Genomic DNA, 139776 nt, shown 5'->3' with positions numbered 1-139776 from the left:
TGGGGCAAGGAAATCTCCACACAAATCCTTGCCGGACGGACGGAAATCTTACACGCATGATTCGGTACCACGTGGGCGCGTAGAGTTTGCGGTTTCGGGTTAGACGCGCAACAACAACGGACCATTTGGTGTTATTCAACCACCGGGCGTGTTTTGCTCGGTCACTTTAGTGCCCCGGTCTACCCCTTTTCCGCGACGAATCAGCACAACCTTCAGCCCGCAGCCGTTCAAGATGAATCGCTTTCACTTTCACCCGACTCAGTCGAGGCAGCGTGCTCCTGAAGGGTTGGCTAGCAGGTAAAGGACGTTGTACGTCGGTCGATTAACCGACGAGGTATAAGAAATTACCAGCGCAACCGGTTGAGAACATACATGCCGTTGGTTTGGGCTCTTTGGGCTAACTTCCGTTCCGGACCTAAGCCTCAGAACGGCAACCAAACACAGACAGACACGAGCCGCAAGGCATCGGTAAGCGGTTCAATTCTTACACGGAAATGACCACACAAAGGCTGGCTACGCTTTTCATCAACTATCGCCTTCGTCAAACGGGGCTGACATGCGGCCAACCTCGGAACGCGTCGGCATTGAACGAGCTTGGGAAGGAAACGGAAATCATCGGCCGTAATGGGATCCGTATGATTTCTTTCCTGCCGAGCCGTGAGGCTAACCCGACGGCACTCGGTTTGAGGATGGGGCAAGTTTATGCGCTCACCCATGCAACCGACGGAAACGGAAACCGCCTCGGAAAATCGTTGTCGTTGGCACGCGCTCGCTGAGAGAAGGGTTTACCCTCGGGAAGGGCGAGGGCGCGAGAAACAGTCGCCAGAAGAGATGGAGATCTATCCTTTTCTTACAAGAAAACTTTCACGTGGTACAAGGCTGTAAGGGTGAGAAATATAAACACCCGTTAGGAAACATTCCACCAAGTATAATCGTATTGCTACTTATACATTTTAAAATTATTTTGCAACTAAAGTTTTGTTGGTGAAGGTCCTTTCAAAATTTATTGTATTTTAAAACGTAGACATTCGAGTTTTAAAATCCCGTAATGTAACTTAACAAAAATATTTAACAGAGTTGATTTTGAAGTTCATAACAATACTTTATGCTTTTTTTATTTCACTGCTTTTATTAAGAAATATTCTAACAAACGATCTAAAAATATGAGTAATTTCAAACTTATATTGGAATTAAATAAAGCAGAAAAAATATTATCCCAGCTACTTAACTTGTCTAGCCTAATTGACCTTCTCATTTTAAGCTCACCAAATGATGTGTCGATACTAAAACTAATGTAAAGCCTTTTTCTCTATTGCTTTCTTACAGTTTAAAATGGATTTTAATATTTTCATCATCGATTCATTTATAATTTCACGACGTTCTTTCCACAGTAGAACACTCCCTGAAACCCTTAAGTAAAGAGGAATTTTCTTTGAAGAGCCATTCACCCAACGCTTTGCGAGCCCTTCGAAAACCCGCCCCGAAGGCATGCGGCCGCGGAAGAAGGGTCTCGTACATCGTAATTTCTGCAACACCTCAACCAAACGGTATCACCTCTCCGAACACCTTCATACTCGCAATCAAGGTGTTCCAGTGTACCGAAACCAGACCAACCGGGGGCCAGAGAAACCCGGGAGCAAAAAGCATCAACAACTTTTCCCCGAAACCCTTTCACCCATCTCGCTCTACAGTGACGTTTGATTTGTGCTAAGAAGAAAGAAAATAAGCAGCAGCGATGATGACCAAGCCTGGGATTTTCCACAATCGAGACACGGTTCGACGAGCACTCCCATCACTCGACCGGAATGCAGCGTGACCGTGCGGTGGATCTCTTTCCTTTCGGTCACTTATCCCCGCGCTGTATGTATTTCCACCATTTGGTGAAGGAAAGATTCTGGCGCCAAAGATAAAAGCTCGGTTCGTTTGCCCCGGCCTAAACCCTCCCGGTGGTACTGATTTGCCAGCTTCTTACCTGCCGAGCTGGAATGAGTTTTCAAAGGGGTTAGAATTGGAAACAATCTTCCCCGCGAAGGCCCGCCTCTTCTCGGGACCCTCCGACGCAAACAGGTTTCGCAGGACGATAGCATGCTGGATGTGCCCGAGAGTCTGCCAGACCACCCCCGATCCTTTCGAGCGTGAAAACAAACGCTCAAACGATTGTATCTCACTGTCAGTGCGCACTATCGTTTCCTCCAATCTTTTGAAGAGTTGTTGTAAAGCCGAGCCTCCTTTCTTGCACCGAACATCCCTTTGAACATTCACGACGGCGCATCTTGTCGTTCTTACTTTTTCTCGATGGTTTTCTGCTCCAATTTCATGGCGCCGGCAATTGACAATTGATGGGAAGCCAAAGATACCGGTGCAATGTTTTCGCCTGATATGGTACACGACACGCGATGGTGCGATCTACTGACTTCATCTTGGCTTAACTCGATTTAATTAAATTGTGTCCCCAAAAACAAAACCTGATCTCAACTCACAACAACAGTTTGAACCGTACCTCTCTTGATATATTTTTCGCTAATTGGACTGCAGGAAGACAGTACTACCGACCCAAGGAACCTTCGAGTGTTGGATCTTTAGTTTAAAATTTAAACTGATCTCATTCACCAAACGTCGACCTTCGACCTTCCAAGGAGTGTTATTAAAATATTGTCAGCATCCCGAAACCGACCACTTTTGCCCCAACGAACGATTGCTCCACGCCAATCTTTTTGGAAAGTGCCACAACGAGGACGTGACATCGAAAGCCAATTAGCTACCGATTGACGAATTAATTAGGTCTGACACGAGGAAAGCGAAGCATTCCACCCTTCCTACACGACCGGATACGGCTGGCAAGACGGAAGTGTTGGACAAGATGGCAGTTTACGTCAAACGGGGATATTTTGCTCCCAAAGTCTACCGATTTGTGCTGGATTTAGAGCCCTTCGCAAGTGGTGGGTGTGGAGTGAAAGTGGACGATTTTCCCAACGATCCGAACCGTGACTTGACAGATCCCTCCAGTCTGCGCTTGTCACGGAACGCGTTGAAGCTGGTGTAAATTTAACGGTAATTTAATAAAGCTCTTGTAATTCAGTTTACGGTACACTTTATTTGACACCACTCAAACGGAAAACATGATGAAAGGGTGCGCTTCAACGGGTTGATAACAAATGAAAACAAAGCAAACTCGACAGGTTTCCCAAGTTCGTTTCAACTCCAATCAGTTTACCGTTTCAAGGCCGGGAAAGTAGACCACTCCAAGGGTTTAATTTAATTTATTTCTTCCAAATAAACATTTCAATACTCATTCAATGGTGTACTTCATTAAATGTGCTTTAAACCTAAACGGCGTTGTTTGGACTTGTTTGGAGTTGCGACGGATGAAAATGTATCTCCTACTACTAATCTGTAAACCTTCCTGAGAGTTGCTTGATTCTTTTTCTTCTGACTCCTAATTAACTAACGCTACCGATGAATGCACACTTTCCTCGCAGAATAAAACATAATCATTTTGCCAGAATCCTATGCTAAGCTTCCCATAATCGCTTCAGCAAACAGAGTCAGCTGCATCAGTTCCAGCCGGCCAGATAGCGCATTATCATTTGTACACATGGCATTTTCCCAATGCTTGATTGTGTTTATTCTTCCCATTTCGCCAATGTTTGCCGGACCAATTTACGCTGGACAAACAGCACGCAGTAACACAGGCGCTCCCGGAGCTTGCTTGGCCGGATTAGGAACCTCGTTTTTTTTTTTTTGCTACGGCTATATTTTTCACCCTCTTATTCGGCCACCTCTACTCAGTTCATCGTGTGTTTGCTTTCCGGGCCGGTTTCAGCAATCAGCAGTGCAGCAATTAATTATGCAACGCTACACATTTCACACGTCTAATCATGGCCATCGCTATCGTCAGCCCCGACGCTCGTCAGCTGCAGGACCACGGGCGGTGCCTTACATTGTTTGCACTAATCAAAGGTTGCCCGGTTTCGGGCGGTACCACTGCCGCCAACGCTTTCCCGCCCGCTGTCCCGGTGATGTAACCGATTCGGTGTTTCAAACAACCTAACAGAACCTACAAGCTCGAGCAGGAAGTGGCGGGAGAAATGGTCTTGTACGAGGTTTTTTTTCCCCGACCCACTCCCAAGCCCAGTTTGGCTCTGATTTCGTCCGTTTCGAGGGAAAATTCTCACAAACCAACGCCAAACGTCCCACAATTAGTACTCAAACTGATGCTGGTGGGAGAATTCAATTTAAACATACCCGCAGCCGTCTGCCGGAGGGCAGCTTCCGGAAAGCGTGAAGTGTGAAAAATATTCGCTAGAGTGTTTGCTTCCCTTCAGTTACAAAAAGTGTTGCTCAGGCGAGCTAGAAAAGCTTTGTGTTGAGCCGTTTCTTTTCGACGAGATTCGTTCGCATGATCCTTTCGTCTAAGATTCACTTGAACAATTGATGCGTAAAAATTGTGCAGAACCAAATATGAATTCGTCAGGAATTCATTTTTCAAGACTCATGAATTTCCAGGAATGTTTGGAACTGGCATGATGCTTTCATTCAAATATTCAGACTCTTTAACTGAATTCGTAGAATTATTCGTTATCGAAACCCTCTTTACCTAAGTAGGTTATTTTTTTAACATGTTATTAATTAGTTTCCCTTTTTCCACCATTTCAACTCATTCCATCATTTTGGAGCGGTATATTGATTTTTTCCGACTCTGGAAAAACCAACATACTGATTAACGTAACCATCGACATCGACCGGCAGCGATGGTGATGCATGGAGAGTGATTGAATTATGGCCGAAGAGAAACCGGACCATCAAACGGAAACATCAGCATCGCCCAACACCCACGGCGAAGGAAAAGCAGATGCGCCAGCAAAATGTCAATCAGTACTAAGGCAAATATCGGCGCAAGCATAACTTGGCCCACGCCGAGGACGGAGGGATGTGGGATTTTTCAACTCGGCAGTACGAGCACGAGCCGGGATCCGGAAATTGATTACATTTGCATATTAGCAGCTGGTTGAAAAGGGGTGGAATGGGCGTGAAAATGAACCATGCAGGCGTGCAGCATGAATCGGTTGCCAATAACGGACGCCACGGCGCCATTGACTTTGGCGCGAAAGCACGCATGGGCTCACTTCTATATTAATACCGGCGTGCGCTAACGGGCTGGCAAAGGCGCTGAAGCGTGCCCGAGCCCAACCTCCCCCCATCGTCAGCCGGCCCGGAAAAGCAGGTCCGTCGCGGGGCCGTCGGTACCTTCCGAGTATCGATTTCATTTCCGGCTCGGGATGAGCATCTGGCCGCTTCCGGCTTGCGTGCGTGCATGATCCTTGAGCGTTTGATGAATCGGTAGCATTTTTTCTTTTTTTTTGACTTCTCCCCTTCAGCTCACCATTCCTTTCCCCCATCAGAGGAGATGGGGATTGGCTCAATCACCGTCGTTTTCTCTCTCTCTCTTACACACCCTCAAACTGGCAGGATACACCGAGGTACTGGAGAGCGACACCGGAAATACCTGGTGGCCACACCGGAGATGATTGGCAGGCCATCCTAATCGAATCGATGCAATCGTTGCCAGGACAACGTTGGAAACAAAAACCCGTCTGCGCTTCGTTCCCTTTCAGCCAGCTTGGGTATTGTAGCATCAACGGTTGGTAGTTTAATAAACGCCAATCAATCATCGCACATTCAACACGATGCGAAACATGGAGATTGATTTTCGGGAAAAGTGAGCAATTTTAACCAAGCAGCATCAACCCTTTTATGTTGAGAAACACAATTGAACAAAAAGGTACTTCAACATGCAATTTAAAGCAACGATGCAGCAAACTTGTAATTTTTACACATTCCATAGATTTAATTACACCGTGTGGATATTTTCTACCAAAATTAAAAAGATCATTTGCACTTTTCAACAACAATAGCACGCAAAAAACAAACATATTCACTCTCGCGCATACACCTCCGGAAACGGATCGATCAATCTTGCGACGCAATGGCACCACCACTACAACCGGAAGCGAACCGGAACCTTCTTCAAGGATGACTTCATTTCTTCACCGCTGGCCGTGGCGGTCGGTGGAAAAGGCAACCGGCAGAAATTCGTGTCGTCGCCCAATGATTGATTAAGCGGCATCGCGGTTTGGCAGCCGCTTGGAAGGGAAGTGGATTGGATAACTTTGTGGTGGGTTCCGTTTTACTTCTATGTTGCTACCTTTCCACTCTTTCTCGCGCGACGACCGGCGAAAACGCTCAGCTACTGGCGAAACGAAGAAGGAGTAGCAATTCACACTAGAACACGGAAAATAGCTAAATTGTTCGTTCCTAAAATCGAAAGTCTATTAAAGATTTATGGCGGAGTGGAGAAAATCGATACCTTTTTTTTAAGCCAGGTTGGGGAAACGATCGAAATTCGAGAGAAAGGTTGCAATGGTGAAATGGTCGAGTATATAATGTATGCATGCGGCTCAGATTACTTCTCAGCACGTGACGATGTTACCCCGGGGTGGGACGAGAAGGTTCAATAATTTTGTCCACATGCTCCGATGAGATGATCCATCATCTAGCAAAAAATCAATCTCGTTACCTCAAATTTCCACTTGACATATTCAAATCAAGCGGGCAAGGAAATAAATCAAAGGTGGGCTCACTCAAAAATTACTCACGTCAATGGAGGCGCCCAATCTTTCATGACGTTGCTAATGGAGACGCATGGTTGATGCACGTCACGGATTGATATCCAACGCACATTACTCCAACGCACCATTATACCACAAAGAAAAGAACCATCAATTATACTTTGAGAGCTGCGATGATGGACGTTACACCGTACACAAGAATATTGCTGGCAAAGCAAAACAAATAGAATCTGCTCCGTGCGCTAACCTTACGCTTTTTTTCTATATATAATAAATATCTAAAGGAAGGAAGCTATTGTTCCAATTATTATATTGCATTCTTTTTGACCACGGGAATTTCAAACAAACCAGATTCTCCTATACCGAACACCCGATCGTGACAGATGATGGATAACGATGACAACGGCACAAACGGTGCTGATGAGCCGCAGCTAGTGAAGGAATTTGCTATCGAAATAGCGCACAAACCTCGGTGACCTCCGCTGCGAGGAAGCAGTTTGATTCCATGCAAATTAATACAGATATCTTATTCCGCTAGCGAACGTCTAAATCAACTTTCGACCAGAACCCGGAGAAGGGAAGTTCGAAATCCAGGAATGCCAACCGAATGGGAAATAAATTCGCGTTGACGGTCACCCTTGACCATCCCCGGGCCACCCGGAAGAGAGACAATATGCCTTCCGTTTCGGAAAGGCGTTCATAAAAATCACTCAGCCGGCTAATGTGAAATGGGTCCACCTTTACGAGGGTTTGCCGAAGGAATGTGACAAAGAATCTGGGAGGATGGACGCGCGCTAGGACATGGAATACAATCAGCATAAGTAGACAATCTTGTTCGAGGATGGTGAAGGATGTTGAGTTGTTGGCTAGACCGTTGGACCAAGTTTCGCCCGACGCTACGGTTGCACGTCACCATTCACCCCGTGAATGAGGAATACGGCGTGGGGAAGAAGGGCAGATCGCCGGAGGATATAAGCGAATAAACGTCCATTACATTCGGCACCGGAGAAGCGACCACGCGATTTATGGCCAGCGGATTAGGGGAGCAGGCTTTTCATTTGCCCATCCACGAAGGAATGGGAAAATCCTTACCATCCGCGCCGCACCCTCACGTGCCAGTGTCCGCTTCCCGGACCGGAACGTAATAACACGATCCATAATCACCGCAGCGAGCGATCCATTCCGAGCGGACACACCCTGGACAACCCCCCCCCCCCCTCCGGAACCCGCAGCAGCTGCGAGCAGTAAAGAAAAGCCAAACTCATCGAAAAGGAAGCACATCCCCCGCCAGCACGAAACATCCCCGCACGGCCGCTAGAGCGTGAAGCTCATAATGTATTCAATCACTAATTTTCCAATCCACTGACCCGGCTGGCCGTTTCCCGAGCACGGTAAAGACGAACCGTTAGCATCTTGGTCGGTCTATCTTACGAAAGCGGACCAAGAAGGGAAAGCAAAACAAACAAAACAAGAACGAAAGCGAACCAAACTACGAGGGGTGAAAAAGAAGCTATCGAAACTGAACTTACTGTCGTTTCGCTACACAATGTTCGCTCCATTCCATCCTACAGCGTTTGGAAGGTGTTTAGAACGATTCAACAGAAACAAATGAAAAGTCAAACACATCGAATCGGATCGACTTCAAGCAAACAAATTCCAATGTCGTAACATTTTCGTGTGAAAATATTGCACGCAAAACAAAACATTTGACCACAGGGCGGAGAGAAGAAACTTTGACATCTACTGAAAACCCGAGTTCCGCCAACGTGAACTTTTCTTCATTTGCAGGTTTTATCGATTTCACTGAATTTTGAATTTAGTTCGAAGCAGGAGCAGTTCAACGCCAGCAACGCCTGTAAGATGCATGGGCTCCGAGCTTCCGAGTAAAACTTTTCCCAACTGACCTTTTACAAAAGGAAACAACACATACACACACATAACAGAAGTAGAGAAAGAAACTGACGCTACGAAGCGACGACTAAAATGAAGTGTAGCGCATTCACTGGGGAGTCGAAAATTTTGCGAGTAGATTTATGTCCAACGTAGGTATTTCTTTTTCGAATCGAAACCGGGCCATCTTTATGTTTGTGGAATACAGCTTCTTATAGCAAGGGGTCTAGCTGTATCTCTCTCCCTAACCACCACCACTTCTCCCCTCTCCAACTCCAACTGAGCGCCACGCTTCGCTGCGTTTCGGATTTGTTTATGTTTCTTCTGGGGCTGCCCCCGAAGCGGCGAGGTTCGGTTAAAGTTTTCCCGCACCCAAACGCTGGCTGCGTACGTTTACGCAGGTGTGCGTTATGTGATCGATCGCGGGGCAGTAAGAGGGGAAGTGCTTGACCGGGCAGGTGCTCGACCAAGCGTTACTAACGATTCTGAAAACAGGACGAAAAGGAAACCCGGCGAGTCAGCTGGCCAACGAAGAAAAGAGCGTACCATTGGAACTGGGATATCTGACAAAACAAAAAGAAAAACACAAACTTTAGCGATAATCCTTCAAGCTATTTTCAGCCTTCGGTTCCGGCCATGCTTCGGGTTGGATGTTCAATGTAGTGGCCAGTGGTGAGGCGTAATTTTAAAGCTGCGTCAAAATGTTTGCTTTACACAAAATTTCACTTTAACACCCTCGAAAAAAGATGGGAAAAATCTATTTGTTTGAGCTTTCCCTGCTAAAGCTGTTCGTACATCTTCTCCTTAATCAAATTTAATCCAGATCATTGCCATTGTCCTTCATTTCAAACGACATTCGGAACGAAACTTTAACGCTGCCAACAACGGTCCCGCAACTAGTTCTCTGACAGCATCAATCAACACCCGCTTTTCCCAGTCAAGCGGGTTCCAGCGTGGTGCTGTCGTTCGTATTTTTCCGACCCCGCCAAAAACCACTGACAATGCTTTCCCGTCCGACCGAAGGGGAAGGCGCCCCGTCGCCACGGTTCCCATTTCCGGTGGCGACCCGACTACGTCGGTCAATGTCGGATCATTTATTCAAATAGTGAGCAACATCTTCCTTACTCATTCGTTTGATTTATTATTCATGGCATCTAATGGTACCCATTCAGCGTCGATTGAATCGGCTTTCATCGGGTCCCGAAATGGGTGCCCCGCAACCCAAGCGACATCGTTGGCACACCGGTGATCGTTGGTGGTGGCTTGCGTATGTATGTCATGTTCAAATCGATGTCACTTTCATCCACCCCATCCCGCCCCCCGGGGGTTGTTATCCTGTACCTCTGTTGACGGACAACAGGTCCATTTCGGGTTTGCATGGCCTGTTTTTGAACCCTTTGTCGTCCTGCCTTGAACTGTTATGTTAATCGCATTTATTTATTGTAATGATGTCAATGCTTTCGTAAAACGTGCGCTTTTTGGGAGGATCGTCAACCGAAAGCATGAATAAACAAGCATGTGCGGACGGTGCCACAACTACGACGAAAGTGACTATCGTGAGCTGCTTTCGGATTAAAACATCCATTCGAAGATATGTTACATTAAAAGTCTAAATATTTAAGCAAGAGTGTAAGCTGAAAATCAAAAAAAATAACGAAAAATGTTATAAAAAGTTCTAAATGATACTCTCCACTCGAACGATTCGTCCTGCTTAGACATTTGGAAAAGCCTTAAAGCATTTCGGCTTTTCTAGGTTTCTTCCTACTTCTATCCATACTCTAGCATTTTTTTGTTATAGTTTTATCATCGTTAGACACTGTTTCTCCCGCGTCTGTTCGTCCAATGGTATCATCATAATTTTCCCGTGGCCTACCCCCATGCCTTTGCTTCTCTCGAGTGCCAAGAGAGCGAGAAATAAATGGCTTTAATAAATTACACATCATAATTCCATAGGACACCGGCGCTTAAAGCCTACGCAGTGAGGCTTACGAAGATGCGGACGGCAAAATGGGTCCACGATGCGTGGCGTGACAGAAGATGAAATGAGGAAAACATGGAAGTAAAGAAAATAAAACGAAAAAAAAAAGGTTAAGGGAGCATCCACGGGAGCAGGCGTACTTTCCCTTGGCCTAGGAAAAGTGCGTGCTCTTGAGGGAATGAACCATCGTGGGTGACTTGGATCAAGTTCTGTACGCTTCTTACTATTTGGATTCGGTTCTGTCTGGCATGATTTTGAGGGACTTTGCGAAACGAAAGAAACCTTTTATTTGTAATTGTACATTGTCCACTGTTTTTTTTGCAAATAAAAGTCTACCTTGATTCAAGGTGTATACTTTTCAATGTAATTTCTCCAAAAAGCGCTTGCTTTTCCCTATTTCGGAAATACTTTTCCCCGACATTTATCATTCATCACATCGTGCCTCGAATTTTCTCCTTTTTCCCAACCGAAGCACACCCGAACACAAGCCGAAAGGACGAATTAAAAACACGGAGTAGAATTGTTTACTCCTTATCAAAATGTCTCATCTCTCTCAGTACTTTGTTGGGAAGTTTTTTTTTTTCCTATCCACTACATCTGTTCATCAGACGCCATTTCCCCAGTTTTGCATTGAAGAGCTTCTCTCTTTTGCGAACCGGAGAGAGGATATGCGCATACTCATCGTAAGGAGGGGTTAGTAGTCGTGTCCCTTCGTTCGCTCTTGCAGCTGCCGAGGCACAACGACGTTGGCAGTGCATTGAATGCACTTTTTAACAGTCAATGAATGGATGTCCAGGAGAGGAGAGAAATGTACGTCATCCGCAGCCACGTGCAGTGTACATTGAAAAAAAAGGTCAGCGTCAGTGTTTGGAGCTGTACGAGCCTTTAAAAAAAGTTTTACTCCGACGAAAAACAAAAACACAGAAAAGAGGCACTCTGATATTCTGACGAGTTTGCATGGTTTTGGAATAAACAAAATGAGGGCAGGGTTTAAATCAAATTATTCGCATTATAATAGATAGTAAAACATAATAAAGTCCCAGCAAAGTTTTTGTGATTTCAATGCTTCCAATATATCTAGAAGAACAAATATGCGTTCAGAAAGCTCTCATTGTAATTTACCGGACAGCTGCTCTCATCGAACTTCAATATTAATGCCAGAGATCTAATCGAAACGTAACAAACCAACGCATGGAACCTGCTTCCTACGGCACGGAATCAACAGTTTACAAAATCCTCTTCGGAACCTCTTTCTCCTTCCATCGCCAAAAGCGCGTTCCGCATCCCTTCAGATCGGAAGTGCTCATATTCGCAAAACGGCCGGAAGCGCCGCGTTGTGCCACGTTCCACCACCGTTTATTACACATCATCCTCAAGCACCCACACCCGGCCCACCGTCGTGACATCCCTCGTAACCGCCCACAATCCGACACAAATCAGGTCCACAAATAGCTCGGAAAAACACGTGGTAAACCCGTGGTGGCATGAAACCGGGCGGCACATCGGAGGAGGATTATCTGAGTATAAGAAGCATTACCCGAAACCGGAGAACTAATGCCGCAAGCAACAGCCGCAGCTCGCGTCACTCACGCCCTGTGGTCGCGTCGTGGAAGACGGTGGGTGATGCTTACAACCGATTTGCCCCGAGATAAGCCGCTTTTCGTAACTGGCGTGGAATTGCAAATGAATTACGTGACGCCAATCCGGGGAACATTATCTAAAAAAAAAAGTACCTCCGTTCCGGTGCGATTATTGCCGCGGGAAGCAACCAGCCAGACGAGCCGATCCAGGATCCCGAAGTTGGAACGATCGAAGATTAAAATTTGCCCTCCAACTCTGCTGGATTTGGTAAAAACTTTGCAAGCAAAAGTCACACACACATCCCGTTTCTCGAAAGATGTCACATACTCAGAAAACGACAAGGAACATTGAAGAACAGACAAAGTAGGAGTGTTCTTAAACACATCGTCTCGACAAGGCTAAACCGGCGGTGATGTTAAGATGTGTCTTAATGTTTCACCGCTCATTGCATTCGTTGCCACCACGGTAAGAATGGGAGCCGAAGGCTTTTGGGAGGCTTTAGCTTACTCCCCGGATTAGGAAGATGGCAGAGACTTACCGAGCATGTGCATATGGAAATTGTTTTTCAAAGCTAATACAAAACGTGGAACACATTCAAACGTTCTTCCCGATTCTTTTTTTCCTTTTCTGTCGTTTGACAACTCTCAAATGTCACATAGTGCACAATAACAGCGACAAGGACACACTCGGCATACTAAAAAAGAAAAACAAAACCTCTCAAAAACCCTGCCGCTTCCGGTTTTCCCGGGGCTCAAATAAAAATAAAAAAGCACCGCTACCAGCGACTGTTTCCCTTGCGTTGTTGGAATATTTCAAAACTTTTGCCTAAGACATTCCCGCACCCGCTCCCCCCCCCGGGTCGCACACGACCGAACGAAAACATGGCCACTTTTGCTACACACGCACCCGAGGGCTCCCGAAAAACGCGAACCATCCCCATACACTAAGTGCTACTTTCGCGGTGGCACGTGATGAAATTGGGAAACATGGGAAACTTTTGCGCCACGGAACGCGGGAATTGTGTTTGTACGTTTTCCGGGACGAAACCGGCGTACCTTTCCCTGTTCTGGTCGGGTTTGTTTTTTTTCCCCATCTTGTCCTCTGTTGTTTCCAATCTTCTTCTTTTATTTTGTTGTTGCGTCCTTTGCACCGGATCCGTTTTTTTTTTCGATAGGCCTTGCGCAACAATTTGCAACCCATGTGGAACGGGTTTGAGGGCAGGCAGTTAGCGAAAGGGGACGAAAAAGGTTGTCTTATTTCAAGAAAGTGGAACAAAACACCTCCAAACCCGACGGTAAATCCTTCAAATCTCCAACCGACCTCTCCGCAAGGGATGTTGTACAATGATCGAGGTGGTTGGAAAGAAAAGGAGAAAAATCTGACAAGCAGTAAGGGAAAAGCGAACACGCAGAGCTTTCCTCGCGGGACAACAAATTGAAAGTTTCGAGCGCTCGGTCGTGTATTAGCAGCTGTTCGGCAGTAAATTTCCATCCGTTACTTTATGGATTATTGGGCGTACGGGAGTGAGCCTTTTTATTTTCCCAACTGCTGAGCTCCGTTTATCGAACACTTGCCCAGCCAAACCAGTTCTTACCCGTTTTTTTTTACACGCTGCGACCAATGCGGCCCTGTCCGGAAACTTTTCCTACAGGGGGAACTTCCGGCCGGACTGACCGGTTTGGTAGAAAATTAAATTCATTCCACCGACCCGATCGATCGTTCATCCACCCATACTACTCGGTCGAAGGTGAGGCCATGGAGTAGAGGTAGGGAATTTGTTCTTCAGCCGAAAGTGAAATAGAAAGTTTTCCCTCGAACTTCGGTCTATAAGAGGAGCCCGGTCAAAGGATTTACCTTTTTTTTCCTGTACTTTTCTTCTAAACTCTCCCGCTCGCTCTTAATCGATCCGGTCCCGGCTTGAAAACTTCTTGAAGGGTTTGTCAAAACGTGCCAACGTGTTGGACGGCGCATCAGGTGCGCTGCTGGGTTCGAAATAAATCGTAAAAAAAAGTTTATCGTTCGTTCGGATCATTGAAACCGTTTATCACTGTTTGCTGATGATTTATTATGCATCGCAACTGCGCAGAAGAGCGAGGCAATGGTTGAGCTTTCGATTTGGGTAGAAGCAATTGTCAAGTAAAGTGACAGTCAATCGTACGTGGCCTTTTAACTCACATTTATGATACGAAATAAACACAAAGCTTATTATACCAAATTAAACATGTAATTATTGTTATTTCAGTATCTTGTATGCTTCGTATAATGCTTGTGTTCAAAACACTACAGTACGGGAAATGTTTACCGTTTGAAGAACACTCATTTTGTTTGTTTTTTTTTCAACCGGAGCTTTTCTTGTCGTCCTTTTTAAAGGAAGCAACAAGCCCCAAAAAGAAAACATCACTCCCAAATATGCTTACCCGGTCACATTTGTTTGCCTTCCTTTATCCCTCGACCGTTCGATTCCCTTTGCTTGTCGTCGGAAAAACTTCTCCATCGGTCATCGGGTGCGGGTCAACATCAATTACATTCCGATTCCGTTTCGAACGGCCGTAACGAACCGAAGGGTTGGCTGGAGTGTGTCCAATGATTGAAAAATCCCTACAACTTTTCGCCATCGCACCATCGACGTCGGCGAACCCGATGCCTTCCATATGTGACCGAGTGGCTTTCGCAAACCGAACGTTGGCCAAAAGTTTCAATTTATGATTTCCAAATCGATTTCCGTCCGGCAGATGGTCCGATGATGGCCGAAATCGGAAAGTAAATTGTGTGGAAAATTATGTTGTTTCATCCTGCTTTCGGGTGGGCACAAAAGGCGTGTGTGGTTCTGGGACGTGAACCCCCGTTGCTTATAGCGGTCGACACGAGAAAAGGTATGCTGCAGTAGCGCACAATAAAACGATTAAATTAAAGAATCCCGTTTTTCCGGTTCAAGCTTATTCGAAAGATTAAAGAACTTTTCGAAAGACGAAACAAACGAACGGAAGATTAAAGAAGAAAAAAGAAAACCCCCTGACACTGTGCATCCCAAACTCCTATCTGCATATTCCTCGAAGACCCTCTTGGTGGTGCTCTTTACCGTCGAATGCTCATTTAGTGTTCCTGGGAACATCTACCACAAAAACAAAAGAAATCTTCCTTTCCATGGAATAAAAACACTAGAACCACCCAGCCATGCGTGAGAAATTAAAATTAAATAAACTTCAAACCATTGCCGACCATTTCCGGTATTGGTTTTTTTACTTCTTACTACCCAGAAACAAAGAAGGAAATAAAATGCGGCTGTTCGTTTGCTTGCCACTGAGCAAACATGCAAATTTTAATCACTCTACACTCTTTCGATCGTTGGTTTATACCTTCTCGGCCACTCCTTGCCCGGTTTCACCACTGTTCTATTTGATATCTTTTGTCCGTTCTTCCGGCGGTTGCGTTTCGGTCTGTTTTTAATTGTGTTTTCCCCGTCTGCTCCTGCTACTAGAAACTGCCAATGCAGTTTCATACGCTTCATGCATTTTAATACCGTTAACTACCTTTTTTTCGACAACGTTTTGTAAGAAACATTTAAGTCTCACTGCTTCAATGGCGATTTTACTTCCCAGTAGAATTTTCACCAGCCTATAACTAGTTTTGAAAAGTTGTAAAATAAAAGCAGCACAGCCCCATTCTTTCCATGTCGTTGCGCCGAAGAAATTTAAAATCCAAATAAAAAACAAACTAGATCACTACGCTGGAAAAATCTCTACCCCGGGGCGAGCGAAATAGTCGCTTGCTTTCGACAGAAACACGAGATACAGCAAACCAAATTGCAACTATACAACCTTCCCTGCATGTAACAACAAGAGCAAAAGAAAAGCAATAACAGTCGACGACGACGTTATGCCGATCCAACCGTTTCACGAAACCCCCAGCGAAACGGGAAAGATTGAGAAAAATGGGAAACTTTGTTCCAAACCAAAAAACGAGATGGAAACAATTCAAAACATGCAACACTGCAAGGCGTTGAAAACGAACGCCTAAAAATGCCTACGCTCCCGGCGTCCATTGCGATAATTCATGGTTTATTCTTTTCCTCGCCTATCCATGAGTGGTGCGCTGGGAGAGAATTTTATTACGTACTTTCCTTCTTCAATGCCAGCGCCATAAACTGCTTGCACCCGTTGAATGCATCGCATCATGTTGCAGTGATTTCATGCGCGTGCAATTAATAACAAAATTTACTACTTACTGACATGGAAAGTCATTTTGAGGACTAGTTGACTTTGCGCGTCCAGCAATATTACATGTATTATCTCAAATTTATTCATTACAAAAAAACTAAAACAACATCTTTACAGTTTTGTACAACACTTCATTGGACAGACTCCCCCATTTACATGCTTGTTCTCTCGCCTTTACAATAATTTGCCCAAATTCCTCTGTGTGTTTGTTAGTTTAGCATTGTTTTGGACAGTTCCTTAACTCCAGAGCCTTTAAAAAACAGCCTCAGTAAGACTCCAGGAGGTCATGAAAATAATGAAAGCACCAAGGTGGCAGTAAATGCTAGTCGCTTAAACCTTCCGAGTCAAAACCGGGTCAGTCGGGTCGGGTCGGGTCGGGAGGCCAAACTTGTTTCTGAACCCAAACACGACGGCAGGAGATAGAACGAGAGAAAGAAAGATGCTGGCGAGGATTGTAAGAATGCCGCACAGTGCGCCACCACCATCACCGCCGACGTTCGCCAGTGCTGTAAGTAAAACTTTTTAAATTAACGTTACGATGCTGTTAAAAATGGGCCGCTTTGATGAACGGCGAGACAAACCAAAGCATGAAATAGGGCGGAAGGTTGGACGAAAGTGAAATAAATGAAACCCGGCGCACGGAATGTGCGGCAAACGCCGCAGAAAGGCAGCGCTGGCCGAACGACTGATAAGGAGTTTACCGAAGAAAGGAAAGAATTGCGATTACGAGATACTTTTCGCGGCGGCCTACCCGTCGGCGGGTCCAACTCCTGGTCCGGTTGGTTGGTGGCTTAAGAAAATGGCGAGTGGAGTAAAGCACTGAAAAAAACACAAAACACACACAACCATAAAAGTTGTGCTGTCGTTCGGTGCAGTGCGTTGAGAACCGGCCGAGGACGGGTGAATGCAAAGAATGGGCTTAAGAACATGGCACCTAGTGCCTGGCGAAACGGACAAGAAAGGAGCGATTTACTCAACGAAGTGTAAAGTCTGCAGCTATACGCAAGGGATCTTTCACTCTGTCCTGCTTCTTACTTCAGTTTCACTGGGGATCTTTTCTGCTCTATCGTCGCGTTGGTGCTTCAAGTGAAGTGTGTTATTCAAGTGATTAAAAGATTTCGACTCGGTATAACGTTTCCCGTCGTGTTGCTTTATGTTTACTTCCTCGTTTCGTCCATCTATACCGAGCAGCGTTCGGGAGGGCGATTGTATTCTGTTTCGGATTAGAGATATTCTTACACTTACTGTGTTTATTTGCCCCTTTCCTGTTGATGGTACAACCATCGAACATAAACTGGCTCTTCTATCGGTTTTGATTGAGTAAATTACTTTATATAAACAAGTATTTTACGTTCGTAAGACAACACCTTCGGAGTGATATTTTATGTAAGGAAGTTATAGAATAAATATACATATAATACGAAGCAGTGTAAGTAAAAGAAACAATTAAAAGATTTTACCATAACTTTACCGTATTCGTTTGCTTTGCTTTCACTGCAAAGTAACACAAAGAAAAGATTCAGACGATACGACTAAATGTCCAAAACGGCATTTAATTTTATACTATTTCTATATTATCGTTCTTTATTGAACTAAATTGAATAAATGAGTAAAATTCAAAGCCAAGAACATACATAGTTTCACACTTTGTGAGTACTTGATAAAAATTTATGAAAATGTAAGCCGTTTCAGAAAGTAAATCGAAAAAAAAATTGAATCATTGAAGGACGATTCGATTGAAAACAGGAGTTATGAAGCATGTCATTTTATTGGTTCCAAACAAACGTCTGTGAATAAATTTAATTTACTGGTAGCGAACATTTTTTGTTTGGTAAATCACAAAACTCATTTCTGTAATCAATCGGATGAACTGGCACGCGTACTTCTGTCTATTTCCATACGCTCGAAAAAAGAATTCGTTTTGATGGATACATGAAAATAACTCATCAGCGTGAGTGAATAAAAATATTGCGGACATAAAACCGTCACATCGATGATATTTCTTTTCACTTTTACCAATTTTATTCGAATCTCGATCCATGGATGCCATGAACGAAGAAAAACAACCACCACCATAGCATATTCAGTCAATTCCATGTGTGCAGCAGCCACGGCTCATCCCCAAACGCTCCTTTCGTGACAGTCACATCAGTCACTAAATCACTGGAAAATTATGTCCCTCAACCACCACCACCTCCACCACCACCACCAACAGCCAATTGTATGAACAAATAAAGGCAAGGCCACCCAAAACCGATATCAAGGCATTCAGGAAAACGAGTTGAGGTGGAAACAACGGCGTGGCATGGGGAAAGAAAAACCTATTTCCATTTGAGCTCCAGCGGGCGGCAGAAGGAGGGAGGGAAGAGGCAAGTTGAAAAGTTTTCCAGATAAGAACTTTGTCATGTGTTTATGTTTGTCTGGGGCTTTGCTTCCTAGCCCTGGGACGATGTGTTGGTGCAAGTGCATTCCCCCCCTCTTGGGCCCTGGTTGGCGGGTGAACGTGGAACTGGGAACGTGGTGCACAGGGCGAATGTAAATAGCTTCAGATGTGCATATTTTATTAGCTTTTCATTCAGTTCGGTCGAAGCTGTCTCGTCTAATGCTTTAGTTATGAAGTGCGCGTCGCAGGGGAACAAGCGGTGAAGAGAAAGGAAAGCCACGAACAGCCTCGAGTTTAGTGCCGTCGTGGTAGGAAAAAAAGAAGTGAGAGAGAGAGAGAGTGAGAGTGAGAGAGCAGTGAAAAAAATAAACGTGTCTGGAAAAATATTTTCCCACCCGTACATCTCAACCCGTCACGATACCACGTGAAGGTTCCCTCGTAAGGTGCTGGAAAAATAAAGACTTATATCCAGACACCAAAGGAAACCCTGCCGTAACCCCGACGAGCCCGAGGAAAAGTGGTTTCAGCTTCGTATGCGGTACCATATGTGGAGAAGTGCTTTTTTTTCCCCTTCCTGTGAAACTAAGCAGAGAACGCAAGAGAAAAGCCATCTTTCCAGGACTTTCGATCGTCGGCCGGGTGGGGAGGGGGAAAGGAGGCAAACAAAATATCATAACTCAAATGGAACCATCGTTTCGGGAGCGGTTGCCGAAGCGGTAGCGCCGTTGTCCAGCCAAGCGGCCCCGTTCGGTTGAGGTTACGGTCCTGCTGTGTCTTCCGGCCCCGGCGTACCTTCCCGTTCAACCCGGTAGGTCATTTAATGGACAAACTTCCGAGCGAGTGCTGGGAACTCCAATGCACTGGTAACAGTAGACTGCCGGGGCTCGGGAACGATAAAGTTTATGATAAATTAAGCTGGCAGCAAAATGCTGCTGTCGGTTGTTTGTTTGGCTGGGGTCTAGCGTGTTACTGTTATTTAACTATTCAATTAGTGTTTAAATAGTGTTTTTTAAACATAACAAAATGCATGCACTGCGCCAGCTGCAGCAGTCGATGTTTCGTTTTGTTTTCTTCTTATTATTTCGTTAAAATCGTTACCTATCGTTCATGCTAACTGCTATAATATAACTGCTTTAAATCGGGATTTTATGTACAAATACTATTACAAATGAATGCCACACAATTGAAAATAATTTACACAATAATGATTATTGTTTTGAAATTTTAAAAGAACATTTTTGATGAACTTACATGAATTGAGGTGATGTTTTTATCATTATAGGGAAAAGAAATCATAACATTTTAAAAGAATCCAGAAAAAAAAACCCATGCTTTTTCTCAAAGTTTTCTAATGGTTCGATTATTTTGATACCAGCTTATTGAATTGATTGATCAATAGAATTAATAATTTTCGAACAAAACGATCAAATGGGACATTCCTCTTAAACTTTTATGGCAAACGCAAAGAGACTTGCTGGAACTGTGATGTTACATCAAGATTTTACAATGAAAACCCTTTTCATCGAACGACATTTCTACGAATGCAATGTGACCGGTCTCGGCCATCTTTGCACTACAGAAAGAGCAGTGACATATGCTGCTAGGAACGGGTCCTATATTCCACTGTCACTTGTTCGTGTTCCATAGAAAACTACCCAACAGTAAGGGAAACCCTTTCAACTCAACGGTTTCCGATTGCTTAAACGTTACGATAAATGTAACAATGGGAAATTATTTATTACCATTCTCTAGTGCCGCTCAACGGTAAAGTCCTTTCACCCTAATTTTCCCCTTTCGCTTAGGGCCCCCATGTGAAGCGAGGTACGGGCGAAACTTTCCACCCAGCCCCGAACGGTGCCCGAGTAAACTGCTGTCGCTGTCGTCGGATGGCAAATTTGGAAATAATGGTCCCAACGAGTCTAGCAAAACTTCACATCCTCACGACGAATGGCAGAGAGGGGGGTTTGGGTTGGCGAGGTATCTAAACGGGTCATCATTACAATTATTATTACTATTATTTCAGTGTGGCCCAAGTTTCCACGTCCTCGTCGCTCGAAGTCCGACGCACCCTTGGTGGAGTGCCGGAAAAGTCAAAAGTTTCCCTCTGCGAACGTTGTTGGTGCGGGGTAAGGGGAAGGTATTGGGTGGGATGATAGTTGATCTTTGCTGATGGGCTAGAAAGCTACCGTTTTTAATGATTTAAATATAAATTCTTCCTTTTCTATTCCCTCCCGCCCTGGCTCGGTCGGGGTGTTTGAGGTGGAAAAATGTCCTCTGCCTTACGCCCTTCGTCGGATAAAACTTCATCTCATTTGTCTCAGTGGAGCAAGCCTTTTGTTCCCCCGTAAGAGGCACAACCGGATGGTCCTCATTTCTGCTCTCTTCCCACCTAGCATCAAACAGTCCGATGGGCCATTAAACGCCTCGAAACTCGGAAGCGAACCCGTTCAAAGAAGTGTCATTTCTGAGTACGATTTTCCTCCTACACCAAGGCACCAAGGGTTTGCCGTCCTGGTGAACGCGATCTGCACCAAGTCTGAAGTGAATCATTACGAAAATCAACAAGATGCGAACGTTATCGTTCAGTCGTTCATTCAATTAGGCACCACCAGACCTACACACACAGACAAGCGGACCGACAAACATATGGTTGGACCGAGTTCCCATCGCGCGGGAAGAAATGATGTCGAGGGAACAGGAAGATCCTCGTTGGGTATCGTTCGTCATTGTGTCCATTCTCGGGGCATTGGATTGGGAACTAGCAGCTTCTGGATGCTCACGTGGTGCATTCTGGGATGTAACCGAGCGGATGGACTTCAACAGCACGGGCCAACCATCTACGAGCCCGAATGACTGAGAACTTTATTCCTTAATCCGGGAAGATGTGAGATGGCGACTAGTGATGGGTTCTCGGAACCGCACCCACCTCCCGGAACCGCTTCCGAGCATCGTTAAACCAGCTCCGATTCCAGCTTAGTAAAACCCACGATTCCGTCCGGCACCGAACGGCTTCGGACGGCTCCGAACGGCTCCGGACGGCTCCGGCTCCGGTCGGTTGCAGACGGCTCCGGACGGCTCCGGACGGCTCCGAACGGCTCCGAACGGCCCGGACGGCTCCGGCTCCGGTCGGTTCCGGACGGCTCCAAACGGTTTCGAGCTCGGAGTATTGGACCTACCTTACGGAGCCGCTTCCGATATTGGTGGAGTCTTTCGGAAACGATTCCGATTTTTTGTCGAATTTACCCATCACTAATGGAGACTAGACTTGTACATGCTGGACTCCAGCCCTTCGAACAATTTCATGAAGTAGCAAAGAGATCAAAAGCGAAAAAATTAAGAAGAAATAAGACGGTAGGAAAAAGGAAAAGTATACACTTCTTTGCATAAGTAAACCGCTCCTTGGTATTAGGGGCAAAGGCAACAGACTTATCTACTTTAAATAAAGATCATGTTTAATTACACTGATAATTTTTAATTTTACATTAGCTATATTTTGATTTGAGTACATCATTCAAAAACTGTGCCGTTATAAGTATGAGAAGCAGTGTAGCGAAAGCTTTGGTTTTATATAAGACTCTCAAGAACCAACGGCTCATGAGTTGCAACGGCTTCCGGTCAGTGCTTTGTCAAAGGTGCCGGTATTGTTTCCATCTGTGTACATTTCAGCCTGTCCATTGCCCCTTGTTGCACGATCAATTTCGAAGAAATCATACGTTACAGTATTTCTCTCCTTTCTTTCGTTTTTTTTCTCTCTCCCTTTGCTAAAATCTCACTGTAGTATTAGCTTTTTCAAACGGATAGACTCTTGTTATCAAGGATATTCTTTTTCTCATGAAACCCCTCTCATAGATATTGCCACAGGCCCTGTTCGTTGTGATCTTAACTGGAAGAGTTGATGCACGTATTTGATTCACTTTCACGAGTACGGTTCAAGCCTGTCGAGAATCCTTGACTGCTCCACCCCCACATCAAACTACTCCGTAACAAACCTCATCGAAATAACAAAAAAAGAATAAGACCGTCAGGCCGAGTGGCACCCAAGGGCTTTTCTATTGTCCTTATTTTACACAGTGGTTCCTTCAAAGGATTTCCATCGATAACACAACAAGCCTCTTCAGAGTCTGTTTGATCTGGTAATGTATCCTGTTGGATTAAATATTTATCTACTGCGTTTTCTTTCCCTCAGCGTCATTTTCACTACGCTTTGTCAGGGAGTGTTTCTCTTTAAATTAATGTTGCATCAACCAACACCGTACCATAGGATTGTGATAATACACGAAGACAATGGATTGCCCTCCCCCCCCAACCGCACACGTACCCGAGTCAACCAGATCAGATTTGTCTATCAAATTACACGCTGTTAAATGTGTTTGCGAACGAGCACTCATCTAATGTTTCTATTCCCAGCCTGCTCCATCATAATTATCCTCGCTACACAACGTACAAACAAACAGACACACACACACACACGCGCACACACACCAACCGGAAGACACTGGTTGAACGATCATCCGCTTCCGGGTGTCTTGTTTTTCCACCGCCCCGCTACCGGATGCCGTCCTTCGCTGCCCTTCCGCCACAAGCAACGCCGGGCAAAACAGTCCCACGGGAATGCAATCAAGCAGCCAGCAGCTCGTTATTTATGATTATACGGCCGTGCGTGCGTTTGTGCATATGTGTTGGAAGAAAATTATTAACCTCGCTTCCGGGGCGGATGGGTGCCCTTCTTCGCTTCACGCGCCCCCTTCTCCTCCGTCACTTTCCGCCGCGTAGCCAAGGCGTGCGAGGGGTGATTTATCGCCGTTGTTAGAATTCATTATGATTGCCCCGAAAACACAAGTCGTACATGCTAATGCTAATAATGCCACATAAATAATTACACCCATCGACTTCGGGAACGGGCGGCGGTGGCGTTTCCCGCACGTGCTGCACCCGGAAGACTGCAAGTGTGTGGAAAATCGTTCGGCTGCGGGCGTACTCTTAACGGGCTGGCTGCGTGCAACCACAGCGTCGCCTGCTTCGATTACTACCCGAGTACGTGGTGAGTAAAATCATATCCATCCAATTGCACCCACGCACACAACAAATGTCTGCCCATTTTCCTTAACCCTGGGCGATGCTCATTTTACATCCACCCACCCGGGTTAGCTAACACCTAATGAAAATCGGTGGAAATTTGTAACCAAGATGCCTACCGTGTCCCCTCCCACACCCTTAGGAAACATGATCCTCATCACCCGGAGGTTGGTGTAGCATTATTTTATCTTGTTTTTGTTTTTTGGCAGACGATAAACGACTTTCAAACACAATTTCCATTTCAAACGAGGACTCCAGCGTGGGCAGGTGTGAAAATACCGACGTGCGACGTGTGAATGTGTTGAAGTTTGACAGGTTCCTCTCCCCCTTTTTCACGATCCTGGTTCGGGGTTTCCCGGGGAGTGTTCACCGACACCGACAGTGGGAAATGGCCTTCGGAAGGGTGGGGGGAAGGAACGGGTGGCATGCTACGCTTTGTCGCCATTTTTCACAGCATATGTGCACACGAAACCCATCTCTCCCCCTCTTCCCTACAACCCGAAGTCGACGATTTATGCCCGTAAATACCAGCACCGAAAGTGAAGCGAAATTGGCCTCCGCTTTTCCGAACGCAGCCACCCCATTTTCTTTTGCCGCCTTCAACCCTTGCGCATCCGACGAACAATTGGCGACTGGCATTCCAAGTTGGCTGCTATTGGGCTCGGCAAACGGATCAAACAAAACGGAATCTGTGTATTTGTATTTCTGTGTTGTGTATGTTAAACTGTGCTTTTGTTTTATTCCTAGACACATAACTTATGATACTGTGTCCACTCTTTCGTGTAGTGCTTACGGATGATATATTGTTTCCATGTTGTTCATGTTGTTTTGTGTAACATTTCGTAGTCAAATATGTTTCCTCAATGGATTCCCTTTTTCCCCTTTTCCCCCGTTTAGGTAATTTTGATCACTAACGAAACGGAATTCTTGCGTTTATAGTTATATCCTATGGTTTATGTTTTGTTCTGTCATCCGTCAGAAGTGTAATATTTTAGTTTGGTGGAGCATATTTGGCGAGCTTTTCGTTGTCGGTTTTCCTTTACCTCCGTCTCTTCACTCTCTTTTCCATTTTACAAATCCATGCAACGAACGACAACATTCCGGCACATGCCAGTGAAGTATGTATTTGATTTGGTAAGCATAATTTATGGATGATAAATGTGAGATCAGCTACAGATGCGTCTACTGTTGGCTACATACATGCTTTTGAGTTGGCGTGCGAACATATGCAACTACAGTCAAAATAGATTTGCATCAAACGTTTTCCTATAGGTCTTCAAATTGTTTTGTCCTCATTTTAACTTATGTCCATAAAATCGCTTATCAAATTTAAAATACAAACTTTGTAAGATTTTTGAAATGTAAAAACACTTTATACAAAGCTATTTGTACTATTATCTTTAATGTCAATGATGCCAAAGCCATTACAAAAGACGATAGTACCATCTGCGGTATTTTAGAATATTTCAACGTTTAAAGCCATCTGCTTAATTTTCTCCAATCCCGGCAGCAATTGACCGGACCGTTTCGGGTTGCCTGCTGCTGCGCGCTGGCATAATTAATTATGCAATAATTAACGCTCGTCAACCATCAACTGGTGACCGTGATTGAGTGAAAGAGTGTCAACCGTTGATGTTGCTGCTCACGGTTGATCTGCAATCGGTGTAATTTAATTTCCATTTCCCGTGACTTTCGAACGGCCCCGACCGGGCGCTTCCGGTTCTCCGTTCCGGTTTCCGGTTTCAAGTGCAACCGTTCGCGAACGTAAGAAACACGAACCTGTTATCGCCGCCATGGCGTTCCGGTTTCGCGACCGGGTCGCAAAGCGGACGATTTCCATAATTAGTCCAATTCAGGATGTCCAGTCCAGGAGAGATTCATTTGTGCGCCTTCTTTGCGAGCCTGGACCAGCAACAGAAGCAGCAGCAGCAGCATCGATGGTTGGAACATTCGGAAAAGAAGGCGAAAACTAACATCGACCCGGTGGAACGCAGCGAGCGAACCAACCAACGCCCACCAAGAAGCGGCCCAGGAAAAGGGCAGGCAGTAAAAGTTTCCTCCTTCGGTTTCGGCCGTGGAAAGAGGAAGGGGCTTCTGATGTCTCCTCCGGGGGCACCGGAACTGCCGTTGACAGGCGAACACGGCAGGACATCGGGTCGACGCCGCACGAAACCTTTGCCTGGGGAGCGGTGGACACGATAACGATCATGACTTTTTATGTAAATCGCCGCAGTAAATCTCTCTATTAGAGCATGTAGTCGCTTGTATTCCGTTGCCGGGCTCAAAGGGATGGGAACGAGTTCCCTTCATTTACAACGCCATGCAAACACACACTCACACACAGGTATTCGGCCAAGTACGCCTCGAAGGACACGCGGAGGTCGAGGACGACGAGATAGCGCAAAACAATCAAAACGAACGAGGGGATGAGCTCGATTTGCATAGTTATGGTGATATTCACACCCGGAGGGAATGTGTTTTTCTTTTGCCTGCCCTACCCTGCAGCTCCTCCTCGCTCCCCCACTGTCACACTTCGCCCCCTTCAAAGCCATGTTGGATGGAAAATTTAGATGCGCAAAAACGACGAACAAACATTTTGGACATCGCCGGCACAGCCCACAGGGTAGCCGGGAAAAATGGGAAGGGGTTTTCTTTGGACGCAAACGAGCTTCGCTTGTGGCTTCATTCGGACGAAACGACCCTCCCGGGGGTCGCTGAAGAGTGTTAATCTGTGATTTTTACATGCAAATTGTTCAACATCGAAGAAGTCGAAAAACAAACCAACAAACAAAAAAAACGCACACACAAAACGGTTCCGCAGAGAGCGGGAAAAGGGTCGAGAAAGTGATCATTTTAATCATCCCCTTCGCTTGTTAAATGCCTCGAAGGTCGACATCGGCACCGGGGTAGAGTTCCCACAGCCAAATTGTATGTCCTAATTTATTTGCCACTGTTTGTCTTGTAGGACACGCTAGCAAATGACCGCAAACAGGAACGGATTAAACAGATTCGGTTTGGGTAGTGTGAGTTGGTGGAAAATGAAAAGCTCGAGTACTTGACATTCAGTGGAAATTAATTAACCATTTTTTGGCAATTTAATCATACAATACAATCCTCAAATTTCCTTGGAACACTGTCAGTAAAATCAGTAAGGTAACATTGAATTATCGAACAGAAAATGCATTTTGGGAGCTCATCTTTTTGATTTCTTTTTGTTGAAATTTGATTCAAATGAATATTCCCCACCGATCAGCGACTCCGCACGCAAACAAACAAGAACTCGCACGAAACAAACTTGCAAACGTCCCTCCCCTGCAGCGTATCATTATTCACAACGTGCGGTTCATAAATTGAAAACAACGAATAATAACCATAAAAAGGGCACTCATGCAACTGTTTAACAATTCATCAAGACCTTCACTTCCCACTTGCCACTTGCTAGGGTCCCGCCACCGGAAAAATCAACCGAAATCAGCACCATCAGGAGCGCAGGTAACGGGTTCCCCAATCGTCCGTCCACCAGCTTTCCCGGTGCCCGTTGTTTTCTTCCTACAAAAGAGTACCCACGAGCCGTCGCCAGCCCGTGGTCGTGCATTAAGGCTAGCATAAATATTTAGCATAATTAAACTACCCATTTGTATGTACCGGAGTCGGTTCGGTCTCGTCCATAACCGCGCCCGGGGTGGACAACTTTACCCCCGCCTTTGCAACACTCACCGAAGTCGGGAATTGGTAGGGAATTTAATTTTTGATTCCACACATTTACGAGCCTATTGACCTTTCCGTTTCGACGCTCCCAGCCCTCCCCGTTCGGCCAGATCGGCGCGCCATTGGGAATGTTTTATTTTATTGATTAACCAAGCGACTGCATCCTGTCGACGGCGGAGCGGCGGCCTGGTTGGAAGTTTCCATGCACATTAATGCATTTCTCACGTTGCCTTTTTGCATTGCCACGTGTGGTTGTGATTTTGTTTTGTTTTTTTTTTTGCAACGTTTTGTTTTCAAAATGATCTTGATTGTTTGAGTAGTTTTGTTATGTTCAGCAATACAATTTTAAATACTTTTTAAATGAGGAAGGTTTCATAGCCTGCTTGTTTTATCGATTACCATTAAAGTTCATGAGAGAATACAAATAAAAATAATGTCAGTAGTATTCACTTTTGCATTTTTTGTTAGTTTGACAAAAACAGCTTATTTTAAACACAACCACAAACATATTTGAATTGAATTAATTCTATTCGAGTAACGTACTCTTACTGCTAATGAAATGAAACCTATCTTTTTTGTTGAACCGTCCACAACATCATAGTCGAACAGTTGAGACGCTTGAACATTTTCCGTCTTTTAAATTCCTTACGACCCGATGCAGCATTCGAAATTCTCAACCGGCACTCAGTGCAAATCCTCTTACGCCAACAATTTCGCATGCATAAGCGCATGCACAATTTCTTTCCCCGAAACCCAAATCTGTTTGGTTCGAAAACACGGAAAATCGAAAGTAGGACCCGCAATCAGGGCCGCCGCTTTCCGCAGCGACGCTCGTTGCTGGATTACGGTACCGCCCGGACTTGTTCCGGGTTTTCCCGGATCAGCACCGCGACACGTATGCAATGCGACATGCATTGGAAAACAATGCTCCTGCTTCAAGCCCCACACCAAGCTGGCCAACCGAATGGGTGAATTGACGCGTTACGCATTTCGCGAGCCAAAATCAGTCCCTCCCCCCCTTCACTCGACCCCCCGCGTGGAAAGGTGGAGTGTGATTATTTGACTTGTTTTTTTTTTGTTTTCGGTGTGTGTGGTTATATTATGCCCGGAATGCAACCGAAGGGCGGACGGATTGAGGGGACAGCATGTTGGTTTCCTGCGCGACGTTTGTTTGTTTGCCCCGTCCGGGGTGAAGTGAGCGGCTTGGGAGTAATTTCAATTTCCTAATTATTATTTAATATCACAATATGGATTAACGATAATCAGTTCGTGGCCTGATTTTTGCCGGCCAAACATGGCGCTTATCGTCCGCCGCAGGAAACGGCACCATATGCTGCGGTCGCACATGGCCGGGAACGTACATCGAATCGCGGAAACAGATGTTTCTGTGTGTGCGTGCGTGATGGGATGTTGTACAGGGATTAGCATGGCCCGGTGCATGATGATGGTTGCACAAAGGTGAATTCCGGAGAGGTCAGCTGGGTGATTATTTGGCGCCTGTCCACGTGAACGCTATCCACGTAAGCACGTTTCGTTTCCCTCGCGGGGGAATGTCATCTGGATTCGGAAAATGGGAAATTCCCGCACCCTACTCGGGCATGGTATAATTTTAATTGCTTTTTGTCCGAGGCCGATTTGAAAGTGTCGCCCGGAGGAAGGAGATGTATGTTTCTTTTAGCTCAGGTTATTCACTAGTCGCCCACACAACACATATGCATGTAAATCGAATATCAACTTGAAATAATCGTACTTCTATGCAATATGATTGAATCGTAAATGATGCAAAAATAATGCCTATACGTACAAAAGTGGAGGCGCTAACCGTACCTTGTTCAAAATGTATATGTTTAGTCGTATATTTTCTAAGTCGGCATCAATTACGACTTACGATATACATCAGCCGGACATTGCTCGTTTATCTATACGTATGCATAAAGAAAATCGTATTACATTCTTAATCGGCATCATATGGAACAAAGAATATACATTGCTCGTACATTGTCTATGCTTACTGCGATTCCGATTCGTAACATACTAATATGTGATTCAATTTCTTCAACTTAATACGACTTCGTGTTGTGTGGGCGGCCCTTTTCACTATTTTGCAACGCGAGTTTTTGAAATCATTCTTTATGAATATACCCTCATGAAGGGCTACATTCATGGCTTTTTTAATACTGTTTAAGTATATTTTCATCTTTAGAGACTTGTACGATTATGAGTGAAATGAAAACAATTAACGTATTTTCGTACACCACACCAGTATCTTGTAAAGATTTTCTTTGTATAGAACATATACTTACTGTTTTTTTAAATCTACTTCAGTTCCAAACGATCTGATAATTTTACTGTTAGTATTTTGACAGGTCCTTTAAATTTTTTGCTAACCTTAACAAAAGTTAAATTTGATAAATATCATGAAACGATACTCGTTAAACAGAGACTCTGCATAAAAGAAGAAAGATCAAACGATAGAAATGTAGAAATAGAAGAGACTCACTAATTAAAAGAAACTGTATCTTTATGGTCGCATTAAAAACCTTACCTTATTGATTTCTAAAACCGGGATCAAACCCGTAAGCAAACAAGTCGTGTATGCTTGATTCCTGAAAAAATAACTACTTACCACAAACCGTCCCACGTGTTTGTTACATATTCCCGCACAGTAACCAAAATATCCGCGTACCGCATCGGTGATTGGTTCTGTTTGCTATTCCAGCTTTGTCCACGACGTTGCAAAGCCACCCACTTTCCCTAACGAACTTCAGCGGGCTAAATCTACTTCTCGCTTGCGTTGACCAAAGAGAAAAAGAGAGAGGGATAGAGAAAAAGAAAGTGAACCAGCGGTATCCACCTCCACCGAATCGAATGGCGAATGCCATTAGAGGACCGAAGCGTGGACACTTAATTTGTTGCGGCTCCCACAAACACCGCGAACGTGACTGGTGTCGGGAAATGCGATGCCAAAAATTACGGAACGGCCACGAAAGCCCGAACCGGGCGGAGGCTGCTTGCCATGGTGGTACGTGTTTTGGTTGAATTTGATCTAGGTTCGAACTATTTCAATGGTGTGCATGAATGTTTCGGTTTTTCGCGGAACGCTCCAAAAACACTTACAATGTAAATCAGCCATCGATACCCGTCCAAACATGGTTATTTTGGCTTTGTTTTCTTGTTTTGTGAAACGATTACTTAATTTTATTCAATGGTGTGAACCAGTATTCCTAACCCTAAATGCAAATATATTCCCGATCATATGATAACATAACGAACGAAGCCAGTTCAGTTATTACGAAAACACATTTAAATTAATTTACGAATAGGTTTAACTTTTTCACAACAAATAATAAAGCCAGGAATGAATTGAAAAGGAGCCCGCTTGTACATACATGAAAACGTAAACCCCATAATAGTACAGCGCAACAATAGGGTTCGATTGGGAAAAATACCATTCACAACCGCATGATTAATGATTTAGCTCTTCATTTGTGGTTTACCGGCTGGAGTTCACATCAACCTAACGCTTTACATCCAACGCATACCCCGTGTTTACCGGAGTTTAGAAAGCAAATCAATGGCATCCCAGCATCGATAAGCCTCCCGCGTTCGGATGCAGGTACACCAACAAACAGTGTAAACAGTAAACAGTGCCTGCTAAATAAACCCCATGACGGGCAATGCTGAAAACTGCGTGAAAGTGCAATCGTTAATGTCAAGTGAGCAGCACGCAACATTATCAAACCCCAAGCCCCAACGCGAGTATTCGCTACCACTTTTCCAACGGGAGTTGAAATGAAAAGGGATGCTAAATCGTGATTTCACGATTGAGATTGAAGTTGAGTTGTCCCGCACAAACGCCACGTGGGAGCGTGTTTCGTGAAAGCAAATCGTTCGAAAGCACGCCAACCACCGTGGGGAGTTTTCTAAACTCGAAAACTCGATGTAAAACTACCTTCACCCAAAGCGTACATGTGCGCGTTTTCCTGGTGAATGAATATGATTCAAACACTTGCTTGTGGTGCCGTTAAAAAAATAGCATTCTGTGCACTGGTGTTTTTATACCATCGCCGTGAACACTATGTAAATCTGAAATGGGGAAAACCTAGTATGCCCGAGTTTTCCCCACTGGTAGTCAAATGTGCTCACAGGACGGTGAGGACAGAACGGAGGGAGAATAATTCCACCGAACAAATGGCGTGTGAACATATTTTAACATCGACGTTAAATCAATTTTCCAAACAAATATTTGCCTTCCTGGGCTACAGTTTTTTCCTCTTATTTGTGTTGGAATCAATAATCAATAATCTCTTTGTGTTGGAATGAAAAATAAACCGTTTGTTTGCGTTTGAGCATAGCAAAAATAACTGGACTTTAGAAATTTGCACTTAAAGAAAGGTTTTTTTTTATTATTATTGCATTTAATTTCACCAATAAATTATGTTATACCTCCCGGTTCAATCAAGTGCTTTAACGGTCCTATCACTTTATTTTCCTCTCGTACGCTTTTGTACCACGGAAACTGCCAATAAAAACAACAGCGGCTGGGGGTAAATTTAGGAGTAATAAAAAAACAATCCTCGCCCCCCCCCCCCCCCCTTCTTTCCTACCCTCTTTAGTGCAAACGGAAGGGATTAAAAAACTTACTCCTTATTTCACAGCCCATGACCGGAACCCTTTCGTCCATCCGGCGCAAGCACGGTAAACATTGATCCTTCAAAGAAAAAGGGAAAATTTCGTCACCCAACCAACCGGAGCCTCAAAGTGTACGCATTACAACACCTAGCATTCGCCAACTCGGAAACGGTAGGCAAGTGGGCGGGAGAAAAACATAAATGTCCGTCGAAATCGGTACTAAGCCATCGTCCACGGCGCGGGAAAAGGACCTGCCCCATAAAAACCAAAACCCCTTAGAACCATTTTTCCCTACCACCAGCCCACGTTCGACACGGAAAACAAACCGAGCTTTCGATACGACCGTCCATTCGCGCGCTACGGGTACCTGGAAAATTATTCAAATGATACATCATTCGAAGCCAGTCGGTTCCCTTCATCCCGAAAACAATCAACCCTCGTAGCAATTAGTACGAAATTTGTGTTTTTAATTCCGACACTTGGCCAGCATTCCATTCCGATGCTGCCTTTCCCCCGGGGCAAGGGAATCGAGGGGCCGAGTCCTCGCGAAAACCTCCGCCGGTCGTCCAAGGTGTGGGGAAAGTAAAAGCCGTAGGGAAAACCGCGTCGACCCGTTCGGCTCGGCTTGCGGAAAGCCCGTAGAAAGGTGATGGTGTACTGTTAAGCCTGCACCGTTGTCTCTTGCCGTTCCTCTCAAGCTTCGTGGTGACCAGCATCGTCTTGCCTTCCCATGCAGACTACGGTCGGGTGAGTTTACGGCACTTATGCAAATTGACATTCGTCTGTCCGGTCGCTGGTTTGGTTGGAGATTTTCTCGCTGAGAAGTGACCCGTCATGACGGTCGGTTGCTTTTTCTTTTTTCTTAAACTCTTCGCGGATTGGAAATGTCCAGCGTTGCTCAAATCTAAAAATCATTTGAAAGAAATATCCAATAAAGAGCTTCCCTCAATTTTATGGATGGAAACGAAGAAGTTACCAATTCTCGCATGACCGCCAGAGTAAACATTTATATGTGTTTTCACTACAAAGAACTAATTTAACTTCTTTTCGTGAGGCATTGAGGGTAACTTTGTGACTTGGCACCATAGTACAAAGTACTCTCATTTGAAATTACCTTTGATAAACTGTTTGTGAAAACCTTTTCGCAATGTGAATCAATTTCCCGATGCGAACGAATCGAGACCAAAAATCAAACTCTTCACCGGCGGCAAATAACTATACGAGCATAATACGCAAGCAACCAACAGACATATTTCCCTTTTCCCAACTGTAATAAAGCAGTGTGCACCAGATTGACCATCTCGTTGGATAAAATCGTTCCATCAGGCGATACCAACCTAACCCCATCCAACCAGGGGGTTTTGTGTGCGCATAGAGCACTTTCAATTGATCTCTACGAATCAACCCTACGATCTTGCACACCGTGCTTGACGCTCTCCCACTCAGGGTGCGGAAAGAAAAGAAAGGAAAGTCAGTGTGTTTGCACAATGCTGCGAGAAGTATTTCCAGCAAAGTAAAGGAAATAAATTGAGTACGTGATACAATTCGGGTGCCATACATTATCCCAAACGTAGCCCGGGGCGGAATATGAGCGGCAGTGATTGAAGGGGTTCGCCGGGAAGGGGATGGTTTACCCTTCGGAAGCCCTCTCTATCGCGCATCCATTTCCCCTTATAGACGTTTTATTAACTCCTAGTAGCAAGAAAAACTAACAACTAACAACATTTACCGAAAACGAAAGCCTTGGGAAAGTGCGAAGGGTTTACTTTACTCCAAAGAGCAAAAGTCGTCCAACAGTGTCACGATCGGAATCGGTTCCCGATACGACCAGCGTCCTTTAACTAATCCCAGCGCTCCAGCGAGCGTTAGTTTCAAGCGCATTCACCTTGCGGGTGTCTCATCGTCGGAGAAAGAAACGACACCGTGCATTATCCATATTCGATTAGACGACAGCCGACGCCGAAGGCACGAACGATATTTATTTATCAGTAAAATTCTGTCTCGCTGCAAGAAGCCCTCCCTCCGGTGGCTCTTCCTTTTCTTGTTGCGCCCCGAACTCGACCCGGTTCGTAGGTATTTCGTGGAAAACTAAATCCGAGGACGACAAGAAACTGCACGCCCGCTCGGAGCGCGCGTCTGGCACGTAGGTTGACTATCGGCACTAGACGAAAGCCGGAAATCTCGATCGTGAAGTAAAATAAACGAAGGAAAAAAAGCAGGTGGAATTTTGGGGGGCTCACAGTTTCCGCTCCAAAAGTACACCTGTAAGTTGGTTGACGATGGCAAACAGAACGTCGCCACACATTTTCCAGGAGGTCCTTACGCCAAACAGAAGAGAAAACCACAACCATTGTGAAGAGTTGGTCACGAGGGAGTTGTACGACATGCGCTTGTTTTTCACTTACCTCCAATCAGGCTTTTGCAAAACCGACCGCTATCGATGCACGTGTACGAGCACCTTTGCCGGGTTTTTCGTCCTATCGATGCCCAAGAATCTTAAATCAATTTCGTGATCATTGACGAACCGAACCTTACCAGCATACGCTGCTCCAAGGAAATCCAACGTTCCAAAAGGACGAAGGCGGTATCGTAACGGACTCTTAATGGTGAAAATTGTCCAAGAAACCATCCGGTGCACAACAAAGAAAACCCTTGGGCACATACATACCCTTCGCAATTGCAATTTCGTGAGAGAATTCTGATTCATGGAACGGTGACAACTCCCTCGGTCCTCGAGGAGGCAAGGGGGCGGAATCAGGGGCTAAGCACTCCGATCTCGATGATGTATCGCCAATACCGGGTTGGCCATTGTTCCCCAAAATGGAGACCATTTTCTTCGCCCTACATTCCAGTCCATTGGAAGAACCGTTCCCATTCATTCGAAAGCAAAAAGGTTCGAATTGGTTCGATCTGGACCGAGTTCTCCACGAAAATCGGTTGGAACCCACAACCTCCCCCCCCCCCCCCCCATTATCTCACCCATACTACCACGGTACCGGTACAACGCTTTTCCTCACTTGCCATCCGCCGGTTGCGCCATCGTAAATTGAGCACGTTCCATTTCCGGCCCGGTCCCCGGAAATGAATGCTGATCCACTGGAGTTTTGCTGATGGAATTAGCACCGCCCGCTCGCTCACCTCCCGTCGGCGATGGGCGGATGGTTTTGTTGTCGTGCAGTGGACGAAAGTGTCTTAGCAAGTGAGCATTCCACTGCTGACCCGTTTCGGGTTCGGGACGGAGCTTATCCGCTTCCCTATTCGACTTGTTTACGCTTCGGGGCAGTAGTTTGCTAAAGTTTGGACATCGGTCCCGGCCCAAATCCGATGGATTCAAAGTTGGGCTCACCCCTCACACACATACACAGTCGGGGATAATGATATTCAAGGCGGTCGGAAGATGGACAGTTTGACGTCGCCCCGAAAGGGCTTGGCAGCGTCAACGAGTGCTGGTCGATCACTGTCGCCGGCAATCCTCGCCAGCCCATTGTAGCTGCGGGGTATGGTAAATCCGTCTCACAAAGTTGTTCACGGAAGCCAAAAGCTCCGGTCCCGTTGTTTACGATCCTGTAACGATGCCCCGCGCTCTCCCCATCTCAACCCGACCAAACAGGACACACACACACTCTCTGTTGACGTTCATTAGCGTTGTCCTACCCGTGGCCCTGCATTTTCTCTCGTACGCAAGCATGTAACGCTGAAACTTGGTGCCATCTTTGCGCAAATCCCATTAAGCTTCCGATAATGACTTTTCAAACTTTCTAATTGTGCGGTAACGTGGGCTTGGGGTTGGTGTATGCAAGGGACCCCCTTGGAAAACCCGGAAACCCTTTTCAGATCCCGGGCCGGGGCGAAAAGTTTATTTCACAATCGCTCGTGAATTGTCCTCGGCTAATCCGACGACCCAATCCTTGCAGGAAAATGCACAAACGAATCGAATCCAACGCTGCACTGAAGGATGCACGCACTCAAATTGTTTTCCCTTCCGTGTGTGTGCATGTGTTTATGTTTATACGTTATGTTTGAGAACGAAAATGTGCAAGAACATCCCGCTTAACATAGGATGACACACTCTGAATCCGTTTTGCCACCCGGAGGACAAATGATAGAAACCATTTTCGGATAAGCTCCGCTTTTGAGGGAAACTTTTCGAATGCAACAAAAATAATAAACACAACACCCGGGGTGCATACGAATGCGATGACTTTTCCCAGAACGAGCAACCGATGGAGACGCCTGGTAGTTCATCTGCTTTGCTGTACGATTACGTTGCGAATTTGGTAAGAAATTTTCCAAAATCTATTTGTTGAGCTTTAGATTTTGTCGGATTTTTGGAAATGAAATATTATCTCATGATTTTTCGAGATGAAATATCACCTCATTCTTAACGAGGAACTTTTTCCCGTAATGACGTAACCATGGAGGCGCCTGGTACCTCACTAGCTTTTATGTCATCAGGATTATGTCAGGATAATTTATTATTTGTGATATTCCATAAATCTTACTGTTTATATGGTTTTCTTTCAAAAAATGTATTCAAGTTTAAGAAATTAAAGTTGTAAACCTTTTTTTTCTATCCCAGATTTAAGTATCATTTCTTTTTACTGCACGCTGCCTTGGCTACGGATTAATAATTTGTCCTATTTAGGTACATTTTCCTACCGGGAAAGTTTCCCCCCTCTCCATACTCACAAGTTTTTTCCGGATACTTTTTTTCTGAAACCACTCAGTGCCGAACAACTAAAGAAGAACATATTTTCACCATGCATACCCTCATTCCTCTTTAGATCCGGACCATCTAAATGCCTCACGATGTTTCTAATATTCATATTTTTCCAGCCTTTTACCAACAAAAAACCTTGTCTGCAAGGCTGACTTTGGACCATCATCACTTTTCCATCGACGATACTATAAGATATTCTTCACACACACAATTTATTTAAAAAAAACCTTCACTGACAACCCACATAACCGGAGGGGACTTTGTCGACTTTGTTCTCTTTACCGTTTTGTATTAATTATTCCCGAGTCTCGGAAAATGAATAAACCCACTCGCATTAGCGCTGGCGGGCCCATTCGTCCACGGCCCGACGCTCGGCATACAGACCGCGAACCGACCAACATCGAGACAAGGCGAGGGAATGGTAAGAAAAAAGAAAACAACACTGCACACCCGAAATTATAAATTCATAGGACAACCCACAGAACCGGCACCGGGGCCAGGGCTGGCCGGAAATCGGTCGAAAGAAGGCTGAATCGAAAACTTTGCCGACAGTTTTTCCAGGGTCCATACGGCGATGCGGCCGATCTCTTGTTTGCCTTTCCATGAATTCGTTGTTTTTTTTTATGCCTCATTTCTCTGCTCACTACCATTTCCAATAAAAAATTCTATGACTAAAATTTCCGCTTAAAAGCTGCTTTCTTTCGACCACCGCGTAAAAGTGCCATCATGGGACGATTTTCCACCGCCCAGCCCGGTCCATTTGCGAATGTGAACTGCTGTTCTACGCACTCTACACCTTCTGCTCCGGTTGGCTCCATTCGGGGTTGAGCCGCGGTCCTCTTTATTATTAATCTGCGTCCCGTTTGGATGGTACGTGGTAATTTTTCATGAATATTAAGCGACTCCTGGCTAAGCCGGACTTTGGTGGCAACCAGGTAAGTGGTCCCAATTTGTATTACGCTCCCGGTAAAAATTTCCCTACGCAATATGGGTGCCCACTGCTTCCGAGCCCGGAACGACGCCTTCCGGTCCCTTCTGGCTGCGGTCAGCCCGCCGGGGGCGACACATCTGTGCGTGCGTTAGGGTAAAGCGCAACAAAGAAAACGGCAGCCAAAAATAAAAACAATAGCAAACCCTGCTCTCCCTACCCGGATGGTCCGGAAATGGTCAACACCAGCCACCGGCATAGGACGACATGCCACCGCTAGGTCGGAACGAGGCGAAGGATTCGCGTAACGATAAACGAAACCCACGCCGCCGAGAAACGCCAGGCCCATTAGCGCTAATGGCAAATGATGGAACGGTAGGCTTTCGGTTCCCGGACAGTCCGCGCGCCGGAGATCGGTGCCGGAAAAAAGGATAATGGAAAATATTACTTGTGAAAGGATCGGCTCGTAAAACCTTCGGAGGGCGAGGCACCGCTTTCTAATCCATTCGCTCTTCACTCGGCTATCAGGTGCTGGCGGATCTGTAAAGTACGGCCCGTAAGGACGGTTTGCTAATGCTCAGCTTCAGCTAAACTCATTCGACCAACTGGCCAAAAGCATTAGACCATCCCTTTCGATTCCAGTGGTGATGAAAAATTAGTAACGATCATTAGTATCTTTTTCCCGGTCGAAAATTGGAACGATCGGTGGGACTTTCTTCTCTTCCGACGCTATTTATTTAAGTATACTTGCTTAATTAGTTGTTAGATGTTTCGGTGCGGCTCAGAAAGGATTTTTATATTATTAAAAACAATGCCCATTAAGGAAGCTAGTTATATTGGGGAGGTTTAGAACGAGAGGAACTTTAAATCCCGCGAAAACCATTGGTGTTGTTTACAGAGTTTTTCATTTAGCTCTTTTGTTATTCGTGACTGTTCATATCTTGTTTTAGTGGCTTTATTATGTGTATCATATATTAGTTATTCATTAACTGTTTTAGAAACTATCCTTTGCAATTATCAAGATGAAATAACTGGCAAAGTCGTCTTTTATAGTAGTCTATTGGCTAATTTTATATCAAAAATTTCTTTATTATTCGTTTCAAACCCAATGCTTAAAAACAAAACAAATCAGCCATATGATAAAATACAAATTAACATATTTTTATTGTCTTTGTTTTTAAACACAACAATATTTACAAGCGCAGCCTCAACAATTTGATGTTTCAACTTTAGTTAAGCTATCCGTTGTCGATGTTGGTCTTCTACTTTGCAAATAATTACTCTCTTGATTAACTAAATTTGGTTGTCGTAAAATGGTACTTCCCTACGGCTAACATCGCTCAACAACTTGCCTTACAAGCTTCATGGCAATGGGCAAATTATAAACATGGCTATCAGAATAAATCTGTCCCACGTTTCCTAAGCAAAAGACAAACTTTTCAGCTCATTAAGATGCTTTTCATACGATGACCCTTTCATCCCTAAAGATTGACATACTGACATAAAAAACGGAAATAGACAAACATGCAATGTACCTTGCCTCACCCTAAAACATTTCATCTGAAGAAAAACTTCATAACCGAGCAGAAACAAAAAGAAACACTGTCCTCTTGCTCGTTCGGTTGGGCACGATTGAACACGTTTCAGAAGGTTCAACCCTACGCCATCCTTTTTCTTTCTTTTTGGAGCATGCAGTGCACGGTGTTTTGCCAAATATTTTCATACACTTTTTGCTGGAGTAAAAAAGCATCAACTGCTACCACTCCATGGAGCAAACACGTGCATACATACGTGTACTGGCACGAGCAACATGACTCGAAAGTAGTTTTGTTTTGGAGGGATACTATTATTGAATAGAATGTAAAGTGGAGGAATTGAAAATAAAACATCTTCTGACGCTTCTGCAGTACATCCTGAAAAAATTGGTTTAATTGATAGTTTTTAAACAATATTTTCGTCATTTCTTTGTTAACTAGGTTTTTCGTTAAAATATTTAACTTGTTTAAACAACAACAAGCATGATATAGAAATGTAGAAAACATTTGAAACAGGTTCACTTTAACGAATGTACTCGGAAGCGAAAGGTTTCCGGGTAGTGTATCTATTTTAAGTTTCTCTCCTTCCGATCCTTCATCATTCATTTGGTATGAACAGAGAAGATTGCTTTTTTCTATGTGTTTATTTCATTTGTGTTCTGTTTGAAGATTGGAGGTAGTTGAAAGCTTTTCTTTATCATACTAGCATTTTCATTTGGATAATTGTTCTTTCATTGTAAGCGACTCATTTTCATCAAATGACGTGTATCTAATCTTCAAATTGTTGCATCTACCGAACAACAATGACAACATGCAGCACGATTCTCCAGCCAAAGCCCAGGCTAACTCACTTCCGGAGGCATATTAATGCAGCACAGCATCAGTACAACATTGTGCAGCCTTTGTTAAACCCGAACCGACGAAACTGCTGCATACGGTCTGGGGCCGAGCAGTTCCGGACGAAGCGGAGCCCAACACAAGCCTGGCGAACTACCGGTCCTTCCGTTTCCCATTTCCACCCCCCGAGCCGGTATTTTTGTCGGATAGAGCGATAATAAATTTGGTACAAATTTCCATCCAAGATGTAACCTTGTTGTTTTGTTCTCCGGGAATGATTTCATGCCCGGCGTAGCGTGTTAGATTAACAACTTCAAACTTCTGGACCACCGCGCTCCGCTCCCCAAACCGGCTAGCTCCGTTCCATCTCTTCGCCCAGTTGACACCAACTTGCGACATCGTTGTGGCGTGTGATTCGTGCTTTTGTGCTGTGCTCGCCTCCCAAACCCGCCCGCTCCGCCTCCAAACTGCGAAGGGCGAAACTTTGGAGCGAATTGGAGCTTGAAGTTTTGCGGTTCTCTTTCCGTCGTGGTTTAGAGCGACGCCATCGTGAAGGATGGAGCTGCAGAGTTACCCCACAATCTCAGACGATCACACACACACACACACACACGCACACCAAAAGATAAAGGCACACCGGTTGTTGGCTAAACCGAGCTTCAATAACTCGGTCCATAATCTACCGCAGGGTAAGGCGCGGGCGGATGGCACCGAATGTTCCGGTTCGCGCTTACCAGGACCCCGTTTGACTTCGGGAAGGCAGATTTCTACTTCTACCCCCCACGGTGGCTTTGCTAACAGCCCAGCCGGAAGCCCCGAAACCCGGTCCGTAAATGCGGTACACTCTATTACGGGTCACGCGCCCTAAACCGCGGGTCACGATGTCAAAGTCTGCGATACACTCTAGCGTTTTCCCGGGGCCCAAATCCGAAACTTTTACCCCCCGAAATTGGGTCGTACCAACACCTACCCCGCCGGTAAATGGCTCGTATCTGAATTATCTTTCGCCGACTCCGGCAACATCTTCTTGCAAAACACCAGGCTTGGCCCGGATACCGTACCAAGGCGGGCTCGAGCTTCCAAATAATTAAACATTCCATTTCACTGCCTTGCCGTTTTTCCACTCGACGTCGAGGGTGGGCAAACGGTTTAGATTATGTTCTCGGCCATGTTCGCCCTGGGCCCGTGAGCTTCTTGCTCTCGATCCCCCCTTCACGCACTTGGATGCTATCCGGGCAACCTGCCACCTGATCCGCCCCAATCGGGGCGAAACAATCTAATCTAATCTGCAACGGGAAGCGCACTTTACCGGCCACATAATGAGCGGTGTGATTGTGCAACGTACAACCCTCCGCGGATGTTGGTTGGGTGGGGTTCCCGGAACTACGGGTGGGCAACAAAAATACAAATGTTGCAAATGCAAAAAAAAATTTTCACCAATTTTCCCACAATCGTGGTACGTTTTTCCGTGTGTTCAGTTGTCTCTTGTGGGTAACCAAACACTGGCTAGTGGCTTCAATTGTTGATTGAATTTTTTAGACTAGCCCCCAAGCATATTCTCCAATGGCATATAATTTATAGAATTTGTTTTCCGCTTTTCACTCGGGAAACCCCGGGAAGGGGGTGAAATTTAATTAAATATTTCTTTGGAATTTCCTACTGGGAACACAACCCACCAAATGAAATAATGTATGATTAATGGAAAAAGCTCACCCTTTTCTTTCGGTGTATCCGTAAAATGACGATCAAAGAGCTTCCATCACTTTTTTGGTTGTTATTTTCGTATAAAAACTACATTATTTCGGTGGGCAGCAAAATGAATAGAGTGAGGAAAATTAACATTTTTACGAAACATTTTCTCCCGGAATGGGAATTGAAATTCTCAACGCACTCGCTTTCATTGGGAGCTTTTTTTTGTGTTTTGTTTTATGCACTTTCATTGCCTGTTTTACTGTTTTCATGAACATGGGAGCTACTGGCATAACCAACCTTGTTCCTGGTCGGAAATATTCGATCAAAAATCACACGCGCAGTGAATTGGATTTTTTTTCCTGAAACAATTATCAGATCGAGTAGAAAAAATCAACTACATTATGGCAAATAACTGAAACATTTTTTGGTAAAAATAACCCCTATGTAATGTATTCAGTTTGATCCTTTCGGACATGGGTTATTTTCTGCATCTTTTTTCCCATCGAGGGAATATATATTTTTATATTTAGTGTAACAATTTTAACTCTAAGAGCCTTTACTGTATTTCTATCACTCCCCGGTGGCTTATGATTTCTGTTCATTGCACAAGGGTTCATCTATTAGCTTTCCACTCGGGTGCATCGGTCGGTGACGGTTGTTTAAGTAACGTTAAGTAACGCCCTTTATAACACTTCCGTTCCTCTCATCCTCCAGAAATCACTTTTTCAGCTTATTCCAACACCAGGAATGTAGCGACGGGTAGTGGTTGAAATAATTCACTTGCCTTTTTTTCGTCCCTCACCTGTATGCAATGCAAACATCAATTGCCGCCCCATGTGTGGCTCGGATTAACTAACCTACCCTTCATGCGGAAGACCGCGGGACTCGCGGAGAGGGTGGGAAGTCGGGGCAGATATTCAACCGCCAATGACAACAGCAACCACTAAGATAATCCTCATCAACAAAATGGCTAAACATTCCCGCAAACCTGCCCTCCAACCGGCATACCAGTACGCTCATCGTCCATTTTCACGATGTGATTGTGAATACCATCTTTTTCATTCGCAACGTAATCCTTCACCGAAAAAGCGGGCCAGATGATGATGATGATGATGGTGATGGCGCTGTTGGCGGTAAAGGCGGTTTGGGGGCCACGGAACACAGTGGATGGCGATGTATTGTGTTCAACATTATCAATTATTCCATCACTCGACGGTTTTCCACCGCCACATTTAAACTCCCAGCCTGCCAGGAGAATGGTTGACTAGGAAAGGGTGGTGCAAGTTTTCCCCAAACAATTCAATGAAAAGCTGTTCAGTGCGTTGTCGATTGCATTTTAGTTTACAGTGATAGACACTGTGTTTGCCGATTATGTACTGATGTTAATTTTTATGATGTTGTGTTGTCTACCTTTTCTAGTGTGTTTGAAATTTAAATAATAACAAAAATGAAAACTGAGTAACATCTCAGTTCTAGTGTGCTATTGATTGTTAATAAGCAAAGAAACATAAGATGCACTCATATTCAGTCGAAGATGGATGACGCTCATATCCAGAAGAGATCATTTCTAGTCAAGGTTAGCAGGAGTTCTCGTGGACGTTACTTTGTTTCGAATTGATATACTTTTCTTGCTTTTATAACACATAAACATTATTTAATGTTAATATGTTTTGGCAGCACTTAAACATTGCAGATTTTTTTAAGGATTTTTGCTACAAATTTGTTTTAATTTGAGCCATACAAAGTATTTAGTAAGAGATCTTCGAAGTTTATGAAGGAAAACACAATTTTTGGTTCTACAAAAATGTAATTCAATTCTAGTGCTCGCTAACAAAATTCAATGAAGTGGAAACAATCAGCAAATGTGACGTTTCACACTGTTGGAGGCCTGGAAAGGAATCCGGCGAAACATACAAATGTCCTAGTCTCGGTGGAATTTGAAACATTTCATGAAAATATTATGCCACTACACAACACCTCACATAAGGCCCCTACACCCACCCTACAACCTTTCCGATCCCTCGCTAAACATCGTGTCCTATAGACGCACACACATAGGTTGAGGTCGCGTGCACCAATTTTAAATTTCCCAGGATGTTGCATTTTCGTGCACATTCTCACTCGGCTGCGGGCATGCAAATATCGGTATGCATGTGTGAGTACTAACCCGCTCTGCCCTCCGTTATCGCTTAAAGGTTATTCCCTCGCGACTCCCAGCGCGAATCTCCTGGGTTTAGGCCTTTTGATAACTCCATCCATTAGTTATGATTGTTTTCGCAAGCGATAATATTTGAAATTCCTTCCCTACGACAAATATTTGCCGACGGATTTGTCGCATTAGGTATTCTGTTTGGTAAAATAGTAGTTGTCGTTTTTTTTTATTTTGCCCCTTTATCGGGTTTTAGCAGCGCTCCAACAAACCCTGGATCAAACGGGGCTTAGCAAATCGGCATCCCGCACTAGAATGGAACGTTATCAGGCCGCGGACGGAGATTGGAATTTATTTTCAATAACTTTATTTCACCCACCCACCCCCCGCTTAATAAGCCGTAACGATAAACAAGCGAATAAAAACGTTATTGCTATGAATGCACAATTTCAGGGCTGCACGGCCGGAAACACTCAGGCCCAACCCGCGGGCACGAGTTCTCTCGCTTTCCTTTTGAGCCAGACATTTATCAGAACAAATGAATACGACCAGCAACGAACAAGTAATAGAAAAAAAGAGAGGGGGAAGCAGGAAAAAAACTCCCTCCTCCAAACGCGAACCCACGTAGGGCGTTTGTACAAGTTCATAATTATTACAAACATTTTCCCGACGCCAAGAAAACGGCCAATAACTGTTCCGGCGCGCCATCTCATAATTTTACATTAAACAAAACCACAGCTTTAGTAGCGGCCCCGGCGGCAGGCCGGTTGGAGGGCAACCACAACCACTTCTAGCGGGGCAAGAAGAGACACCGGCAGTCACCCGGCCAAAGTCAAAGTTTAGGAAAAGAACGGCAGCGCCCGGTGCCGGCCCTAGAAGAGCGCCAGCATTGCGTCGTTTTCTTGCGAGGCTCTGTTTAATAGACTCATTAAAAAACTAAAGCCGAGCACCGGCGAACTTCTCGTCGGTGGCTTTGGTTTCAAAAGTTTGTTGGTTTTATTTTGTTTTTCTCCCACCCAACCGCACCCTTCTATCTAAGAGAAGCACCGTACTGCCCGTGTTGCGGCATATTGCGACCGGTTGTTAGTATAATTTACGTCCATGGACCGAAAAGGAAAAGCGGTGTACCGGGCGGACAGTGAAAGTTTGAACCTTGTCGGGAAGCCGCAACCGACGGGGCAAAACTGCTCGCAAACAAGCTCGGTCCAGTTGTTGGACCGGGGTTTTTTGCAGGCCCTACTCCCTTCCGCCCAAAACCGGGGTGGGTCGATGCCCGCGAAGCCCCCCGATCCCCGAAAACGGTGCTCGAGATTGTCGGTTGGCCACCCGGTTTGTTTGGGGAGCCAGATTTTCTGCCAGTGAAAATCCAGGCAAATTGCACGACTTCGTAGCCTTTACCTTCGTAGGTTCTTTTAACATGCCTACAAAGACACATCCGCTCACACACACACACACGAAGTGGCGACCGCAACAAAAAAGAGGTTTTCCGAAAAATGTTTTCTTTCCGTTTTTTCCACGACGGACCAGAATGGGGTTTAATTGCCTCCCGGCTTTCGGGAAGGGCGGTTGGGGTTGAATTTTCTTTTATTCTCTCCATTTTTGGACATAACGACCGCAGAACCGATTACTACGATGGTACCGATGACGATCCCGATGATGATGATGATGACGAGAAGTAAACTAATGAGTGTAATCCTTCGCATGCGAAAACTGTTTTGTTTTCAAAAGTCCTCCCCCACCGCCTTACGGTTACACTTCTTTTCGTCGACTGATTATAATTTATGAGTTTATTTTTACCGGTGACCACATCCTCCCGGTTTGCATAAACTGAGTGGACTCCGAAGAGGGAAGGGAAAAGAAAATAAGGCGTAAAAGTGGCCAAGTATAGCAAGGGAAACTAGTGCTCACACTTGTTGCAGGGGTGGATGGGATATTTTTTACAAGGTTTCCCACAGGAGTGGAAGGAAAACCCGACGGCTTTTTGTGGCTGATACTCCAAAGGAACACCGGAGGCCATCAAAGTAGTCAAATAAATGATGATCTTTTCTCCCCCCCTTGGTCGGAAAAGCATGGAAACAAACTTTACCACCTTGTTACAGACCAATCCTATTAAACGGATACGACCTGATTCGAGTGTATGGTTGCCAGCCCAGAAGTACATAATACACCAAAGGAACCAATGCTGTCCGCTGCTAAACTAAGTCCGGCTGGAGTTATACCGGTACGCAACACTTCCTTCGGTATTGTTACCGAAAGGACCACAACTTATGCTGACTCCTTGTACTAGCTTGCTTCATGGAACGGGAAACTTTGCGGACAACATCCACCAGCACTTCGAGGAGAGTTACGGCTATTGATGACTCCCGCGGGGAAGGGTAGCGCATTTTGTCTTTCGGCTCCACCATTGTCAACGAGTTTCCTATAGAGGAGAAAAATGCGATTCCGGTGAGGATGCACAAGCCGGGGCTGAGCGGGATGTGGGGGAGAAAACTTTGGATGTTTGCAGTTTAAAGCGTAAAGTTGGAACGGCTCGAAAGACTGACATTATGAAGCGTTAGACTACACCCCACCACCCGTCTCCTTACACAAAGCTCGGACACTGAATGGCAATTAGGAGATTAGGGAAACGCTGATAAAGCACAAGAAATGTTCCTTTTCTTTTGTAACTATTTTTTGCCGAGGATTGAGTTTCTTAAGGAGCAAATAAACTGTACGGGGAAAAAATGTAAGATACACCTCTTAAGAAAAATACATTGATTTTTCGTAGTTCACTGAAAAAACACCTCATATATTCGACTCTCTTCCATTCTTAAATATAGTTATTTGTTCAATTGTTTTAATAAATCTAACGACTTATAAGATGCTATCTTATCAATACGTAAATTAACATACAGATATGTTATACCCCGGAATGGCATTTGGCATGTATTTCAATCGAGAATTAAGTCGTAAAAGAGTTACCTACGTCTTTCAAAGGACATATTGTGAAACTAATTATTGAAATGATACCATAAACAATCCTGTAAGAGCAGAGTGGGGGCATTTAAATGTTTCAAGTACTGAGGGACACATAAACGAACCCGTTTGATGACTTGCTGTAAATCGGATTTTATGACATTTTCTTCAATAAAACAACTTCTCAGCACCAAAAAAAGACCAAACGCCCTCCAAAGCCCAGTGAAACATTTGCAAAAGCCTTTCCCCGTCATGCCAAACAGAATCCGTCCGTTCAAATGGCTGGAACGAAATCGTCGGTATCGCTTTTTACGCAGCGTATAATTCAATTTTGGAAAACTGTACAAAAAAAAATGGAAACCATCATCAGCGTGGGTTCGTTCAATGCAAATAAAAACAGGACGGCACGAACAACATTGTGTGCCACACTATAAATATTATCGTTTCGTATAAAATTTTTACAGATGTGCTAACCTATGTCCTCGCAATTGGGAGCTTCCACCCCGCTGGGCCTACAATTAGTGCACGTGGAAAAAGAAAACCGAGGCAATAAAATGCGCAACCAACCAGCCGACGGAAAGGGGGCTCTAGCAACAGCTTGATGACTGGAAGCTGGGAAAACGCACCATTTTATTTGGTTGTATCTTTTTTGACAATTTTCCTTTCACCTCGAATGAGCTACACGTGTCACGTGGTATGCATGCTCCGACTAGGCACGTTTCATTGTCCATTTTTCTCTCCCTTGTGACCACTTCGCATGGGCGAATTTTATGTAGTTTCTCCAAAATCCTGGTACACACTATCAATTGCAATTCTACCTTTTTCGCATTCAATCGGATTAATGTGCCTACGTTTTTCTATTTGGCCAACAAAAGGAGCATGAAAAACGTTTACGATCGGTCGACCAAAATCGTATTGCAGTTTTATTGCATTTTTGTATCCCACGGTGGGTTGAAGTTCCTTTCCCATGCGTAAGTGGAGTTCTCAATCGATGTCCTCTCTTCTTATTCCTCTTTCCCATGCTGTTCCTTGTTCATGAGGCAGAGATAATTTGCATAACCGTTCCTTCATCTTAAACGTAGCGGATACACACTTCAGGACGCACGACGTACCCGGGTTTATAAGTGCGCAGCAAATAGTATTAAGTAGCAACTAAAAGAGATGATAGAATAGCATGTGTTTTTTTTTTCGCCCTCAATTAATTCATCTTCCCTTCTGCCTCACGCTCGGCAAGGGAAGAAGCACGTTTAAAAACGTGGCGCAAAAGTTCTTCCCCTTTAGCCTTGCAGTTCCCCTTCGCTGAAGTGCTATGTTTTAGTTTAAGTTATGGTCTGTTTTTACCGTCGGAAGAATTAATACCGAAAGGGGAGTCGCGCCACGATCGTTGGCGTTGGGTACGTCTGTCAAAACAGTGGCAAGAAAGTTAGTCATAATTTATTCACAGTATTGTTTCGTATCTTGCTACTCATGCTTCAGTGCATCTGGCTGCAAGCAGATGGTTATGCATTTTTGGCACCGAAAAGAACTTCTCCTTAATACGGTCTGCTACGGGAGATTAAAGAAGCTTGTATCTGTGTGTATATATAGTTGAGCTTTAAAAGAAAATTCCTTTATGCATTCCATCGTTCCATTTGGTGTTTAACTTAAAAGAACCGACCCGATAAAGTTTTTTTTGCCCTTTCAAAGAATTTTTATACTTCTTTTTCGCAACAGAAAAGTCATTCAAAACTCAAATGAAACAAAACAACTTATTTGTCGACCGTATAGTGCCACATATAATTTTATTTTATATTTAAATCGCTTATAAACAACAAATCAGCCTAAAGAACGCATTATACAAATATTACTCAATCCGTCGCTGCATTCTCCGGCGGCGTGTAATTAATCTAATTTTTAAATTTGCAATATTTTGTTCGCATGCGTGCTCTTACTTTCATTCAACGGTTTGCGCATCTTTCTGCGCCATAAATACGACATAAATTAGTTTATTTTGCAATGTTGTAACCGATTTTCGCGACCAGGTCAAAAAACAAACGGTCAAAACGGGTCAGCCCCGTGTCACACGTTCGGTGTTCTCCTGCAAGGTTCATCTGACGGCTCAGAGGGAGTTGAGAAGAGACGCGGCCTATGTGTTCCGTCGGAAAATGTGGTCTAAATGCCGCCTAAAGCATACGATCCACTGTTGTGGCCATGCACATAACGTTAGCGAAAATGGAGCAGATTCGAACGGAGCGGAAAAAAGCGAATACCATTACACCAATCAGCAGCGTATAATTTCGCAATCGAACGAAACCAACAACTTGTTCCGCTTGTGTACCTTTCTACTGCGACTGCATCCAAGGTTTCTCGTAACGTGTTTACACTTAGTTGTTTATGAATTAATTTAGCTTAACATCGCTTCCGGACACGTCCGGAAGACGTAATTTATCTACCAATATGACCCCGCAGCTAGTAGTACGCCCGTCGCGGATTGTTCTGTAAAGATGGAAATTAAAAACGAAGCATTAAAATACCACAACCGGATATAGCCCTCCCCCCCTCGGGGGAGTTGTGTGTGGGTGTGTACACACCAGCGGATTCGGCCGAAAACGGTATGCCAACATCATCCTTTTCCGGTACGCGTCATACTCGTTATCGTTCACTTCCGGGTTGTCCGGCGTAATGATGCCCAAACCCTGATTATTATCCCGTTGCGCTGCCCTGCGGATATGGAAGGAACATCAAAAAGTAAGGTTTTTTTCACCAGAGCTACCACCCCAACCACCATTGTCTCCCTCTGTCTCTTTTTTCCACGCTTACTTGTTAATCGGATCGATAATGCCACTTCCGTCCGCCCCGAGACCCTGGCCCTGCTTCCAGCCAAGCTTCTGGAGCATCTGAAACCCGACGTTGTCCTCACGCAGCTTGTAGTCCTTGTAGTCGCTCAAGTTTGGCTGACGGTTGTTCTTCTGCGCCTCGTACTTCTCCATGAACTTGCGCAGCTCTTCCGGTGGCAAAAAATCACCAATGTGGTGCTTGCCCTCCGACTGTCGTGTCAGCTCGTTGGCCCACTTCTGGGTCGCTTCCATCTCCTGCTGGCGCAGCTTGTGCTCCCACGTGCCGCCCGTCGTGTCCTCGTCCGAATCGTACTCGTACTTGAACCGCCCACTGTTGGCCAACCGATCGATCTCCTGCCGCTTCCGCAGCATGTCCTGGTACAGCAGGTTGATCTTGTAGTGATCTTCCGCCTTCCTCCAGTCCTCCTCGCTGAGGTTGGTCGTACCGAAGTTTTGCCGTGCGTACGCCAACAGGGCCGGATCGGTGCGGTTTACGGCACTCAATTTCGCCGGCGGTGCTTTCGTCAGCGGTGGGAGCGGAGGTGGTGGGTGGTTGAGTAATGGCGGCGCGTTACCCCCGGCCGAGAACGGAGATTGACTGGGCACGAACCGTGGTCCACAGTCGACCGCCTGACCACCCCAACGACTTTTGCGTCGTTTGGCTGCCAACTGTTGCTGCTGCTCGTGTTGCAGGTCGGCTTCCTCGGCGGTGCGTTTCTCACCGGCAAACGAAGAAGAAGTGGACGGATCCTGACCGACCCTCGACTGTCCCATCTCTCCTCCACCTCCTCCTCCGCTACGTTTTCCTCCTGTTTCTCCTTGGGCACCAGACTGGCGCTGTTGACGACCTTGTTGCGATTGCATGGAACTTGGAGGTTGGTCTTGGTAGGAAACGAAATCGGAATCGGTAGAACTGTACTCGGGTCTACGTGAGCCACCCGACTGCGTTTCCGGTCCACCCGTTCCGGACGGTTTCGCTACGCCATTCGCCTCCCGCAGACGAAACTCCTTGTAGTCCTCAAAGTTCGGCTGCCGGTCCGACGTGCGCCGGAACTGATCGATAAACCGCTCATAATCGCCACGCATGAGGAACTCGCTCAAATGCCCTGGCCGGACGCGCTCGTACAAGCGCGTTATCTCGTTTATCCAGCACATGATCGCCTCCAGTTTGGCCGTGTTAAGCCGACGTTCCTCGTCCGAGTCTCTGCCCCGTTCCACGTTCCCTCGGTTAGGACCAGCTGCTGGCGATGGACCACCACGAACGTACCGCTCGTGTTGCTGAATCTTCGAAGTAAGATCGTCAAACAGGAGCTGCAGCCGATAGTGCTCTTGTGCTTTGTTCCAGCACTCCGCCGAGATGTCCGCCACCGAGCCGTAATGTTGAAAAACGTACTGCAGCAGTCCCGGATTGTTACGATCAATGACACCGGGTGCCAGGGTCGGTGGTGGCGGTGGAGGCGGTGGTGGTTGGGAGGTATCAACCACATTCATTACCTTTCCCCCGGTTGCTCCACTCCATGGGGCGGGCTGCTGCCCATCGCGCGAAGTACCGGCGGTGAACGATCCCGACACATTGCCGGAAGTGCTCGGACCACCCTGACCTTGTTGCTGTTGCTGGCTTCCATCCTGACTGCCAGCCGTTCCGGTACCCGCGTCGGTGTTGTCTCCCCAGCGTGACTTTTTGCGAAACTTCTGCCGATGGCCACGTGATCCCCCACCACCTCCACTGCCACCCGTGGCACTTCCACCAGCGCCCGAACTTCCGCCATTCTTCTCGTTCATCGACTCATTCGCACTGTCCCCCAGCCCACCGTTGTAGTCATCGTCGGAGTCGGTCGAACTTCCATCCTCGCGCCGATTCCCGGCATCGAACGTTTTGCGCTTGAGATTCTTCAGGTTGCGTTCACGCGCCTCCCGCACGTACTCCGTGTCGGAGTCCGTCTCCGTGGTCGACTTGTCGTCGTAGAAGTGCCGCTCGTCGCCGTAGAAGTTGGGCATCATATGGATAGGAATGTCCGCACCAGCCGCTCCTGCCGTCTCACCTACCGCTGCCGTTCCCTCGCCACCTCCGTCCGGCTTCTGCCTAGAAACTTCCTCGTTCGTCTCATCAATAATTGAATCGTCCAGCACGTCGGCCGGATCGTATTTGGTATCATCCTCGTCCTCCTCAACCATTGTGCCGCCACCATTCCCGTCTAGCTGGGAGCGTGCATTGCCACCGAACGCATCACCGGAAGCCACATTGGGGTGCCCCTCCGAATGGCCCCTCGATTGCCGCTGCACGACGATCATCCGACGGTAGCCACGGTACGCCTCGGACTGCTTGTCGAATATGAACCTACAGAGCAAATACAAACACACAAACATGCCACGACAAGAGGCAGAGGCACAGTGCAGGAATGGAAGGGAAACAAGAAAGAGAAAAAAAGAACAAGAAAGAAAACGAGACGGAAAGAGACAGAGAGAGAGAGAAAGAGAGAAAGAGAAAGAGAGAAGGAAAAAGAAAAGAAACGAAACAAAAATCGCACGTAAAATATTGTCAGATTTTTTTCCACCCAGCCTCCGCATCTGCTCTCCAGGCCTGGCCCTGGATAGCATTTCTGGGTTGTATTTTTTTTTTCTTTATACCCTAATAACATCACACTCATCTTCCGAAGGATCCGACGGTTGAAAACAAACGGAAGCATGATGTGAGAGAAACACTTAAATGGGAACACTAATCCTTACTGAATCTCCTAACGTTTTCTAGACTCTGTGTCCCTATTCTGTATGTTTTCAAACAGAACAAACTAATCATTCAGTTTCGCTAACTTTACATTTTTCATAACAAATCTAACCTTTTTCTTTACCTTTTCGATTACAAATAAACCTGCTAAAGGCCTACCAAAAACTATCTCCACTTCCCCGTCAATTTCATGGAACCTGTGCTGCTAAAACTCTAAAGATGATGAATATTGATACGTCCAGCAGTATCCTAATTACGTTCAGCAGTATCCAGAGTAGTATTCCTTCTTGCATAACTAAGAAATGTTCTTGAATTGTACGCTGTGTTTTACCTCAATTACAGAACAACTAAGAAAAATAATGTTGAATGAGCACTATAATCCGTTGTATAGAGTATTCTAAAAACTGGCTACAGCACTCCATCAATTATAATATTTTCTGCCTTTGCATGAAAATCTTTCTACCTTGCTTTCCCTAACTGTAGCATTATTTACACCCTGAGCAACTGTTACACCTTAACATATATGTTTATATATATAGTATATAAATGTAGTTATAAAGGAAAACAATTACCAAAGCGATGGATGCAAATCATTTTTACGTGAACATAATTTTTCTTCATAAACATCACCGATATCGGCAACCAATTGAATTAATTCTTCAACTGTGGTTGGTAATTTATCATGTTCTGAAAATACTATACAAAAATTATAACTAAAAGAGCAAACAAACGTAACCGGGTAACCGGTTCAGGTGGCCAACGTGCCGATGGAAAAGTAACGGTACTATTATGGGTAGGGTTAGATTTCTCTTCCGTCCACCGTACGCGGGGCACGGTTACACGGTGCCCCCAGACACGTCCTTTTCCATCGCGCCACATGGTAGCCACCGGTCAGTGAGAAACGGGTACTAACCTTGGAAGTTTGTTTCTACCTCGCCTGTGGCAGTCTCATGGCGGCCCACCTCATCCGTGCCATCGGCCGATGGTGAGCCGGTGGGGGCAACGGGGGGCAAATCGTAAAACGGTTCAAAGTGCACTTCATCGGCCATTTCCGGAAGCTGTGGTGGTGGTGGCGGTGGCGGAGGTGGTAGTGTAGGAAGCAACGATGGTGGCGGTACGTCAAATTTAAACATCTGTTCTCCGCTGGTGCTGTAAAAACAAACCAATGCGATCAGAAAGTGAACAGAGTTTGGGTTGGTTACCTCGACGGAACCAGTCGTTCCGGGAGATGCATGTGGTATGGCTTACCCAGCGGACACACCCACTAATGGAACCGGTTCGGCGCTTGCCGTCGCATCCGGTTCTTCCAACAGTGGTTTCACTTGGTCCTCGGTTTGCTTGACGATTTTTTCACTAAGTTGCTTGAAGCGCTCCAGAAACGAGCCGTCGTTGCTGAACGGGAGCACAACCTTCCCCGCCGCTTCTGGTGCCTCCGGCACTTCGGTGGTACTGCTGGTGGTGATCAGGAAAAACACAAAACATCACATATACATTACATAAGCCAAACACACAGCCACACAGTGGCTGGCATTTGCATCTGCATCAGGGGGGATCACTTATGCTTCACCTCGGCGTATCCTTCGTCGCTTCGGCTGCTATCTGTTTGGCCAATTCCAACGTGCGCTGCTTCTCTAGGATCTGCTGGCGTTTTTGGGCGATCAGTTGCTCCTGCTTCGACATCTGAGCGAATCGCTCAGTTCGGCTAAAGTTTACACGAGGCATACCGACACACTAATCGGCCCGCACACCACCGTCGGTGAGGAGAGTGTGTGTATACACACGCAACTCTTGTTTCGCTGATGCCTTCCCGGATGACGATACGAAAGGCGGATAGATTTATCCCGTGTGGCCGAACTTTACTGCTTTGCACACGCAACGCGATTTTACACAGTGCAACTTAGTTGCACCTGCGAAAAATCAATAAATTCGTACCACTCATCTCTTTTTCCAAACGTCGACTGCACTTTTGATAGCTTTGTTGATGAACGTCATTTTGGACGCCAAGGTGAGCTTGTTTCACCCACGTGATGTCCATCACTGACACTTTTTACAATCTTTTAAGAATAAAAAGGAAAACAAATAATACATAAATTGTAAAAATATTATTATAATATTTAAAAATTTCTGATAAAGTGTTGATGACACAACTGAATGCTTTAAATAATCTCAATTTTGTTTAAACTGGCAACACTGATTTCTTGTTTTGAAAATTTTGCGCTGTTTTCACGCACCCAACCGATCTGCTTTAAAATCAAAACAAACGGCCGCACTGCGACATTTCACCGCTCTATTTCGTGTAAAAATGGATGAATCTCGTCAACTTTCAATCCAATCCAGTGGAAGTGATGCTCAGGAGGAAGAGCTCAACCAGGAATTGCTGAAGTACTACAAAACATCGCTCATAATTGCCCTGCTTAAACAGACTGATTCGCCCATTTCCGTGGAGAATCGTGCGCTGCTTTCGATGTACAAGCACGATGGTGACATGCCTTTAGGTAAGGATGGTGAAATATCTTGGCTGTGCGTTAGATGATCGTCGAACGTGCTCTTTTATATTCCATTCCCAGGCCTAGATCACATACGTAATGTTGAATTGAGCTATCACGAACGGCTTGCGATCAACAAGTATGTCGAGGCTAAGATAATCGAACAGGCGCGACCATTTGTCGATAGAGCGAAGAAATTCTCCGGTGGCAATTTGAGTGAGCTGGCTGTGTCACCACACCAAGAGCAGATCCGGAATCTAGAGCTCGACGCAGAACGAGAGAAGCTGCAACAAACCCTGGCCCAGCTTAAAATTCGCAAGCTTCAACTGATGAATGCATGTGCGGAAGTTCGCACTGGTCCGTACCAGCGGAATAACGTAGAATTGAAGCACGCTGAGGCACGCTCAATTCAATCAAAAACAGAGTACGTAAGCTGTTCTTCGGGTCTGCAGAACTATTGGTGAATTCTAACTAACATATTTTCTTACAGATTAATTCAAAAGCTTATAGCAAGCGAAGTATTCAACTGTACACCACATGCCATTAAAGCCATCAGAGACGTAAGTGCCAACATAGATACGCTCCTAGGAAACGGTAAATAATCATTCTCGGAAATTTAAAAAATCAGTCCTTTTATTATCCATTTTTGTAATTAAATAAAATTTGCAAAGCATTCACTGAACTGAAAGCAGCCAAAATCTAGAGCACACCGCACACATTCAATCCGTTATCATTGTCACCAGTGCCGTTCCCCGCAGTATCCAGTGATCGGGCATCTGATTCGAATCAAGTAAAACAGAAAGTACGAAATTTGTGGACTGGCCCGTCGTTGAAAGAATGCCCGCACGAACGCTCGTTTTGTACAGCGGTGCTTCATAACGTTGCCCCACGTCTAATTCAGTACAAGGCTTAAGCCAAACGACCGGCAAGTGGGCGATCAGTTCTCGATGTCTCGTATCACATAGCCCCCCTTCGGTTCGATCCCATCGACCAGCTTCTATGAACAGGCCGTGTATAAAAATTCCATCTTTCGGCGAACGTAGACCCTTGAAACGGTCGTCCTTCACCTAAAACGGCCAGTAGAGAAAGTGTTATTTTATCACATTTATGACTCATTTAGCAAAATATCTTCGTACCTGTTCAGATTGGTTGTTAAAAATTTCCGACTGATGCAACGTGATATCCATTACTTCGAAATCAAATCGCAATGAATCGATTGGAATGTTATGTTTGCGTGCGTACGTTTGTAGTGTTCCTGTTAAAAATGATTGCGGAAAAAACAGTCCACATATCCACGAAGACTCCGGTATCCCATCGGTACACCAATTCCGCACGTATTCAATCCGCAGCTTCAAGTCCGTCACCCAACTGGCGAGCGTTTTTGTCGAGAGAAATCCCTTGGCGTGCCACAGCTGGGGGACCTGATTGTTTCCGAATGCGCGGTAAACCATTTCCAAGCTTTCGGACATCACCACGAGCCCTTGAATTGCCTTCTCTAAATCTCGCAAGCTGCAATGGATCACATCCAGCAGCCGATCGAACCTCTCCACCTCCTGCAGGAGCACCGTGGTCAACGAAGGTATACGGTTTTGGGAGTCGCGCCGGAGAAGACTTTCGTGCAGCTCGTCACACCCGATCGCAGGTGCGATTGCCTTGCGGATGGAATCTACTTTATCCAGACACAGCTTATCCATGGCAGCCACGGCCTCTTCGCCTTGCGCGTCGCCGCCCGTTTGGCTTTCTAGGAGGGTGTCCAAAAAGAAGCGCGTCTCGTTACGATTGTATATAATGTTGGCATTTTCGTGCATTCCAAAGACGTCTGGTGGATCATGAATAGGTAGCTGCCCAACGTATTCCATGTATTCGTCCATCTTCCGCACTTCAGGGCAGTAGTAAACTCCGCTTGGGCTGTAACAGTATCGTTCGTCTAGGATGATGGGCGAAGAGAACCGCTGCAATATCGATCGCAAACATCGTTGATCCCATACATCCGTTACACGTCCTCCGTATGTTATCTCTCCGTTGATGTACTCCAACGCGTCCCAGGGAATCGCCGCTCGCAGCTCTCGATCGCAATAGATATCCAACGTCCGGAGGGCACATTCTCGATCACTTTCGCTGAACTCGTACGTGATGTTCCATCCGAGCGGACCGAACTTTCGGCGCTCCAGGATTACTCCGTGGAACATGCACAGACCAAAGATCAGTGCACGCCAATTCCGACCCAACACGTGAAACTCGAACCAGCTCCGGTCAAGTTCTCTTAACGAGCGTACGAGATTCGATCGCAACCCTTTGGGAGGTTCATTTGTCACTTTGACCGAGTTTTGTAGTACACTGATCGGAAAAGAACGAACGGGCATCGACGAAAGAAACAGCCGAAAGCCTGAGTCGACCGTCTGCAGACCCATCGCGATTCGGTTCACAATTTTCTCCATCGACTCCATCCAAGACGTGGCCAGGTGACAGTTCTGTAAAAACACCCAGTGTCCTCCCTTGGTGCCAGCTTCGATCAACGTTTCGGCGGCCGGACCCTGGCCCTGTCCGAGGGAAATCGAATGCAGCTTCTCGACGCAGTCACGTTCCTGGGCGAACTTGATCAGGGCCGTCATCGGGTCCGACCCCGGCGATAGGACAAACACCAAGGGAATTAACGGCGAAATGTCCGAATACAGTGACGCCAGACCAGTATTTTTGGGCGGTTCCGTGTACCGCTTCCCAAGCGTATGCCGTATAAATTCCATCACGGCTATCACTAAGAACTCGTCTTTCAATGCGGCGACAAGCATTAGCTTTTCCGAAACTCTCAAACGCGCATTCCAATCTACGGTGGCTGGCTCGGGATCGGGCGCGAGACACAAGTCCTCCCGGAAGTCTTCGATCTCGATCACCATCGAACGGTGCAGATGTTTGGTAAGATTGGCAAATTTTGCCCGATCGTGCACCTCTAGAAAGCAGCATGCAATCCACTGGTTTTCGCTCACAAAAGGTGGTTTGCCTTCCAGTGAAAACTTCCGCTGCGACGGTCCGCGCACGATAAAGCTGAACTCTTCGTCCAAAAACTGCTGATCCTCCTTGCATACGGCGAACGCCACCAAAAAGCCGCATATATGCTTATGCTTCTCGAACAAACCGCGGCAGATGTTGGCGAACACGGTGAACGTAATGTCTTCCAGCAGACGCTGTAGGCGCTCCGGAAGCTCCACCCGATCGTGCGGTTGTTCAACGACCGAGCAGTACACCTGCGTGAAGTAACGCAAACTGAACTGATACATAGGATCGATCTCCGAGAGCGAGGCAACGACAAAGTACAGGATAGCACCGCGTGCAGCCAAGAGGCGATATTTTTCCCGTGTAGCTGCAATATTCAACTCCGTCCGTTCGGTTTCGATTAGCCGGTCGGCAATGATGGTGGACATTTCCTTTGATTCGTTCAACGACTCCACCAGTTCTTCATCGTCCAGTATGTTGCCCTGTGAACCATACAGGACCTTCAAGATTTTATCTTCCAACAGCAACAGCTGCTGTTTGTCAGAGTTTATGGTAGTGATCAAGTTATTGCGCTGTTTCTCCATTTCCGGCAGCTCTATTTTAATAATTTCACTAGATGGATAAAAAAAACAATGCAAAGCTCATCACTAGCTTGTTTTACAATGTGTGGCCGTTTCGTTCTCCCAATACTCACGCGAGCAGTTGATCTTCAAGTCCGCTTCGGGAGACGAGAAAGTTTACCAAACTCACTTGAATGCAAATCTCTGGCAAAAAATGAGGATTAGCCAGCTTAGTTGACATGTACAGGCGGAAGTTACTGTCGTAATCCACATCGACGTCTCCTAGCTTGATCATAAGCCTGCCGTTTTGCAGGAACACCTGCTTCATCAACACGGTTCCTAGTACCGGATCCAACGTCTCTTGAACGTCTTCGATCAGCATGGGAAAACCTTGACGGATGCTGTAGGAAAAGGAATAGAGAATCGTAATGTTATCTAGAACCGACCTGTGTCGTCTTACCATATTTCTAACATCCGCATCATATTGACATCGGTCAGTTTGATGATGCGCAACTCATTCTCCGCCTCCATGTTCCGTATCCAACGGTTGGCCTGCTCCTGCGGGTCGATCATAAGTGGCCACCGTCCACCCTCCGTCGCAATGATGCCATTTTCGACCGAAATTTCGTCCTGCGGCAACCCGTACATGTTCCACTGGCGTATCTGAAACGAATCGCCGAGGATCTGCACTAAGCTGAACGTGGGACTGCTCGGAATGTTCAACCGCTTGCACTCCGAAACCCAAATCTCCGACAGTGTACGACGATAGTCGATCGGAAACGCTCCCAGATAGGCGACGTAGGCGGATGCGACCAGCACGTCGCCCGGCACGGCAAAATGTTCCGCCGTCAGCTGCTTTACCGTTTCACGCCAGCGGACCTCCTCGTCAGCCAGGGCGGACGTCAACCGTCCGGCACGGTTCAATCGGGCCGCCGTCAGGTCGTTATGATCTTGCAGCAGCTTCATTTCTCGCTTCTTCTCATCCAGCTTCGACATGAGCATCGTTATTTTAGCCTCAATCTCGGCCAACTCACTCTGCTTCGATTTCAGTAGCTGCATTACCTCGCCCAACTCCCGTTCGGCTGCCTTCTGGCGCTTTATCTTCGGCTCTACTACCTTGTAGATTTTGGCGTACTTCTCGATGGCAATTACCCAGAGGCACATCGATTTCGCCACCTTTGACACCTTTTCAATGGTCTACATAACCAAAACAAGTAATTATTAGTCTCTAAGTGGTTAAAAAAGGATCGATCGAAAGTGTCTTCCACTTACCGCCGGTTGGAAATCCTTGTGGTCAACGTATGTTTTAATTTTCTTTATAATCGCCTCAGGAATATGCTCTTTGTCGTAATCCTCTAATTTTTTCAAAAAGTTAACATCGGACATTACCACCTTGGCTGTGTTCCAGTCTGGCCTAAAATATGCGAAAAAAACGAATGATGTCTCCTAAGATGCATTCCAATTACCATTTGCTTGCTTACTTTGCACCGAGCAGAATACATACAGCTTCCATTACAAACTGTACCAGCTTCGGTGGCTTTTGAAAAACGCGCAACTCGTTGATGTCGTTCTTGTTGAGCGATTTCAGGGCATCCTGTGCCGCCTGCAGTGTCGGAAGTACGATCTCTAAATCCTTGGCCGCCTCGTCGGCAATTTCCTGCGTTTCAGCCGCCTTCATTTTCGCCTCCGCCTCATCCTTGGCCACACTCTTCTTCACGTTTTCCGCCATCGCGTTGTCTGTGTCCAGCTTCGTTAGTAAATCTTTCAGGTTCTTGGACTTTTCCTCCAGTATCGGTACGAACTTTTTCAACTCTTCGCCCATCTCCGCTACCACCTGATTCGTCTCGAGGATCTTACTGAGCCCGTTCGCAATGCGATCCTTCTTCTGCACGATCGAATCGACACGCTTTTGCACCAGCACCCGATACTGGTTTAACAGCTGCAGGTAGCTGCTCGGTGTCGTATAGTAGTGGCGTCGCATCTCCCGGTAAAACCGCTCCGAGATGTTCTCAACGCTCTCGTGTATCATGACGCAAATTTGCGCGAGATGCTTACACTGGACCTCGTTGTCGGAGACATCTTTCAGCGAACCGATGGCTACACTTCGCAGTGCCTCGGCTGGCCACTTGACGAACCAATCGATAGTGCAGCAATTCACCAACGAAGGAAACATGCGGCAGCGCCTCCGAAAGGTATCACCGACCGGACTCATACACATTATGACGTGCAGGTTCGCCCGGACACGTTTGATAAAGTATTCGAAGATGCCATCGCGGGTCTGATTCGGATGACCGCTTTCGATGCACGGTGCCCGGGCGTTAAGGATTATTTTCTCATACTCGTCACCCTCGAAGAGATTGGGTACCTCGCCCGAGTTCAGTATATTGTTGATGTCCTCCATGAACGTTTCCTGCACGATCTGGCTGTCGGTAATGAGGAACACGGTCGGCTTGTTTAGAACACCCGCAAGCCAGTAGATGCGTCGTAGATCCTCGTGAAACGAGCCATGATCATAACCCCGCCGAAGCGCTATCTGATGGCACTGGTAACCGTTGATGTGGGAGGCCAGCCTCGAAAGGCTCTGCTTGCCCATTCCGGACACCCCAACCAGCAGCCCGTTGCCTCGTTCCGATCGCAGCAACCGCGCCAACCGAACGATGTGTTCGATGGCATCGGTGAAAAATACCAAGTTCATCTCGGTGCCCACCGTCCCATTGTAGTCCTCCAGATAGTCTGCCAGCACCGTTTTCAGTTTCTTCATCTCTTTGATTTCCTCGTACACCCGATCTTCGGCCGCTTGGCCAAACACCAGGAAATCGCCAAACAAAACCGTTTCTTCCGGCTGTACGACCGTGGTTTCGAAGTACCGTTCGCAGCAATCCTGCAGCAGCTGCTTGAAGTACAGTTTGTCCTCGTCGTTAATCAGCCGGTCGTAGAATACACGGAGCGCTTCGTGGTAAAACAGCCGCATCAGTTGCATCGGGTTGATGTAGCTCGATGCATCCGCCTGCAACACTCCCTGGACGCACTTGGATAAATCGCGTAAATTGAACACGTAGTGCGACTTCTTCGGAGTCGGTAGCAGCTCCCCCGAAATGCGCTCGTACACCGAAACGGCCGTCTCCACAATCGGCTCAGCTAGCGGGCGTACGGCCATATTGAAGTCCGTTAGAAAACCACCCATAATCGCTTTAAAAATGGTCTTCAACGAGTCACTGCTCGGAGAGGGCAGTGAAAGGAGTGCGAAGTGTCGAACGAAGCGTGGCGTGAGCACATTTCGACCACCACCGGGCGGTGCGCAGGCAGCCCCCAAGGTAACGTCCACGACATCCTTCCAGTACATCTTCTCCCGATCGTACACTCCCCGGAAGTCGGTAAACTGTCGCAGCAGCTCGATCGGTGGCTGACTGCCGTATCGGTCCAGCTTGGGCATGTTAACGTCGTCAATGAACACGACGATACGCTTGTTAATAGGCGCACCGAGGAGTGTCTTCTTTCGACGTTCCAGGCGTGATTCAATGAGTTCCTGCGTTCGGCCACTTTCACTTTGCGCGGAAAAGTTAACAATTATTGGTATTACGTCGCGTTGCATGAGTCGCTGGAGGATCTCGCGGGCCAGCACCGACTTTCCGACTCCGGTATCGCCGGTGAACAGCACGGGGCTCTGGTTTTGAAGCAGCATTTCGGCCACGAAGCCATACTTGGTCGTGTCGTGCGTGGGCACGAGCAAATCAAAATACGGCACCGTCGGATTGTAAGTAAACTTTGGATGTATCGCATTCCAACTTTCCCAGGTGCGCGTTTTGGTGTTGATGCGGAAATCCCAAAGCGTATCCTTCGGTAACAGCGCCAGCTCGTCCTCACCCTGGAGATTTCGGTAGAACTGCTCAAACTGCTCCTTCGAGTCGTCCAACAAGTTACCGGCAAAGGACCACAGCAGACACCAAGTGAACATTTTAAACACGTACAGCTTCGCTTCGCCCCGTTCCATCAGGTGCAGCCCCTGGGTGTCCTGCAGCAGCAAGTACAGTAGCTTCATCATCATCGTCAGTTTGCTAATATTGACCTGATGGATGTTCCACTTGCAGTTGCGCTGAAGGTACTTTGTAACGGGTTCGTAATGGCGCTCGTACAACTCGAGCAGGTGCTCCTTCAGATCACCATCCATGTGCAGATGCTGGACCGTGTTTAGCCAGGATTTTACTATCGATGTCCAGCCCAAATGTACCGGGTCCATGTACACCATACCGCAGCGTGAAACCGTTGCCGGTGACGCCTGCGATAGATCCTGCACCTCGAACAACATGTGGACCCAGCTGGTTAGCTTGATGCGTTCCGAGTTGGCCAGGCACAGCATTTTATTGTCGTCCAGCACGGTGTTGAGGTTTTCAATCCAAACCGCATCGACGGGACCATCACACACGACCCATTGGTGGATTTCATCTGTCAAGAATGAGGGGTATGTCCAATAAATACCGTTTACAAATCGTCCAAAAAAAGGGAAACGAGATTGTATGACTGACCTGTTACGCTCACTGCTGATCGAATGGACAGTCCTAGAAGTCCATCTCTCCATTCCATTGTAGCCAAGTTTACGAACCCATAAAGCTCATCCATCGAAACAGCTTTCGGATTGAGTGTTTGTATACGAACGGGACGGTACAACGCTCCGGGCACCTGATCAGCATAAAGCTTCTCAAACGCCTCAGCCAGCATATGGAGGACGGTCGTTTTACCACTTCCCGTCGGACCGACGAGCATCACTCCCCACCGCACTACCATCGTTTCGTAGAGTTGCAACGTTTTTAGTACCATCTCTGGAACTGGCTGCAAATTTCGATCGACCATGCACTGCTCGATCGCAGCCTGGAGTTTTCCACGCTCGGGCGATGGAAGATCGACCCCCGGAAATAGATCGCCCAGAATGCCGTTGAACAGGGTCGCATCGTTGGCCAAAAATTTTGGTAAATTCGAGTCTCGCAACGCCGATATAAGCGTCACAGTCTCCGGTTGATCCGGCGAGGCCCGCTTCAGAGCACCGGCCATTACCAGCACACTCTTCACCGCACGCATACCAAAATCATAGTGATCCTGCTGACTGAGCTGTTCGCTGCACAGCTTGTACATTTGCACCATCTTTTTGGCCAGCACTTTGGATCCCTCAAAACCCTCCGAGTAGAGGATCACCTCGGCGATGAGTGCGTAATCCGGTACCATCATCGATATCGGGCGGAACAGAGCCTTCAGGTTGTCCGGAAGCTCCGTTCTGCCCGCGTACCCAGGGTTCATAGTAATGAAAGCCGCACAGGACGGTTTTAGGCGGATTTCACGGCCCTCGAACAGAAAACGCTTCATCTTCGATGCCTTTGCGTTGCGGATGGTAATCAGCTGCTGGGCAATCACCGACAGTACCTCGATATCGATTCGATTGAACTCGTCAAAGCAACACCACGCACCGGATTGAGCTAGTCCGGTGAAAAATCGGCCCATCATCTTGTAATCCAACCCATCGGAACAGTTAAACACAACGCACTGAATGGCGAGCGCTTTGGCCAGATCTTTGGTGGTTTCCGTCTTGCCCGTTCCGGCTGGTCCCGCCGGTGCGCCGCCGAGGTCCATCTGAAGCGCTCCCATCAGGCAGAGGTAGCATCGGTCGGTCAGAGGGGTGATCACTAGCACGCCTCCCGCTCCCAAATATTCGTAGAAATAGGGCAGCCTAGCAGAGGCCATTTTCGTTTCGATCACCTCCGTTTCGGGCAACCAATAGTATCGTAACATTTTTAGCCATTCGAAATCAGTTCTGGAAGAAAACAAAATACGGATTGTATTCATGGAGGAAAGATGGCCATGGAAGTCAACTAGATTCTTACGATTTCTGCACACGTTTGTCGATCATGTTCGATACCATGTCCTTAGCATGCACATCGATGGTAATCAACGCACAAAGTACTCTGCGGACAAGCTTGGATATTTTTGTACGGGCAATCGCGGCCAGCACAGTCAAGTTTTTCGTCAATTTCTCATGAAACGCGACCATCTCGTTGGCAATATTTCCCCCTCCGTCCAGTATGGTGTGCACATCCGCTGCCCATTGCTGCTGGGAAATGGTTAGTACCACCTGGTTCGGTTGCTCCTGCATCCAGAATGAACGATCTTTCAGTCCGTACAGACGATAGCCTTGTCGCATGTAACGTTTCACGGCCAAAAACATGGCCTCCTCAACCTTGGCTAGCCAGTCCTCGACGGCACCACGTGCCTTTAGTCCTATGCCAAACGTGAGCCGTTCGCCTTCCGGTGAAATCATTGCTATAATGTCGTTGGTCATCGTCGGCTCTCCGCCAGTTTCGGATTTCTTCTTGCCAAACTCAATTTTCGCAATGGCGTCAAAGCACTTCGAGAGATGTGGCTGCACGGCATACGGGTTCTTCGTTTGTGCCAGTATTTCCAGCAGCTCGTCGTTCGACAAGAAATAGAACCGTGGAAATGCCATCCGCTTCACCTCCAGGTACGCCTCCAGGCAGCGAGTAACCTTCTCGAGTAGCAAGTTGTTGATTTGCAGCTTTTCAAGCACTCCCTCGGCCGTCATTGCTCCAAGCGCCAGCGGGGCCTTCTGAGTGCGACGCATTAGCTCCTTCCATGCTTTGTCCACCTGCAGAAACATTTGCGTTTCGTGAGGCAACTGTCGCTGGATGTCTGGAGCGGAAAAGATAGCCTCCAGATAGATCCAAGACTGCTGACACTGGACCCATTCGTCAAAGGTTCTCGAGAAGAGATCCAGCTGCGTCACCCAATCGTCCACCTTCGGCTTGATGGGGCCTACATGTCGGGAGGCGGCCACTGTGCTTACGTGGATGCTGGACTCATCCAGCACGGTTTGAATTTCCTCGATACCGGCCAACACGAACACATCCCGATGATCCCGATGGCTAACCACGGTAAGCTCCAACTCCTTCCAGGCATTTTCTACCTTATTGAGCAAGGTTTCCAGGCCAGCCTCGGCACTGGCCATATTCGATACCTCCATCAGCTCGGCTCCAATATCGTCCTCGAACGCATTCGCATCCTCGAACGTGTGTAAATAGATTTCCGTCTCCTCCGCCAGATGACGATTGAGGATCTGTTCAATCTTTATCCAGTGACGTGTTTTTAGCGCCGGATTGCGCAGGAATCCCAGTACCGGTATCTTGTCCTTAAACTCCTCCGCTTCACCCTTCAGCTTTGGAATGATATCGTTTTTGGGCAGATTTTTATCCAACATGGCACAGTTTTTGAGAATCTTCGTGTTAAGCGCTTCCACTTCGTCCATGTTGAGCTCGTGGAAATGTATCTCGTTCCAGATCTCCACCGATTCTTTCCACTGCTGCACGCTATCCCACAAGATCTGGCGCAGCTTTACCTCGTTGATCACGTGGTCAAGCTTCTCAAACCGTGTCACCTCGAGGCGAAATTCCTTTTGGTATTTTTTGTACTCTTGCGCCTTCCGCTGGCACATGGTGAGTCGCTCGGACAGATCGATCAAGCAATCGCGCACCTGCGCCGATTCGGAAGCTAAATCCAGGAGCCATTCCTTCAACACTTCTTCGTGAATTTCTTCGACTTCAGAGAAAATTTTCGTTATATCGGACTGCAAACATAGATCAAATTTGTTTATCAAATCCTGCTTTTGATCACGTTTACGTTGGAGGATGTCGTTAATCTCCTTCAAAAATTCTTCCATATCTGAAACAATAACAGCCAATGCAGCCATTAATTATTAAAGTGGTTTTTTCAATGCTACTAAAAGAAGGTACTAAATAACGCTCACCCAAATATTTGTCCTTATCCTCGTCCGAAAACGCAACGTTATAGGTTTTCATAATTTTCAATGCTTCGTGTGCATAGCTTAGCTCCTTCTCCAAGCTGGCCACATGCTCGTGGCAAACCTCCAGATGGTTGAAGTAGTAAATGTAGTGATTTGTTTCCTCCGGCACAATCAGCAGTTTGGTTTGTATCTCCTCGCCCTTCTGCTCAACGTAGTTGATTTTCTCCATAGCCAGCCGTGGAATGGTTTCGTCCAAAACGGCCAGGAGCTGCTGGCAGATAGGAGTGATTTCCTCTCGAAAGGCCACCTGTTTCACCTGTAACAATCCCAACGGATACGATTCTCCGATCTTCTCGAGATCGGCCATCTGATGGCTGAAACGTTCACAGTATGTTTCCAATATCTGTAGCTTGGTCTCGCCACGGATTATGTTATGGTCAACCGATAGATTTTCCTGATACGATAAACGAATCCGATCAAACTGGACCACATATTCATCTACAGCGTTGTAAGCTTCGGTTATGCCCTCGAATATTATTTTGCTGCAATAAAAACCCCAAATGTAACGAATTAGTTTGTATCCCATGATTGTTCCCTAACGATCATACATATCGCTCGACAGTTGCACATCATTCCGAATAATAAAATCTAAACTTGGTGGGTTTCCGCACAGCCGATCCTCCTTTCTTCCCATGATAGTTGGTCTGCAAATGAAGAAAAATGGAGTGTACTTAAAAGACAAAGCGAAGATATCAAATTAAGGTTTACTTACTCGGTGTAAATGTCGAAGAACATGTCACTTTGAAAGCGATCAATTTTATATACTGTTCGCATGACCAAATTACTCAAATCCTCCAGCATGCGAGTGGCTACCTCCCGAGAAGGATCAAGATCGATGCGTGTCGGTTTCAGCACCAGCTCGACGTTCATGAACGGCTGCTTCCGTGGCTGTTGCTGCTCGACCATGAAGTTCGAGAAGACGTTTGCTAAGTTTTTGAATGATTCACGTAAAATTTGATGCAACAGCGTGATCATCATCTGGTCAGCACACGCAAGAAACCTTGCCAACAACGCGCACAGCTTGCGCTTGTTCGCTCGCTCCGTGAAGCTCATCATGTCTTTGAGCTTTTTCTTATTGGTCACATTTATCGCTTCGTCTTGCGGAGAGAAACCGCGATCGATTAGTGTGTTGCAGCATGCGTCAACTACCAGGAGAAAAAATGAAATCATGAACGATCATCTATTGCAGATTCCTATGATATGCTACTTACACAGTACATTACGCATTTTATCCCGCAGATGATGTAACAAATCCCGCACCTGTTCGAATGTGGTCATTTGGGTTTCAATGAAATAGGGAAGGTGCCAATTTTCTGACACCGACACATCGAAAAAACGGAACCCAACCAGCTGAACGAATTCTTCCTGCATCGTGAGTAGAGCTTTGGCCAACCGAGGCAGTGCAATGAAGGCACATGCTCCAATCTTTTGGCGGGCACTTTCATACTTGTACCACTGAATGTTACGCTGCCAGATACGGAATGCTTTCCCTAGGCGGTAGTGTTTGAAAAATCGTAGCCCCGTGAGCCGTTGATACTTGCGATAGTCTACCAACCAGGTGTCTATCTCGGTAAAGTGATTTTCCGTATCGCTCCAGTAAGTTACACCGTGCCGGCTCACTGTGAAGTACTCGTGTTTATCCGCTTTACTGAATGGAACTTCCCTGTAAAATAATAAAAAAAAACGTTCTGGATTCTTTGGTTTGCTACGAATGGTCCCAAAATACCCACAGAAAACTGTACGGTGTAAAGTGTTCGCTGCTCTTTGGAAACGCATACGATAGAAAAACGAAACTGTTGTCCTTTAGCTGCTTTATCTTGCCCTCGATGAGCAACTCCAAGTCTATGGGAACGGGAATATTCAACTGCCGAGTACGGGCTGCAATCCGCTTCTTTCGTTCTCTGCAAAGAGTTAAATCGGATAACTTCAATGTACGATAGAGATATTGACAAGGGGCTATTTTACTTACTCCCCTAAGGCAAATGTAAAAGTAGCTTTTGGCTTCGTTAAAGCCGATTTTAATTTCTTCTGTCCTGCCGGTTTGCTCATTTTTATAAAACTGAACCATACGCTACCTAGATGCACATTTGGTTGTTTAAACTGCATACACATTTACCATAGCAACTGCTTACTAACCGTGGCAACGGCGACTTGGAAACCATGATCGCCCTGTGAGTGCAAGATCCACTGGTCAACAGGTTGGTGTTAAGACTTGAAGTAGGGAAAAGACCGCTTTAAGTCCTTCAAGTACTCACATGAGAATTGAAACTTAAACTTAAAAGCAACGTAATTCCGCTTTAAAATCATTCGTCTCAAATTATTAGGGAATTTTGTTTTATTATAAAAATATTAAAAGTACGAATAATGCACATTAATTTAAAAATTTAAATATATACTCCAATTCCAAGGAGGTGTCTTCCTCGAGGTCGGTACAATGGACTGCATTCATAACTTTATTTTTCCCAAACATGGCACGTAATGTGTGTGGTCGAGTAATTTTGGCTGCCTCCTAAAATTTTACAAAGCATGTTTCAGTAATGAAAATCGTTTCAACTATATAATTGTTGTGACACTCACCGGACAAATTGGACCACAAAAATCGCGAAAACTCTGGTAAGTACTGCAGCTTTCGTCGTACTTGTTGGTGATTTCCAGAGCCACACAATCTCCGCTGATCATTTGCATAACCATGGACTGTTATTGAAAGAAAATAAATACTTGTTGAATCATAACACGATGAATTGCAATTAATAAAATCCATAAAACTACTTTCCTCGTATTCCGGAACAACGCCCTTGTATACTTCGAGGAACTCTTCGCAGTTTGCTCGCTCAAACCGTAGCATTTTCATAGCAGTTATTGTGAATTTCTTACGCAAAATTTCCGTGATGATTTCGCCTGATTTTCCTTCTCGGACTACATGTGGCTTGATGATGCAAAGTGTACTATTCGTATACAAAGCCGACGAACGTAGCACAAGTTTTGTGTCGTTATTTTGAAATATAAAACGTGATTCCTAAAAAGAAATACATGAACGAGTCAAGTTTTACCAGAGCACTTTTACACGTAAAGCTTACATACATTGGCTGCATCTTCTGCTGATCGTGAGCAATATACGTCATTTCCGTACAATCCACGGAAGCTATTGGGAGCACATTGCTTCGCCTCGGAAATCGATTCAGGACCACATAATTCGCGATATTGGTTGTACGCATTGTTGCCGATGATTTCCAAAGCAATAAACGACTGGCTAGGCATACAGTCCATCAGATAATTCAAGCTTGAAGCCTCAGATCGAACTGATTTGAGCATTGAGGAGTAATTTTCATCTATCTTCAGCATTGCCAAGCGACGAACTCCTAATCCAGCCTTATGTAAATGGGTCAATACCTCCCCTACGTGCAGCAACGCATCAGCTTTTATCATTCCAAATGAGCTTCAAACAACGAGAGAAAACATGTAGCTATTAAACTTCATTTCGGTCTTCGGAAGTTGTTCTCTACTTACAGTTGTTCGTTGGCCTTTTTGTTTCTTGTTTTAGCATCTCCATAGTCCACAATGTCAATTTGTTTTCCAAAGATCAACAGCTTCGCTCCAATAAAGAAATCGTTCTCGCACAGGTCGTCGATTTTTGTGCGACGGAGGAAAGTTTTCCTCGTTTTCATGTCAATCAGCTCAACTGAATTGTCGCTGGGGAAAAAGCTGACCATCAACTGTCGATTCAGATCTGCCTCCTTTTGGTACCATTCTCCCAAATAAACGTTGCTGTGTGTTGTATTCTGCAAATACCGAAGGAGATTTCGTACTGTACCATTTGGTTTTGGAAGTAGCAAACAGTAAATTACCATAGTTGTTGGATTTTATTTCCACCGCGTACCTAACGGCGTTTTTACTGCAAAAGATCCAACGTTCGCCAGGAAAGCGCCTAGTTTGTTTACTACGCTGGTGTTGCCGGGTACGTTGGTTGCCAAGGTTACCGAGTGCGGTGTAATTATTTACCAGCTGTCAGAATCGCATTCGATCTACGATACGCTCTATTGATCTTGAACAGAAAGTAGCTTCGTTCATAGGACCTTGGTTCGAAGAACGGGACAAACATCTCTGTTTCTAATCATCTTAAGCGTCACTGTTTCACGCACACTTGGATAGTCGGTCGCCGAAATCGCATCGAATCGCTGGGTCGAATTAAATCAGTCAAAAACGCTGGAAAACAGCAAAGTAAGAGTTTTTCGCGTAGCAATAACTATTCAACGTTATAGCAATTACCGTTGGGAGTAACGAGAAACAGGAGTTGCACATATTTAAACACCGGTTGATCGTATTTTGCTGACCGAAAGTTGCGGTCGGCAAATCGGCGTATCAGAACGCCGCTTACCAAGCTTGGAGATTTGGCGGGAGTCGGCAGAATATTGAACGTCAAGCAAATTAATATTATTTGTGCTTTCGCTTGCTGTGCCTGAAAATGGGTGATCGTGCTGATGGAGGTAAGTAACAACGCCCAGATGGTAAACGCTTAGAGAACTTCGTCACTTAACCAAGCGGATTGTTGTTTTTTCGTTTTGTGTTTTAAAGCGGAAGCATTTGATGATGCGGTCGAGGAGCGTGTCATCAACGAAGAGTACAAAGTGTGGAAGAAAAACACTCCATTCTTGTACGATCTCGTTATGACACATGCGCTCGAGTGGCCATCGTTGACGGCCCAATGGTTGCCGGATGTGACAAAGCCGGAAGGGAAGGACTATTCGGTGCACCGGCTCATACTCGGCACGCACACGTCGGACGAGCAGAACCATCTGCTGATTGCGAGCGTCCAGCTGCCGAATGAGGACGCGCAGTTTGATACGAGCCATTTCGACAACGAAAAGGGCGAGTTCGGTGGGTTCGGCTCGGTGTCCGGGAAGATCGAGATAGAGATCAAGATCAACCATGAGGGCGAAGTGAACCGCGCGCGTTACATGCCACAGAACCCGTGCGTTATCGCCACCAAAACTCCGTCGAGTGACGTGCTGGTGTTCGACTACACGAAGCATCCGAGCAAGCCGGAACCGAGCGGCGAGTGTCATCCGGACCTGCGCCTACGTGGACACCAGAAAGAAGGCTACGGTCTGTCGTGGAACCCAAACCTGAACGGGTATCTGTTGTCGGCGAGCGATGACCACACCATCTGCCTGTGGGACATCAATGCCACACCGAAGGAGCACCGCATCATCGATGCGAAGAACATCTTCACCGGGCACACAGCAGTAGTGGAGGATGTTGCCTGGCATCTGCTGCACGAGTCGCTGTTTGGATCGGTCGCCGATGACCAAAAGCTTATGATTTGGGACACGCGCTGCAACAATACTTCCAAACCATCGCACACGGTTGATGCACATACGGCTGAGGTTAACTGTCTGAGCTTCAATCCGTACTCGGAGTTCATCCTCGCCACCGGATCGGCAGACAAAACCGTTGCGCTGTGGGATTTGCGTAATCTTAAGCTAAAGCTGCACTCGTTCGAGTCGCACAAGGACGAAATCTTCCAGGTGCAGTGGTCGCCGCATAACGAAACGATTCTCGCCTCGTCTGGTACCGACCGGCGGCTGCACGTATGGGACCTGTCCAAGATTGGCGAGGAGCAGAGTGCCGAGGACTCTGAGGATGGGCCGCCCGAGCTGCTGTTCATTCACGGAGGTCACACGGCTAAGATTTCCGACTTCTCGTGGAACCCGAACGAGCCGTGGGTCATCTGTTCTGTATCGGAGGACAACATCATGCAGGTGTGGCAGATGGCCGAAAATATGTATAATGACGAAGAACCGGACGTACCGGCGAGTGAGATCGAGGTTGGGGGATCTTAAAATGCACCTATCACTGTCCCTCGCCATCTTGCAGATGTTTCGTCTTAAATTTGTTCGTTTTTTTTATTTTCTCATGTACTTTAATCATAATCCTCACCATTGAAATAGTTGTATTGTTTCTGAAACTGATAAAATATGGCGCATCATCTTTAAATCAAACCAGTTTTTGAAGCAGATTGAAGCTAGTGTTTCTATTCGATGCGATCCTTCTAAATGTCTTTGTTTCCGACACGATTCCGTAATAAATAAGAAATTATTCCATCGCACTACACGATACGGTGGTTAAAACATTTGTACGTGGTGTATCTATCAATTTGTTTAATGTATTTAATTTAAATGTCCGTTTAAAAATTACAATTGTACGAATTCCTTGACGGCTATTTTTCGAATTAAAAGTTTATGTTCGTTCAACATTGTTTCTTGCTCTTCCTTTCAGTACTTATAGCATTTTATTTAATTTATTAGATACAAAACACATTATCTTAAAATGTGGTGTCGAGTTTTTTATGGACAAAAATCCAGTACATCGAATCGGGCGTCTCACAATAGGCCAATATTGCAAGCCCATCCATTTACCATTATTGGGCGCCTCGGCGGTGATTGTCCTCTTACCGCACCCATTCATGGAGAGGATTGTAGGGAAGAGAAGAAGTTGTTTTCCAAGGAAAGTTAAATTGCTATAGTTACAATTTTTTATTTTTGTTTTACGAAGCCAGCCAAACGAGATCATATGCAAGGCAATTATGCTGCCGATTTGAATCTCTCCAACCGGAGGCGAGCCTTCTCGGCGTAATCGACCGACCCGACCGATACCTTCTCGGCACCGTTAGCAGCAGTACTGCTGGCTGTCTGTGCAAACCGGGCCTGCCGTTTGGCAAGTTTTTCTTGCTGCTCCAGTTTGCTCATCTTGGACGAAACAGATCCACCGAAACGTTCGGCACGTTTCTTCAGCGCATCAAGAGACGGTGGCTCACCGGAAGATGTAATGCTGCTGCCAGTGCTGGCGGTGCTGGTGGTGCTACTAGCGGACAAACCGAAACGTGCTGCACGAGCTTGCAGCTTGTCATTTGTTCCGCTGCCAGTACTTGGTGTACTACCCGCAGCAGCGCCCGAAGCGGAGACCGACGCTGTCGACGATGCTGCTTGCGCTCCAAACTTTTTCGCCCGCATTTCAAGCCTCTCCAGGGCGCTCAGTTGGCCCAGTTTGACGACTTTCTTTTCTGGTTCACCGTCACTGCCACTGTTAGCACTGCTGTTTCCACTCTGATGCTGCTGCCGTTGAGCTTTTGGTTCCTCCGTTGATGCGGTCGGTGAATCCGAAACGATCGGAGGCCTCGTGATGGAAACATTTCGCTTCAGACAAATTTTACGCTGCGCAGCGGTTGGTACCGCACCCTTGGTAACGGAGCTCTTCGCATCTTCCCCTGTAGAGGACGGTTTCGGTTGTTGCTCGGGAGAGATAGACTTGGATGTTTCACTCGGCGTTGGAGACTTAAGAATCTGCTCCTCTTCCCCAACAGGATCAGTCAGGTCTTTATCCTCATCAAGCAAGTCGTCGTTTAGGTCATCGTCTTCTAGCAAATCTTCAGAGTTTGCCGTATCTTCCAGCACATCCCCACCGTCTACGACGACGAACAGGTAGAAAGTTAAGACACTACTGGCAGGTCAACACACGCACGCGATACTCACCTAACAGAGCGGACTGTAATCGGTCGACAAGCTCGTTTTTATTGCCCATGACGCTCAAACCTCTTGCCTTCAGCTCCTTCTTCAGATCTGCCACCTACGGAACAAGGAGCATCATGTTTTCAACATTTCAGGATGCTTGTGCGGCATAACCACGGATGGCGTCTCCTCCGGCCGCCATCTCCTTACCTTCATCTTTGTTATGTCGTTGTCGCTCATCGCGCTTACCGCACTGTTCTGATACTTGATAAAGCAACTATTTCCTCACTTACAGCAAATACTGTTTCTAAAGCAGGTAACACTAGCTATTTAACTGGAGTAAAGGAAACCAATTTCTTTTTGGGAAATGTATCCGCTAGCGCTTGAGTTTTGTTTACAGTTGACGTTTTTGACAACGCTGCTCGAATGACAATCAGGGCTGTATCCGATGGTCAGCTCATTTTGCAGGGCTGCAGAAACTCTAGAAAAGTTCAACCGGAAAGAAATGGGTTTTTATTATTTGTAAACTAATTCTCAAACATTAAATCTTCTAGTCAAAGTTAATATGTTGTCCATGGTTCATTCAAAGAGTATCTATAATTTTTATAGGCACTTTAAGGCAAAGTGACCTTACTCTAAACATCGCGATAATTCATCGCTAAAACATCGACAGCTTTCACCAAACGGTATTTACAAAAAAAACTTTATTTGTTTTTGTTTACGTTCATAAACTCGTAGCTCAGGTTCATAAAACTTAAAATATTTTCAATTATATCAAAGAAATCACTAACCGAAATAAAATGAAGTACAAAAAGTGTGTTTGGAAAGCGATTATTGAGCGTATCCTTTGCGGTTACTTTGTTGTACAAAATTCAATGCTCGAGCTATTTGTTAAACGTTTCAACTATCAAATCCGATTAGGAACACCGAATGTGCACAATTTCATGAATCAATGGACTGTTTTCGATAACTATGGATAAATTTAATTATACAAACATCCATATCCATTTAAAAGTAGTGAGTGTTCCCTCGAGGGTTGATGACTAACCAGGACAAATTCCGGTACTTTCATGTACTAGCTTCTGTGAAGCGCATATATATACCACCGTCTGCGAAGATGCTGCCTCATTAGTTTCTAAACTTGTGACCGGCGAAGGTGTTAAAAAGATTCTTGATTTTTCAAGTTTGGATCGACCAAACGAAGTCATGGACGTACAACAGCTACCGTTTCTAGCGGAGTATTCAAAGAGCAACCGAGCTTCGTGTCGCTTGTGCAAGGAGAAAATTGAAAAGGATGTGCTCCGGCTTGCTGCGATGGTACAGTCGCCAAGGCATGATGGCAAGATACCCCAGTGGTATCATGAGGATTGCTTCTTCAAGAAACAACGCCCGAAATCCGAGGGCGATGTAGCCAATTTTGGGGCACTACGATACGAAGACCAGAAAAAAATCCGGAATGCTATCGGTAAGCATGCGGTTTCACGTGTTGATGCATTGATATCCCCTAGACCATGTTTTATCTATTTTTCTTTGCTCTGTTTAGCCTTATCTGCTGAAGGTATTGTAGCCACCGCTTGCGAATTGAAAGGCAAAGGCAAAAAACGAACGGCAGGAGAGACCTTATTTTTAAAGGATTACGGTGTAGAATATGCACCGTCAGGGCGCTCCATGTGTCGAGGATGCGAAATAAAGATCCTGAAGGATGAAGTTCGCATCAAGAAAGTTTCATATGATACAGAAGTTGGCATGAAATACGGTGGCCAATCGCTTTGGTATCATGCAGAATGTTTCGCTAAGCTCCGCTCGGAGCTGGGTTACTTTGAAAAGGCCGAAGTAATACCCGGCTTTGGTTCGATCAAACCTGACGATCAAGCAAACCTCAAGCAATTGCTTCCGTACGTATCGAAAAATCATAAATGTTTGCATATGAACAATAAGTATGAATTATACTTTCCTTATTCAACAGAGCTGTCAATGCTGAAGATGTGCCTACCAAGAAGATAAAGGAAGAGGTCAAAGATGAGGTGGAAAAGGCAAAGGACGATGAAGAAGAGAAGCAACTTGCGGCACAACAAGAAGCTTTCTACAAAATACGGGACACATTGAAGAACTTGCGGGTAACGAAACTGGAGCTTACGAAAATTCTTCAACACAACAAACAGGACGTTCCGGAAAGTACTAACGAGGTGCTCGATCGCGTTTGTGATATAATGTTGTTTGGTGCCCTTGAACGCTGCCAAAAGTGTGGTGGCCAATACGTTCTGCAGAAATCGTCGTACGTATGCATTGGCAATCTGACCGATTGGGTAAAATGTTTGAACGAAGAGAAAGCCCCACCTCGCAGGGCGACTACAATTCCGGCCGCCCTGAAGAAGGCTTATTCATTTTTGAATGATTACAAACCCGTCGTCAGAGATCGAACGATTCGTTACGTACCACCGAGCACAAGCGCGGCAATGAAGAACGTGATGAAAGAGGAAAATGTCCCAACGGAACCGAAAGTGAAGAGGGAGAAACCGCCCTTGCACAATCTTGAATTTTTAATTTGGGGTAAAACTCCCACACCGCAGAACCAGCTGAAGCAAAAAATTCAGAAACTCGGTGGAAAGGTGGTAAAGTATTTGGCCAGTCATACCGCTGCTATTATTTCTACCCCAAGAGAAGTCGAAAAGATGGGATACCGGATGTTGGAAGCGAAGCAATTGCAAATTCAAGTCGTGCCGGAAGATTTCATCGAGTGTGCCCAGGCGGGTAATGCCCTTTCGTATATCGTCAGCCAAAGTATCTGCGACTGGGGTTCGGATCCACAAACGCGCATTCCAGCTGGGGAAGAAAGCAAACCACGATCGAAAAAGAGCATCTACGAAAAACACGTCCCATCCACAATGAAGATACAAATGAAGAACGGACTTGTCGTTGATCCAGATTCCGGGCTTATTGGTGTAACACATGTCTATACGGATGATGAAGTGATTTACAACTGTGTGTTGAATAAGGTGGATATTCAGATGGATAATAATTCTTTTTATAAAATGCAGGTTCTTGAAGGGGATCTAGTAAAGAAGTAAGTATTGTTATACTAGTGCTAAGAGAATAGATAGCAAATTTTTAAAACATGTTTAATGATTGAATGTCTAATCATTTTTTTCTATCCGCTTTCCTGTAGGTATTACTTGTTTCGTTCTTGGGGTCGCATCGGCACTACAATTGGTAGTGTGAAAACGGACACATACTACACCGCATTTGATGCAATAGAGGCATTCAAGAAACAGTTCAAGGAAAAAACGGGTAATGAATGGGATCGTCACGATTCTGAGTATCAGAAGGTTCGAGACATGTTCTTCCCCATCGAGATCGATTATAGTGAAAAGAGGATGAAGCGTTTGCCGGCGGATAGCGATATCAAATCAGAGCTCTCGCTGCCCGTGCAAGATCTTGTACGTATGCTGTTCGACGTAGATGCCATGAACCGAGTAATGGTCGAGTTTGAGCTGGATATGGAGAAGATGCCTCTCGGGAAGCTATCCCAGCGCCAACTGCAATCGGCGATGAAAATTCTATCAGAAATATCTGATTTGATCGGATCGGGTGGAACGAATGCGCAGTTTATCGATGCTTCGAATCGCTTCTACTCCTTTATTCCTCACAACTTCGGCGTATCAGCCCCGAAGGTACTCGATACCCTGGGACAGGTGAAGGAAAAACAGACCATGATCGAGAGCCTGCTGGAGATTGAATTCGCCTATTCACTGTTGAACTCCGAGGAAGGCAAGAGCGACAGAAACCCTTTAGACGTCCACTATGAACAGTTGAAAACGGAAATCGAACCGGTTCTGCCAAGCTCGGAAGAGTTCGCTTTGCTTCAGAAGTATGTTCGCAACACGCACGCCGCAACCCACAACGGTTATGAACTCGAAATTGAGGAAATATTCCGTATCAAACGTAAAGGAGAAGAAGATCGCTACTTACCATTCCGTACGTTGCATAACCGTAAACTGCTTTGGCATGGTTCGCGCCTCACCAACTTTGTCGGGATTTTGACTAATGGACTCAAAATCGCTCCCCCAGAGGCACCCGCGACCGGCTACATGTTCGGTAAGGGTATCTACTTTGCCGATATGGTATCGAAATCGGCAAACTACTGTTGCACCCACCCGGCTGATCCGAAGGGTTTGATGCTGCTGTGCGAAGTGGCGCTCGGTGATGTGCAAGAGTTCAGTAATGCCCAATACGTTCAAAATCTACCAATAGGTAAGCACAGCGTAAAGGGTGTCGGTCACACGCAGCCTAATCCCAAAGCATCACATATCCGGCCGGACGGAGTGGAAATTCCGCTCGGCAAAGGTGTTCCCGTTAAAGGGGTAAATAGCCCATTACTTTACAACGAATACATCGTGTACGATGTGGCGCAAGTAAATTGTCAATACTTGTTAAAGATGAACTTCAAATATAAGTGCAATTATTTATGGTAAGCCATCTTTACCTTGAACATATTTTTTAAACCAAAAGAATTACAAAATTGAATTAGAACACTTTAAAATGTAAGTGCTGTGTATCACAGTGCCAAAAAATTAGAAAAGCTTCGCGAGCCTGCAATCAAAGTCGTAACCAAATAATTCACATTATTGTTTATTTGTTATCATAATTACCATTGGATGTAATGCAATTTAGCAAATAACATATGTTATCGCTTTTACGTATGGTATTACTACATTATTAAAAATTATACGAGAAACTGGAATAAAGGTTGAAACGAGGAACAACTTGTATGGCACAAATTCATGAAAATTCAAGCCAATGGTATTTTCAGATAATAAATTCATGTTTGAACGCGTGTTAGGAGATCAATCAAGTCATCAGCGGTTCATTACGTAACAAATGCATCGGTTAGTATTCCCCCTTCGTATCTAACTGAAATATCCGCCAATTGTCTACTAACGCCATTATTTCTTCTATTTTGAACTTTTTGATGAATTCCCATAAACGCATGTTTAGAATGGTTTCCCGCCAGCACGTTCCCAAATGTCAAACTAGACGCCGGAATCTTCTATTCCGATGTAACTTCACGTTGCTTGTTTCACGTAGTGCGTAGATTCTCTCGTCTGTTAATTATCTGTATTTTCCGTACCGTTGAGAAGTTATTTCTTCAAGTTTTCACCGTTCATAGCAATGGACGCACAACAGTTACCATTTCTAGCGGAGTATTCTAAAAGCAACCGAGCTTCGTGTCGATTGTGTAAGCAGAAAATCGACAAGGATGTGCTCCGGCTTGCTGCGATGGTACAGTCGCCGATGCATGATGGCAAGATAGCCCAGTGGTATCATGAGGATTGCTTCTTCAAGAAACAACGCCCAAAAACCGAGGGCGATGTAGCCAATTTTGGGGCACTACGATACGAAGACCAGAAAAAGATCCGGGATGCTATAGGTAAACATGATGTGATTTTCAGTTGAACGAAACGGTTCCCCCTTGACCGTTTAATATTGTTTGGTTGTCCCTTTGTAGCATTATTTGCCCAAGGTGTTGTGCCTGCCGCCGGCGGATCGAAGGGAAAAGGCAAAAAACGCTCGGCTGGAGAAGCTCTATCCTTGAAGGATTTCGGTGTAGAATATGCACCGTCCGGGCGCGCCATGTGTCGAGGATGCGAAATAAAGATCTTGAAGGATGAAGTTCGCATCAAGAAAGTTTCGTATGATACAGAAGTTGGCATGAAATACGGTGGTCAACCGCTTTGGCATCATGCAGAATGTTTCGCTAACCTCCGCTCGGACTTGGGTTACTTTGAGAAGGCCGAAGTACTACCCGGTTACCGTTCAATGAAGCCTGAAGATCAGACCAAGTTAAAGCAATTGCTTCCGTGAGTATCTAACAATTTTACAAGCACAATTTTGCAAAATTACCACGATCACTTATTATCCTTCTATTTTCCACAGTGCCATCAAGGCTGAAGATGTGCCTACCAAGAAGATTAAGGAGGAAATCAAAGATGAGGTGGACAAAGCAAAGGAAGATGACGAAGAGAAGCAACTTGCGGAACAGCAGAAAGCTTTCTACAAAATACGGGATAAGCTGAAGAATTTGGGGGTTAAGAAATCGGAACTCATTGAAATTCTCGAGTACAACAAACAGGACGTCCCGGAAGGTACTGATGCTGTCCTGGATCGTGTTTGCGATATCATTTTGTTTGGTGCCCTTGAACGCTGCAAAAAGTGTGGTGGGCAGTATGTTTTGCAAAAATCGGCGTACGTATGCATTGGAGATCTGACCGATTGGGTAAAATGTTTGAACGAAGAAAAAGCCCCTCCTCGCAAGAAGACAAAAATCCCGACCGCTTTGAAAAAAGCGTACTCATTTTTGAAGGATTACAAATCGGTCGTCAGAGATCGGGCGATTCGTTATGTGCCACCGAGCGCAAGCACGGTACTGAAAAACGTTAAGAAAGAGGAGGGTCTCCCGACGGAACCGAGAGTGAAGAGGGAGAAACCACCTCTTTATGATCTAGAGTTTGTCATACTCGGTAAAACGCCTACACCGAAGGAGCAGCTGAAGTTAAAAATCCAAAAGCTCGGTGGAAAGGTGGTAACAAAAATCGCCAGTCATACCGCCGCTGTTATTTCCACTCCGGAAGAAGTTGAAAAGATGGGCTCCCGGATGCTGGAAGCGAAGGAAATGCAAATTCAAGTCGTGCCAGAAGAATTCATCGAGTGTGCCCAGGCGGGTAATGCACTTTCGTTTATAACGAGCCAAAGCATATGCGACTGGGGTTCGGATCCGCAAACGCGCATTCCGACCGAGGAAGAAAGCAAATCACGATCGAAAAAGAGCATCTACGAGAAACACGTCCCATCCACCATGAAATTACAGTTAAAGAGTGGGCTTGTCGTCGATCCAGATTCTGGACTGGCTGACAAAGCACATGTCTATAAGGAACACGATGTCATTTACAACTGCGTGTTGAACAAGGTGGACATCCAGCAAGATAAAAATTCCTACTATAAATTACAGGTTCTCGAAGCTGATCAGGGTAAAAAGTAAGTATTTAATGAGAATTTCAAGCAACCACTCGACTTTTGGGTTCGTTTGTTAATCAATATTTCTTCCAGATATTGGCTGTTTCGTTCCTGGGGTCGCATCGGTACCACAATTGGTGGTACCAAGGTGGAAAGTTTTAAAACCAGCTACGACGCAATGACGGCATTTGAGGATATGTTTGAGGATAAAACAGGGCTTGAGTGGGACCGTCACGATTCTCGTTATAAAAAGAATCCTGGTATGTTCTTCCCTATCGAGATCGATTATAGTGAGAAAAAGATGAAACGTTTGGCAGACGAAAGCAAAATCAAATCAAAACTGGCACCAGCCGTGCAGGATCTTGTACGTATGCTATTCGACGTAGATGCCATGAACCGAGTGATGCTCGAGTTTGAGCTTGATATGGAAAAGATGCCCCTCGGGAAGTTATCCCAGCGCCAACTGCAATCGGCTATGAAAATTCTATCAGAAATATCTGATCTGATTGGATCGGGTGGAACGAATGCGCAGTTTATCGATGCTTCGAATCGCTTCTACTCCTTTATTCCTCACAACTTCGGAGTATCAGCCCCGAAGGTACTCGATACCCTGGAACAGGTGAAGGAAAAACAGACTATGCTCGAAAGCTTGTTGGAGATTGAATTCGCCTATTCACTGTTGAACTCCGAGGAAGATGAGAACGGCAAGAATACCCTGGACGTCCACTATCAGCAGTTGAAAACAGAAATCGAGCCGCTCGAGCGTAAATCAGAAGAGTTCAGTTTACTTGAGAAATACGTTCGCAACACGCACGCTGCAACGCACACAACCTACGAACTCGAAATTGAGGAAATATTCCGTATCAAGCGAAAGGGCGAAGATCGTCGCTTCCAACCATTCCGCAAGTTGCATAATCGTAAACTACTCTGGCATGGTTCGCGCTTGACCAACTTCGTAGGTATTCTAACACACGGTCTGAAGATCGCTCCTCCGGAGGCTCCTGTTACGGGTTACATGTTCGGCAAGGGTATCTACTTTGCCGACATGGTATCGAAGTCGGCAAACTACTGTTGCACTAATTCAGCCGACCCGAAAGGATTGATGCTGCTGTGCGAAGTAGCGCTTGGCGACATGCAAGAGTATACCCAAGCACATTATGTTACGAAACTGCCTACCGGCAAGCACAGTGTAAAGGGCATTGGGCGCACGCAACCAGACCCCACCGCATCCCACAAACGACCGGACGGAGTGGAAATTCCACTCGGTACAGGTGTTACCGATGAGAAAACGAAGAGTTCTCTGTTGTACAATGAATTCATCGTTTATGATGTTGGCCAAGTTAACTGCCAGTATTTGTTCAAGATGAATTTCAAGTACAAATACTAACTTATTTTCACTTGGACCTGAATTTTATAATCTCAACTATATTTCACCACTTCTTGTTCTTGAATATCCAATGTCGAATTATGCCTATTTTCGTGTAATCCATGTAACGAATGAAATCATCACACAGTTATAAAATAAAACAAAAAAAGCTGCTTATAATTGATGTACCAGGTAGAAATGTATTCAGCACCTTTGTCAAGGATTTACGCCATAATAAAAAAACAAAGTTAAGTTACATAATCGTAGTTACATTTATTTGTAATTTACCAGCATTCCACGATGCATTGCACCACGCTGTATCCCGTTTGATATTTAAAGTTTATTTTTTGCCCGATGAAAAAAAAACTGACATATTGGCCAGTCCCACCTTCGTGTGAGATAAACAATAACGCAGTTGGTGTAGTGCGCATTTCGAAACGAAGCTTTGGATTTCATTCGCGCAATAATAGTGTTCCTCTTGAGAAATTAAAAGTACTTGGCAATAATAAAGATGTGCGGGCCGAGAGTCACTCAAAACCATTACTTCATGCCAGATCTTGAAGTGCAGTGTGGTTTGGTCTTCCTCAGGTGCTCGTAATCTGTCTAGGTGATTTCGGCTAAGTTACCCGATGCATCCAAGTAACACCGTATTCGTCGACCATCAATGACGGCGTAGTTATATCTAAGTCCACGTACGCCTTTTCAATATGGGAGACCAAAAGTTGCCATTTATAGCGGAGTACTCTAAAAGTAATCGCTCACGGTGCAGAACTTGTAATAACACAATAGACAAGGACGTGCTACGGCTGGGTGTCATTGTACAGGCAACGGGTTTCGATGGTAAAATACCGGCATGGCACCACGAGGGTTGTTTCTTCAATCGAGCACAGTCGACCAATGAAGAAAATGATTCGCTACCCGTATCCGAATGGGAAATAGCGCGCTTCCAACAGCTACGATATGAGGATCAGATAAGGCTGCGCGATAAGATTGGTATGTTTGTCTGAAAACTCCGATGCATATTTCATAGTTTAAATTCCATGTTTAATTTTAACGAGTTTTCTATGTGCTTATTCAGCTTCTACCGTTACCATCGCTGCCTTTGAAGTATCATCATCCGAAGATGAAGCAGATAAAGAAATCAAACCCGATAAAACAAAAAAGGATATCAATGAGGGTGAATGTTCTACAGCGATGTCAATTTCTTGCTCAAAATGTAACAGAATAATTGAAAAGGATGAGTTCGTTAAGGAAACTATAGATGGCAAGGACGCATGTTTTCACTTTGTATGCTTCCGTGAGGAGTCTACGGTAGGACAGCAAACCAAGCACAAGGACCTCGAAACAATCGATTTGGTTTCTGGGTGTAGTTCCCACGAAGTTGTTCAGTAAGTAAGCACACGAATTTAATTTTTTATTAAACTAATGATGTTTATGTTTATTGCAGTGTCTTAGACGATGATTATGCATCTAAAAAGAATAATCAATTGGAATTAAAAAGTACGGTAAACAGTGGAGTTGTAACTACGGGATCCTTGACAAAAAAGATAACCGATCATCAGGCCATTGAAACCATCGACTTGGTTTCGGCGTGTAGTTCGATGGAAAAGCCCAGACTGGCTCAATCCCACGAAGTTGTTTAGTGAGTAAACAATGAATTAAGTGAACTATAAATTGTATTAAACTGATGTTTTTTTATTGCAGTGTTTTAGATGACGATGACGTACCTGCAAAGAAGACCAAATTGGGATTAAAAAGCATGGTAGATGGAAGTGTTGCAACAACACAAGAACAACAAATTGCCGAGCAGCAGAAAGCCTTCTACGCACTTCGTGATCGGTTGAAGGCATTCAATATCGACAAGTTAGATCTCGTGAGGGCACTGCGATATAACGATCAAAACGTTCCGTCCGGGCTGGATGCGATATTGGATCAACTCTGCGACGTTATGATGTTTGGGGCGCTAGAATGTTGCCCAAACTGTGGTGGACAGTTTGAATTTCAAGAGACGGCCTACGTCTGCAGGGGGAGCCTTACAAAGTGGACGAAATGCCTCAACAAAGTAACGGTTCCACTGCGTAGAAAAACGGAGATTAGTGCCGATCTGAAGAAAAAGTATATAATTTTCCGAGAGTACGAGTGCGTCTTGGGCAATCGTATCATTCGCCAAATGACGCAAGTACCGTTTAATGGAGAAAGAAGTATCAAGGAACGAAATAAAACTAAGCAACAACCGCTGGCTAATATGCAGTTTGTCATAATAGGCAAACCGGCAAAAACGGAGAAGCAACTGACTGCAAAAATCTTACAAATGGGAGGCAAAGTGGTGCAAGAAATCACTAAACATACTGCCGCCATCATTTCCACCAAAGAAGAAGTACAACTTATGAGCAGCCGAATACAGGAGGCAAAAGACCTGCAGATTCAGGTAGTACTGGAAACATTCATCGAAAGTGTCACTGGCGGGGATGTGCTGTCCCTTATCGCTAGCCAGGCGATTTGCGACTGGGGTTCGGATCCACATACACGCTCCCCGACTAAGTCGGAGGCAGTCAAATCGCTTCCTTCAAAGATGAAATTTCAAATGAAAAGTGGCCTTATCGTCGATCCAGACTCAGGACTTACAGAACAAGCGCACGTGTACAAAAAAGGGGATGTAATTTACAACTGCGTTTTGAATTTGGTGGACATACAGCGGGATTTAAATTCTTACTACAAGATGCAGGTTTTAGAAGAGGACAACAAAGAGATGTGAGTGTATAGTGTTATTATAATTTTAAACACATCTCTCAAAAATTATTATTTGTTTCGCATTTTCATTTTAGGTACTGGTTATTCCGAGCATGGGGCCGCATCGGGACAACCATCGGTAGTCATAAGTTGCAGGAATTTAAGAATGCCAATGGAGCCGTGGAAGAATTTCACGAATTATTTTTTCAAAAAACACGCAACAATTGGATTCGGCATGATTCACCATATAAAAAACAAGCGGGCCTTTTTTTCCCGATCGAAATTGACTACAGTGAAAAAAATATGAAATCATTGACGGAAGATAGTGCGGTCAAATCAAATCTGAAACCCGCGGTTCAGGATCTGATGCGTATGATTTTCAACGTGGAGGAAATGAATCGTGTAATGCTCGAGTTCGAACTGGACATGGAGAAGATGCCACTCGGCAAGCTGTCGCAGCGTCAGTTACAGTCTGCTATGACTGTGCTGTCCGAGATTGCACTGTTGATTGCTGGCAGAGGATCACCGACGCAATTTATAGATGCTTCAAACCGGTTCTACTCTTTTGTTCCTCACAATTTCGGCCTTAACTCCGTTAATGTGATCGATACGGTGGCCCAGATAAAGGAAAAGCTAGCGATGCTTGAAAATTTAATGCAAATAGAGTTCGCATATTCGTTGCTAAATGTTGACAAATCGAATGATGGCAAAAGCGTGCTGGACGTACACTACGAACGGTTGAAAACGAACATCGAACCGATGGACCGGAGCACGGAAGACTTTGCTTTGCTTCAGCAGTACGTTCGAAACACGCACGCCGCAACGCACAAGGATTATGAACTGGAAATTGAGGAAGTTTTCTGCGTGAAAAGACAAGACGAAGATAAACGCTATGAGCCTTTCCGGGGACTACATAACCGTAAGCTACTTTGGCATGGTTCGCGCCTCACCAACTTCGTCGGGATTTTGTCCAATGGTCTCAAAATAGCTCCTCCAGAGGCACCTGCAACGGGGTATATGTTCGGCAAGGGTATCTACTTTGCCGACATGGTATCGAAGTCGGCGAACTACTGCTTCACCAATCCGGCCGATTCGAAGGGATTGATGCTGTTGTGCGAAGTGGCACTCGGGGATATGCAAGAGTATACGCGAGCCAGTTACGTGGAAAAGTTACCATCCGGCAGGCACAGCGTCAAAGGTATTGGTCGTACACAACCGGACCCGACCGCATCACACATCCGGCCAGATGGAGTGGAAATTCCGCTCGGCAAAGGTGTTACCAATGAGAGCATGGACAGCTCGTTACTGTATAACGAATTTATCGTTTACGACGTGGCCCAAGTGAACAGCCAGTATCTTTTAAAAATGAAATTTTTGTACAAAGTATAATTTGAAAAAGCGAAACCAGTAGTGGTCCTAACGAGCGCGAATAAAAATGAAGCTTAAAGGATTTATGGGTGCGCTTAACTGGAGCGGACCAAAAATGTATTCGCGACTGGCCATTTTTGCCCCGACTTCCCTTATTTATAAACTCGACCCGGAGGCGATGGCTGACCTCAAGCCGAAGTGACAGCTGGCGTTGGGAATGAAAACCGTTCCTAACATACATATTACTAAAACTTATAAATAAACTTATAACAGCCGTCCGGATCAACCTATTGACCTGACCGCACGCCAGTCAAAGCAGAATCTCGGATTGGAGTGATCACAATCCTAATCAATCTCGATTTGAATCGTCAAATTGAAAAGATAGTAGATTACTAATTGCTACGTGTTTTCTGCCCAAATACTTATATGTAACTCACGTACTTTGATGGCCTACTTTGATTCGATGGTTATATTACAAATTGTCCAACGGAACATTGCATACAGGTCATTGTATACAAGTTTGTAAAGAATGTGAAGTCGATTTAAAAGTTGTACACTTCAGTAATATATTCGGTTGTCGATTTATTTTTTTGAATAAACTATGGAACCACACGTGACTACAGCTCGAACGGTTTAAGTATAAGCGTATGATGAAACATATAGACCGGTAAAAAAGTTAATATCTGACGATACAATTCTATAATACACAATAATTGATGTTTCTTCAATTCAGTTATAATTTCAAGCTATTCTTATTTGCCACAGGCTTTCAACATGTTTCGTACACTACACTATCTATCGTTATTTCATCAATTTTTTCCACTACTATTGTAACAGTAAAGGACATTTAATAGATAGCATGTGCAATCGCCGTTCTAGCAGGGGGGTCTTTAATTTATCACCGATTGTTTAATGCCGTCGAGACAAACAACGCGTGCATAGTTTAATCTGTGTTGCGGTCGCACAAACATGCGAGCCAGTTTTAAGGAATTCCCCATGCCTTTGAAGTCCTACGTCATCGAAAACGGCCGCAAAAAATATACAAAGCCTTCTACTGTGGCATGGTACAAGACTCGGAAACCTGCGCAGAGAGAATGGTTGGTAACCGATCGTTCGAGCCCTTTTCTAATCGTAGTATTTTAACGTGCCAAAGGTGGATAATAAAGCTTATCGGTCTCTGATAGGATAAGGTAGTCCGATCCGTCCCCCGCGTTGGTGAGAAGTAAGAAAAGAAGCAAGAAAAGTCTGCGAAGCTGGAAACCATATAAAAAGGGGTCGTACACCTGCGGCCGCCAGTTCTGCGTCGGAAGGATGCTCAAGTTTGCAGTAATCTTGTCGTTGTTGGCCATCGCTGCGCACGCGCAGGATGCGGTAGGTTAACCACTCCGTAGGGAAGCTCTTCGATAAAATTAACAAGCACGGTACATTTGCTTGTTTTGTTCCTTTTAGTCCCGTCCTATCATTAACACCAGTGGGGGCCAGATCCAAGGTGTAACGTCCAGCTGCGGCCTGTTCTGTAGCTATTTCGCGTTCAACGGAATCCCGTACGCGCAGCCTCCGGTCGGTGATTTGCGCTTCCGCAACCCCCGTCCGCACCAGGGCTGGCAGGGAGTGAAGGATGGTAGCGAGCACAGGGAAACCTGCCCGTCGGGCGGTTTCCTAGGCGGTGTGTCGGGCAGTGAGGACTGTCTCTACCTGAATGTGTACACGCAGAACTTGATCGGATCGCGCCCGGTTATGGTTTGGATTCACGGTGGCTCGTTCACCGGGGGTTCCGGCAACTCGTGGATCTATGGCCCTGACAACCTGGTACCGGAAGACGTAGTGGTCGTCACGATCAACTACCGTCTCGGCATTCTTGGATTCTTCAGCACGGACGACACGCACGCGGCCGGAAACTGGGGCATGAAGGATTGCGTGATGGCGCTGCAGTGGGTGCGCCAGAACATTGCGGCTTTCGGCGGCGATCCGAACAACGTGACCATCTTCGGTGAGAGTGCCGGTGGAGTGGCCGTGCACTTCCTCGTCCTGTCGCAGAAGGCGTCCGGTCTGTTCCACAAGGCGATCGCCCAGTCCGGCACGGCCCTGGTGCCATGGGCGTTCCAGTACCGACCGCGTGAGTTGGCCTACCATCTGGCCGATAAGTTCGGTTACTCGCACGATAGCGCCCAGTTGGTGCAGAGCCTTCGCAATACACCCATCGAGTCGCTGATCAACGCTCAGGATGGCTGGTTGGACATTCCGATCCCGCGTGGCTTCAAACCGTTCGACTTTGTCCCCAATGCGGAACCGGTTAACTCGCCGGAAGAAACCTTCCTTACCCAGCTGCCGATCGATATCCTCAACGCCGGCACGTTCAACCACGTCCCATTCATTGCCGGATACATGAGCATGGAGAGTCTGTTCATGGTGTACGAGCACACGATCGATAGCACCGTGTGGCAATCGTTCACGCAGAACCCGGATTACTTCGTGCCGCACTTCTGGAACATTCCGCACGGTACGGCCGCATCGGCTGCCGTCAGCCAGGGCTTGCGCAATGCGTACTGGCAGGATCGGCCGCTGAACGACAACATCATGGTCGAGTGGCTCACCTTCCACACCGACCAGCAGTTCATCTACGGCATTGACAAGACGATCCGTCTGCATGCCCAGCGATCCTCCGCCCCGACCTACTACTACCAGTTCAGCTTCGATGGTGACCTCAACCTGGTCAAGCGCTTGCTGCTGCTAGGCAGCTGGCCCGGTGCGATGCATGCCGATGATATCCCGTACCTGTGGTCGGTGACCGACCTTACGCTCTCGCCAATCCTGCCGACGAATCATGCCCGTACCGTAAGCAACCGGTTCGTCCGTATGTTCACCAACTTTGCCCGGTTCGGCAATCCGACCCCGAACGCGGTCGACACACTGCTGCAGAGCCGCCAGTGGCTGCCGGTCACCTCCGCCACCGTGAACTACATGGACATTGGGCACGACCTGACGACCAGCGTCAACCCGAACGGACAGCGTACGGCCGTTTGGCATGATCTCGAGGCGCGCTATGCCAACGATCCGTTCCGTTTCCCGCGCAACTGAGGGCTATAGTCCCGGTCGCACAAACGCATCTGATTATCATAAGAGGTTATATACGAGCGATCGCTTGTTTCGCGGTCTAAATCGATAGGACATTAAAGGATACAATTTCATACATAATTTGGTGTCGTTGATTCTATTACATTGACTGACCGCCTCCTAGAGCATATCCGTTTTCGGTCTGCCCCCCCGATGCGACTCCATATATCTTATCCGAACCTCAATTGTTTCTATTAACATGAAGGCATTCAATGGATACGAATCCGGTTGAAATAATAATGTTCTACGCGTCTGATTTAGAGTTAGTTGCTCTGTTGAAGCTGGCTCCGCTAAGTGGTGTTGACCAGACGAAAAGGATCTTCAACAACTTACGGATTGCAGTATCATACACACATTCGAAAATAGTACTGGAAATGTTGGCCTTTGATCAAATCCGAATATCTGATCTGAGACTTGCTTAAAGGTGGATTTAAAAACAAGCGAAATCTCCTTCGTAAATACAATTTTTACAACCGATAGTACCACCAGGTGCGATTCGGGAGTAAAGTATGATTATAATTCGATTATCCATAGCTATAAAATGCGAATTTGCTTTCGCAGTTAAACAAAACGTCCGCATCATGATACCATTATCTTATCGATAATGCGTACCCCGACTGGGCCGTTAATGCTTCCCTCTTTCCAATGGCACATTGTGATGTTGATCTTATTATAAAAGGTTCCAGACACGTTGCAGGGGTCCGATTTCACACCATCATCCAGATACGGTCGACTCTTGACCACAAACACGCGTAACTGACGTCACTAGAGCAGGCCCTCATCGCAGAATGTTGTTCCGTGCTGTAGGGGAGATTATTGTGTTCGTGTTGATAGCTGTTTGTTACGTTGCCTCGCAGGATCCCGCGAGACCGATTATCACCAGCCCTGCTGGTCAAGTGCAAGGAACAACCGAATCGTGTGGCCTGTTTTGTAGTTACTATTCGTTCAAAGGAATTCCGTACGCAGAACCACCGGTAGGGACGAGACGTTTTCGGAATCCCGTCCCCCATGGCGGGTGGACAGGGGTACGTGATGGGTCTAGCCACGGGTCGGATTGTCTGCAGGCGAGCGTGATCCCGGGAGCGGTGCGTGGTAGTGAAGATTGCCTGTTTCTGAACATCTACACCCAGCTGCTTGTGGGCCAACGGCCCGTGATGCTGTGGATCCATGGAGGCGGATACGGTGCCAATTCAGGCAACAGCGACGAGTTCGGTCCAGAGAAGCTGGTGCAGGAAAACGTGGTACTGGTAACGATCAACTACCGACTGGGAGCGTTGGGATTCCTCAGCACCGGCGATCGGTATGCCCAGGGAAATTGGGGGCTGAAGGATTGTCTGCAGGCGCTTCGATGGGTCCGAGCAAACATAGCCGCGTTCGGTGGTGATCCAAGCAATGTGACGCTGTTTGGTAATTCAGCCGGTGCTGCGTTGGTCCATTTGTTGGTGCTTGCTGACGCACCGGCCGATGAAGGCCTGTTCCATAGAGCGATCGCCCAAAGCAGCACCACGCTGGTTCCGTACGCCTTTCAACCAGAGCCGCGATTCTACGCCGACCGTATCGCCTCGGCGCTCGGTTTTGGCACAGACAGTAGCGTCTACGTGGAGCAGTTGAGGTCCATCCCGGCAGAGCAATTTATTCCCTTCCAGGAGGCAGCGTTTACAATTCCCGTGCCTCGGTTTCTGCGTCCGATCGACTTTGGGCCAGTCGTTGAGCCATTCGACGCACCCGAAGAGACCATCGTTCGACAGCGTCCGATTGAGTTGATCCGTGGACGTGGCCATCGAGTCCCCTTCATGGTAGGGTACACCGATCTGGAGGGTGGGTTTTTTACGGCCCTCGAGAACGCTATAGATCCCACCGTCAAGCCACAGTTCAACGCCAATCCGCACCTTTTGGTTCCCTTCTTCTGGAATGTTTCACCTGGCAGTGCGGCATCGACGCAGATTAGTAATGAATTCCGGAACCACTATTGGCAGGGTAGACCACTCGATGCGAGTGTGGACTACGAGTGGACGGTGTACCAAACTGACCATCAGTTTCTGTTCGCCATCGATCAGACGGTGCGACTGCATGCACAGGCCGCTCCGTCAGTGCCACTGTACTATTACCAGTTCGCGTACGATGGAGATTTGAATCTGTACAAGAAAATCTTCGGTGTTACGCACCCGGGCGCGATACACACGGATGAGTTACCGTACCAGTTCCACATACCGGCAGCTATGCTGGAACCGATCTCGCCGACTAGTCATGCGAACACCGTGAGCAGTCGTGTCGTGCGGATGTGGACCAACTTTGCTCGGACCGGGTAAGCAGACAGCTAAGGGATTCCTTGGACCGTTATCGCTATGACATGCATTATTTCTTCCAGCAATCCAACACCAGTGCAGGATGCATTATTGCAAAACATGCAATGGCCTACGGTGGGGTCCGACGGGGCAGGCTATCTTTCCATCGGACACGACTTAGTACCATGGCAGCAATCACCAAATCCTACCAGAATGTCTCTTTGGTACAACCTCCAGCAAACGTACGCCAATGCGCCGTTCGAAATTTAACTCTTAAGATTTCGTTCACTACCATCCACTTGGATGTTATTTAGGCTTCAACGAAGAAAAGATGATGTAACTTGAAAAATACTTGATGAGAAGTGATGTTTTTTTTTTTAAAGAAAAACGATCAGTGTTACTTACTCACTTCTTCGAGAAATGAAACCTTTATTTAAGACGACTTTGAGTCGGATTGGTTTTTTCCTTTCATTGAACTGTGATGTATATTTTGATAAATTCAACGCCTACTTCACTTGGTCGCTTGCTTATCGACCGGTGTGTAGTACATCGAGTCGATGAAGCATCTTGTAAAATCTCCTATCAGCTCGCGATCCGGGACGGACTGAGCCACGCCGTAGATTGCCATCTTACCTTCCACGGGTTTGGTGGGATTTTGCATGATAAGCGCCACCTTCGCGCGCACGTGCTCGATGAACTTTTCCGCCACACCGTTCTCGGTGTGCATGTACGTCACGCAGATGTGTATGCTGAAGCGAATGGAATATGATCAAGTTGGTTTATGGAAAACGTGAAAACCTTTGAAGCTGGCGCTTACCCGGAAGGAAACTGCAATGAGTTCAAATTCCATCCTAGGCTGTTCAATTCACCTCCGAGCAGATAAATGTCAAAGTCTCTCGACCCGATGCCGATCACGCTCGTTGCCGGCGTGCCGAAGATGAAGATGTTTTTAATGGCACGAAGTCTGGTGGGAGAGAAGAGGCAGTCGATGACTTTCTCATTCCGCAACTTTACGGCGGCTTCAATAACCACTTACTGTTGTTCGATGTAACGCGTCGTGTCGATGATACGCTTCGTTGCCTCGACGTAACCGTCCAGCCCAAAGTTCATCATGGTTGCCCACGTGGCTGCGATGATCCCTCCGGCGCGAGACCCGTTCACCGTCGGGGATCCGTACACGCCGCCAGGCCAGTCCGTTGTCACCGTGTACTGATAGTGACGGTATACCTTCTTTGAGTAAAGGATCACAGATGACCCCTTCGGGGTGTAGCCGTACTTGTGCGTGTCTGCCGAAATGCTCGTCACGCCGGGGATGCTAAAGTCAAACGGACGAACAGGATAGCCGGCACGTTTCATGAAAATGATCAAGAATCCACCCAAACAGGCGTCGACATGCACGGGGATGTTGTACTTCCGGCCAAGCTTTGCAATTGCCTCGATGTCGTCCATTGTGCCGTACGGGAAGTTGGGTGCCGAACCGACAAGCATGACCGTGTTCCGATTGATGGCTCGTTCCATCGCCGCAATGTTCACCTCCGTCGAATCGGCGTGCACCGGGACTACCTTTGTGAAAATTCCCAAATATTTAGCCGCTTTGTCGAATCCTGTGTGCGCTGTTACAGGAAGCACCATGTTCGGTTTCGTAATCCCACGATTTTCATGAGCATAATCGCGGTACGCTTTGCATGCCATCATGATTGATTCTGTGCCACCCGTTGTCATGGTACCGCAGGCGGACGGACTACCATGGAACAGGTTTGCGGTCATCCGTACGACTTCAGCTTCCATTTTGCACACCCCCGGGAACACATCGGGATGTAACGGGTTAGTGTACGACGCCTTACCATAAACTTCTGTCACCAGCTTTATCAGCTCTGGGTTGTAGTAGTAAACGGCACCGGAGATAAAGCCCTCCTTCCAGCGGTAATGACCGAGTTCGAGATAGTCGTCCACTTTCTTCAGTATTTCCCCGTGTCCTATTCCATCATTCGGTAGCTCCGCGTAGTAGTTACCCTTCTGGCTGATGTCCTTTACAAAGCCATCGTTGATCTTCTCGATTTCAGCGTCGACCCTCCGGCGCACAGCGGGTATAAGCCGGGCTAGTTTGAACACCTTCTTTTTGGCTCGCTGGTAAACACTCTCCTCTTGAAACAGCACTTGCCAGAGCCAGATCGTACCGAGCACCGTCGTCGTGGTGATGGCAACAATCTGCCACGGCTGCCGACCAGTGAAAACACGATCAATCGATCCCGTAACGAGCCTTACGTGGGGTTCCATGTCTTTGCGACACTAGCGTGCTGCCGGCTTGCTATGAGAATGTTTTTCTCTGTTCGCAAGGGTACAACGATCAACTTTTGAGGTGCAATCTCCGATAAGGCTGCTCACTGATAAGTCCGATGCATGGATGATAACGAGAAGATTAACGGTTACACTACTAGTATACTAACATGGCAGAAGGAGCAATTTAACCGACGGGTAGGAATGATACACCAAAAGGGATTCTAATGTTTTTCTAACAAAGAACAAGGCGCGGCTAACCGTGGATGGTCAGTCGCTTTGTGTCCCATATAAGGGACAACTGATATGAGTTGAATATTGCTTGTTTCAGAGAGGTTCCTCTTTACTTGATTGTAAACTTTTGGTTCAGTTCTGAAGGATGGTAACTGTTTTGACTCCATTACAAAGTAACAGCAGGTTAGCTCATAAAGTTTTATAAAACAAAAAAACATTTGCGTAAATTTTAAATGCTGAGTGCATGTTATGTTCAACTTTAATTTTATGCAATCTTTTCTCATTTATCTGATGGTAGATTTGTTAACATTTGTTATTTTTTCAGATTTTGTAGCTGATTCTGAAGAATCTCTAATCTTCAACAAACTGTCCAAATGTTTAATGCTTTTACCTGGAAACTCTTCCGGCGTTGGTAATGTTATTCCTTTTCAATGACAGCGGCCGCGTAAACAAAAACATAATTGGGACGCTTGGGAAACGAAAGTACGAGCCTTCAGTGGTATTTATTTTTGTGTATAAAAAGCCTTCCATTTTAAGTTAAATGTTGCGATGAATACAATAACAATGTAAGTAGTTTATTTACGCAAATAGCACATACGTTTATTGACACATCTTTTCGTTTTTAGACCCAGCACCGATCCGACCACCTTTTGTCGCGTGTGTTTTGCAGAAATTAACCTACTTATTTCAATCTGTCCAGATACGGTAAACGATAAAGTCACCCGACACCTTTTGCATTTGGTTAAAACTCACCTTGGGTTGGAGTTTGGAGGTGGGAATGATTTCCATTGTGCGGTCTGTGAAGTGTGCTACCGGTTGTTGCGGGAGTTTGATTTGCTGTACCAGAACGCCCAGCAGAATAACGAAGCGCTAAATGTGCTGGTAGATAGCGTGCTAAACAGTCAATCAAAATCGTACCAATCAACTGAAGATGCATTGGATATGCAGGACACCACAGTCGTAGAGATCGTCGGGCAGTCTTCTCCCAGAGCGGTAGTGCATGAAAGCAGTGTTGACAATGTACGCCACGTAAAAACGGAAGAAGAGGATTTTTTCGATGGTGAAATAATTCTCGAAGAGGTACCCTATACCGACACCAGCCACGAAGAGCATCAAGTGCACGTTTTCCATCTCGATGGTGAATTGCAGCAGGTGATCATCGCCGGAGAACGGAGCAGTAACAAAGGGTCTCGGAATGGTGCCAAATCGCCCGTGGTGTTGAACCGAGCTAGAGATGGCAGAAAACAAACGACCCCGTCAAATGGGCGTCCCCAACTGAAGCAAACCCCTGTACAGCGTTCATCGCACAAGGGTTCATTTCACAGCATGAAAACTCTCGAATCAGGCAGAACCGTGCCAAAAGTAATTCAACAACAACCACAAAAAACACCCACAATGGCCAGGCGAATGGAAAAAGATACTCGTACCATCCAAAGCAGAAAACTCTACCGGTGCAACAACTGTTCGAGCTTGTTTGGCGAGCAATCTAAATATTTCAACCACGATTGTATTTCGAAGACGCGACCACCCAGCACAGAAAGAAAGTTGATGCAATGCACCGTTAAGCCAGAACCGTACAGGTGCCCCAAGTGTAACGTTTGCTATCGACGCGAGATGCTGTTGGAAAAACATCTCTACGAGGCACACGGTGTCGTTAGTGAAAATTTTGGCATCACGTGCATGATCTGCCAAATACAGTTCTCTCAACGGCAAGACTATGAGCTGCATGTTGCGGCAATGCATTAGATTTTATATATTAAATTGATTGATTGATTTGTCGTATATAGTCTAGTAAAAAAGAAACAATGTGTAGTTTCTTTGTGTTTCACGTGCATCATTATGCATTCGTTTGGGTGAATGAAGTGAATAAATGTGTAAAACAATATAACAAAACTTCCCCCCATAATTAATTATGCAAAAGAAATGTGGAAACTTGTCATCATGCTGGCGTAAATTAAATTCCAACGCTCGTAAGTGTATGATCAACATGGATAGAATCTTCTGGTGCATTTTTCTTACTTCCCATTAGTGGATTACTGGTTTTTAAACTATCCCCTATCCTTTCGTCCACCTCTACTACTTCCCCATACAGCATCCTACGCCGGAGTTACCCGTGGATGTGCAAACACTCACACACAAAAACACAATTTTCTTAATACTTTCAGCTATCTCTGCTACCCTATTTTTTCGAGTTTTGCTCCATTTTGCTGTTCATTAATTTGTCAAATATTACTTTTGATGCTGTAGTTAGTTTAACTTTCGATCACACTAAATAACACACCACATTTGATAAGTTACTGCTGCACGTTGTTTGGATGTTTTTGTTGGTTTTTTTTTTGCATGGAATCCCTCCAATGGGTCGTGTCCTTGTGAACTCGACGACGGACGGGGTTGGGAACGAGGAATTCTAATTACATACTTGCATGTCTCCTAAATATTCTACTCGCCTAGCCCCCTAGCTGTCTTCAGTGATACTCCAACCCAATTCTATTTTAGTTCAATTACAGGAACAAGAACAATCGCTTGATTGTGTCGTAGCAGGTGAATGTGAAAATCTAGGACAAGCTCACCATTATGTGAACGATCATTTTGAATGCCATTGTTCAACGCTGGTTTTGAGATCGTTTGGGGCATGGCATTTAAGGATAATCCATTTGCCGATACAAACAAAAAACGTTAGGAATATAAATTTAAGGATAATCCATCGGATTTAAGGATAATCCATTTGCCGATACAAACAAAAAACGTTAGGAATATAAATTTTGTTCAATAATATCATATTCAATACCATTGAAACTATCTTTCTTCTATACTGTAGTACAAATTGGTGTATGGAGTGGATGTTGGGGATGCAACGAACTGTGCTCCCGGTTGGTTCTTTTGATACTAATGTTTTTGCAACTTTTTCCCCATTTTCAAACTGTGGCAATTCCAACCAAAACTACGTTACCTTAATTATTGTGTAAAATTGGTAGAAATTGCATCTAAAAAATATATTTATCGTTAAAGAAATATCGTGCGCTATATCCTTTTCAACCCATCCCTGGCTGTTCCGTCGCTTCCTTGGATGGGCGTGTATTGAATGTCTATGGCTCATCAAATATAAAGTGCGGATCGTTCTTTTACAATTGTTCTATCTACGAGGAGTTGATAATGGGAGACTTCTTAACTCGGAAAACTGATGTGTGGCGCAAAACGGATGTGGTTTGGTTTGAAACTGGTCTTGAAACTCTCTTCTGGAAACTTATAGTTTTCCTCCAGAATGCAACGTTCTAAAAATGGTAAAGTGTTCTAAGCTCGATACTATTGGTATTGTGGTTGAGATAGTTTAAAACTGTGGTTTTAGTAGTGTGCCTCTATCGTGTGTGTTTAGGTTTCGATTAAAATTCTTCTCGCGTATGGGGTTGAGATAAAATCGTTCTACTCAAGGGACATTAGGCAAGACATCAATGGCCAAATATGAGCCATCTTCGTCACCATCATCCTGCCATTTAGTGAGATCGTTATTTCAATGCAAAACGCAACGCATCTGCTTAATGTTTCCGTTCCAAAACACAGCTGCTCCATCGTGGACCTGTCATGCTTACTCTTCCTGTGCCTTTTTATGTTTTAAAACGATTTGAATCTTTTCCCGGGCTGTGTTTGTGTCTAATCTGATTACGCACTAGTTTTTCTCCTAAGCATTCTACAGCATTAACATTTGCTAGCCCTCGGAGCCTATCCCTCAACCAAGGCTCGTGTACGCTCTGTATAAAAGGAAAAAACAAAACAACACATCTATCATTTTTCAGTTGAGAGTAATTGATTTTCCATAGTCACGCGGGCATGTCCCACCAGAGACTGTCGTCCAACATAACTGGACGCATGCCCTTTTGCGCCCATTTAACAGTCTAGTTTCCACAGTCTAGCATTCATTCGTGTCAAGTATTACGGGTGTTTCGTTCCTATACAACAAGATTACCGGTGGCGGTTGGCCACCGTTGTTACCTAAACGCTAAACGCTACAAGCTATCGGGGGAGAATTGTTACGATAAAATGTTCCATTTTGAAGGATCGGTTTGATTCGATTTGATTCTTTTTGGTATTTTTCTCCTTGCCACACGTAGCTAAATATATTTTCTTTTGCATATTCAAAATTGGGTTTCCTACTTCACTTTGATGTCTAAGTGCGCACGTGGTGCATGCTGCATTTCGTTTTCTGTATTCGTTTGCTTACATGATTCTCATCGAGCTACTGCTATTTCTACCGATAGTAATTTTGTAAAGTACAAACAGAAACAATAAAACAGAAAGACCTCCCTTTGTAATGCCTTCGAATGCTTTTTTGTGTTTTGTCCCCTCACGCAACCTTTAACCTTAACGCCAAACACGGATTTCCTTACGACCGTACGTTCGGTACAGCTTTACATAATGTACAGAAGAGTGCAAATAATTTACAAACATGAGAGACATTCCCTCTACAATGATTAAGCGCACGCTGCGGGCATAACAAAGGCTTCAAACAACAACCCGCTGGGGGGAACTGGGGAAAAACTTAATCAATCCAACGTTTGAATTATCACATCATCGTTATCATTTGCTTTTGTCATGGGTCGTTTCGATTCAGATGTCCGCCGAGTCGCGGTTGGAGTGTTCGATGGCGGCCAGCAGGTCATGTTTCTGGCGTACGTACAGTCGTCCTTTGCGCCAGGGATTTTGCAGTTGCAGCGGTCTAAAGTCGTCCCGTAAGCAACGCTCCCGGGCTCCGATCACCGCGACCAGGCAGAAATTATCTAACCGCTCGGGTGTGTAGATCGGTCCTTCGCGTCCTTTTAGCACTACGGCCATGTTGAGCTGCTTGACGACCAGGTCGATCACCTCCCGGGCGCTCGTTTTGGGTGTGACACGCAGCTTTAGGGAGGTCCCACTCGGAAGGCCCGTTTCGTAAGCGGCGTAAACCTGCAGGATACTGGTGGCGGTAGATACAATCGTCCCGGCAGCACCACTGGTAGCTTCTGCCGGGGCACCTTCGGCCGGTGGCTGATCGGGAACCGTTGCATACGACGCACCGGATGTGGTAGAGTCTGACGTCGTCGTTACGATCGTTACCGGTTCACGCTCCGGTTCCACTGGTTGGTACGATTTGGCCTCGTTCTGCAGTGCGGCGAGCGTCGGCTTAAGGTACGTTGTCGTGAGGATCGGTTTCGTTTCCTCGAAGATCTCCATTTCCTGCTGCAGCTCACGCTCGATGAAGTTGATCGCTTTGAGTGCCTGATCGCGACTTTTCTTCGCAAACAGTTTCAACGGTCCGGAAGGCTGGGGTGCTGGAGCACTCGTGCTACTGCTTGGCAGCTGTCGATTGGTGTTTTCTACGTCCTCGATAGGCGTTGTTATCGGGGTGGTGGTCGTCGTCGCGGGAACCATCGGTACTAGAAACGGCGAGCGAACGTTCAGCAGTGGACTAGACGTGGCCGAGTAACTGGAGTAAATGGTCGGTGGGCGGTTTTTCTTTCCACCACTGCCACCGGTGCCACCCATCCCACCTGGTCCACCTGTTTTACCATCGGACGAATGATGATGAAGATGATGATGATGCGAGGAGCTATTGAGCGTGTCTTCGGAGCGTGACGGTGGCAACCGCTGTACCACGGCAAACTCCTTCTCGGGCTCCACACCCGTCACCGAATAGTAACTACTGTGAGTGGCACCGGACCCAGAATCGGCACTGTTTTTACGCGACCCCGCCTGGCTTACGTTCAGAAAGCGCGCACTATTGTATTTGAGCAGCTGCTCCGATTTGGAGTATTCCGCGTCGAGCAGCCCGTTATGGCCGAGTGTGTGTTCCACCGCCGGGCCTGGCCACGACCCTCGTCCCGGGCTGCTTTTGTGGAAACTATTCGGGCCTGCGTTTCCGGGCGGATGAAGCAGCTGCGATTCACTGCCGCCTTTCTTCTTGTCCCCGCCACCCTTCGGTAGCTTGCCAAAGTAGGTGCTCTTGTAGTCCAGTATTTGCTTCATATTCAACTCCGGCATGTTGGCTCGATCACGTGCATACCCGATCACATCCATCAGCCACCGGACCCCCTTCCAGATCGTGTTCAGCCCCCCGGATAGCTCCTGAAGCTTCGCCAGTCGATCTTTCGCCTTCTGCAACTCGGAACTGCTGAATGCTTCACGGTGCAGGTGGTTCGCTAGCATCGTGTCAAGTTCCAGGATGCAGGACAACCTCGAGTACTTCTGAATAATGCTACCCTGGTACGTCTTGAGGTGGATCATCTCGAACGCCTGGATGGGCATTGACAGCAGGTCACCCCGTTGCAGTAAACTCTCCTTCTGACCCGGTACCGCACAGCTACTCTCGGCCGGAGGACAGATAATAAGGAAGCTGACGTCGCTGTTCAGCTCGATCACCTCGATGTCGTACAGTCGATGCGCAACCGCCACATCCACCGGAATATCCATATACTGGAACAGATTGTGCACGGCTTTGGTGAGCATCTCGAGAAAGTGCAACTGTACCTCCGTCGGTCCTTGGTGCTTTGGTCGGAACTCCAATATGCTGGATGGTTTGTGCTGTTTTATCAATTCCCACTCTTCTCTGTAAGCATACCAAAATAGAAATGTATTTTAAAACAATCGGAACTCTCTACCGTCAGAAGGTTTTACTTACGCAGACACATGAGGATTGTCACGGATTTTGCAGTGCGGCAGTACGTTGGGCGTCTTCACCGGTACCACCACCTGTATCACATCCACCGAGCTCTGCATCTTCAGGTACCCGACGTACAACCCCCGGGAGAGCCGTATGTTGGAGACCTGATGGTAGTTGATCTGCTCCTGGATCGAGTTCATCAGTATTTCGTTGATACTGCTGTCCTCCGTCGAGAGGGCCAGCTTCTTGTGGATCTTGTTCAGCGGTATCCAACGGGAGTTTAGCACCGATACCGCTTTAGGACTCTAAAAGAGCAACGATAATGCAGAGCTAGGTTATAAATTTCAATATTCTTTGCAACACTAAACTGCAACGAACAGTTTAAGAAATTAAATTTTAATTTCCTGTTCCTTGACGGTACACTTACCTTAATACAGTTAACACAGGACAGCACAACGGTACCGTGCACGTCCCGCAGGGGTCGGTAGAACAGTTGGCCGAGGTCGGTAATCGAAAGGGCGGACTGCATCTGACAGGCGGCCGACAGGAGCTTCGTGCGGAAGTGTATCGCCGACGAGGCGTTCCGTTCCATGTCCATCCGTAGCAGTTTCACGTCGTCCCAAGTGCAGGCCACCTATAAATCAAACGGTAATGCAATGGTTTGTTACAGAAAAAGGACAAAAAAATTGCCCATTGGGAAAGTTGAAAAATAAATCGCCAAACGGCCATCGTATAGGGTGCACCACAAATAGCAACCCCGGAGGAAAATGTTTGCGAACCATTATCGATTGTGCTCGACGAAAGTCAAACATTCCCTTGTGGTCTTGGCGGTGGTGGTTGTTGTTGTTTTCCACAGTGGTGAAAGAAAAGCCAAATTGAACTCGAGGCTCCTCATCCCCTCGTTGACTCGGGGAGAGAGGTTTTAAAGTTTTCCCCCCCAGCATACGACCACGGCGCTGATGAGTGGTTTGTTCTGATTTATGTTCGTCTCGCGTGGAAGAAACCACACAAACCGTTCGGTTTGGAGCGAGAAAATAAAACGAGCAGTTTGTCTTTGCTTCATAAATCCTTGCTACACATCCGGGTCAATATTGTTTACTTCTCGTGATCCCGGAGATCCACGTCGGTGCTTAAGAGCAAAACACATACAGCGAAAATGGAATGGAAAATGTGTCGTTCCATAACTTTTCCCCGGTGATTGTTTGTTCACCAGTTTGTTTGTCAGTTGTTGTTTGCGAGGTCCTGCAAAGGCTCATGAAAGAGTAGGGAAAAAATAACTTTGAACTGTGACCGGAATGAAAGCCGAGAGGGGGTTGGGGGAGAAAAATTCGCACCAACATTGAACCAATCCCAGACGGCCAAGACGCCATCGGAAGGCAAGGACTTAGCACCGCGATGAGCCTGGTTAAGGATTTTCTACTGCATTGGCATCGGTGATTGGAGTTTACCGTTTGTCAACATTAAAAAAAAAACGAACTTAGACCAAAGTTTACCGAACGGAAATAAACTGACACTCCCCCACTGACCATCTTCCCAGGCGGTTCCAGTCAAAACGGGGGTAGGGCAGATTTTTGCACAATAAACCCCATCGTTTTACTGTGTGCGCAAAGCCCTTCGAGGCAAATAAATTTCTCTTTAGTGCCCCATCGCGGGCTGGAGCTTCACCGCATCGAGCGCAGCATCGATGAATAAATAAGAAGATACTGAGCGCCCTTTCGAGGTCCTAAAGTGCTGTTGGACGTTTGAGGCAAGTGTTACGCTGTTCGTTATTCCACTCCTGCTTGTGCGTACGTTGATTCGTGGGGATACTCGGATGGTTCTTACCTTCATCAGCCAGTAGAAATCTGTGTGCAGATTGCTGGTGAAGGTTTCATCAATCTCAATTACCGGCACAAAGTCTTCGTTGGTGAGCAGTAGTTTATCCTCGTGGTACAGGACGCAGGCTAAGTAAATTCCTCTGTTTCCAGCAGGAGAGAGAGTATTAGAAAAAAGAGAAGAAAGGTCATTCGGTGTTCCTAACGTTTGCGAGGTGAAAACCAACCAACAAGGGAAAGGGAAACAAAGGTGGTACCGTACCGTTTGAGATTTTTCTGAAATTTGGAAGCCGCCGAGAAGAGCTGCTTGATGGTGGTTTTCTTCTTCGTCGCTCGCTTCTGCTGCTGCCCGGTACTGTCCAGGGCGATCTCGGACGCGTCCTCGGGCCGTGCCAGCCGGACCGCGTTGAACAGCTCGTCCAGATTGCGCTGCTTGCCGGCGAATCGGTTGTCGCGTCCCTCCACATCACGCCAACCTTTTTCCAGGGAAAACGGGAGAATGGACAAAATTGTACAATCATTACAAGAGTCCCCTTAACCCGGCACAGAATTCGTCCCTGCTAGCAACAAAGTCGTGCTTCCCGGTTCGAGTACAGCTCATTACTTTCTTGTGTCCCGCTTCTACCGCGGCAGGCTATTATCACGTGCTATATCCGTAGGGATCGTTCCCTTCGTTGCGAACCATCCTTACCCTATGACCGGAGTCACAGTACACTCCGAGGCCGGTACCCCAATGACCACAAACTAATGGCTGCATAGTCCGCGGTGTTCAGACGGACAGCCGGACAAACGGAGCAAAAGTGGCTTTTATTTCTCCCGAGAGGCATCGCAATCTGGATGCCTTCGGTTAGGTTTGTTTGGCCTCTCCAAATGCTCACCGGTACGATGAGCTACAAATGGTCGGGTGTAGAGACCTCGCGGACCATTGCTTGTCTGCTTCATGGTCAGATTTTTCCTACAATGAGGAGGTTTCCCGGTGGCATTACAATATGATCACAAACAAAACATATCCTTTGTATGAAAGAATAGTCAAGTACAGAAGTAACAACCTTAACTTAAGAATTGTTTCCACGATATTTGAATTAAAGAAAGCATTTCTACCATTAAAGCTGTTTTAACAGGTAAATGAAATGTAACATAGCGCATGAGACGAAAAGGATAGGATGTCTAATTGAAAATGCAATCCAATAGACGATCATTACCAATGAAAATTGTTCTCTAGCGATAATTATACTTTTTAATACAATTACTGATTGTGTTTCTTTGAGTTGCGGCTGCTTTGCTCTCGTGTTTGTACCTAAGCACGATGAGGGTAAACATAACGATGGAAGTTTAATTTGAGGGCAACCAAGGATGCCAAACAATCCAACAATCTGAGCGAGAATCGGGAAAACCGATTCCCAACCGTGGAAACGGCACGCTTGGAATAGCTTGGAAGCACAGCTCACGGAACAGTGGTGCACCGTTACACCGGACGTCCTTTTCATCCACTTACTCGACGGCACGACACAGTTCGGGACGGATAGTTTGTACGGTCCCCAGCCCTTCACGTTGCCGGCGCACGCCCGGAAGAAGTATCGCCGGCCCTGTATCAGCTCGTTCAGATTGCAGACCGCGCCCATGCACCCGTGGAAGCTGCACCATTCGCTGATCTCCCGCTCGCCCACCACGTTGCTGAAGTCCGACCGGGAAGACCATTGCACTGGAATGAAGGAAACGGGTGAGCGAGTGTGAGGTAATTTCGTTTGCAATTGTGAACCGCTCGGCGGCAGGAAGCGACGCACGGATGGGGTCGGTTGGTCGGTCCATTAGCACTCACCTTTGAATTTGGTCGTTATGGCACCTTCCAGCGGTTCGTACAACCGCAAGCTGACCGCACTGCACCCGGTGACGTCGATATCGATCCGGTTCGGCACGTCGGGCGGTTTGGTTTGCTCCCAGCCGAGTATCATCCGCCGGAGGCCCTTGACACGCCGTTCCCACAGTCCGACTTGCTTGTCGATCTCGTTGCCGGTGCAGCTAGTCACCGATGGCCCACTGCTGCCTGTTGGCGATAGGAAAATGAGGAAAAATTAATAGCAACTATCGTTTGGTCGTGTAGTGCAGGCCAATCAGCCGGAGACTCTTAACCTCCGAAAGATTTGCCGATTGTTAGGGTCGGGTTTCGATCAATGATATACATTTTTTTCCAATACATAAGAGAACTTAAAACAGGTCAAGTAATGTAAGAAACCTTAAGAGATCCGGTTCAATAATAATGTTACCATATAATGTTATTGGACGAAAACCACGTAAATTAAATTTGTTTATTGTGAACTGGTTTCAACTGTAATTAAATTACGATACCCTCGCCCTTTCGTTTTACCCCTAACACTGCCGGACAATACCTTTTTAGTTACAAATTATGCGTGTAGAAAAACGCATTCTGGGTTAAGTGCAGTTGCACTCAAAGTTGTAGTAGAATGAAGTGTTTACAAATAAATTAAAACCCGGATGACGGTATATGAGCTGGAAAGTGTTTGCACATCACCACGTTGCGTTGTCCTCAGTTAGGAAACATGCGCTTAGAGCATCCCCCTTCGACTCCCTTCAACGTCGGCAAACATTTAGACGTATCAATTTCCATCCATCCTGCACACAACGCTTGTACCTATTTTGAAAGCTCGTTTACTCAACTGCAATTCTCTGCACCAGAGAGTCCTTACTGCTGCTTGCGCCACATGCCACATCCCGCGCGGGAGCACATTGCCATCTTTTTAATCACACGGAAAACGCTCCGCACTTCGAAATCAATCGAGAATACGCCAACCGGCATCGAATTACTGCACCATCGCTAGGGCACTTGAAGTGATGCGAAAGGAACACTTCCGGAACTGGTGGCATTGCGCGTGGGATGCGCAAAAAAGAATGAAGAAAATGAAATACATTTTCCTCCGGCCAACCAGTGTAATGTGATTATTCCTCGGCTGCCTCCTTGGGACGGTAGTGGATGGAGTAGAGGAAAGACGGGCAACAAAATCAAAGTGGAACGGAAATTGCACACCGTCTCCCGTGGGGTGGAAGTTTGTTCAGGCGTGCTGGCGACGTCTTGGGATAGTATTTCAATTGATGCATATTTTATGCATTACGCGTCTTTTGCAGCAAAAAAGCGAGTCGATGCAAATGTCCTTTTTTCTGATGCTTTGTAATCTGATGGTTTTGTTCGTGGGAAGGAAAGTAAGTAATGCAAAAGACAAATGCAGTAAGCATTGGTGTCTCCTTTCCTTTTAAACTACCTCTTTGTTTTACTTGTCTTAGATGTTAGCCATTTAGTTTCAAGACGTTTTATATTAAATTGATTTGATCAAACAAGCCTTAAACTCGTTCAAGTCATAAATCTAGCACAAACAGACCGAAATGCATAAGAGCTCGTTCAACAACAAACTCAATATACAACGATCATACTTGCTGATCCTAAGCTCCAAACTAGATCCCAACAGATTAAATTGTCTTTAAAGTGCACAAAAGCCTGGCCACTTGCCTCTTGGCCTTCGCTCGGACGCGAGTAAATAACATTCAGTCGGAAGGATGCAGCAATTTACGAAACTTTCAACGAAATCCCACTTCGCCGGCGGAGATAACTTTGCCTCCCACTTCTGGAACAAGGCGGTAAAGACATCCGGCTGGTTCTGTAAACCAAACGGCACCACTTTCGACCGAAGACCATGGGGCAGGTTTAACTTAAAATGTAAACTCTCGTTCGGATTGCAATTTGGAAACTTTTCAACCAACTACTCGTACCTCCAGTGGCTCCAGTAAAGAACTGCCTCTCGACTATTTCGTTCTTTGCCCAATGTCCTTGTTGAGGGGGAGGGCAGGCACAGTTTACTTCATTCATTATGTTTCGGTGGTGAATTGGATTTTTTTTTCGAGTGAGCTTTTGTTAGGTACAGAAAGTTGTAATAAAAGAACAAACTTTCAAGTCGTGCGACGAGGTTCGTCGTTGGACATTGCTTGGCGTACCTGAAGACACCCAGTGGTGGAAGTAAAAGTCACGCAGGTAAAGTGTGTTTTGGTGTTAATTTGGTTACCCACTTTACCAAGGGAATCCAAGGAATGCCAGTTGAGAACAGTAGGAATTCCCGCGAAGCACTTCCCTACATTAAGTGTGGTTTTTATGTACCAAATACTAATTGAAGCAACTTTTACAGGCAACGTGAATCAGTAGTATGGTTTTAAGTAACAACTAACTTTTACGGTTTACGACCATTTTCATCTCTAGAGATATGTTTCGTAATTGTACCTTACGTTGGGTTGGTTTTAACATTTTTTTAGAATCCTCAGTGAGACGAGGTCTTCACATTTAATTTTTTAACATTAAACTGTTTTAGTAAAAGAACTAAAATCCCAACACGAAATTATCTGTGCAACTTGCACACCAGGAAGACAACTGGGAATCAACAATCGTGTAGGTTGATTGCGCTTGACAAACAACCCTTGGCAACCTGAGAAGCGTTGCTCCTAGCAACGAACGTTGTTTATTGACGCTGGAGCAGCAGTGGCGAAGCAACGTCACAAGGGGTTTCATTTCACCAGAACGTCGGTGACGAAAACACACCGTGCGCAATGCCATTGCTGCTGAAAGACTACACCTGGGAGCGCCGGGTCGTAAGTGATTCGGTGAGGATAATCGTGACGGTTCCGTTTCCGGGAAACAAACTTCAACCGGGCGATATATTCACGACGGAACAGTTCCTGAAAATTTCCCGTGCACCACACTACTGGGAGCTATTCTTGTGTCATCCGATCGATCCGGACACGAGCCGTTGTAGTATCCTAGCGAATGAGGTCCTGTTTGAGTTGATCCCGTCCGATCCGACTGTGATCTGGGAAGCGCTTGAGATGGACGTTCCTCGCGAACAGAAGGCGCCCTTAAAGGAGCAATATCTCGAGCGACACCGGATCCGATTGGAGGAACGAGCCAAGCAGCGTGCGGTGGAAAAGGATTGCATGAAGAAGGGCGAGATTCATAGACAGATCGAAAGGGAACGGTGCGACCGATCCGCCATCGAGGGTCTGCTGGAGTCGGCCAAAGAACGCGAGCTAAAGCGAATGGAGTTGGCCATGGTGAAGGACTACCGAAGTCCGGTGTCCGGTACCAAGCGCACTCCCAAAATCGCTCAGCAGACGAGTAGTGGTCCTCTGGTGACGAAACCTGCTCCACCCGACAACAGTCCACCTCCAGTGCGCCGCTCCGGAACGGTCGAGGTGACGTTCAGCAAGCGTACCTTCGTCACTCCCAAGCGCGAATCTATGGAGGTGGCCGAACAGGAATGGATCCGGAAGCAGGCGGCCGCTCGTAGGGCGACGGTCGGGTTCGCCAACGACGACGAGCTGCGGCCGGACGAGCGCAACCCGGAGTGGCTCAAGCAGCGAGGTGACACGTTCTTCCAGCAGCGCAACTATCTTGCCGCCATTGCGGCCTACAGTGCCGGGATCCGGCTGACGAAGGACTACTATGCACTGTTCCTGAACCGATCGGCCGCCCACTTGGCGCTCGAAAACTATCAACGATGCGTAAGTGACCCGGGTAGGGATTTCCTTGCGCTTTTCTGTCTATGTCTAACTCCTTTTTCCTTTAATATTCCTGCTTACCAAGGCTGAAGATTGCTCGACAGCCCTGGAACTGCTGGAACCACCGGTGGAGGCCAACCGGAAGGCTCGGGTAGCCTGTCTCGCCCGCCGTGGAGCAGCCCTGGTGAAGCTTGGCTTTTTACGCCAAGGCTATGACGAAATGGTGGCCGCCAGCCGTCTCGATCCGGACGAGGCGAGCCTACGAGAGGAAGTGGAACGTTTGAAACATCTTCTCGATCGGGGAACCGATAGCGATTCGGACTAAGACCACTATTATTGTTGTTCATCGATATTGTATGCTGACAATTTATTTAGGATTAGTTGATTAATTTGTTGATTAATAAACTTTGACTCCATTTGATGCTTTTGATTATACTCTCAGGTTACAAAGAGATTGTTTGCGTACCAAGAAACAAGACCAAAGTAGACAGCAGTCAAAGCTGTGTTCAAAATGTGAACACAATCAATCGATGGATGCCCTTAAAAGTTTTTCTAGCGTTTCATAGCGTTATAGAAGTTTCGAGTATACCTTAGAACACAAAAAAGAAATACCATGAAAGGAAAAACTCCTCTCGTTACCGTAAGGCTGTAGGTGTCCGAAGGCACGTCATTAAAGAGTCGATCCGAATCACCCGAATTGTTCGCCCCACCCCGCACCATAGCCAAACGTTAATCAATTTTACCTCGTCGGTCACGAGGCAGAACCGCCTCGAAGGATATTATTTTTACCGAGAAACCATCGCCGTAAGTGTCCCATCCCCATCTAGGTCCACTTCGGTGCCAGCGCCTCATTCTCTTCGGCGCACTGTACTGTACTTACCGATGATATTTGAGAAGGATGTTTTGCCGGCGTTGGTTCCGGACCCGGTTCGCTCGTTGCCGGTCGCGCTCGCCTGATTGGTGTCGAAGTTTCCCAGCTCGTGCACGGTCGCTTCGGCTTCGCAGAGCAGATTGTTCAGATGCAGTCCCATGTTGCTGTTGGCCGCTTGCACTAATTGGAAGAGACAGCCGCGGGTTTGGGGCGTTCGTTAGTGGAAGCGTTTGTGTGGGTGTTTGTGTGTGTGTGCTGGGCCTCCGCAACACACGCCTGGGCCAGCAGCGTCAGATAGTTGGCGAAACCGCTTGACTATTGTCCCGTGATCGTCTCTCCGTCCTTCTCATGCTACCGGTTAAAAGGAAAGTTCCTAGCATACTTCAAGACACAGGAGGTGGTCCTTGAACGCAGCCGTACTGTTAGGTATTTCAAGCCGCGTACTTTACAGTGCAAAGGACACACAGCGAGAGCAACAAAGAATGGGTGTAATTTTTAATTACAAAAAATAATTAAAACTCAATTTGTCTTTGGGGAAATCCATCCTGTTCCATCGAACCGGGCAACTTATGCTCGGGTTGGTCGGACGCTGATATGCTGCGTCATGGCGCAAAGGAGTGAGAATTAAAAGTGTTTTGCGAAATAAAACGGAAAACATCTCGGAGAAAAACGGATGCGTAAAACCTTCGATCTTTTACGTAGGACATATTACAACCAGGGGACAAAGTTATGTACGGTTTATTCGCTGGAAATTCGATGCCACCGTCGTCATTACTAACCCGAGTGCGCGTTCTCGATGGCGCCCTGCTGCAGCAGCATCTTGGTCATCGATCGGTTATTGCTGAGCACGGCCACGTCCAGTGGCGTGAGGCCGTCACTGTTGAGGCTGTTAACATCCACGTCCGTGCTCTCCAGGATGGTGCGTGCCTTTTCCAGGTGTCCATGTTCGACGGCCGAGAAAAGAGCTACGGAGAAACGAAAGATTAAAAATTGGTTTAGGTTAGACTAGTTGCCAACGATTTCCGATAAGGTAACGGTATGATTTGATGTCCGTGTTCGGCGATTGATTGAGGGCTTTGGTGAAACTTGACTGATGTACAGTGCAAGACCATACCGAAAAAGACCGTAAAATTAGGACCCGATTAGGCAAATCTGAAATGCTAATGCGTTGACGCATGTAAAACCTCCGAGCATAATTTCGGTATTTGCAACATTATCGCAACGGAAGCCCTCGAGACGGAGCGAAACCGTTGGAAACAACATCCTAATCCTCCTCCCGGCATTACCATAATCAGTGCCCATTTGAATTAAGCTAATGCGATGCATTCATTCGTATGGTTCGCCGGTTTTCTTCTTTTCGAAGGACGCCATCTAACAACATTGTAGTCGCGTTCCCTCGTTAGTTGCTTTTAAGAAGCAATTTGGCGCATATTCGCTAGAAATCACGACCGACAATTGTCAATCGTTACGAATCCACGCTGCGGTCGTAATGTATTCGCTCTCGTCAACTCCCCCACCACGCGTTGTATTATTTTTGTCCATCCAATTTACATCTCCCCCGAGGGGGGGGGGGGGGGGGGACGTGGGTGATCAATTCCCGGGAACTCCAAATCCAATGTGGCAGCTGTCCTCCCCGTTCATTTATGCACACCCGGGCGAGCGGACGGTTCGAATGTGTGCGCTACTAGTTCCCAATCATGATTTATGCTCCGCCCGTACGCAGCCCGGTGTCATCTATGGATTGATTAATTTGACAAACATAGGGACGTGGAAGTTCATATCGGCCTCCGTCTGTCCGGTGATGATAATTACGCGTAAATAAATGATTATCGCATTTGATACACGCAGGCCGATCGGGTCGGGTCGGGTGCATAAACAAACATGGTCAATCGCGAGACGCAGTTCTAAATATTTAACCACATTTCTGTCACCTGCGCCCGCCCGTGTGTGTACTTCTTCTTCCGCTTGTGTTTGGTTATTAACGTCAATGATTCTCTCCTCGATGTGATTGAAATAGTGTGGGAATGGTTTAGATAAGTATCATCGCTTGGACTTATTTATAGCATTCATCGGAATAGAATATTACTCGACATTGGAAGAAAACTATGACGCTCGGAATGGTATTATCGGAAAATCAAATTATCGGACACGCAACGCAGCGGATTCGGCGGAGGTTTGCGTTCCAATTGAGGACACCCGAGGACCGTACCGTGCAGATGGATGTTAATTTGGGTCAGTTTGTCCAACTGTGCCTGCAGCTGCTTGTGCTGCTTCTTCGTCGGCTGCTTCTTCTGCTTCCAGTACGACGGAGGGGCGATCGTGGCCGCTTGCGGGGACTGCTGTGACTGGTACGGGGGCAGCGGGGACACACTCTTGGCGTTGTGCACCGCCAGCACGTCGACGGAGTTGGTGACCGTCACACCACCCGGCCCGCTCAAATTATGATTGTCGCTCACGGTCAGTCGGTTCGAGCGCAGCAGCAGCAAGTGCTGTGCGTTCCGGGCGTTCCGCTCCGCTTCCCCGTTGGCGCTGCTGGCGTGGTTTGCGGTCGGCTTGCGGTGATGGTGCCCACCTACACCGCCTCCTCCATCGGACGCCTCGTCCACCGAGCTGGTCGAGAGGTGACGCGTTTTCTTGCCGATCTTCGGCGACAGGTGGCGCTTCGGTACGTGCACCGACGGTTCCTGGTGTTCCGCACCGGGCGGATGTTGCTGGTGCGGTAGGAGGTATTCCATCCTCGGGCCGGTAGTTGTAGCCGATACGCTTGAGAGGTTCGGTGAGCTTACGCTCGAGATGCGATCGAGTGCGGACGACGTTACCGACGGCAGGGAACCGGCCAGCTTTCGACGATCGGTTTCATTTTCGTACACAACGGTCACGTTTTGGGAGCCGACTCCCTGCTGATGTACGGCGCTGGGGAGTGATTGAGCGGATGCGGTCCCGGTTTGCGTCTCGATCGTGGCCAGCGAGTTGGTGGAGCCGTCGCAGGACTTTTGGCGGGGTGATGACACACCGGAGCCTGGGCAGGGGATTGTCGGGCAGGTGAGGCGACAACTCGGAAACTCTAGGTTCGACAGGGACCGCGTGACCAGATCCGGCAGGCTTATCTCTGTGTGGTACCACCGAAACAATATAAAACGAGAAAGAAAAAGGAAAAACAGAAACATAAGAAACAGAAAATACAAAGATAACTAAATAAACTAACGTAATAAAAATAAGTTTTGTCATTTAAATTTGAAAGCAATAAAAAAAGGAAGTTGATAACAAATTACCCAATCCCAAAGCGGAAGGAAACACAAAAAAAGGGAAGAAAGAAAGTAAGGTAAGGAAAAGTGTGAAAACAAGCATAATGAATGTTAAAAGGTTCGCCCATTTCGTACCCTAAACGGACAAATTAATTACACACAATAAAACACACGGAGCGCGCTCGGTTGCTGCCTTTCGGTTGCGCCCGGGACGTGTCACGGAAACGGCTCACGCTCTTATCGTAATTGTAATCTCTATACACCGCCGTTCCTAGGTGGCAGCTAGGACACCGGATGAGCACACCGGGCACGTCTCGTCCGGCGTTGAAATGATTGTAAATTGTACTCAATTTATTTTTGAAATCCCCTCAATCCGTGGGGCATTCATGTCCGTGAACACCACATCAGCCCGTAGAAGCCGGAAATATTTGCACACCGTGGCATTGCGTTCACACTCAAGCAGTCTCACAAGGAAGCCGAGTTCATGCCACCTGCAGCAACCTGTTTCGGCTTGAGGGCACGTTGAAAGGATGCGTGTGAGAGTTTTCCAAAAACCCCCCCTTCTCAAAGCTTCCACTCGGTGCTTCCTGATTCCGGCCGATTTGCGGAATGAAAGACCGGCGGCACTAATCTTGAGCGTTTCTTGTTCGAATGGAGCCACTCCTTATGCAACACCTCGGTTGTGCCTCGGACGGTCACGAACTCCCGCCGAACCATCCGGGGTGAAAGTGTGCGGTATCGGTTGGGTTGGGCTTTCCTTTCATCAACCGGAGTGTACTCGTTCATTAGAGAACGCGTCGGTACGTTTCCGCCACGGACTTGCCTGGAATCCGGCCAAGGAACCCGAGCTGCACCACGTTGCTGAGTGATGGTACGTAATTCATTCGTCCGTTGTTGGGAATTTAATATTTTCAAAGAGTGTACCAGGACACGGTGGTGTGAAGCAACCTTCCTCCCCCCGCCTTCCGTGGACGCCATTCCGTGCGCTCAAAGGATCTAATTCTGTCGGTCGCTAACCATTTCGCCAGATGCACTTCTCGGTGCTGCTGCTGCTTCTGCTCCTGCTAATGGAATAACCACACGCTTTTTGCTCTCCGGCCAGGTTGCCCTGTAACGCTCGCCACTTTAGTAGCGACTTTTCTTTTTGGTTTTTCCATCCCTGCCCCTTCGCTTTCTCACGCCCAAGAAGGACTCAGCGGTGAACAAAACCTACTGCGAGATTGAAACAAAACGTCTTCTGCTCGGGTGCGGAATAGAAAAAAAAAAACGCCACAAGAGAACGCGTTTCAACGACTCGTCGGCGCTTCTGTTTCTTCAAGACGGGCGCGAAGAGGAACTAGCAACAGTCGAACCCTGACGAAACCTACACGGGCACGGTGTACTATTTTTATCGTATCAGTGACGCCACCGATAGTGGACCGGTTTTCCCTTCTCTCCCTTGGGGAGAAAATTTTCCACCGACCGGGCGGGTTTTCTTTGGAGCGCTACGCGTTTTGTTTTTTCCCCCACAGTGCGTTGAAAGCTCCATCGCAGCTGATGGGAGGCAACGGAGGTGGAGGGGAAGATCTTCATCTGAAGCGACGGAGTGACGAAATGAACGGCGGAACTATAAATTGCATCCTTTTAACCACACTTTTTTTTGTCTGACGTCTTTTTTTTAAACCATGGACCAGGCGAATGAAGGAATAGGAAAAGCGAGCACAGAGAAAAGTAAAGAAGAGCTAAACCTGATAACCGATGCAAGATGAAGATGTCGGTTTTCCATGCCGGAGCAGTTGATCCGATTAAAAAAAAGTCCTTTGTACGTAGAAAGCGTGTTTTGGACGTAGGACGGAAGTACCACTTGGGGGAAAAAAGATAGTTCCCGTATGCCAATTGAATTTTTCCAGAAAGATGTGATGGTTTAGTATTTTTATTTTTCCGTTATATTTAATAATTTTAATTTTACACGATTTAAAAAAAATGACGTTAATCTCGATAAATTAACGGGAGATGCATCTTGAAAAGTCACACAACTTTCAAGTTTTTAGTTGAATAATTAAAAGTAAAAATTTAATTGAATGTACACAACTCTTTCCTTTTTTTCTCACATCATTGTTATGCTTTCCACAAGTTATCATTTATCAGGAAGTTGTTATAATATAAATTAGCTTTTCTTCAGGAAGCGCAGCGAGCGGTCACGGTTCGCTCTTCGGATAATGAATAATGCCAGCGAAAAGGGCCAAGTCCGGGAAAGACATCTGGCAACCGGCTTGCTGACCGCCACCCGTAACCATTAAGCTTAACTGATTCTTGCTGCACAAACCTAATTTCGTGCGCTTTACGTTGAACAACGGCAACGGCCACGCTTGATGCTTGAGGATCGGTTCTTCAACGTCCAGCGCGTGGATGGTCAACTGAAGAAAAGATATTTGAAAAAAAAAGAAAACCCACACAGAAAACCTACACGCTCAAGTAACTTTGAGCCAAGAAGTGTAACGGAGCAAATCATCAGCCCTTGGAAAACCCAAGGAAAAGTCACCGGAGGAAAGGGTTGGTGGATCATCGTCGCAATCCAGCGATGTCCGACAATGGCGGTGACAGTTTTGCAGTTTTCATTTACAACCCACCTGCCCGGTTCCATTCCTCCCCGCTTCAGGCGGTTTCGTCTGGTGGAAATGTTCCGAGTCCAAAAATAGAACGACATCGTTTTCCATCGTGTGCGGGCGCGTGCCCTTTCCCCCTTCTGCCGCAGACCGACGATGGGCAACGGAGGGCAACAGTTCCGGGCTCGGTAACCGGCGTGCAATAATGCACTTTTCCACCCAACACTCCACACACACATTGGGATTACACACACCTACACCCGACGCGCAGACCCCGTCGTCGTCGGAAGTCCTTGAGCTTCCATTTCGAGGCGGCTGCTTAGCTTTCTTTTCGGCATTTCTGGAGACGGCAGGGAAAGGGGAAGTGGAGGGCAACAGTTGCTTGAGTGGAGGTGCCTTTCGGGTTCAAGCATATTGGGTGCATTAAAACACGAGGCCTTTGTACATTGCGTGTGGAAAGCAACTGGCAAAGAGTACGGAATGTACATTATTCCATTTGCTCTACTGCTTTTGTTATTGCATTGTTATAAAAAAAAAAGAATTTAAAAATACGGCTAAAATCTGCTCGACATGCCAACGATGAGGCACCGTTTAGTTTCTGCCATGATTGTTGTTTTTTTTTTCAAATTTTTAGTGGTTTTCGTTCCGTTTCTTTAAAAGGAAAAGCTAATTTTTCCTTTTAGTACGTTTTGGTTGAAACAATAATTAACTAATGGCAATAAACTTTCGAAAAACAAAAGGAAAAAAACCGGCATGTGAAGTAAATGAGATTTTTCATGTTTGGAGGGGTATAACTTTTCAACCAAACATGGAGTTTAAACACGAAACGTAAGAGTACCGAAATTTTCAAAAAGAAAAGCTTAAGAGAATTTGGAATAAAAGTAAAAACCCAAAACATAAAATACAGAAAGGATCAAGTATAGCGTCTGTGTTAGATAACCTTCTACACTCGAAAGTGAAAATTGTAATACAAATCCGCACAACGGACAAATCCAACCTTAGCTACTAAGCTAAGGATCTAAGGAGTGGACCGGAAAAGTCACACCGGTGACACACACATTGACCAAAAGTGAGCTTAAATCGTAATCTTTCCTAACACTAGCCGGAGAGAATTGCGCCATTGTGTCACCGGCTACGGTTGAGGAAATCTGGCAAGTTGCAACCACTTTTCCTTCGAGTGCCACTCCAGGAACCCCGGACCGCAGGATCGATGAGGGATTTAGGGGGGAGTTTGGGTACAACTTTCGTTTCCTCTGGTGACACACACATGTGTGTGGCATGCCGACGGAAAAGTTTAACCATATAAGAAAACCGTAAAGCACGGGCGGAAGAAATCCTTACTGGTGCTATTGTTCGCCCACACGGAACCTTTCCGTATGGTGGCCGTTCGCGTGACGGTGAGCGAAGCCGGACGTTGCTGCTGGTGTGTCGGTTCTGTCACCGTCGGTCGCTCCTGAACAACGGGGAGATGTCCTTGCTGCTCCTGCTCCGGTGGAGTTCCACCGACGACGGTGGGTTTCGCGGCAGAAGGATTGGCGAAGGTGGTTGGCTGTTTCCTAACAACAGTCAACTTGAGCTGCTGCCCACTCGGAATGTCTTCTGGTCGGTTTTCCTTGTCCCGCACCGACTGGGAGCGGGCGAGTGGCGTGACGGTGGCGTCGGTCGGTGGTCGTCGGTGCACTTTCAGCGAGCTCTGGACGGTCGTCGAGCGACAGAAACCCTCCATCAGCAAGGCGGCCGCTTTGGGCGGAACGTTCGCCGGAAGACTCGGAACCGGCGGACCATCGTCCGCTTCCTCGTCGACGGTACGCTTCTCCTGGAGGACCTTCGCGTGCAGCCGACGCAGCTCGGTGTAGGTGAGCTTCAGCTTGTGCAGCTTGTGGCGCAAACTGCGCCGCACATCGTCATGGTTCGGGCGGGAAAAACTCGCGTTCCGCAGAATGCCACTTCCGCTTTTGCTGCTGAGGCTGCTGCTGCTGCTGCTGCTGTTACTTCTCCCGGCACCGACCGGAGAGGACTGGGCCAAATCACCGACCGCTGGCAGATGCGAGTAGTTTACGGGAACGATCCGACCGGAACCACCGGAAGCGCTTGGCTTCAGTCGAGTTCGAAGGCTGCGCAGCGAATTGAATGACGATCGCATCGAATGGCTCCGACGGAACGGTTGCTGGACGTTGCCGATGCCTGAGCGTGACGGATCGTTGCCGACGGGAGTACGGCCCCCGCCGATGACAGCCGCCATCTCCTCCTCGTCTCCGAGCGTGTCACTGCTGTCGTTGAAAACCGCATTCGAGTAACATCCGTCGGCGGCGATGCCGTTCCGTTCGTAGAACGACTTTTCAGAGGATTCGCGGGAACTGCTGACTTTACTGCCCCACTCATCCATCTGTTCCCTTCTTTTTGTTTACACTACGATTGAACTGTGTTGTGAATGGAAAATCCGTATTAAAACACCATCCGGGAATCAAAATGAGATCCGGTTTTGCAGCACGACGGAAAGAAAGCGACACTTGTGGCATAAATTAAACGAGTTGTACCCTGCTTTTGAAATGTATCCTTTTTCCAAAGAAAAAAATAACCATAGCAACGCTTGGAACACCTCGATCAATGAATGAATTTTAAGCCTACAATCGCTTTACAAGGTTTGAACAAAAAAGCAAATTTGAAGGCTTGGAGTTAAAAAAAAAGTTAAATACCCTAATGAACCCCCACAAATGTTACCTCCCCATGGAATTAAGGAAAATAATTTATACAATCCGTTTCCCCCACCCGTGCGGTCCCACTCGTATCCCGCATATCGTATCAGATGGAATACTAATTTGTTTTATGTGCTTTCGCAATCGATTTTGCAATCGAAATTGATACTTCCGGTTGGAAGGAAAATTTATCGTTTGAAAATGGAGCGAAATAATGGGAAAAGGAAAACCCTCCTAACGAACCTGCGTGGATATTTTTCACACTTCCCCTACACGCCTTTTCCCGCCTTTTATGGGTTTTATTTTCCGAAAGCTCTGGGTTTAAAAACATTCCCATTCTTCCTGTTTCTTTCCTTTTTCGCCTACTTCGATGGATGGAGTGGTGAAAGATAATGGGATGAAAGTCCTTACAAACGGAAGTATGCGATGAATTTATGTTTTCTTTTTTGTTTGCCGACCGATCCACAAATGGGAACCGCGTTGTAATCCGCTTAGGAAGGCGTCCCCAACCCCCCACGGGAAGGCTCGGAGAAATGCAGCCCGGGGGAGGACGAAGCGAAATTGAATAACTTTAACTCTAAAACGCCGGTGGAGGTAAAAGTTTTTCCCCCACATCGTGCACAAAAGCTTTCCAGACTGCTTGAGATTTGAGCCAAAAAAAAGGGAACCAAAATACCCAATACTATCTTTAAGGAATGCCCTTCTTCAAACGGACCAAACGGACGTTGCGTTTGCGAGGGACACGAGTTGCGTGAGTTCCCACGCAGGTTCCGGTCCCTATGCAAACGACCACCCGGTGTGGTTGTTCTATTTTTGGTCACCTGGAGGTTAAAACTTGTAAACAATATAATACCACCACCAACCAGAAAGGGACGTTTGTGCGTGGGTGCATTCCTGGAAGGAATGGAAATCCTCGCTCGCAGAAAACAACTTTCGAGGTGCGCATCAATCGCTGCGAGAAACAACGAAAGGCGGTACAGCTTTTAAAGTTTATTTCTTCTTCCTTGGGAGTCGTTGTTTTTAAAGGCCCACACGTTGCGCTTGGCCGTCCGCTAAGTATCCGTGTAAAAACCTTCCCGGGGACGCACTGTTTATCCTGATCAAACCGCTACACACGCAGCGGACCGGCTCGGAGCCGTTAAATGGAACTGGGATTTGTGGCGATCCCCCGAAGTGTGGCCACAAATCTTCCGGAAGCCCATCTTCAGGGCCACTCAATGGCCGCCGAGCGGAGAGATAATCGCTTAACCGCACCAACGCCAGCACGAACACACGGGGCGCGTGTGTGTCGTAAAGCGAATCCCGCCGTGGAAGTTCATAATAAACCAACCGACCGGTCGTCCGACCGACCACCTCACCGGAAATGGCCTCCTCGGACCCACGGTTTGTGTGTGTGTGATGTGAAAAAATAATACCAGGAAACACGAACGGCAACGGTAAAACCACGTCACCTTCGAAGACGATGACGCAAAAGTCCTTTTCGGTTTTCCTTCTCCTTATTAGCCAACAGGACAAACTGGCGAACGGAGGAGGGGGTGGGCGGGGGAGTTTAAAAAAGATCGCCTTCTTTCCCACCAGGTCGTCGTTCGTTTGTCAAATCTGTAATTCCCACGACTCCCCCCCGCTCTGGAAAATCGCATCGGCGACGAAGTGTTCGTTCAAGATAGGCGCGGAGGAGGCAAATAGAACGTAAAAGGATATTTTAGTACATAGGAAAACAACCTACGTGCACGAGGGACCTTCGCGGGTTCGGGAGATGACGCCATTTAATTAATCTATAAATTATAACAATCCTCCACGGGACTTTAATAGGGTGGGGTAAGGGTGTTCTAGCCGGTTTAGCCATTTTTCGGCCAACGCAACAAAAAAAGTAGCGTACCACAACATTTTAGCACTGATAAAAATGATCCCAAATCCTGAGCCGGCCGGGACCCGACGTGGTGTTAGCCACGCGCTTGGGTTTTCGACTCGGTGTCGCACGCTTTATTTATTTATGGCGTTGACGTCAGCGCCGAGGTCTTAGGAGATCGAGAAACTTCTTAGCTCGCTGAGCTGCTGGTTCCGCTTTGCGCGATAAAAATGGTGCTGGATGGGTCCAATTCATTCATCACCCCCTCCCGGTTGTTTCGCATTCTTTCTTTCAATGTTGTAAACTTAAGAAGCTTTTTTCTTGCCGATATCGCGATTTTCTTATTTATCCTCACGTTCGCGGAGGAGAACTTTCTTTTTGATCCAGTTCTGAAAACATTCCACCCACAACGCGACACGACGACAAAGTCAGTAAAGTGGGAAAGTCCATTACCCAGAGCAAAAGGACACGTCGACGGGCCGCACTTTCTATTCCGCTCGAGTCGAGGAGGCTAAAGGTTCCACGTAAATTTAATTTAAATTTCACATCGTCAGTCGAGCTTTCCCGCGAGAATCGAGGAGGAATAAAAGCTCGCGGGGAGACCAACACCAACGCACCCACCAAATGGAATCGCTATTTCGTTATCGGGCGCCATCGTTCACATTCTTCGGTCGGATTTTTCCCGGTGGCGTGCCGATGTCCTCCTAATTGGGCGTCGTAAATCGCTCATTTCATCCGGTTGGTTTGGGTTCCGGAAAAAGGGTTTTCACCATCGCTTTAGCGCACCCATCGACGTGGACGTCGCACGATTTATTGGCATCACGGATCGGTGGGAGGGGTTAGGGGAAAACCACCTTGTTGAGGGAAAAATTGGCAACCTTCCACCGTCCGCCCCCCTATGTCACCGCAAATCGTTGTGGAAATCGATTGAGGAAATGGCTTTTAGTACGAAGTGAGATGCACTAACACTAAGCTGTCGATAAATCTTGCCCCGGCTGATGGTTCGATTGTTGCGGCATTTGCGCTGGCGGTTTTAGTTTTATGTCCCCAATTTTTCCACACCCCAAAACCCCCCTCGCCCTCGTTGGGGCAATCCTTTCGCTATCAATTATCGAAAAGTTTGCTCATTGAATATTCAACAGCAGCAATACGCGCGCATAAAGGGTCTGGGGGTTGCTTACTTCGCCAGTCGCGACTTTGGCCCGTGGCTTGGCAACACGCCGACCAACGGGGGATGGAGATAAATTATAGGAGCCCGCGGGCCACGGACGACGATGATATAGCGCGCCGTTCTCGTGTCACCGTGACACGCTCTTATCTGTCGACGTCGGCGGCGGCGGCGGCGGCTGTCTGATTTATTTAATTACGCCACCCAGGTCCTTAGAAATGTCCTGTCCCGGTGAGAGAGAGAGAGAGAGGGGGAGGGAGGTGGTTCCTACTCCGGCCTAATCGGGTGCGAATTTTGCCGACAGCTGTGAGGCACGGATTTGGCGTGTCGTTTAGCTAAATCGACACCAGCTTGCGCGGGTCGTGAAACAGTCCTCAGCGGAGACGACGTCAGGTGAGCACAAGCTTGCCGAACATGCCAATATGTTTCAGGTTGTCGGTTTGCAACGGCCTGATAGGTAGCAATTTATGCTTAACACGAGACTTTCACAGTCATTACAAATCGGTCGTTATGTAAAGCTTAATGACTCGTTTGTTTTTTATTAAAATATTAGAGGTTATGTTAAAGCCTCAGAATTTAAGAAACCATCAAGAAAACATAATCTCAACCATTTGTCCGCAACCGGTATTGGTAATGGTGAAAAAGTGAACGTTTTTACCACAGTCCATCGGACCAGGGAGCATTTGAGTTATTTATTTAATTCAACAGGACAAATTACGCGACAATGGTAGACGATGAATAAATGGAGGAACCATTTATCCATTTCATGTACAACTCGCTTTTCTTCCTCCACTATATGACGATTCATCTTTGCGCCCCAGACATTCCTTGTTTGCTGACTCGCACTCCAATTTGGTGTTTGGTGTAATTAATTTGGCCCATTTCATTCGGTGCCGTTTCGATTCACCAAATACGCCGAGTTGAAAGTGGGTTTAATCGGCGATAGCGAAAAATAAAGTGAACCTCACACCAATGCTATTTTTATTGATTTCTGATCGAGAAGTAACCGAAAAAGTCTGCACAAAATGTCAACCGGGCCAGTAGGAACCGGTGTTTTTCGAATGAATTTCGACGTCTGCGTGGGCGTGATGATGGCGGCAAAGTTGTTGTAAAGAGTTTTGGCCGGTTGGGAGGATTATAAATATGTGATCTTGAGTTATATTTGCAAATAGGGAAAAAATACTATAAGAGCGTTGACACAATTTCATGTTTTATGATTTTTAAAATATTTTTTTTCGTAAAAATGTTAAAAGGTTCATTACGTGGCATACAAAAAATGTCACAGACTGGTGATTGAGTGCCACCGTGCAAACGGAATTAATAGCTAATGAGCGTGCCCGTTCCGATGTTGTGGCCAAACGAGCAACCAAAGCGTGCAGCTGACGTGTACCGCAATTAGCAATTAATTGGGGCCGGAAATCAAGTCGACCGAGGAATGAGCCATCGGTGCGAGATTTATACGGCAACATCAAGGTGTGATAACACGTCGTCGGCGTTGGCGTCTTAATCGCGGCAAAGAAGGGCTGTTCTGCTGTGTTTGACATTTTCCCAACCACAGGTAAGAAGAAAGGAGGGGAAAAGAAAGCGAGAAGGGGGTTGCGTGCGTGACAGATTTTCATGATTTCCTAAATGAATGCGAGCGGAGACCGAAGGGTCGTGGATCGGTTTCTTTCGACGAGCTTTTAAGGGTCCCGGACACTTCGACTGGAAAAAATGGCCCAGAAAGAGACATTCGAATTGAATTACCTTTTTTCTTGCTCTCAGTGGGGCTGTGGCGTTTTCAAAAGGATCATCCGGTTTATGAAGCCGACGACCAAAAGGAAGTATTTGCAATTCCTTCAAGTACGGCCACGACGCACCGAAGGACTAAAATTATTCATCTCTTGTTCGGAAACCGTCCAACAGCAAGTGTCCTTCACTCCGAAAGGGTAAAAGAAAGCAACTGTCACGGCACCCCCATTTGCCTCCCAAGTCCGGTCCTCGAAATGATTGATTTATTTTTGGTCGCAATGATTCTAGATAGGTAGCGTTTCCTCGGAGGTCTCTCGACGGCCGGTCGCCTCGGTGGACTCTGCAAACCACTCAATTAGATGAAAATGCTCTTAACAGGCAAGAGCAGGTGCTCGAGAGGCGCACACCGAAAGGCAATTGTGCTAATAAAGTGGCACCCGCCCGAAGAACGTCTTGAGGGAAAGTACTAAAACGCGATAGAACATTTTCTCCACGGTGGACGAGGCACGAACTAAGAACGTTGAACGATCTACTTGAGCGACGACGGTGTAATTAGTGGTCTTCGGGCGAGCGAATCGAGCGGAAAATGCAATTCCATTCCGCTGGAAAATGCTCGATCCAAGCGGAAACAAATTCAATTACAGCTGGAAGATTGTGAATCGCTTCGCGGAGTATTCGAAACCCCTTTTGTGCATCGCATCGAGTCGAACGAAGGGTCAACAAGTTTGTCGTCAATCGGGAGTTACGGATGAAATATTTCAATTTTGTTACAATGTTTTAATTGTGCTGCTGTATGTTACGAATTGCTACCATAAAATGGAAAAGTTATGGTTATAAACTTTTCCTAGCTCCTGCAGCAGGGAACATTATTTTGTAATCAACAAATCTTGTCCGTCACACCGAGAACTTCACGGACGGTGTCATTTCAAATAAACGTTGACAGATTACGACGAGGTCACCCACTCCGGGAAAGCCAATAAACGTTGCGGTGTACGCAGTGCGATAAATAGGAAAGTTTCATCCGGGAAAAAAATAAACAGCGTGTATCCCACCGCTGATTACCCTTGTAAGGACACCGGAACAGGAAGGCAAGCGTGGCGTAGAAATTCATCAGCATCCCCAGTTCCATTATCAACACGGACCGTTGCCATGTTTGGCGTTCTCTCCGGTGTGCAATTCTAAACGATTACGTACTACGGTCCACCGCACTACGATGGAGATTGTTGCCGCAAAAGAGGCACGAACTTTCGGGCAACAATTTGCCCCGCGATGAACACTGAAAATTACTTCGTATTAAAATATTTAATTCCCTGCCAGGTAGGAGGTGGAAGAAAACGGTGGACGACGAAGGTTCGGAACTCCAGAATCCTGCCATTCTAGGCCTAAGCCACTGAGGGGAGATACCAACCGTGGGTAAGGTTAAACTTTTTCTCGAACAGCACAATAAAGAGGAGACAATTTTTAGCGACAGTTTAGTGATAATTATGATTGTTACAAGATCTCTGCATAATCGCGTTGAGATGAGAAGGAGAAAAAAAAGAACTGTTCTTTGCCTTTCGTGTTTGTTTAAAGCTAAATTTCTTAGCCAGAATTTCCAAACCTTAATCTATGCCATTGCTCCCGTATTAATCCTAGCTCCGCGCCAAATATTTCCCAATGGTTAGACTTCCGGAAAATTCGTCCAATGGCCCATTGCCTTCCATGAAAGATACCACACAGCGCGTTACTTAATCCAGTAGGAGGGCCACCATCCATTTTACTGCCGTATCTCCGTGGAAAATTTAATTATGTTACTTTCCGTTATCACACACCTTTCTGCCCCCTTCCCTCTAAGTCCATATCCGATACCACCGCAATGAAGGGCTTAAACAAGCTTACGTTAGGAATTAAGACGTTGACAGGCACGCCGCCACGCTGGAAATTGATTGCGGGCCAACCGTTTTCCTCCCGGGGTACGTGGTTCAATTAACGGGTGTGTGTGTGTTGCTACTTTTTCGGTCAGTCATCATCATCATCATCATCATCACCAGTCGTCGGACTGACCCGGTGAAGGATAACGGCAAACACGAAAAACGCTCGAAGCCACCGGGCGCGAACCGGAAGCCAAGGTCCATGCTTAATTATTTGCTACCTTTTCGTGACCGGGCACTATCGTCTCCTTCCCTGCCGACTGCTTTCCCCTCAACCGGTTCCGGTGAGTTCCGGCAACGGTGTCCAAAAGCATCCCACCCGAACCGAGTGGGACGACGAAATACTTTCGCCTTCGCTCGGTGAGCATTTCCTTCCGCGCCGGCGAAAATGTAATTATTTTGCATTAAAATATTTTCCCTCGATCCAGCTCGTCTTTTCTCCGAACCGGAAGATCCGCACCGTTCGCTGTGAGTGAAAAGTGAATTGGAAAGCGTGGTGGAAAGCATTTCGATCTGTGTGGGGAGCTGCGGAGGGACGGGAGGGGATTGGAAGGGCCAGAACTCCTGCATAGGTTGCGTAAGGTTGAACGGTGATTTACGGCTCTTATTCTCTTGCCGGACCTGTAAAGCACACGGAATTGGAAGGGAAAACGGAACGGAAAGGAACAAACTCATCCCAATTTATTCAATCGACTCCAAAGGAAACACGTCAAGAGCGTCGGGGTTTTTTTTTGCGCCTAGAACCATTGCTTCTTCTATTTACCAACAGAGCGAACGAACCTGCTGCTCGATGTAGAATTCAATTTCAACCTATATCTATCTTCCATTGCTTTATTAACTCCCGAGAGAGAGAGAGGGGGAGGGAAAGCGTCGTAAAGCTTGCGCGAAAGTGTAAGGGAAGAGTGTTACAGTGGGTTCTTCTTCTGCTCGGAATCAAATTTGTTGATAAATCAGCGTCTCGTTTGGTTTCTCGAGGGGGAGAAAGTTTTCCCATTACCGCCGGCCAGCCGTTCGTCCGCAATCAGCCTGATTATACGGCTTCGGCGTGGAAAATATCGATTGAGAAGCCGTCTGCTAAACGAACCTTATTAAGCGTTTTTTTTTATATTTTTCATTGAAGTTTACGACAAAATTTTATCACTTCCCGTGGGTCGTAAATAGTTGTTTATAAATCCGACACGCGGAAGTGGTTATAAGAAAATGAGAAAACTGTTTTACGTTCTGCCTTCCGGTTTCCTTCCTAAAATATGTCTTGATCTTATAAAGCCCACTCTCCGCACGGTGTTGAAAACTTCTTGAGCAGCATTCATAACAAGTGTCGAAAAGCCAGACACAAAACGCCGATCTTGCCATCAGCCATAACGATTGTCTTTATCGCCAGGACAAGGCAGGTTAGAGGGTCGTGCCGCTTTTAACCCCTTAACGTCGCTGTGACTAGCCATTTTGAGTTATCTCCATTCATTGAAGTCACGGAACACTCCAACCCCTTGCCGCGAGGAAGCCACACACACCAGCCAGAGAGGGGAAAATGTCCAAAAGAAGTCACCAAAAATGTCATGCACAGCATGTCTTCCGTAAACGACAACTCACTTCCGTCTGACAATGCGCTAGGCGGCAATCTTTTGCAACCCCATCGTCTAAGGAGCGCGGAAGTGGGGGCAGGAAAACACACACATGCCGTGTGTGGGAAAACGTGCGAAATGTGACGCAATATGAAACGTGCACCACGTGCGGGGCGCGTGAGTGTTGCTCGGTGAGGTGCTGTTGTGTTTGTGTACATGGTTCATCCGTGCGATTAGTGCGCGAGGATTGTGTTTCCGACGTGCCGTGCCGCAGACCGCACCCGAAACGAGGCGGAGATTGCGGAAAAGTTGTACCATCATCTTCAGAGCCTTTGGGGCGTAGCAAGAGGAACTGGAACGGAATGCTCCATACACGCTCCACACGGCTTTCGAGAGATGAATTGAGATGATTGTGAAAGTTTTGCGTCCCCTTTGCGTGCAGGTTTACCCGGTGCTGGAAGGGGAGTGGGGAGAGGAACAAGCAATGGAAAACGTTGGAAAAATCTCCACAAATCACTTGACTTGGAAGCGGTTGAACTTCAGTGAGAAGGGGGAGGACTTTCCACGATGGAAACGCTGCTTTTGCTTGCCGGCAGTTAAAAAAAGCAGGTGTTCCCTATCAGGTGTAGACAATAAAATGAAATCATAAAGAACACCGGATCCGGATTGTGGAAGGCAAATACACCACTTCTGGGATGCGGATTTTCCTACACACATCCTGGGTGGAATACAAGAAGTGGCTCGAAGGCAACGGCGGGAAACTCCCCCTCCAAGGAAACACTCCAAGAGCACCTTCTTTTCTCTGCTGCACGTAAAACAATTAATTGCGAAAAGTTTGATTTTATTGCCTTCCGCCATCGACACCGCAACCGAGGGATTGTATGGTTCTTCCCCCACGTCGAGCACCAATACTTCCTAAGGGTCATTTCTAGATGAGCCTATTACGGAGGTCGTTGGTCTTACTAGAGGACGTTGAAGCTAGTGATGAGCAAATCCAATCCCAGCTAGGACACTCACCGACTGATCCAGATCGGACTTGGGCTCGCTTCTCCGAATCTGATCCGAGCTGACAAATCTAGATCCGAAGGCATCACAATTCAGGATTCTATCTAAATCTGAATCTGAATTTCATATTTGGATCCCAATAAAATTGAATCCGGATTTAGCGAGTAAACACTTCATTGGGGTCATTTCTAGATCGGATGGTAGCTATTACGAATTTGTTGAGCATGATAAGGGAAGTGGAGATAGTGAAGAGCAAGGGAAGAAGTTAAGATAGTTTATCAAAATTTCTATTGTGAGAGCTGACAGATTCAGATCCGAACGAATACCATTCCTTTTGGATTTTGGAGCTGGAACTCATGGTAGCTAAAGATATGAATCCGAATCCTGGATTTGGATCCCAATATAGGAGTCGGATCTTGAGTGTCACGAAGTTAGATTCAAATCTCAATCGATCCCTAAAATTCTTTATGGATCCCATTTCCCAACACTAGTCGGAATGCCGTGGAAAACGGCCGGTAAAGCTACCAAAAGAGCCGTCTATTAATTAATTTTCCCTTTCATTACAACTGTTCACACCTGCTGGATTCATTTAAATGCGGCTTTTTGTTTTACTTTTTTTTTGTTGGCCTTCACCAAGGACACTACGCACAATCGTGTACCCCTCGGGTGCTAAAGGAGGCCCGAAATTTCCCAGAAGCCAACCGCGACCATTCGCCTTGACCTTGTTTTTGTCCGATCGTAATGTCAACCCAGCCGCTTGCTACGATTTGATTGTATTATTTCTAAACCCAAAGCTCCCAAATCAACATTGTGGGTAAAGTGAAACAAATTTGCGAAAAAAAAGTTACAAATGCAAATGCAAGACAGTGTGTTTTTTTAAAGACATCACTCTTTGGAGCAGGTTTCGGTGGCAAAAGACGACCGAAAAACGTGTTCCAAACAACCGATCTTGGGTCGCCTGCCATGTGGCGCCTAAAAACACTCAACGGACAAAAACCCCAGCAGAAATTTGGCGCACGCTGTTGTAAAGCGTAGCCAAAACATTCGCCCTCTTTTTGGGTAAACAAATGAAAATCTCGGCACAACAGGACGGGTTTTCCTTCGGGTAACCTTCACAGTGTGTAGCTTATTCCGTCCGGGCGGAGTGAAAATTTATGCTGGTCCCGCAAGAACACCGCAACGCGTTTTCCAGCTCATTTGTTTTACGTTGGTTGTTGTTATTATTCGTTGGGGAGGGCACCAACCCCCCGGGGGAATGACCTTGAAATTAGCGTAGTGATGTTGAAACGGTGAGTAGTAGGTGTTTACTATCATTTTATAATATAGAATTGGCCAAAAGAAACAAGCACTTTGCATTCATTAGTCGCAAAGCATCTTTTAACCTTAGCTATAATTCCCTAAAGCATCTAGTAGGCTGAAAAAACCAAATAAAATATGCTAGGAAGGTACACAATACCCTGTATACCCCCCCCACAGAAAATACCGCCCATAGTATACCTCAACAATGAATTTAAAAAAAGGAGTAGGACTTTCCTCAAAAGTCCATGAACTTTCTTTATTCTTTCATAAGAAGACTTTCTTCCAGACCAAACTTTTTCTTACGTCCCACGTCCTTACGTAAGTTGAAGGAAAGAAAGAAATAAACTCAACAAATTTACGGTAGTTTACAGGAACAAAACACGAACTTTAAACTGCATGACAACAAACGAAGATAGAAACGGTGAAGTTCAGTAGAGAAGGTAAATGACACAAATTACACCAACACCTTCGGGGCAGTTCGGGAAAGGAAATTGCAACTTTTTTTGTTTTTTCTTGACGAGGAAAGAAATGAAAAATGTAATCAGCGTAACTGTAAGCGAATTGTTGCACAACGGGAAAAACAAAGGCAGTTCCCGGTACGGCGAAACAATACATCATCTTCGTAAATGGGTCAGGTGCATTTTTCATTTCTGGTATAAGAACAGGCAAAAGCGAAACAACAAAGGCAAGATCATATTTGTTAATGGACAAAGAAAAGTTTGAAAAATCGTATTTTAAATATGCCATTGCCGTAGAGTATTGAGTTATATTTGATTTTCAAAAGGACGAGAGTGCATTTTACTAGAACACACCGAGCGAAGAGTTTCATTCCGTTGATTCTATAATTCCAACAACTCGCTCAGCCTCAGTACCAAAATGCAATAAAATCACGTCTTATTAGGAGACCAAAGTTTGGTAGGGCGTTTTTCAGCGACATCCGGATCATGCTTTAGAACTAAATCTGTCCCGTCCCTTCGTGGATAAGCTCGAAAAAGGACTCCGGGAACCAGCAACATTTAAGGATATTTGATTACAGCTTTCGTGTGATCTTCTCTGCTGCGGGTTAGAACACCCTGAATGGCTTTTCCGGCGTCACCGTGGCTGCCAAACCCATCATCGGTGGACGCCACAAGCTTCCTGCGATCCGCTTGTGGATAATAGAATTTAGAACTTAGTGCACCGCATCAGCGTCGGTAACGAACCACCGGGAAGAGTTATGGAAGTAAACCCGCCTCTTGGAAAAATGTAAATGGTCGGTATACACGCCCCGGGAAAACTCGTCTTTTTACTTTTCCGCAGTGGGGTATCGGCGATAGCTCCTTGCCACCCGTTTCGGAACTCTTGACGATGCTCCACACGAAGATCCGGTTCAAACTTTGCCTTTCCGAATGGTTAATGAAACATTGAGGAGCTGAAAGGCTGCGTTCATGCCAACCGGGAGAGAGATTCTTAAGGCAAAACTTTCCATTTTTTTGGATTTCCAAACAAGTCACACCACCGCCCTTCGGAGTCGGAAGCTTGGCGGACATTCTTTCCGCCAGGCAGAACTTACACGCGAGTCGGAAGGAAGGGAAAGTTTGCAGACGCACTTTGCTTGTTAGCGTCGCGTCTCAATTTCGCTTTTCGATCTCGATATGGTGCAGAGACGATAAATTACAGCGACAGAAAGCTCCGAATGTTCCCCCTGGAAGTTAGGGTTAGTTCCTCCTACGAACGAACTTTTCGGCGATGCAATCTGATGCACTTCGATTTCGACACAAAATGGGTCAGGTTTCATGTGATGCAAAGTTTGCGGAGAAATTCCACCACTGACCTTTGGCACCAAAACCCCAACACAGCAACTCGCCCCAGCTACTACTGATTGAAATCTTCTCCCATCGTTCCCGAAGAAAAGGCAATGGCGATAGAGGAGACATCGCTCCAAACTATGCCGGAAATGTCTACCGAGGAATGTTCACAATCGTCCCTCGATTCCGAGCGACAGCACTCCGCTCGAACAATTCCGTTTGAAGTTGCCTCCGAGCTTCCGGCGAGCAACCATCAGTCAACGACGTCCCTACCCCGTCAACTCAAGCTTTCGGGGAGTTGTTGTTAGGGTTGGTGCGTTGCTACTTTTATCACGTCACGTCACATCATTACTCCTCGCGGACTAGACACCGCTCACATCCAAAATGATGTCGTTCAGCTCGACGTGAATGATGGTTCGATCGTGCTCGATAACGAATCGAGTGTCCTGTGGGGATAGCGGTAGGTCGCCACCGTCGGTATCGCTTTCGCTCCGGAGCACAACGAAGGGCAAAAGTGAGTGCAAACCCCGAAGGCACAGTCACTTCTAACGTTGGGTTTATCAGGGAAGTTTGGATGGCGGGTGGTGAGCAGGGGAAGAGGCGCACCGGTGGTTAACACACCACTGGAAGGAAATCGAATTACTACAATTTTGGTCTGCTGATTGATAGGGACGTTTGATATGTACCAGCGGTTAAAACACTAGAGTGATCAAAGGGGTTCAAAGGGAAAAATATGTATACATGATTTCGTAAAAATGAACTCGGTGTGAAATTTGTAAACATTTGTAGTCATTCTGAGTTACATCGGCAGTCTTCGTCCTTTTTGTTTGAAAATTGAGGCTATTTCTGTAGGTTCACCAAGGTGTTTATACTAGTGATCAATCAATTAGTTGGGATTCGAATCTCTATGACGACTAGCAACTCTTTTACCCACTCGTTCATTCTTTTGGGATTCGAATCCCCGATTAAAATAAAAAAGGAGTAACAAAAATTTTCCGTCAGGGTTTAAATCAATCATTCATTAGTAAAATTCAAATCAATCATTCATTCTTACTCATTTCGCACATCACTAGTTTATACATTTCTAAGCGTTTTTGAACTTTGTTGCTTTGTTTCATAATGTACAGAACTAGTTTTCGACGCGGTCGGCCATGCTTTTCGCTTTTGCACAATTCCGTTAACATTTTTGCAAGTGATTTTGACAGATCCCGGCGAGGCAGCTTACTATTTTTAAGACATTGATGTGAGTGAACCATTGTGGTAAGTGTACCAATTTATTTTTTCATATCGGTTCTTAAAAATACTCCTTTTATATTCATACTATCTTGAAGAAAAGGTCAAAAGGAGTTCCAGGTTATTTCAGTGTCAAAAGAGCAAGCGCTTCCTTAGCAGCTGACAGCTATTCACGCGTGAGCTCAAAACGTCTCCTCAACAGAAGGAACACGTTCTATAAATCGTGATTTATGCGTGACTTTCATTCAATGCCAGTCCGTCCTGCTTTTGTTCAGCCTGGGTTTTTCCCCAGTCTGGAACTAACTCCCGAAAATAAGAAAAACAGCCTGCGGGGGGGGACAAGAACCGATCCTTCAAAATGTCACACCGATTAAACAACCGATTTCCTGTTCTGTGTCCTCCGACGTGCTTGGGAGGGAAAGCTATTCCTGCCTAAGTCTTTCGACTCGAAAATAGCAGTAACACACCGAAAATAAAAACACTTTCCACACCGGCGCAGGGACTTTTCACCAGCAACGAAGCGTTCTGCCCTTTTCCCGAGCACAATGGAAAGCACTTTTACGCTTTTCCTACTTCTGTCGCATTTTGTCGCTCCAGCGTGACCATCATTCCGCTGGGGATGGAAACTCATCCGGAAACTTTTTTTTCTTCTTCTGTTAACCACTTCCACCACGAGGGTTTTTTCCTGAGATCGACCGGCCTCGTCGATGCTGTTCGAAAAAATAAAAAATGCCTACAAACGAGGTGGGCTAAGCGAGGTGGGAAAAATATATATATCCCCGGTGGCCGCGTCGCTAGGCAACGGCGCGTTGTAGTCCCAGCTGTTAATGGATCCTTTTCCTTCCGTCAATTATGGACCCCCAAAGCCCCAAAGAGAAGAAGAACAAGCTCTCTGGATAAGGGGGAAAGAAAGAATTTTTCCTCGTTCCAGGCCCAAAAAAAGCCAAAAAAAAAGGTCGCAGGATTCAACGAAAGGACGACGACGAAATGGGTTCGATGTTAGACGCCAGCCACCAAATTGAGGTCGATTTGTTGCTCCCGGCGATTGGCGAGGAAAAACCCCGTTCGTCCGACGAACGGCAAACCTTCGTGATTGGGGACCGCGCGCGCTGCTTTTCTTGGTAGTTGTAGGGGCCCGTGTGGGCACTGGCACCCCCCTCCCCCCACCGAACAGCCGGAGGGGTCTTTGACTTTTAGCGTCCTTCACCGTATAATAAGCCGGCAGGCGGAGGAAAAGATGGTTATTATGTGTTGTTTCGCTTTCGGTGCCAATTTGCTTCGTGACGAAGCTTTCCCATTCGCACGTTGTCAAAAACCCGTAGCGGCAGGGAATTCGAGAAAGGGCATACCAAATTTGGCCCTTTAGTGTGCGGGTGTGTGAGTGTGTGTTGCCTTTAAAAAGGATGAAAGTTACGAGGAGCGAATGATCGATTTATGATGCTCGATTACACTGAAGCATAGATCCGAACCGAATGTGGAAGGAAGCCGACTTCAAGGTGACATGTTCATCGTTTTCTTTTTGATGGTGTCGAATAGTTTATCTTGAATTTTCCTTAAAGGGTTAAATTTCTTATGCTTAGTTTACACGATGCGCAAAACTCTGAAAATCCAGGCGAAAATATCATTTTTTCTGTCACTTTTTTTCGCTTCGTGTAGACGTTCCTATTCGTGAGCCGATGCAGATGTAAGCGCATTCAATGTTGTTTTGATTGTTTTATTGTAAAAAAACACCACAGAAGTATTGTGTACACTGCAATCTTATCAACAACCACTGAACATTATCAAAAACAACTATTTGCCATCCACCGGCACTCTATACCAGGTGCGCAAATCTATTTTTCACTCGCCGACCGAAAAACAGATTTTCGCTTGCTTTGACAGTTGACTGGCCAACTGACAGCATTTTACCGCTAACTCACAGCATTTTACCGTTTGCAAAGGTTGCTTTGCGCTTCGTGTAGATCAAGCATTACGCTTGAATAAAATTTATATCATGTTTTTCTCACGTCAAAGCCAGATGGTTTGTTGATGCAAATGTGTGACATAATGCCACGATGACGCGAACGGGTTAGCGTTAGTTTCCCAACGCAATTCAATGAATTTGATTAAATAGGAGACTTTCCACTGTGTTTTCCACCTTTTCTATGCAACCAGCCCGGCAACGCAGAGAAGGTCCATCGATTTGCGGGTGGTTTGTAATTAATCCGTTACATAAACATATCGTGAAAGTCATGATGGTACGGTATTATCGTCCTATCTATTTTCTCCGGTGTATTTTTTTTCTCCTCAACCCTCTTTCTCCCTCACAACATTTTCCTAACAGAACAATTGAAAACGCAAGAGGCTTTCTCAAGCACGTCATCGCTTCGTTGCGACCGGGAAAGTGATCCGGCACCGAACAGCTGAACAACTTTCTCTTTCGCCACAAACCGATGGGGGGTTTTGGGTGTTGGGGGTGGCCATGTTTTCCGCCAACAATAGAAACGATGGAAAACAACAAAACGTGGGGTAAAGGTACGCACCGGGATTGTTTCATCGTGGAAAATGAAAGCACACACAAAAGAAACATCGCAATGAGTCAGGTACGTCATGCACCATTGATCTCGAAGCACAACATCCAAATCAGTCCGGGGAGGCAGGCCATCTTTCTCCTCGTGGTCTTCTACGTACCCGTTCGAATATAAAACCACCCCCAAACAGCAAGCGCGCACTTATTCCAATTCGTCCCGATACATACATTTCGCAACGGAAACATCGCTGGCAGTCGCGGGCCGTCGTATTTTCCTGCGCTTTTCCGCAGCGAACGATCAACATAAATTGAGCGCGTACTTTGAGCAATGGTTCGGGGGTTTTCTGCGTTTTTTTTTTTTCTACAGGGAAAGCTACCGACTTTGCCGACTGCTTATGACGACGGCGACGACGATGATGATGACGATAATGATGTTGATGGGAAAAAATATGTCTGACTTTCTGGCCTTTCCGGCTGTGACGGAGCTTTGCAACGCTTTTCGCGCGCACCCCCGCGAAGAAGAAAACCCCCGTTTGATAAACAACACTTTACGGACGAAGGAGAAATAAATACGAGATGGGCGAGAAGTGAATTTGTTCCACGGCAGACATTTGGCCCATTTGGCTTACTGTAACTTTTTTATATGTGATATTTTTGTAGACTTTATGCCTCCTATCGACATTTGGGTGCGCGTGTTTTCCTTTGCGAAATGGAGTGTATGTTTTTCAATTACATCTCCGCCACGATTTTTTCCCCCCATTTCTTCTCCATTTGTTCGATCAAATAATTTCCCTCTCTTGCCTGCTTTTCCCGGTGCTTTTTTGTTTTTATCTCGCGCCCCTTTTTTCCCCGCAAAACTGGCGTGGAAATTTGTCCACATTATCTTTGTTTCCCCTTCGTGGCTTTTCCCTCGGAAAGTGCATGTGTGTGTGTTTGTGTGTGCAGACTGCGGAACAAGGGCACACGCGCCACATTATACTCTTCATTTCATTCGAAAATGACAGTGAAGCAATTTTTTCCCGATTAATTTCACTTCAGTTCTTTTGTTTTCCTTCGCCCCGGCGTGGTTTCGATCTTTTGCTTTCCCAACCCACGCGATTTTCCCGTTGCTATTCTCGTTGTTTTCGGAGCCGCGATTTTGTGTTTTTCCACCCGCCCAATTTCCAGTGCCAAGTTCGCTTTCTTTCCGCTGATACGCTGCCAAAACCTACGGATTTCAAGCTAACGTAATTTCGAACCGGGTTTCTTGTTTGCTTGTGATGACGTACGATATTCAAACACCAGGTGGAAGAGTAGGCTGTTTGGTTTGGCTACTGTGATATGCTCTTGGGCGAGGTTACGAACGACTCAAACACGACATTCACTTCTGGGTTGTTTCTTCTTTTCGCCGATTGAACTCGTAAAAACTCCGTTTCCGTCAAACGAACGCCAAACACCGGATCGCACACACTTTGCAAGCAACCAGTGGAGTGGGTGCTGGCTATCTTATTTGATTTCCATTTTCCGAGCCCACTTTCATCGTGCTTGTTTTCGGTTTATTGCCTTCCGCGGGTCGTGAATTTATTACTTTCTTTCCAAACACACACACACGGGGCACACGGGGAAACAACACGTGTAAAATAGTCGCACCGGTGCGCCTATTTTCCGCCCGATTTTCCCACAACGCACAACAACGCCGTGTTGTTGCTGTCGAGTTTAATACACTTTGGGCACAACCCCGTTCGCTTGCGAGACGATCACAATTTAACGCGCGCTGACATTGCAGCTGCCAACGCAGGGTTTGCCCTGATGGGGTAATATGATTTTCACTTTTCGACGCGCGGGCCAAACGATGTTTTTCACACCGATTTTTTTTACTCGCTCACTCTCTCTCTCGTGTTCCGCTAGTTAGCTAACGCCCCGGCAAACATTTCCGCAAACAAACACTCGCTTGTCGTTAAATGCGCGAACAAAACAGGGCGAGTTTGGTGGCGCGTCCCTAAAAAGTCATCTCGGTTTAATGAAGAGTTTGGCATCAACCGCAAAGGCACACACTTTTGCACGGGGAAAGTTCCCGGCTTCGTCACCGGCCCCGGGTGATTACAGCATGCACTTTCTTTAATCTTCTTGCGTTTTGTCATCGAAAAGTGTCACCGCGTGCGTGATGCGATCCGCCAGCCGGATGCGCGTTCCCGTAACTGACGAAAACAAACGCCTCGCGAAAGACAAACATTCAGAGGTCGAAAGAAGATCATCGATGCCTACTTTGTGACTACCCTCACAAACACTGTTTTGACGAACGGCGGGTTTTTTGTACTTCACCACCACACAACGGGTTGGGTGATAAATATCGCTTCCAGGATCACACGGAAAAACATACACACACACACACACGCATGGGCTGAGAACGCGAGCTCTTTATGATATTTTGAAACGAAATCATAAACGAGCGCGACCAACGGTTAACAGCTGCTGCGTAAAGTAAGTAACGGTCGCATAAACATCCATCCCTTCACGCACACACCGAACGAACCCGCTTTGCTTATGCTGCGCGTGCAGGTAAGTTTGATGCTGTTTCCCCTTCGATATTCCTTCAGCATAATGCTGGTTTCGCCGATTCCAATAAGAACGAAGTGAACGACCACCGGAAAACACCGCGAAGGGAATGATGCCTAAAGAGACTCCAATAAGACTCTCGCCCTTCTTCGACCCCCGACGCAGCACATAAATTGAACCATATTTCTCGACCCTTTGGTCTCCGAATGGCCGGCCATAAAAGAATCGCACCTGCGAACCGGTGTTGTCGTTAACAAATCGTCCCGTTTTGTTCCGCGTGTGGCTTTCTTCTCCCTTTCCACGAGGGAATCGATCGGTGGGGGGGGGGATGAGATTGCATTACTTCTTGTAGTTCCACCCTCGCTTGGGGATCATAATTCGATGCGAAACTTTCCTCTTTTCTTTTCCTCCAGCATTTTCCCTCCAATGGAACGCATGGTTCTATTTATACGAGCAACTTTGTGGCCATAATCTAAGCTTTGGAAAAAGTCGAACTCCCGATCGCGAACTCGTCATGGATTTGTGATCCGATTTCTCCATCCCTCCCCCGGAGGGGGAACCGGAATGTAATCATCTTGCGTACGTCTTGTGCCCGCTTCCGCGGTAGGAAGGTACAGGTGCAGCTGGGAAATGAGTGTGCAATTTTTTGTTTTCCGTTTGGGTAAACTTTTTTTTTCGATCGGGGTTTTATCAAAACCAACACCAGGTGATGTAGTCCTTTCCGCCGGTGAAAAGCATATATTTTGTGGCCTCCTTCATGGAGGGATATTTTTGTGCTTTTCTTGAAGTTGCGTGTATTTGGGTGTCTTACCGAACGGGAAAAACGATCGTCGTATTTTACACATTTTTCCGGTGGTTCCTTCGGTGTTGGCAGCCCCAGTACTTCCTCGAAAGTGCGTCTGCCTTTCGCGCGCAGGGCCGGGGGGTTTTTCGTCAGCTGCCAATTCGGTTTGCTACACTGTTGGGAACGGTTGGGAAAGTTTTCTTTAAACAGCCACTTGCCGGCTTCGCCCAACGCCAGCTGAGACGCGCCGAGTCAAGTACCGAGCGTTCAATTTATTCTTTCAAAACATTTTCCATTTTTCTAGCGCGGAAAACCTTACACCTCTCGCGGGCGTACGCTTCCGGTGAAGCTCAAGAGGACTATTTTTAGATACATCGTGTGCCAGCAAACGCCGGAAACGCCAAAGCCCCACGAGAGAACCCGTTCGACAGGGTTCGACCCACTCGATTGAGTTTCGGTTCGCTATTTTGCAAAATCTATTTTCGGTTCGACAAAAAAGCTCTTATTCTCCATATGTTTGTGTTTTCCTCAAGGGACGTTGGGGCGCGTGCTTAAATTTATTCCTTTCGATATTTCAAGTGCATCGGTTGTGTTCATAGTACCGCGATTTTTAGAGCATATTTCACTCACTTCGCTTACGAGAAAACAACATCAGCGCCACGGCGGAACCTGCAATTGCTCCAACAGAACTCTCCGCAACAGCAACAACAACTTCCGGGTCTGTGTTTGCTTGCCAAGCCAACCGCATCCGACCGTCGACGGGTTCACCTTTGGTTTGCCCCCGGCGAAAGCGAACTCGGTGGTTTCTGGTTATCGATTTTCCAATGTTGACATTCTGCAGTAAACATTGTTAGTGCACAGCTTTCCCACACGGAGCGAGACAGAGTGATGCATCTTTTCCGACCGGATGGAAATCTCGCCGCGTGCGTTCCATATTCAATTAGAAGCTTGGCGGATTTGTTGTGGATTAATTACCCCGGGTATGCAGCAGCGTGTATTGCAAGGGGTTGCACGTTCTCACAAGAAATATCCTGGTTGTTTGCACATTTCCTGTGGGCTTCCGGGTGTGAGTAATTCCAACCAAAGCGCCATTTACGTTTCTTACCGTAAAATGAAGGATGATTCACGACTCCGGTTGCGCACTCTCAGGACTTGCGATGCGAATCAAGGACTTCAAAATAATTGCTAGAACATTCTTTCCATTCCTTTACATGGCTTTTCGTAGGCTTTTCCACCGCACCGTAATTGATAGGTCACAGGTCGTTGCGAATTGTAATTTTGTTTTCGTTAAAGCCTCTCCCAAAAGCTTCACCTGTGAAGAAGGCAAGTTGCGGGTGGTAATTAAAATGGAACAGAAAACAACCGTGAATAAACAAACGAAGCAAAACCAGTGCCTCCTTCGTTCGTCAATCTTTCACGAGCCACAAGGTGGAGATAAAAATTAAGCCTTCAAGCGGCCAACAAAACTGCCTAAAATACGCCATAAGGACACCGGGACCGTGAGCACACAAGCTTCGTAGGCCGGAGCAATTAATTTTCCTCCCGTTACCGGATTGTGGTGGTCGTTTTCATTTGGGCTTTCGTTTTGGGGCGCAAATTACACCACAAAACGAGAAAAACGGTCGTATCACACAATCCGTACACGGTGTGATGCGGTGGAGGTTCGTTACATTTTTTCGGGAATTGTGCCAAAAAAAAAAAGAAGGTATGTATCTCCCTTGGTAGTAATGGAAACATAAATATACCACACCAGGCCAAAGTTACATCGGTGGCGGGGGGCTAAAAGGACACGGATGTGTTGTTTGTGTTTGGTTGTTCGGTCGCGGAAATCATTATTTTTACAACCAGCAGAGTTCATGTCGCTACGACAAACATTTCGCTTTCTCTCTTGTTGTAAAGTATTTTTCAATCAGGCAATCCACACACACACGCACATGGATGGCAAAGGAAAAACTGTAGAATATATATTGAGGAGGAAAACTCACCCGCCCACCCCCGGGGCAGCCGATCGATGGCATGTAATCGATTCCTCGTTTCTAATTGAGCCTCAGTCATCTATACACACCCCAAGCGCCTTAGGTATTCGCTCTTCTTTATTTCCTCTTTGAGAGATAATAAACCAAGGCCACAGCGTCATGGAAGCATACTCCATCGTTTCTGCGGTCAGCAGGACAAGTGCTGGGAAATCCTGTCCTCAAGTCGCGCCCTCTATCTTGTTACTCTATCTCGACTGCAAGCAACAAGGTTCCGAATAGCGAACCAAAGTGTTCGATTACGACATCCACGCACACACACACACTCCGTTTCTCCGTTGCGCTTGGAGACTCCACGTGCTGCCAAGCACGTTGCTGCTGATTGCGACAACAATAATAATAAAATAGCACAAATAAATGGCGCACATATGTTTCCCCCATCCCTGTTCCAAGGCGAGCCAAGGGAACACCATCGAGCGCGCCCATCCCATCCACCAATTGATGGCGTATAAATTGAATAATTATTGACATTAATAAGCAATGGCTCTATCGTCGTTTGCTCGCGGTCCTGGGGGGGTGGGGAAACGAATCGGAGACGAGTTTTCCTTTGCCAAGCTCCAAGCTTTTCCACTTCGCCAAGCGTGTCGGAGAGAAGCTCGAGGACGTTTGCGCTGAAGCGAAGTAAATTTATCTTTCAACCACCATTATATGCATATTTCCTGCGAATAGGAACCAGCTTAAAGGATCGTAAGACGGGGGCGCTTGGCCGGAAAGGGAAGTCGAGTCCACCCGGCTCG

The 139776-nt window shown here is 46.3% G+C and overlaps 15 protein-coding genes across 15 annotated transcripts; 9 read left to right on the top strand and 6 right to left on the bottom strand.

The window, feature by feature from the left end:
• Nucleotides 1-49095: 49095 nt before the first annotated feature.
• Nucleotides 49096-54344, bottom strand: LOC131289970 (uncharacterized). Its single transcript, XM_058319326.1, has 8 exons — nucleotides 54019-54344; nucleotides 53700-53903; nucleotides 53365-53600; nucleotides 53024-53147; nucleotides 50986-52064; nucleotides 49710-50949; nucleotides 49481-49610; nucleotides 49096-49385 (listed from the first exon to the last, which is right to left on the bottom strand). The coding sequence occupies exons 1-8, from the start codon at nucleotides 54171-54173 to the stop codon at nucleotides 49359-49361; spliced, it is 3195 nt and encodes a 1064-aa protein (XP_058175309.1). The 5' UTR covers nucleotides 54174-54344; the 3' UTR covers nucleotides 49096-49358.
• A 363-nt stretch (nucleotides 54345-54707) lies between these two features.
• On the top strand, nucleotides 54708-55608 carry LOC131288219 (uncharacterized). The gene is made up of 3 exons (XM_058317336.1): nucleotides 54708-54946; nucleotides 55019-55361; nucleotides 55428-55608. Exons 1-3 carry the CDS (start codon nucleotides 54754-54756, stop codon nucleotides 55537-55539), a joined length of 648 nt encoding a protein of 215 aa, XP_058173319.1. The 5' UTR covers nucleotides 54708-54753; the 3' UTR covers nucleotides 55540-55608.
• Nucleotides 55609-55611: 3 nt separating this feature from the next.
• LOC131284237 (dynein axonemal heavy chain 6) lies at nucleotides 55612-68398 on the bottom strand. Its single transcript, XM_058313091.1, is given in 14 exon segments — nucleotides 55612-56004; nucleotides 56074-58540; nucleotides 58623-58889; nucleotides 58949-59685; nucleotides 59761-59902; nucleotides 59970-62931; nucleotides 63012-64288; nucleotides 64359-66207; nucleotides 66293-66831; nucleotides 66898-66993; nucleotides 67062-67494; nucleotides 67561-68012; nucleotides 68080-68250; nucleotides 68319-68398. Coding segments are annotated over 14 exon segments (11865 nt in total).
• A 271-nt stretch (nucleotides 68399-68669) lies between these two features.
• LOC131287937 (nucleoside diphosphate kinase 7) lies at nucleotides 68670-69779 on the bottom strand. Its single transcript, XM_058317031.1, has 4 exons — nucleotides 69431-69779; nucleotides 69125-69365; nucleotides 68927-69045; nucleotides 68670-68858 (listed from the first exon to the last, which is right to left on the bottom strand). The coding sequence occupies exons 1-4, from the start codon at nucleotides 69773-69775 to the stop codon at nucleotides 68721-68723; spliced, it is 843 nt and encodes a 280-aa protein (XP_058173014.1). The 5' UTR covers nucleotides 69776-69779; the 3' UTR covers nucleotides 68670-68720.
• An 814-nt stretch (nucleotides 69780-70593) lies between these two features.
• Nucleotides 70594-72456, top strand: LOC131289762 (chromatin assembly factor 1 p55 subunit). The gene is made up of 2 exons (XM_058319070.1): nucleotides 70594-70833; nucleotides 70922-72456. The coding sequence occupies exons 1-2, from the start codon at nucleotides 70812-70814 to the stop codon at nucleotides 72187-72189; spliced, it is 1290 nt and encodes a 429-aa protein (XP_058175053.1). The 5' UTR covers nucleotides 70594-70811; the 3' UTR covers nucleotides 72190-72456.
• Nucleotides 72457-72790: 334 nt separating this feature from the next.
• On the bottom strand, nucleotides 72791-74254 carry LOC131287203 (uncharacterized). Its single transcript, XM_058316233.1, has 3 exons — nucleotides 74065-74254; nucleotides 73879-73972; nucleotides 72791-73811 (listed from the first exon to the last, which is right to left on the bottom strand). Exons 1-3 carry the CDS (start codon nucleotides 74092-74094, stop codon nucleotides 72931-72933), a joined length of 1005 nt encoding a protein of 334 aa, XP_058172216.1. The 5' UTR covers nucleotides 74095-74254; the 3' UTR covers nucleotides 72791-72930.
• Nucleotides 74255-75060: 806 nt separating this feature from the next.
• LOC131287945 (poly [ADP-ribose] polymerase-like) lies at nucleotides 75061-78326 on the top strand. Its single transcript, XM_058317040.1, has 4 exons — nucleotides 75061-75319; nucleotides 75398-75749; nucleotides 75821-76918; nucleotides 77021-78326. Exons 1-4 carry the CDS (start codon nucleotides 75061-75063, stop codon nucleotides 78324-78326), a joined length of 3015 nt encoding a protein of 1004 aa, XP_058173023.1.
• Nucleotides 78327-79023: 697 nt separating this feature from the next.
• LOC131290021 (poly [ADP-ribose] polymerase) lies at nucleotides 79024-82337 on the top strand. Its single transcript, XM_058319399.1, has 4 exons — nucleotides 79024-79282; nucleotides 79376-79712; nucleotides 79789-80886; nucleotides 80959-82337. Exons 1-4 carry the CDS (start codon nucleotides 79024-79026, stop codon nucleotides 82250-82252), a joined length of 2988 nt encoding a protein of 995 aa, XP_058175382.1. The 3' UTR covers nucleotides 82253-82337.
• Nucleotides 82338-82911: 574 nt separating this feature from the next.
• On the top strand, nucleotides 82912-86365 carry LOC131284236 (poly [ADP-ribose] polymerase-like). The gene is made up of 4 exons (XM_058313090.1): nucleotides 82912-83224; nucleotides 83310-83619; nucleotides 83936-84982; nucleotides 85057-86365. The coding sequence occupies exons 1-4, from the start codon at nucleotides 82939-82941 to the stop codon at nucleotides 86348-86350; spliced, it is 2937 nt and encodes a 978-aa protein (XP_058169073.1). The 5' UTR covers nucleotides 82912-82938; the 3' UTR covers nucleotides 86351-86365.
• A 1125-nt stretch (nucleotides 86366-87490) lies between these two features.
• On the top strand, nucleotides 87491-89476 carry LOC131289001 (juvenile hormone esterase-like). The gene is made up of 2 exons (XM_058318189.1): nucleotides 87491-87700; nucleotides 87779-89476. Exons 1-2 carry the CDS (start codon nucleotides 87641-87643, stop codon nucleotides 89405-89407), a joined length of 1689 nt encoding a protein of 562 aa, XP_058174172.1. The 5' UTR covers nucleotides 87491-87640; the 3' UTR covers nucleotides 89408-89476.
• Nucleotides 89477-90231: 755 nt separating this feature from the next.
• Nucleotides 90232-92062, top strand: LOC131284235 (bile salt-activated lipase-like). The gene is made up of 2 exons (XM_058313089.1): nucleotides 90232-91748; nucleotides 91812-92062. Exons 1-2 carry the CDS (start codon nucleotides 90232-90234, stop codon nucleotides 91996-91998), a joined length of 1704 nt encoding a protein of 567 aa, XP_058169072.1. The 3' UTR covers nucleotides 91999-92062.
• Nucleotides 92063-92138: 76 nt separating this feature from the next.
• LOC131286432 (sphingosine-1-phosphate lyase) lies at nucleotides 92139-94349 on the bottom strand. The gene is made up of 3 exons (XM_058315379.1): nucleotides 92765-94349; nucleotides 92546-92692; nucleotides 92139-92477 (listed from the first exon to the last, which is right to left on the bottom strand). The coding sequence occupies exons 1-3, from the start codon at nucleotides 94003-94005 to the stop codon at nucleotides 92240-92242; spliced, it is 1626 nt and encodes a 541-aa protein (XP_058171362.1). The 5' UTR covers nucleotides 94006-94349; the 3' UTR covers nucleotides 92139-92239.
• Nucleotides 94350-94788: 439 nt separating this feature from the next.
• Nucleotides 94789-96107, top strand: LOC131287580 (uncharacterized). The gene is made up of 2 exons (XM_058316642.1): nucleotides 94789-94805; nucleotides 94866-96107. Exons 1-2 carry the CDS (start codon nucleotides 94789-94791, stop codon nucleotides 95983-95985), a joined length of 1137 nt encoding a protein of 378 aa, XP_058172625.1. The 3' UTR covers nucleotides 95986-96107.
• Nucleotides 96108-98588: 2481 nt separating this feature from the next.
• On the bottom strand, nucleotides 98589-117324 carry LOC131284234 (uncharacterized). Its single transcript, XM_058313088.1, has 11 exons — nucleotides 116280-117324; nucleotides 111318-112217; nucleotides 109888-110073; nucleotides 109118-109288; nucleotides 104504-104728; nucleotides 104180-104386; nucleotides 102947-103160; nucleotides 102695-102827; nucleotides 101298-101504; nucleotides 100889-101175; nucleotides 98589-100816 (listed from the first exon to the last, which is right to left on the bottom strand). The coding sequence occupies exons 1-11, from the start codon at nucleotides 117322-117324 to the stop codon at nucleotides 98842-98844; spliced, it is 5550 nt and encodes a 1849-aa protein (XP_058169071.1). The 3' UTR covers nucleotides 98589-98841.
• LOC131286309 (dynein axonemal assembly factor 4-like) lies at nucleotides 107290-108562 on the top strand. The gene is made up of 2 exons (XM_058315244.1): nucleotides 107290-108240; nucleotides 108323-108562. The coding sequence occupies exons 1-2, from the start codon at nucleotides 107290-107292 to the stop codon at nucleotides 108560-108562; spliced, it is 1191 nt and encodes a 396-aa protein (XP_058171227.1).
• Nucleotides 117325-139776: the final 22452 nt, after the last annotated feature.

The sequence above is a fragment of the Anopheles ziemanni genome, chromosome 3 (genome assembly GCF_943734765.1).
Source record: "Anopheles ziemanni chromosome 3, idAnoZiCoDA_A2_x.2, whole genome shotgun sequence".
NCBI classification, from domain to species: domain Eukaryota; kingdom Metazoa; phylum Arthropoda; class Insecta; order Diptera; family Culicidae; genus Anopheles; species Anopheles ziemanni.
Note: the sequence above shows the minus strand (reverse complement) of the source record. Positions and strands in the feature narration are given on the sequence as shown.

Excerpts from the sequence above, each read along its gene's own strand:
- LOC131289001 (XM_058318189.1), top strand. The coding sequence starts at position 87,641 with ATGCTCAAGTTTGCAGTAATCTTGTCGTTGTTGGCCATCGCTGCGCAC. Across the intron at positions 87,701-87,778 it reads CTGCGCACGCGCAGGATGCG|TCCCGTCCTATCATTAACAC; the intron begins GTAGGTTAACCA and ends TGTTCCTTTTAG.
- LOC131284235 (XM_058313089.1), top strand. The coding sequence starts at position 90,232 with ATGTTGTTCCGTGCTGTAGGGGAGATTATTGTGTTCGTGTTGATAGCT. Across the intron at positions 91,749-91,811 it reads ACCAACTTTGCTCGGACCGG|CAATCCAACACCAGTGCAGG; the intron begins GTAAGCAGACAG and ends TATTTCTTCCAG.
- LOC131287937 (XM_058317031.1), bottom strand. The coding sequence starts at position 69,775 with ATGATAAAAGCTGATGCGTTGCTGCACGTAGGGGAGGTATTGACCCAT. Across the intron at positions 69,366-69,430 it reads CAGCAGAAGATGCAGCCAAT|GAATCACGTTTTATATTTCA; the intron begins GTATGTAAGCTT and ends ATTTCTTTTTAG. Across the intron at positions 69,046-69,124 it reads GGGCGTTGTTCCGGAATACG|AGTCCATGGTTATGCAAATG; the intron begins AGGAAAGTAGTT and ends TCTTTCAATAAC.
- LOC131286432 (XM_058315379.1), bottom strand. The coding sequence starts at position 94,005 with ATGGAACCCCACGTAAGGCTCGTTACGGGATCGATTGATCGTGTTTTC. Across the intron at positions 92,693-92,764 it reads ACGCGTTACATCGAACAACA|ACTTCGTGCCATTAAAAACA; the intron begins GTAAGTGGTTAT and ends CTCTCCCACCAG. Across the intron at positions 92,478-92,545 it reads TCATTGCAGTTTCCTTCCGG|CATACACATCTGCGTGACGT; the intron begins GTAAGCGCCAGC and ends CATTCGCTTCAG.
- LOC131289762 (XM_058319070.1), top strand. The coding sequence starts at position 70,812 with ATGGGTGATCGTGCTGATGGAG. Across the intron at positions 70,834-70,921 it reads GGGTGATCGTGCTGATGGAG|CGGAAGCATTTGATGATGCG; the intron begins GTAAGTAACAAC and ends TGTGTTTTAAAG.
- LOC131289970 (XM_058319326.1), bottom strand. The coding sequence starts at position 54,173 with ATGCCTCGTGTAAACTTTAGCCGAACTGAGCGATTCGCTCAGATGTCG. Across the intron at positions 53,601-53,699 it reads TTAGTGGGTGTGTCCGCTGG|CACCAGCGGAGAACAGATGT; the intron begins GTAAGCCATACC and ends TTGTTTTTACAG. Across the intron at positions 49,611-49,709 it reads ATTATCGATCCGATTAACAA|GGCAGCGCAACGGGATAATA; the intron begins GTAAGCGTGGAA and ends CCATATCCGCAG.
- LOC131287203 (XM_058316233.1), bottom strand. The coding sequence starts at position 74,094 with ATGAGCGACAACGACATAACAAAGATGAAG. Across the intron at positions 73,973-74,064 it reads ACGACATAACAAAGATGAAG|GTGGCAGATCTGAAGAAGGA; the intron begins GTAAGGAGATGG and ends CTTGTTCCGTAG. Across the intron at positions 73,812-73,878 it reads ATTACAGTCCGCTCTGTTAG|ACGGTGGGGATGTGCTGGAA; the intron begins GTGAGTATCGCG and ends TCGTCGTCGTAG.
- LOC131286309 (XM_058315244.1), top strand. The coding sequence starts at position 107,290 with ATGCCATTGCTGCTGAAAGACTACACCTGGGAGCGCCGGGTCGTAAGT. Across the intron at positions 108,241-108,322 it reads TCGAAAACTATCAACGATGC|GCTGAAGATTGCTCGACAGC; the intron begins GTAAGTGACCCG and ends CTGCTTACCAAG.
- LOC131287945 (XM_058317040.1), top strand. The coding sequence starts at position 75,061 with ATGGACGTACAACAGCTACCGTTTCTAGCGGAGTATTCAAAGAGCAAC. Across the intron at positions 75,320-75,397 it reads AAAAATCCGGAATGCTATCG|CCTTATCTGCTGAAGGTATT; the intron begins GTAAGCATGCGG and ends TGCTCTGTTTAG. Across the intron at positions 75,750-75,820 it reads AACCTCAAGCAATTGCTTCC|AGCTGTCAATGCTGAAGATG; the intron begins GTACGTATCGAA and ends CTTATTCAACAG.
- LOC131288219 (XM_058317336.1), top strand. The coding sequence starts at position 54,754 with ATGGATGAATCTCGTCAACTTTCAATCCAATCCAGTGGAAGTGATGCT. Across the intron at positions 54,947-55,018 it reads CGATGGTGACATGCCTTTAG|GCCTAGATCACATACGTAAT; the intron begins GTAAGGATGGTG and ends TTCCATTCCCAG. Across the intron at positions 55,362-55,427 it reads TCAATTCAATCAAAAACAGA|ATTAATTCAAAAGCTTATAG; the intron begins GTACGTAAGCTG and ends ATTTTCTTACAG.
- LOC131284234 (XM_058313088.1), bottom strand. The coding sequence starts at position 117,324 with ATGGATGAGTGGGGCAGTAAAGTCAGCAGTTCCCGCGAATCCTCTGAA. Across the intron at positions 112,218-116,279 it reads GTGGGCGAACAATAGCACCA|AGATAAGCCTGCCGGATCTG; the intron begins GTAAGGATTTCT and ends GGTACCACACAG. Across the intron at positions 109,289-109,887 it reads CATCGAGAACGCGCACTCGG|TGCAAGCGGCCAACAGCAAC; the intron begins GTTAGTAATGAC and ends TCTTCCAATTAG.
- LOC131290021 (XM_058319399.1), top strand. The coding sequence starts at position 79,024 with ATGGACGCACAACAGTTACCATTTCTAGCGGAGTATTCTAAAAGCAAC. Across the intron at positions 79,283-79,375 it reads AAAGATCCGGGATGCTATAG|GTGTTGTGCCTGCCGCCGGC; the intron begins GTAAACATGATG and ends TATTTGCCCAAG. Across the intron at positions 80,887-80,958 it reads GAAGCTGATCAGGGTAAAAA|ATATTGGCTGTTTCGTTCCT; the intron begins GTAAGTATTTAA and ends TATTTCTTCCAG.
- LOC131284236 (XM_058313090.1), top strand. The coding sequence starts at position 82,939 with ATGGGAGACCAAAAGTTGCCATTTATAGCGGAGTACTCTAAAAGTAAT. Across the intron at positions 83,225-83,309 it reads AAGGCTGCGCGATAAGATTG|CTTCTACCGTTACCATCGCT; the intron begins GTATGTTTGTCT and ends GTGCTTATTCAG. Across the intron at positions 83,620-83,935 it reads AGTTCCCACGAAGTTGTTCA|TGTTTTAGATGACGATGACG; the intron begins GTAAGTAAGCAC and ends TTTTTATTGCAG.